The 143,341-nt window shown below is 45.6% G+C and overlaps 2 protein-coding genes across 13 annotated transcripts; both read left to right on the top strand.

Moving 5' to 3' along the window:
- The first annotated feature begins 29,467 nt into the window (after positions 1 to 29,467).
- Positions 29,468 to 114,942, top strand: SEPTIN6 (septin 6). Of its 10 annotated transcripts, none has more exons than XM_078362830.1 (11): positions 29,468 to 29,560; positions 46,446 to 46,560; positions 58,263 to 58,458; positions 71,857 to 72,043; positions 75,784 to 75,945; positions 85,851 to 85,947; positions 90,233 to 90,401; positions 94,487 to 94,619; positions 101,239 to 101,429; positions 104,833 to 104,877; positions 110,613 to 113,741. In XM_078362830.1, the coding sequence occupies exons 1-10, from the start codon at positions 29,531 to 29,533 to the stop codon at positions 104,834 to 104,836; spliced, it is 1,284 nt and encodes a 427-aa protein (XP_078218956.1). In that variant the 5' UTR covers positions 29,468 to 29,530; the 3' UTR covers positions 104,837 to 104,877; positions 110,613 to 113,741. The 10 variants fall into 10 exon arrangements, with proteins under 10 accessions (XP_078218956.1, XP_078218955.1, XP_035145485.1 ...); XM_078362829.1 differs by having other exon boundaries at positions 104,816 to 104,877; XM_035289590.3 differs by lacking the exon at positions 29,468 to 29,560 and adding an exon at positions 29,636 to 30,018.
- A 7,515-nt stretch (positions 114,943 to 122,457) lies between these two features.
- Positions 122,458 to 140,048, top strand: NKRF (NFKB repressing factor). 3 transcript variants are annotated; one of them, XM_035288334.3, is made up of 4 exons: positions 122,458 to 123,164; positions 125,591 to 125,688; positions 135,865 to 135,995; positions 137,063 to 140,048. In XM_035288334.3, the coding sequence occupies exons 3-4, from the start codon at positions 135,881 to 135,883 to the stop codon at positions 139,018 to 139,020; spliced, it is 2,073 nt and encodes a 690-aa protein (XP_035144225.1). In that variant the 5' UTR covers positions 122,458 to 123,164; positions 125,591 to 125,688; positions 135,865 to 135,880; the 3' UTR covers positions 139,021 to 140,048. The 3 variants fall into 3 exon arrangements, with proteins under 3 accessions (XP_035144225.1, XP_008988073.2, XP_054107177.1); XM_008989825.5 differs by lacking the exon at positions 125,591 to 125,688; XM_054251202.2 differs by lacking the exons at positions 122,458 to 123,164; positions 125,591 to 125,688 and adding an exon at positions 132,114 to 132,400.
- Positions 140,049 to 143,341: the final 3,293 nt, after the last annotated feature.

Genomic DNA, 143,341 nt, shown 5'->3' with positions numbered 1-143,341 from the left:
AGGATGAGGATGTTTCCTTCTATTTCTAAGTTTATTTATTTTATCATGAAGAGGTGTTGAATTTTGTCCAATGCTTTTTTTCTGCATCTGTTAAAATGATTGTTTTGCTTTTTGTTTTTTATTCTATTGATACAGTGTATCACATTATTGATTTTTCAGACGTTAAGCCAACCTTGCATCCCTGGGATAAATTCTACTTTGTAATGGAGAATAATCTTCTTACATATACTGCCAGATTCAGTTTGCTAGTATTTTGTTGAGCTTATGTTCATAAGAGATATGATTTTCTTTTTCTTTTTGTAGAGATGAGGTTTTGCTATGTTGCCCAGGCTGGTCATGAACTTTCAGGTTGAAGCAGTTCTCCCGCCTCTACCTCCCAAAGTGCTGGGATTACAAGCGTGAGCCATTGCACCTGGCCGGTTTTCTTTTTATATCTTCATCTGGTTTTAGTATCAAATACTTTGTTAACACGATGCATTAAATTGATTGATTTTCGTGTATTGAATCATCCTTGCATTCCAGGAATAAATCACTTGGTCATGGTACATAATTCTTTTAATATGCCACTAAATTCAGCTGCTGGTATTTTGTTGAAGATTTTTGCATCAATATTCACAAGAAATATGGGGTTGTATTTTTCTTTCCTTGTAGTATCTTTGTCTGGCTTTGGTATCTTTGGCCTCACGGAATGTGTTTGGAAGTGTTACATCCTCTTCTATTTTTTGGAAGAATTTGAGAAGGATGGGTGTTAATTCCTCTTTAAATGTTGGTATAGTCTTTTTTTTTTTTTTTTTTTTTTTTTTGAGACGGAGTTTCACTCTTGTTACCCAGGCTGGAGTGCAATGGCGCGATCTAGGCTCACTGCAACCTCCGCCTCCTGGGTTCAGGCAATTCTCCTGCCTCAGCCTCCTGAGTAACTGGGATTACAGGCACATGCCACCATGCCCAGCTAATTTTTTGTATTTTTAGTAGATATGGGGTCACCATGTTGACCAGGATGGTCTCGATCTCTTGACGTCGTGATCCACTCGCCTCGGCCTCCCAAAGTGCTGGAATTACAGGCTTGAGCCACCGCGCCCGGCTAAATGTTGGTATAATTCACCAGTGATACCATCTAGTCCTGGACTATTCTTAGTTGGAAGTTATTGAATCATGGCACAAACTATTTGTTACATGTCTCCAGAGTTCCTATTTCTTCTTGAGTCAATTCCTGTAGTTTGTTTCTTTCTAAGAATTTTATCATTTCATCCAAATTATCTAATTTGTTGATATGCAGTTTTTCATTGTGTTATTTTATAATCCTTTTTATTTCTGTAAAGTCAGTCCTTATTTCCCCTCTTTCATTTTTGATTTTAGTAATTTGAGTGCTTTTTCTTTTTTCTTAGTCCAACTAGCTAAATGTTCATCATTTTTGTTGATTTTTTTTTTCAAAGAATCATCTTTTGGTTTAATTGATTTTCTCTATTGTTTTTCTGTTCCCCACTTCATTAATTTTTGCTCTAATCTTTGTTAATCCTTCCTTTGATGGCTTTGGGTTTAATTTTCTTTTCTTTTCTTTCTTTTTTTTTTTTAGATGGAGTCTCACTCTGTTGCCCAGGCTGGAGTGCAGTGGCATGATCTTGGCTCACTGCAACCTCCACCTCCCAGGTTCAAGCGATTCTCCTGCCTCAGCCTCCCGAGTACCTGGGACTACAGGTGAGTGCCACCACACCTGGAAAATTTTTTGTATTTTTAGTAGAGAGGGGTTTCACCGTGTTAGTGAGGATGGTCTTGAACACCTGATCTCATCATCCGCCCGCCTTGGCCTCCCAAAGTGCTGGGATTACAGTTGTGAGCCCCCTCATGCCTGGCTCTTTTTTTTTGAGACAGAGTTTCACTCTTGTTGCCCAGGCTGGAGTGCAATGGCATGATCTTGGCTCACTGCAACCTCCCCCTCCCGAGTTTAAGTGATTCCCCTGCTTCAGCTTCCCAAGTAGCTGGGATTACAGGCATTTGCCACCACGCCTGGCTAATTTTGTATTTTTTCTTTTCTTTTCTTTTCTTTTTGAGATGGAGTTTCGCTCTTGTTGCCCAGGCTGGAGTGCAATGGCGCAATCTTGGCTCACCACCACCTCCGCTTCCAAGGTTCAAGTTATTTTCCTGCCTCAGCCTCCCAAGTAGCTGGGACTACAGGCATGTGCCACCACGCCTGGATAATTTTGTGTTTTTAGTAGAGACGGGGTTTCTTCATGTTGGTCAGGCTGGTCTCAAACTCCCGACCTCAGTGATCCGCCCACCTCAGTCTCCCAAAATGCTGGGGTTACAGGCGGGAGCCACCGCACCTGGTCTTGGTTTTCTTTTTCTAGTTTCTTTTTCTTTTCTTTCTTTCTTTTCTTTTTTTTGGTTGAGACAGTGTCTTGCCTTGTCACCGAGGCTAGAGTGCAGTGGCACAATCACAGCTCACTGCAGCCTCAACCACCTGGGCTCAAGCGATTGTCTAGCCTCAGCCTCCCAAAGTGCTGGGATTACAGGCATGAGCCACCGCGCCCAGCCTTTTTCTAGTTTCCTAACGTGGAAGTTTAGGTTATTACTTTTAGAGATTGATTTACTTCTTTGTTTTTGTTTTTAGAGACAAGGTCTTGTCTCTCTAAAAACAGGTTGGAGTCCAGTGGTGGGATCATAACACTGCATCCTCAAACTCCCAGGCTCCAGCGATCTTCCTGCCTCGGTCTTCTCAGTAGCTGGGACTACAGGTGCATGCCACCACTCCCGGCTAAAAAAAAAAAAAAATTAATAGAGACAGGGGTCTCACTGTATTGTGCAGACTGGTCTTGAACTTCTGACTTTCAAGCAATTCTCCCATTTTGGCCTCCCAAAGTGCTAGGATTACAAGTGGGAGCCACTGCACCTGACCTCTTTTTTTTTTTTGAGACAGAGTCTCACTGTGTCGCCCAGGCTGGAATGCAATGGCACAATCTCAGCTCACTGCAACCTCTGCCTCCTGGGTTCAAGCAGTTCTCCTGCCGCAGCCTCCTGAGTAGCTGGGATTATAAGCACACACCACCATGCCTGGCTAATTTTTGTATTTTTAGTAGAGATGAGGTTTCACCATGTTGGTCAGGCTGGTCTCGAACTCCTGACCTTGTGATCCGCCCGCCTTAGCCTCCAAAAGTACTAGAATTACAGGCATGAACTACTGCGAAGAGCCCTCTTTTTTTTTTTTTAATGTAGGTGTCTACAGCTATATGTTTCCTTCTAAGCACCGCTTTAGTTTCTGTTTTATTTTTATTTACTTTTTTTTTTTTTTAAAAAAGACAGGGTCTCATTATGTTGCCCAGGCTGGTCTCAAACTCCTGGGCTCAAGCAATCCTCCTTCCTCAGCCTCCCAAACTGCTGAGATTACAGGCGTGAGGCACCATGTCCAGCCTCGTTTTATCCCATAAACTAGGGTATACTCATATTTTGCGATATTTTGGTATATTGTGTCATAATTTGCATTCATATCAAAGCGTTTTCTAACTTATTTCGTTTGTTTTTATTTTTCTTCATCATTTGACTTGAGTGTTTTCCAACTCACCTCATGACTTCTTTGACTCATTGTTTATATATGAGTATGTTTATTTTCTTTTTTCCTACAGGAGAGCCAACTCCATGTATAATTTCTACATGTTTGAAAATTTCCCAAAATTTTGCCTTATTTATCTCTAATTTCATTCCATTGTGGTTGGAGAGCATAGTTTGTATGATTTCAATACTTTTAAATTTATTAAGCCTTCTTTTATGGCCTGCTATGTGGCCTATCCTGTAGAATGTTCCATGGGCACTTGAGAAGAATGTGCATTCTTTTTGTTGGGTGGAATGTTCCAGAGATGTATTTAGTTAGTGCCTAGTTAGTTATAATACTGTTCAAATCATATATTTCCTTTTAAAAGTCTTGTTCCTATTCATTCTAGCCCTTCTGAGGGTTTTCTGTTAGGTACACACAGATATCCTTTTCACATCCACATCTGACTGTGTTTATCTTCTGTTTGAATATTTTTGATTCTCATTCACCACAGTATGGAGAAATCTCCTCAGTATGGCACCCAAGGCGATGATGCGGCTACTGGCAATTTCCAGTATCCTCAAACTCTGACTTTCAGTTACACAATATTTTAGAGTTCCTTGAACATACCATGTTCTTTCTTCCTTCTTCTCTTTGTACATGCTATTCCTTTTGCCTACACTGTATTTAGTCTCAACTCCCCCTTCCCCAACTAACTCTTACTCATCCTTCAAGGCGTAGGAAGTCTTTCCAAACCCACATCTGGTTAACTTGCTGTTCTGTGGTCTCTCAGCACCTTGTGTTTACTGCATAGCACTTCTCCCCTTAAAAGGAACTAGAGGCCGGGCGCGTGCCTGTTGTCCCAGCACTTTGGGAGGCCAAGCGGGGCGGATCACGAGGTCAGGAGATCCAGACCATCCTGGCCAACATAGTGAAACCCCTTCTCTACTAAAATTACAAAAATTAGCTGGGCATGGTGGTACATGCCTGTAGTTCCAGCTACTCGGGAGGCTGAGGCAGGAGAATCCCTTGAACCTCGGAGACAGAAGTTGCAGTGAGCCAAGATTATGGCACTGCACTCTAGCCGGGCCACAGAGCAAGACTCTGTCTCAAAAAAAAAAAAAAAATAGGAAATAGAGTAGGGCATGGTGACTCACACCTGTAATACCAGCACTTTGGGAGGCTGAGGTGGGAGGATCATTTGAGGCCAGCAGTTCAAGACCAGCCTGGGCAGCATAGTGAGACCCCTATCTCTACAAAAAAAAATAGCCAGGAAAAAAAATAGCCGGGAATGGTGACATGCCCCTGTGGTCCCAGCTACTCTGCAGCCTGAGGCAGGAAGATCATGTAAGCCCGGGAGGTCCAGTCTGCAGTGGGCTGTGATTGTGCAGCTACACTCTAGTCTGGGTGAAAAAATGAAATCCTGCCTTTAAAAAAAGGAATTGAGGCCAGGCATGGTGGCTCACGCCTGTAATCCCAGCACTTTGGGTGGCCGAGGCAGGTAGATCACGAGGTCAGGAGATCAAGACCATCCTGGTCAACATGGTGAAACCCCGTCTCTACTAAATACACAAAATTAGCCAGGCATGATGGTGTGTGCCTATGTCCCAGCTAAGTGGAAGGCTGAGGCAGGAAAATCACTTGAACCTGGGAGGCAGAGATTGCAGTGAGCTCAGATTGTGCCACTGCACTCCAGCCTGGGAGACAGAGCGAGACTCCAACTCAAAAAAAAAAAAAAAAGGAATTGAGGCTGGGTGCAGGTGGTGGCTTACGCCTGTAATCCCAGCACTTTGGGAGACCCAGGCGGGTGGATCACCTGAGGTCGGGAGTTCGAGACCAGCCTGGCCAAGATGGTGAAACTCCGTTTCTACTAAAAATACAAAATTAGCTGGGCATGGTGGTGCGTGCCTGTAATCCCAGCTACTTGGGAGGCTGAGGCAGGAGAATCGCTTGAACCCGGGAGGCAGAGTTTGTGGTGAGCTGAGATCCTGCCATTGCACTTCAGCCTGGTGACAGAGTGAGACTCTGTCTCAAAAAAAAAAAAAAAAAAAGGAACTGAAAATGTATCTGTCTCTTCCCCCAGACTGAGAGCTCCCTGAGGGAATGAACGGATTTGGGTCATCTCTATTTTTCCAGCACCCATCGTAGGGCTGAGCAAAGAGGGGAGTTGGTAGGCAAACAAGGCTTCGATAATTTATTCAAACCAAGAGAAATTTGGTGGGCCCAGCTGTCATTGCCTCATGCCTCATGGGGAGGCAAGTCCAGTTTACCACATACTGTGATGGAGAAAGCAATGAAAATTGTTAATTTTCTCTCTGTTCATGCCTTTAACCATGACCAGTTTATGAGCTATTTAGAAGAGATTGATCTCAAGTATGTAGATTTATCGAGCTGTCACCTCCAATCAAGGACTTTTTGCAATAAAGGAGCCACCAAATCTAATTTGTTAGACCTTCTGGGATTCACAAGATTGTATTTTCTTATGGATGTGACAAGACATCTTAACACATTGAACTTGAAACCGCAGGAGGCAAATCAAAGCTCCGTTGATCTGTTCACGGAAATGCAGAGCCCCAGCTGGACATGTGGATTGGGCAGATGATGGCTGGAAACCTCTCATTTTCCATTGCCAAGCTGTCTTGAGTTCAATGCACTCACAGATTTTGAAGAATACTGCACTATATTTGGTAGGAAATAAGTCACAATTGCATGAGGATTCTTTTTCCTAGATGCCGGAGGAGGGGTGCAGAAGAGTTTCAACCACAGGGCCTTGAGAGCCCAGGAGGTGAGGAAGGAGCCTCTCACCTTAGGCTAGATATGCAGAGCCAAGAACCTGCAAGCCAAAAAGACTAAAGCAATAACAGAGCTCAGAGCCAACCCTCAGGCTTGGGCCAGGCTTGGGAAGTGCCAAGCATGGTTGACTGCTTTGCGTTTCCTGTAGCAGCCTTGGTATGGTGCAGAGAGCCCAGCTAAGTTCAAGGCACAGTGATGGGATGGTCAGAAAAGACTCATAGGTTTTTAAATTATTTATTTATTTATTTTGAGATGGAGTCTTTCTCTGTCATGCAGGCTGGAGTGCAATGGCAATGTCTCGGCTCACTGCAACTTGTACCTCCTGGGTTCAAGCAATTCTCCTGCCTCCTGGGTAGCTGGGATTACAGGCATGTGCCACCACACCTGGATAAATTTTTGTAGTTTTAGTAGAGATGGAGTTTCACTATGTGGGCCAGGATGGTTTTGATCTCCTGACCTCATGATCTGCCAGCCTCAGCCTCCCAAAGTGCTAGGATTACAGGCATGAGCCACTGCACCCAGCCATTTTTTTTCCTTTAATATAACAGCTTATTGAGTTATAATCCACATACCACTAAATTCACCTCATTCATAGGTTTTGATGAGTATAAACAATCTTTTATTTTCATAAACAAAATAATATAATTTTAAAGGCATTTTTATGATTTGCTTGGAATTGCAGACCTTCTTTTGTTTGTTTGTTTTGAGAGGGAGTCTTGCTCTGTTGCCCGGGCTGGAGTGCAATGGCACCGTCTTTGCTCACTGCAACCTCTGCCTCCTGGGTTCAAGCAATTCTCTTGCCTCAGCCTCCTGAGTAGCTGGGACCACAGGTATGTGCCACCACGCCTGGCTAATTTTTGTACTTGGTCTTGTAATCTGCCTGCTTTGGCTTCCCAAAGTGCTGCGATTACAGGTGTGAGCCACTGTGTCTGGCCCTTTTATTTATTTATACCCTGCCTGCAACTAAATTATCAAACCCACTACCAGTGTGTGTCAACATTCACCTCAGTGAACTGAAGCAACCAAGAGCTACACCATCCCCCAAATTTTGCAGATCAATGTTATCCCAATCTCTCGGGCTAGGTGGCCAAACTCTAGGTGAGATGAGGGTCTTCACGATGCAGCTGAAAATGCATTCTCTTTCTGAAAACTGCCAGAATGAAGCTTCCATCAGGATTCTGTCTCCAGAGCCAGCATGAGACAGGCCTAGGTGGAATAGCTCCCACTGTTCCAATTTATTTTGTTAAATACCCATGTTCTATTCTTATTATTAGATTAGTCAGAGTTGACCAGTGACCAACAGTAGGCCTATAAATGTGCACTTTTGAGTGAATACAATTGATAAAACTTTTGGGGATGTTTCTGTATTTCTGTATATTGTTAAATAAACAACAGGCCATATTTCACCTTTATTATTGATTTATGTGGCCCATACATATCTTTACCTTTTATTATGTAAACTACAATGGAGAAACATTGCCTTAAACAAACTTTTCAGCCGGTCACAGTGGCTCACACCTGTAACACCAACACTTTGGGAGGCCAAGGCGGGCGGATCACAATGTGAGGAGATTGAGACCATCCTGGCTAACACGGTGAAACCCTGTCTCTACTAAAAATACAAATAATTAGCTGGGTGTGGTGGCTCGTGCCTGTAGTCCCAGCTACTTGGGAGGCTGAGGCAGGAGAATCGCTTGAACCTGGAAGATGAGGGTTGCAGTGAGCCAAGATTGTGCCACTGCACTTCTGCCTGGGTGACAGAGTGAGACTCTGTCTCAAAACATTAAAAAACAAAAAAGCAGGGAAACAAACTTTGCTAAAATTTCAGGTCCCATGGCTAGATTTGTGATCAGAACTCCAGGGTAGGTTATTTAAACCTGTAATCTCTGACAAGGGCTTAGAGAGCTAGTATTTTATCTCTAAATTAAAAATGTTTGGCAGGGCGTGGTGGCTCACACCTGTAATCCAGCACTTTGGGAGGCCGAGGCAGGTGGATCACTTGAGATAAGAAGTTTGAGAACAGCCTGGCCAACATGGTGAAACCCCATCTCTACTAAAAATACAAAAATTAGCCTGGTGTGGTGGCGCACACCTGTAGTCCCAGCTACTCAGGAGGCTGAGGCAGGAGAATCGCCTGAACCTGGGAGGCAGAGGTTGCAGTGAACTGAAATCACAACATTGCACTCCAGCCTGGGAGATAGAGCAAGACTCCGTCTCAAAATCAATAAATCAATCAATAAATAGAAATGTTTATTGATGGCTAATGCATATATTTTTGAAACCAATACTGGAAGTGCTTTGTAGATATTCTGTTATGAAAGTTGAGAAGCTTCGCCTCTGAGATCTTGCCTGAAAGGGAGGTCGTAGGACCTGTCATGGAGGTGGTCCATCAAGTTGCTTGCAGCGAAGCCCAGATCTTTCTCAGGAAGCAGCTTTGGTCCTTTGCCAACATGTCAAAAAATGCTTCGTTGAGTCCCCAGTTTCCATAATAGGGAGCAGAGCATTAATCAGTCATTTAGAAAAACCTCCATTCTGTCGCAGCACCACAATGTCACATAAAGGACCTTTGAGAAGTTGGCGTGGTGCATATCATTCAAAAGCAAGCTTAGGCCACGCGAGGTGGCTCACGCCTGTAATCCCAGCACTTTGGGAGGACAAGGCGGGTGGATCACCAGGTCAGGAGTTCAAGACCAGCTTGGCAAACATGGTGAAACCCGGTCTCTACTAGAAATATAAAAATTAGCCTGGCATGCTAGTGCGCACCTGTAATCCCAGCTACTTAGGAAGCTGAGGCGGGAGAATTGCTTGGAGCCGAGAGGCAGAGGTTGCAGTGAGCCGAGATCACACCATTGCACTCCAGCCTCGGCAACAGAGACTCTTTCTCAAAAAAAAAAAAAAAAAAAAGCAAGCTTAGATGAAGAGTGTTTTATCCTTTCTGACAAGATTCCATCCGCACTTGAGGCAAGAATTTTTGGCCTTGCTTTAGAGATGTTTTCAAAATCCCCGCGCTTCACATCTCTGCAGAAAGAACTAAAGGTTCTTAGTTTTGAAATCTATGCCTTCCTCCCCCTTGTACTCACCCTCAGTTTTGACTTCAGTTCAAGATAATAGATTCACACTATTGGAATCCACCCCGTGCTTTTGTTGACCATCTGGTATTTCCCAACCCATTTCTGGTTACTAGTGTTTTATTCTTAGACCTCATTCTGATAATTTGATAATTTCCTTTGCCTATTTTACCCAACCACCTTCTACTGCCAATCAGGCATCAACTTAGCTATCAGCTTATTCGTAAAGCCTTACTTAATTACCGGAGTCTCAATTAGGTACCCATCCCGAGGACCCCATTCTTTTCTTCACCATTCTGTATTATAATAACCTATGTGCCTTTTCCACCCCCAACTCCCACCCAGATTGTAAATTCCATAATAGCACTTGTTTACCACTGTTTTCCAATGTCACGTACAGGTCTCAGCACAAAGTGTCTTATAAATCTCTATTGAATAAATGATTAAATGAGTTTATTCCACCAGTTTATTCACCCCTTTAAACCCTGACTGTATCCTTGACTTGGTCTCTCAGCTGAAGGCTGGCACTATGGAATGTCCGATTTCGTTGTTGTTGTTGTTTTTGAGGTGGAGTTTTGCTTTTGTTGCCCAGGCTGGAGTGCAACAGTGCAAGCTCGGCTCACTGCAACCTCCGCCTCCCGGGTTCAAGCAATTCTCCTGCCTCAGCCTCCTGAGTAGCTGGGAATACAGGCATACGACACCATGTCCGGCTAATTTTGTATTTTTAGTAGAGATGGGGTTTCTCCATGTTGGTCAGGCTGGTCTTGAACTCCCAACCTCAGGCGATCTGCCCACCTTGGATTATAGGCATGACCCACCATGCCCAGCTGGAATGTCTGATTTTAAGTAACATGACTTCTCCATGAGTCTGCTTTGTTGAATTAGCTACAAGTCAATATGCTCCCAGGTGACTGAATGTACTTTATAAAGTTATTTATTATTGACCAATTGAGTTACAGAAAATAGGTGCCAAAGTCGAGTTCCGATTTTATCTTGATTACTTCTAACAGGAGTAAAATACCATGATGATTATCTTTTGAGGCCTCTCTTGGCAGGTAATGATAAAACCTTGTCACCAGCTTCCTAAAGGTCCCTTAATGTATATTTGCCATGGCAGGGAAAATATCTGTCTAGCTGATTGATACACACATTTAAATCACTGGAGTAGAAATTTAAAAATAAGGGCAGGGAGTGGTGGCCCATGCCTGAAATCCCAACATTTTGGGAGGTCAACATGAGATTATTGCTTGAGGCCAGGAGTTAGACACCAGGCTGGGCAACATAGGGAGACCCCTGTCTATACAAAAAAATAGCCGAGCATGGTGGAATGAGCCTGTAGTCTCAGCTACTCAAGAGGCTGAGGTGGGAGAATCATTTGAACCCAGGAGGTCGAGGCTACAGTGAGCTGTGATCATTGCTCCACTGCACTCCAGCTCAGGTGGCAGAGCAAGACCCTGCCTCAACAACAACAAAAAAAAAAAAAAAAAAGAAGAAAAAGAAAAAAAAAGGGGTGGTGCTGGGTGCAGTAGCTCATACCTGTAATCCCAGCACTTTGAGAGGTGGAGGTTGGTGGATCACTTGAGGCCAGGAGTTCAAGACCAGCGTGGGCAACATAGAGATACTGTCTTTACAAAAGATAAACAAAAAACTTAGGCATGGTGGCATGTGCCTGTGGTCCTGGCTACTTGGAAGGCTGAGATGGGAGGTCCGCCTGAGCCCAGGAGGTTTCGGCTGCAGTGAACCATGATTGAGCCACTGCACTCCAGCCTGTCTCCAAAAGAAAAGAAAAAAAATGTAAAAAGAAGGAAGCAGGCCCTTTGCAAGTGTTTTCTGTCCTATTATCATATTTGAGATACTTAGTTGAAAAGATGAAATTGGCCGGGAACGGTGGATCGCGCCTGTAATCCCAGCATTTTGGAAGGCCAAGGTAGGCAGATCACGAGGTAAGATGTTCAAGACCAGCCTGACCAACATGATGAAACCCTGTCTCTACTAAAAATGCAAAAATTAGCGAAGCATGGTGGCACATGCCTGTAATTCCAGCTATTTGGGAGGCCGAGGCAGGAGAATCACTTGGACCTGGGAGGCAGAGGTTGCAGTGAGCTGAGATCGCACCACTGCTCTCCAGTCTGGGTGACAGAGTGAGACTTCATCTCAAAAAAAAAAAAAAAAAAAAAAGGTGGAATTAAGAGTGTTAGCTGGCCACCGAAAGACCACATAGGATGCTAACACCTTGGTGAATATACTAAGATCTACAGTTTGTTCCTCATCTTTGCAATTTAAAACACCTCAGCTTCCAAAAGATAATTCATGCTAGCTAAATTCACATTAATCAAAGCAGAGTGACAATGTAGTAATTTACAATAAAATGCAGAACACTAAGGGCAAAAATCATAAAGAGAAATATTGATAGATTTGACTGCATAAATATTTTAACTCTCCTATAAAAAAATCCACCATAAATAAATTAGTAAAGATTAATATTCATGTGTATATAAAGACCTCTTGTGACTTCCCAAGAGAAAGATAAGTGTTTCAATATAAAAGTGGGATAATGACATGTACAGGAAATTTATAAAAGAGAAGATACAATTGTCTGATAACTATGAATTTCAATTCTTTCTCCTGTCAGTGGTGTGCTAGAGCCTACTTGCAGGGCTTGAAACGTCGCATTGATAGCTTGAAATCAGTCATAATGAGAGTATTTACACCATGGAAATCGACAAATGACGCACAGCAGGGTTGTTTTATGTTTTTTTCTTGGAAGGCCAGTTAGTAAACATTTACCAGCACACTACTCTGTGTATTCAATCACTACCTTTCACCTGAATCCTTTCCAACTACATTTAAGCATTCTCAAGTCTTCTTTGCCATCTTTCTTTTATTATTATTATTATTTCTATTATTATTTTGAGACAGAGTCTCACTCTGTCACCCAGGCTGGAGTGCAGTGGCACGATCTCAGCTCACTGCAACCTCTGCCTCCCAGATTCAAGCAATTCTCCTGCCTAAGCCTCCCAATAGCTGGGATTACATTTGTCCACCACCATGCTTGGCTAATTTTTGTGGTTTTAGTAGAGATGGAATTTCACCAGGTTGGCCAGGCTTGTCTTGAACTTCTGACCTCAAGTGATCTGTCTGCCTTGACCTCCCAAAGTGCTGAGATTACAGGCATGAGCCACCACGCCTAGCCTGCCATCTTTAAAGAAACCCTACCCCCACATCCTCCTCCAGCTACCATACCACCTCCGTTTACCTTTACAGCATTTTTTTTTTCAAAGAATTGGCTATATAGCACTTGCTGAATCCACTCACTCATTTCCCAATCATTCTTCAGCATACTTAAGCCATTTTTTTTTTTTTTGCCACGATCATACTCCCAAAACATCTCTTGGTTAGCTCAATGAGCTCCAAGAACCCTAAATTCTATGGGCAGTTTTCGCTATCTCCCCTGACCTCTTGGCAGTTCTTTTTTCCTTTTTTTTTTTTTTTAGAGAGATGAGGTCTTCTGTGTTGCCCAGACTGGTTTCAAATTCCTGGGCTCAAGTGATCCTCCTGCCTTGACCTCCCAAAGTGCTGGAATCACTGGCATGAGCTACTGCACCCAGCCAGGATTCAGTTGTGTTGACCATTACCTTCTTTTTTTTTTTTTGAGACAGGTGTGAGCCACCGTGCCCAGCCGACCATGACCTTCTCGAAATCCTCTTGTCCTTGGGTTTCAGTAGCATGACCTGCATTTTCCTCCAATCTCTCTGGCTTCTCCTTTTCAGATTCTTCCTCCTATTTTATTTCTTAATGTTGAGGTTTTCCAGGGATTAGTCTTAAGTCCTCTTCTCCTCTCTACTCTCCTTCTAGGTGATTTCATCTATTCCCATGGGTTTAAATACCACCTGCACACCAACGACTCCTGTATTTGTATCTCTCTTTTGAGCTACAATTGCCTACTTGACATCTTTCCTTTCAATGCCTCAAAAGCTTCTCAAACTCAATGTCTCCATACTGGAGCCGAAGACTTTCTCCTCCCTTCCCAAATCAGAGGGTCTCCAGTGCTCCCCATCTCAACAAAATGTACCACCACATAAGCCAGAAACCTCAGAGTTGGCATCTCTTTCTCACCCTCTGCCCCCCATTGCCAAGTCTGGGTTGTCTTACCCTCCTAAATATCTCCCAAAGAAGTTCTCTTTTCTCCATCTCCACTTCCAACACCCTAGTACAAGCCTGCATGATCACTCAGCTGGACCACTGCAATAGCCTCCTAACTGACCTTCCTGCCTCCACTCTTTCTGCCTTTCAATACACTTGCCACACTGAAGCCAAGGGAACTTTTCAGAACATGGATCTGATTATGTCACACTCCTGTCTTAAGCCTCTCAGTGGCTTCTCATTGCTTGTCGGATAAAAATATCCCCCTTAATGATGGTCTAGAGCCCTGTATGATCTTCCTCTATGCTCACCTCTCCAGTCTCATTTCATCCCGCTCTGGTCCCTGTGCACTTCAGCCACATCAGCTTTCTCTCTCTCTGTCTCTCTCTCTGTCTCTCTCTGTCTCTCTCTCTCTCTCTCTCTCTCTCTCTCTCTCTCTCTCTCTCTCTCTCTCTCTCTCTCTCTGTCTCTCTTTGTTTCTGGGTTTTGCTCTGTTGTCTAGGCCAGAGTGCAATGGTGCAATCACAGCTCACTGCAGCCTCCACCTCCAGACTCAAGCAATCCTCCCACTTCAGCCTCCCAAGTAGCTGGGACTACAGGTATGTGTCACTATGCCAGGCTAATTTTTCTTTTTTTTTGAGATGGAGTTTTGCTCTTGTTGCGGAGGACGGGGTGCAGTGGCATGATCCTGGCTCACTGCAACCTCCACCTCCTGGGTTCAAGTGATTCTCCTGCCTCAGTTCCCTAGTAGCTGGCATTATAGGCAGATGCCATGATGCCCATCTAATTTTTTAAATTTTTAGTAGAGATGGGGGGTTTCACCATGTTGGTCAGGCTGGTTTTGAACTCCTGACCTCAGGTGATCTGCCCACTTTGGCCTCCCAAATTGCTGGGATTACAGGCGTGAGCCACTGCACCCGGGCTTTTATTATTGTTATTATTTTTTATTTAACTTTAAGTTCTGGGGTACATGCGCAGATTGTGCAGGATTGTTACATAGGTATACACATGCCACGGTGGTTTGCTGCCTCCATCCCCCTGTCACCTACATTTGGTATTTCTCCTAATGTTATCCCTCCCCAATCTCCCCACCCCCTGCTACCCCTTCCCTAGTCCCCTAACCCCCCAACAGACCCCAGTGTGTGATGTTCCCCTCCCTGTGTCCATGTGTTCTCATTGTTCAACACTGACTTGTGAGTGAGAACACGCGGTGTTTGGTTTTCTGCTCTTGTGTCAATTTGCTGAGAATGATGGTTTCCAGATTCATCCATGTACCTACAAAGGACATGAACTCATCCTTTTTTATGGCTGCATAGTATTCCATGGTGTATATGTGCCACATTTTCTTTACCCAGTCTATCATTGACGGGCATTTGGGTTGGTTCCAAGTCTTTGCTATTGTAAACAGTGCCACAATGAACACGTGTGTGCATGCGCCTTTATAATAGAATGATTTCTAATCCTTTGGGTATATACCCAGTAATGGGATTGCTGGGTCAAATGGTATTTCTATTTCTAGATCCTTGAGGAATCGCCACACTGTCTTCCACAATAGTTGAACTAATTTACACTCCCACCAACAGTGTAAAAGCGTTCCTATTTCTCCACATCCTCTCCAGCATTTGTTGTCTCCAGATTTTTTAATGATTGCCATTCTAACTGGTATCAGATGGTATCTCAATGTGGTTTTGATTTGCATTTTCTAATGACCAGTGATGATGAGCATTTTTTCATATGTTTGTTGGCCACATAAATGTCTTCTTTTGAAAAGTATCTGTTCATATCCTTCACCCACTTTTTGTTGGGGTTGTTTTTCTTTTTCTTGTAAATTTGTTTTAGTTCTTTGTAGATTCTGGATATTAGCCCTTTGTCAGATGGGTAGCTTGCAAAAATTTTTCTCATTCCATTCTATTGGTTGCTGGTTCACTCTAATGATTGTTTCTTTTCCTGTGCAGAAACTCTTAAGTTTAATTAGATCCCATTTGCTATTTTGGCTTTTGTTGCCATTGCTTTTGGTGTTTTAGTCATGAAGTCCTTGCCTACTCCTATGTCCTGAATGGTTTTGCCTAGATTTTCTTCTAGGGTTTTTATGGTGCCAGGTCTTATGTTTAAGTCTTTAATCCATCTGGAGTTAATTTTAGTGTAAGGTGTCAGGAAGGGGTCCAGTTTCTGCTTTCTGCACATGGCTAGCCAATTTTCCCAACACCATTTATTAAACAGGGAATCCTTTCCCCATTGCTTGTTTTTGTCAGGTTTGTCAAATATCAGATGGCTGTAGGTGTTTGGCGTTACTTCCAAGGCCTCTGTTCTGTTCCATTGGTCTACATATCTGTTTTGGTACCAGTACTATGCTATTTTGATTACTACAGGCTTGTAGATAGTTTGAAGTCAGGTAGTGTGATGCCTCCAGCTTTGTTCTTTTTGCTTAGGATTGTCCATGATTCAGAGTGGAATTGAAAAAAAAAAAAAAGAAAGAAAAGGATTGCCTTGGCTATGTGGGCTTTTTTTTGGTTCCATATGAAGTTTAATGTGGTTTTTTCCAGCTCTGTGAAGAAGGCCAATGGTAGCTTGATGGGGATAGCATTAAATCTACAAATTAGAGATGAGGGCTCACTATGTTGCTCAGGCTGGTCTCGAACTCCTGGCCTCAAGCAATCCTCTTGCCTTGGCCTTCCAAAGTGCTAGTATTACAGGTGTGAGTCACCACTCCCTGCCTCTGTTTCTTGCATAAAGTCTTCATACATGCTCTTTCCTTTGCTTGGAATGCTCTTCCTACTCCCATCCTCCCTTTACCTTGCTCATTCCCATTTAATCTTCTGATCTGAATTCAAACATCACTTCCTCCATGAAGCCTCATAGATGGACACACTAGACTGCTAGAGTAAGTCGAACCTGTTCCCATCCCACCCCATTACCATTATAGGCTCTCAGGGCACCATGAGGATCTCCTAGGTGCTCTTACTGCAGTTTTATTTTTGCATTTATGTGTGTGATATTGATTGTTATCTGTCTTCCCTATTAGACTGTAAGCTCCATGAAGGCAGGGACCGAGTCTGCTTTTGCTCACTGTTAATCTCCAGCACTTTGTCTAAGATTTGACACACTGTAGGTACTGAGTAAATATTTGCGGGATTAATGAATCAAATAGTGACCTTTGTATGTAGGCAATGCATAAAACTATGCAAGCTAGTATTTTTCCTTTTGCTTTGCCTTCCAGAAAACTAAAAACTATATTTAAAGCTTGTGATGGTTAATTTTACATGTCAACTTGACTGGGCCATGGGGTGCCCAGAAATAGGATGTGTCTGTGAACATGTTTCTGGAAGAGATTAGCACTTGAACTGGTAGATTGAGTAAAGCAGATGGCCTTCCCCAATGTGGGCATCATCTAATCTGTTGAGGGCTTCAATAGAACAAAAAAAAAAAAAAAAAAAAAGGCAGAAGAAGCTGGGCCCAGTGACTTATGCCTATAATCCCAGCACTTTGGGAGGCTGAGGTGGGAGGATCACAAGCTCAGGAGTTCGAGACCAGCCTGACTGACATAGCAAAACCCTGTCTCTACTAAAAATACAAAAAATTAGCCGGGTGTGGTGGCAGGCACCTGTAATCCCAGCTCCTTGGGAGCCTGAGGCAGGAGAATTGCTTGAATCTAGGAGGTGGAGGTTGCAGCGAGCCAAGATCATGACATTGCACTCCAGCCTGGGGGACAGAGCGAGACTTTGTCTTGAAAAAAAAATTAGCTGGGCATGGTGGCAGGTGTCTGCAGTTCCAGCTACTTGGGAGTCTGAGGTAGGAGGAATTCTTGAGCTCATGAGCCCAGGATTTTGAGTCTGCGGTGAGCTATGATTGTGCCACCACAATCCAGCCTCAGGGACAGAGTAAGACCCCATCTCTAAAAAAAATTGTTGAGGAAGATTGAGTTGCTTTTCTCTCCCTGACTGTTGAGCTGGCATCTCTCTTCTCCTCTCCTTGGGCTCTTTTTTTTTTTTTTTTTTAAGACAGAATCTCTTTCTGTGGCACCCAGGCTGGAGTGCAGTGGCATGATCTCAGCTCACTGCAACCTCTGCCTCCTGGGTTAAAGTGATTCTCCTGCCTCAGCCTCCCGAGTAGCTGGGATGACAGGTACCAGCCACCACTCCCGGCTAATTTTTGTATTTTTAGTAGAGATGGGGTTTCACCATGTTGGCCAGGCCAGTCTCAAATTCCTGACCTCAGGTGATCCACCCACCTTGGTCTTCCAAATTGCTGGGATTACAGGCATGAGCCACCTCGCCCAGCCTCCTTGGACTCTTGGACTGGCACTTACACCATCAGATCCCCTGATTCTCAGGGCTTTGGATTTGAACTGAAATTTTGTGTCCCTGGCTTTCCTGGTTTCCAGGTTGCAAATGGTAATTCATGGGGGTTCTCAGATTCCATAATCATGTGAGCCAATTCTTTATAATAAATATCACATATGTTAATATAAATATATAAAATTAATATACATATATTCGGTTTCTCTGGAGACTCCAGTGTAATACAAAGCTGTATCATAGCAATTATATCAACCCACTAGAAATAGCATATTTGAATTCTCTCTTTTGATTCTGATGTACCCATAAAATCTGTTCTGGAAAGAGATGGCTGTGTGTGTGTGTGTGTGTGTGCGCACACGTGGGTGTGCACATGTATCTATGTGTACACAGTGTATAGGTACAAAGAGAAATCAGTACATAAATGCAAAGTATTGAGAGCTTGATATAAAATAGATACCTCATCTTGATCAATGACTAATGGTGGTGATGGTGAAGCCAATATCTCACCAAGGTGTCATTACCATCTTTTTCTATCTGTGTCTTCTTATTTCAGTCTTCTCACAGTCTGTGTGACTTGTCTGTGAAGGACTGTGAGGCCACTGGATAGAGACCTCGTTTCTCTCAATTCGCTACCATATCTATGGGTTGTTGATCAGTTATCACTCAACTCGCAGAACTCAATGTCTTTTTAAAACTTTTTTCTTATGAAATATAACACACATCCCAAAGAGTTCCTAAAGCATAAAGATACAGCACAATCAATATTTATAAACCAAACTCTCATTTAAAGACTACCAAGAAGTAGAACATTTATTTATTCTCTGTACTGCACCTTGGTTACTGCCTTATGACGTATTTGGTATTTGCTATTTGACTCTGTGTGTGTGTGTGTGTGTGTGTGTGTGTGTGTGTGCATTTGTGTGTAGTCTCCCCAGTTAGACAGCAAGCTCTTTGAGAACAAAACTGTATTTTTTTCTGGATATACCCCACCATTCCTTTTTTAGATTCAGGGGGTACATGTGTAGGTTTGCTATATGGGGGTGTTGCATGAGAAAGTAGACTTTGTATTTCTCTTTTTTTTTTTTGGTTTGCTTTTTTGAGATGGAGTCTCACTCTGTCACCCAGGCTGGAGTGCAGTGGTGCCATCTTGGCTCACTGCAACCTCCATTCTCCTCCTCCCACCGGGTTCAAGAGATTCTCCTGTCTCAGCCTCCTGAATAGCTGAGATTACACACACCCGCCATCACATCTGGCTAATTTTTGTATGTTTAGTAGAGATAGTGTTTCACTGTGTTGGTCAGGCTGGTCTCAAACTCCTGACTTCAGATGATCTGCCCACCTTGGACTCCCAAAATGCTGGGATTACAGGCGTGAGCCCAGGCCCAGCCTAGACTTTATATTTCTTTCTTTCTTTTTTTTTGTGATGGACTTTCACTCTTGTTGCCCAGAGTGGAGTGTAATGGTGCGATCTCGACTCACTGCAGCCTCTGCTTCCCAGGTTCAAGCAATTCTCCTGCCTCAGCCACCTGAGTAGCTAGGATTACAGGAATGCACTACCACGTCCAGATAATTTTGTATTTTTAGTAGAAACAGGATTTCTCCATGTTGGTCAGACTGGTCTTGAACTTCTGACCTCAGGTGATCTGCCCACCTCGGCCTCTCAAAGTGTTGGAATTACAGGTGTGAGCCACTGCACCCAGCCTAGACTGTATATTTCTTTATACATCCCACAGTGCCTAGTGCAGGGTCCTAGATATGGCAGATGCTCAATACCTTTCACAAGATCATACTCTATGGCTTTGGGAAGACTGCTGAAGACTAATTTTAGCAAACAAGAATTGTTTGGGGAAATACAAAATTATATCATTTGTCTCAATCAATGTGTACAAACCAGGGTAACTGGTATGTCATGATGCGGGTGGGAAGCCCAGCCTTCTCTTGAGTTCTGGGTCTTGCCTGGCTGAGGGCTATTGCAGTACCCTGCTAACTAGTCTACCTGCCTCTAGTCTTACCCTCACTCGATCAGTTTTTCATGTGGTGACTTAAGTGATCTGTATAAACATAGATCTCACTCTGTAATGTCACTGCTCAATAACCATTCATGCAGTAGTTCTCCAAGTTTGATGTGCCTCAGAGCCACCTGGAGTGCTTGGTACAAATCCACATTTTTTTTCTCCCATACGGAGATTCTGATTCAGCTGATCTGAGGCGGGCTCTAGGCCCCTGCACTTGTTAGGAACACTATAGGTGATTCTGATGCAGCTAGTTGGGTACCACCCGTTAAGAAACAGGGCTTTGGCTGGGTGTGGTGGCTCATGCCTGTAATCCCAGCACTTTGGGAGGCCGAGGTGGGTGAATCATGAGGTCAGGAGATCGAGACCATCCTGGCCAACATGGTGAAACCCCATCTCTACTAAAATACAAAAAAGTAGCCAGGCATTTTGGCACATGCCTGTAGTCCCAGCTACTCAGGAGGCTGAGGCAGGAGAATTGCTTGAACCGGGAGGCAGAGGTCGTAGTGAGCCAAGATCACGCCACTGCACTCCAGCTTGGAGACAGAGACTCTATCTCAAAAAAGAAAAAAAAAGAAATAGGGCTTCAAAGGCTCTTTTATTCCCTACATGTTTAAACTTTAACATCTTTAGAGTGGCACACAAGGCCTTTAATGGGTAGCCCCTTTTAACGCTGAGTCTATTCCTTCCATGCCACTCCATTATCATGTCGCTGTCACCAGCATTTCTTGCTTGAACTGCTACAGCACTGTCCTCACTCCCAGTCTTGCATGTTTTTCTTTTTTAGAGACAGGGTCTCACTCTGTCACCCAGGCAGTGCAGTGGTGCAGTCATAGATCACTGCAGCCTCAAACGTCTGAACTCAAGTGATCCTCCTGCCTCAGCCTTCCAAAGTGCTGGGATTATAAGCAGGAGCCACTGCACCTGGTCCCTAACTGCTTTAATTGACTTCTGCTCCAATATTTTTTCCCAAGTTGGAGCCAGAGTGACCTTTCAAAATTGCAAATATGAGCCAGGTGCAGTGGCTCATGCCTCTAATCCCAGCACATTGGGAGGCTGAGGCAGGTGGATCACCTGAGGTCAGGAGTTCGAGACCAGCCTGGTCAACTTGGTGAAACCCCTATCTCTACTAAAAATACAAAAATTATCTGGATGTGGTGGCATGCACCTATAGTCCCAGCCACTTGGGAGGCTGAGACAGGTGAATCACTTGAACCCAGGAGGTGGAGGTTGCAATGAGTGCAGATCATGTCATTGTACTCCAGCCTGGGCAAGACAGTGAGACTCCATCTCAGAAAAAAAATGCAAATATGTTCATGTTACTCCACTGCTCAAGTCTCTTCAGTGGCTCCTCACTATCTAAGAGATAGTTTCTCCAACTGGTTCAGGTGGCACAGCATCTGGATGTGGTGCTGCTCTTTCCAGAATGAAGTAAAATAATTGATATATTAAATCACACCATATGAAATAAAACGCTTTTCTTTTCTTTTTCTTTCTTTCTTTTTTTTTTTTTTTTTTTTTTTTTTAGACAGAGTTTTGCTCTTGTTGCCAAGGCTGGAGTGCAATGGCTTGATCTCAGCTCACCACAACCTCCACCTCCCAGGTTCAAGCGATTCTCCTGCCTCGGCCTCCCGAGTAGCTGGGATTACAGGCATGTGCCACCACGCCTGGCTAATTTTGTATTTTTAGTAGAAACAAGGTTTCTCCATGTTGGTCAGGCTGGTCTCGAGGTTGATCACCTCAGGTGATCTGCCTGCCTTGGCCTCCCAAAGTGTTGGGATTACAGGCATGTGCCACCACGCCTGGCTAATTTTGTATTTTTAGTAGAAACAAGGTTTCTCCATGTTGGTCAGGCTGGTCTCGAGGTTGATCACCTCAGGTGATCTGCCTGCCTTGGCCTCCCAAAGTGTTGGGATTACAGGCATGTGCCACCACGCCTGGCTAATTTTGTATTTTTAGTAGAAACAAGGTTTCTCCATGTTGGTCAGGCTGGTCTCGAGGTTGATCACCTCAGGTGATCTGCCTGCCTTGGCCTCCCAAAATGTTGGGATTACAGGCATGAGCCACCGCACCCAGCCGTTAATAAAATGGTTTTCAAAAGAACACTTCTGCTAGCTGAAAACATGTCTACAATATGGGTGTGTAGTATAAAATCATAGCCACAAGTGCAGATGTCTGGAAAAATAAACTGGTGGATTAAGCATGATCAGTACTGCGATTCTGTTTTATATTAGTTGGCAACTTGTTGATTCGTTTTGTTGCTTGCTAGCAGATAAGCAGGAGCAACTGTTAAAGATGTAGGAAAATTTATGGTTAAAAAAACTTAAAGTAGAGAAATTTCTACCCATTAACTGATTTTTTATTTCACTTTGAGCATCCCATTTACATCAGGCATAGTTCCAGGCATTGTCTGGAGACCAGAGCTTGAGAATCCTACTCTGGAGCTTCAGAACCTCTACTCTGGAGCAAAAAGTGTAAGCAACTTGGTATGACCAACCTGACCCTTCCAGATGCGGCCCCATCTTATCTTCCAGTCTCATTTATAGTCACTGTTCCCTCCTCCTACCACTCCCTCTGGCCAAGACTTAAAATTCCTGAAATGTTCTCTGCCCTTTCTTTCTGGTTTTACTCTGCTATTCTCTCTTCTGTCCCCCTTGACTCCCAGATAAACCATCACTCACTCTTCAAGATTCAATTCAAATGGCTCTTGGTTTGAGGTAACTTCCCTCACCTCTCTGGGTCTCTTCCTCCCCAGGGTGTTGATCCTGAATCATTACATCACTTATTACATTACTGGTTGTTTGCGAAGCTATCTGTCAACTGTCCTGGGAGTGCCATAAGGTGAAGGTAAGAGTTCTTGTCACCCATTCTTTTTTGAGTCCTCTGGCACTTAACAATTGGCAGTTGAGATTCAGTGAATATTTGTGGAATGAATGAGCATTGCAAAGGAAGTGTATTAGTCATTTTCATACTGCTATAAAGAACTGTCCAAGACTGGGTAATTTATAAAGGAAAGAGGTTTAATGCAGCTCAGCATGGCTGGGGAAGCCTCAGGAAACTTACAATCATGGCGAATAGCAAAGAGGAAGCAAGGCACATTCTTTACAAGTCACCAGGAAGGAGAAAGAGCAAGCGAAGGGGGCAGAGTCCCTTATAAAACCATCAGATCTAGCCAGGCACAGTGGCTCACACCAATAATCCCAGCACTTTGAGAGACTGAGGCGGGTGGATCACTTGAGATCAGGAGTTCGAGACTGGCCTGGCCAACATGGTGAAACACTGTTTCTACTAAAAATACAAAAATTCGCTGGGTGCGGTGGCTCACGCCTATAATCCCAGCACTTTGGGAGGCCGAGGCAGATGGATCCCGAGGTCAAGAGATCGAGACCATCTTAATCAACAATGTAAAACCCCATCTCTACTAAAAATAAAAAAAAATTAGCTGGGCATGGTGGCGCGTGCCTGTAGTTCCAGCTACTTGGGAGGCTGAGGCAGGAGAATTGCTTGAACCCAGGAGGTGGAGGTTGCGGTGAGCCGAGATCACGCCATTGCACTCCAGCCTGGGTAACAAGAGTGAAACTCTGTCTCAAAAAAAAAAAAAGTACAAAAATTAGCTGGGCATGGTGATGCTCATCTGTAATCCCAGCTACTTGGGAGGCTGAGGCGTGAGAATTCCTTGAATCCAGGAGGTGGAGGTTGCAGAGAGCCAAGATTGTATCACTGCACCCCACCCTGGGTGACAGGGTAAGACTCTGTCTCAGAAACAAAAACAAAAATGGCCAAGCACGGTGGCTCATGCCTGTAATCCCAGCACTTTGGGAGGCTGAGGCAGGTGGATCATGAGGTCAGGAGTTCGAGACCAGCCTGGCCAACAAGGTGAAACCCCATCTCTACTAAAAATACAAAAATTAGCCAGGCATGGTGGCAGATGCCTGTAATCCCAGCTACTGGGGAAACTGAGACAGGGAATTGCTTGAACCTGGGAGGCAGAGGTTGCAGTGAGCCAAGATTTTGCTACTGCACTCCAGCCTGGGCAACAGCGTGAGACTCTGTCTCAAAAAAAAAAAAAAAAAAATCAAAACAAAACAAAACGCCATCAGATCTCGTGAGAACTCACTCACTGTCATGAGAACAGCATGGGGGAAACCACCTTGTGATTCTATTATCTCCACCTGGTCTCTCCCTACCTCCGCCTGGTCTCTCCCTTGACACAAAGGGATTGTGGGGATTACAATTCAAGATGAGATTTGGGTGGGGACATAAAGCCTAACCCCATATCAGGAGGCAAAGTCTATCTTTCTAACTCTTCTAGTCAGCTAGCTCCTGCTGGGTTCTCTTCTGTTCCTTTTTTGGCACCCCCTTTCCCATACCCTCACTCCGCCCACCACAGAAATCCAACAGGAACTACAGTTATCGGCAATGGCCCAGACTTTAAAAGTTTCCTTCAATATCCTCCCAAACCCTACCAGTCCTGTATCCCATCCCATCAGGGCTAGATTTTCAAGATAAACCAATGGCCTTCAAACTTTAGCATAAATCAGAATCCCCAGGAGCACTTGTTCAAACAGATTCCTGGTTCCCATTCTAGAAGTTCTGATTCAGTAGGTCTAGGGTGGAGCCTGAGAATTTGCATTTTTTCTAACTTCTCATATGTTGCTGATGCTGCAAAGGCCACATTTTAAGAACCCCTGGAAAGAAAGTAATGCAAAACCAGGGGCAACAGGTGATTTATGCTGGAATGATGAAAGGAATCTTTAGTTCATTTTGACTCAGCCCCTTCACAGAGTTTCTGATTCAATTGGCACTGTCTGGATTTGGTGACTCCCAGATCATTTTCCCTCTGCTTCACCTTGTCTTCTTCCTCCAACGTTCTCTTTTTTTTTTTTTTTTTTTCTGAGATGGAGTCTCGCTCTGTTACTCAGGTTGAAGTGCAGTGGCACAATCTCAGCTCATGCAACCTCCACCTCCCAGGTTCAAGCAATTCTCCTGCCTCAAGTAGCTGGAATTACAGGCACTTGCCACTACACCTGGCTACTTTTTGTATTTTTTAGTAGAGACAGGGTTTCACCATGTTGGCCAGGCTGGTCTCAAACCCCTGACCTCAGGTGATCCACCTGCCTTGGCCTCCCAAAGTGCTGGGATTACAGGTGTGAGCCACCATGCCCAGCCCCTCCTCCAACTTTCTGATCTTACTTTTCAGATGTTTCTCAGGGCTTCTCCACTTAAGACTGACTCTACGATCTTTCTCGTTCTCCCGTCACAAAGCCAGTTTCAGGACAGAGCCCTTTCCTGAGCTCTTAGCTCCATTTCAGTGCCCTCTTCTCTCTCCCTGCCCCTGAGTTGCTTGCCGCTCTTCTATCCAGTATTAGCACCCCGCACTCCAGCAGTCAGTGACCTTTGGAAAGCTGGGCTCCCATTAGGGCCCACTCCTATGTAGCAGGGGTAGCCATTTCTGCTCCCAGCCAGCGGAGTCTGGCTCTACAAACATTGGCATGCTAATGATAGTCACCTACTCCCCACTGGGAAGTTTCTGTTTGTTCCAGATTCTTTAAGGACATGGAAATACTGAAGCCCCGTCATTTACATGCCTCTGTTCATTCCTGTACTCAATAAACATTGATTGAATACCTGCCAGACACCATGCTGGGCCCAAGGGACGCCACAAGGACACATCAAACATGAACACACACATGTTTACGGCAGTGCCTGGGAGTCCCAAATGACTCTTCATAAAGGGGATCTTTTGGCCTCACTCATCAACGAGGACAGACACTCAAGGAAGAAAAGCCACGAACTGACCACTCGTGAGACATCTTGCCTTCTCAGCCCTTCCATCTCCCCTGTTCCTGGGAAAGTGATCAGGGACAAAGACTGAAAGGCATGATCCCAGAGAGTTTCCAAGCCTCTTTATTGAAATGAGTGTTATGATTCACACTTCTCAGTCGTTAGTTAGCCCACTGCACTGAGTGAGATAAGGTATGTAAAGCAAGAATACAGTGAGCTAACACCTCTCTTTCTCTCTCTCTCTCTCTTTTTTTTTTTTTTGAGACAGAGTCTCACTCTGTCGCCCAGGCTCGAGTGCAGTGGTGTGATCTTGGCTCACTGCAACCTCCGTCTCTCGGGTTCAATTGATTCTCCTGCCTCAGCCTCCAGAGTAGCTGGGATTACAGGTACATGCCACCATGCCTGGCTAATTTTTTTTTTTTTGTATTTTTAGTAGAGGTGGGGTTTCACTGTGTTAGCTAGTATGGTCTCGATCTCCTGACCTCATGATCCACCTGCCTTGGCCTCCCAAAATGCTGGGATTACAGGTGTGAGCCACCATACCCGGCCTGAGCTAACATCTCTCTACACATTGACACACATACACTTACACTGAAACACACTGACACACCAACACATGCCAAAACACACACTGACACACTGAAGCACACACTGCCAAATGCACCAACATGCACACACTGACATACACTGGCACACACACTGGCAGACACAATCACAAATACAAACACAAGTAAACCCATGCCAGCACACACATTGGCACACAGACGTACAGACACACAGCTGGCACACACTGACAATACACATGAACACACCAACACATCTACTCACACATCAAGATCAACATACACAGTGACCCACGCCCCACTGCAGGAGGCTGGAGGCCCAGGCCCAGGACAGGCTAGTAGCCACAGGGGGCAGGTATTACAGGAACCAAAGGGTCGCGGGAGACTTGAATGAAGCACTTGATTCAGCGCTTTGAGGTTCAGGGTTTTGGAAGAGGAGGCCTCAGTGAGGTTCTGGTAGTCTCTAGGGACAGGAGAGCCAAATGGGACACACAGGTGAGACACCAAGGATTCCGTGCAAAAGTGCCCCCAGCGCTGGGCCGGAAGTTCGGAGCTTCAGTCTGCCAGGAGTGCTAAGGCGGGTGGGGCAGCGCGTGAGAGATGCCCGGAGAGGCCGCAGCCCGCCAGTCCCTTCCCGCTCCAGCAGCAGCTTTCTATTCTGGCTTCCAAATTCTCCTCTTTTGTCCCACCACCACCCAAACCCCAAGTCCAGATCGGGGCTAGCGACCTCGGGCCCTTTCAATCCACCTCACTCTAGCCTTTGCCAGGGAAGATCCCTGTCCCAGATACCCAGCCTGGAAGCGGACAGTCACCTCTGACTCCCCGCCCCCATCCGGTTGGGGCCCAAGCCTCACCGTGGTTCCTCAGACCTGGCCCCGGTTCCCCATGTCACTGCTAACCCAACCCAGGGCTCGGGCTCTGCTCAAAGCTCCAGAGAGTCTGAAAGACTCCCGCTGCCCCTCTTCCTTGCCACCGCCATCGCCCTGTGGCCTTCGCCTTCTGTCTCACGCAGCTCTCCGCGCTGAGACCTGATTGCGCCAGGCTCTTTCCCCTTAGGCCGCTCCAGGGTCTTCAGCACAATGAAGGCACACTGTGGCGCTCCGTCAATACTTGGCTCTTCATGACGGTTCTTCCTGGTACCCGCTCACTGTGTCTCTTCATGACGGTTCTTCCTGGTACCCCCTCACTGTGTCTCTTCTTTCTTCTCCCCGCTCCCCACGCCCGCATCCGAATCTTCTCCCTCAGCTTAACGGAGCGCCTCCCGGCTGCTGCGAGGCCCCACACTCCGCCTGGGATGCGTTTGCTGAGTCCTTATTTTCCAGGCGCACAGGGTATATAAAGGGCTTCCAGAGATAGTGTGGGAAGCTCCATCCAGCAGGTGGAACCGAGTGCCAGACATGCTCTTCTTTGGCCACTCCATTTTCTTTCTCTCTTTCTTTCCTTTCTTCCTTCCTTCTTTTCTCTTTTCTTTTGATGGAGTCTCACTTTGTCGCCAGGCTGGAGGGCAATGGCGCGATCTCAGCTCACTGCAACCTCCGCCTCCCGGGTTCAAGGGAATCCCCTGCCTTAGCCTCTGGAGCAGCTGGGAATGCAGGCGCGTGCCACCACGCCCGGCTAATTTTTTGTATTTTTAGTAGAGACCGGGTTTCACCATGTCGACCAGGATGATGGTCTCGATCTCCTGATCTCGCGATTCGCCCGCCTCAGCCTCCCAAAGTGTTGGGATTACAGGCGTGAGCCACTGCGCCTGGCCCGGCCATTCCATTTTCTTGTCTTCCCTGACTTCTCCAACGCCAGGGCCTCTGGGTCAAGTCCCTTCTTCTTCTCTCTCCCTGGTTCCTACTTTTCCTTTTTGCTCTCTTCTGCCTCCCCCTCGGCTGCTCCAGCCTTGGGCCTCTACGGGGTCATCTCCCATGCCCCACTGGGGCCCCCTCGTGGGCCCGGGTTTCCCCCATTGGCCTGTCACCCCCTCCCCCATCTAGGGTCCCTCTGGCGGGCCCAAGTCTCTCTCTCATACCAGGGAACCCGCCCTTTTGAGGAGTGGAATGCAGTGTTCCTCCCGCTGGGGCCTCCGGCTTGCCAAATCTGCCTGCTTGCTCCAGTTGCAGGGAGCTAGCAAGACGACAGTCCCGGGAGAGAGGGGAGGGCGCCAGGGCCGGAGAAGTGGAGAGGTGCCCAAGAGAGAGGACCCGCGGCGCGGAGGGCCAGGAGGAAAAGGAGAGCGGGCGTGCACTCTCCTGCCTTCGGAAGTTCTCTCCTCTGCGTCCGGTTGGCCGCGAGCCCCAGGCTGAATGAGGGTCAAGGAGAAATCAGGGGGCGGGGCAGAGTGACTGCAGGCCGCTCCCCGTCACCCGCCCCTCTATCTCGCTCCATTGATCTGGGAACCTTTATCTTCAGCCCCTCCTTGTACTAGAAGGGGTGGGTAGTCTGAGTCTCTGCTCACGCTGAGCGTCTAGGGTTCTGTTGGAGAGAGGAGGCGTGCAGTCCGTCTGTACTAAGTACCCAAAGGTGGTAAGCTCGGCTCCAAGAAATTACAGTCCACAGCACCCGAGGCTTGGAAACCCCGGAGCAGACTCAGCGTCTCAAGACCTGTAGCCTTGGACCGCACATGGCACAGCTCAGCTCAGTTGCGGGGCCACAGTGCAGCTCCCCACCCCGGCCCCTTTCTAAGCTCTACCGTGGAGCCGGCAGGTGCCGCAGGCCTCCTCTGTACCTCGGCCTCAGCTGCGCTCCCGGGCCATGGGGGGAGGGAGACACAACAGTGGGGCATCTAGACTCCAGCGGCCACGGCGCACCCATCCAAGCACCCTGGAATCTCGGTGGAAAGGAAGGGGGGTACCAGAGTCTGGGAGAGAACGGCAGAGCTCCGCTGCTGAGCCGAGCCTGGGAGGGGGGAGGGGCGGGGGCTTCCTTCCAGCCTCAGGGGTCTGGGGACTTAGGGATGTAAGGAGAGCAGGGGGGTGTGACAATTCAGCAGAGGTCGGGACGTACCACGGAGCTCAGTGGCGGGGGGGGCAGAGGACGTGGTCACCGAGGGGAGCCCCCGCCCCGCTTCGCAGAGGCCTATGGCTGGGGTTGCAGGAAGAACTGGAACTGGGCTTGCCGTAGGGGGAAGCGGCGCGTTAAATCCGCCCCCTCTACTTACCCTACTTTCAAGGGGTGGGCGGTAGAGGGGAGGTTGGGGTTGGAGCAGCGGCGAGGGGGCCCCTCCCTTGCACCTCCCTCCACCGGACTTGGTCGCGCCCGAAGTGTAACACTTTCTCTTTGTCGGAGGAGCTCCTCTGTTTCCTGTGCTGTAGCTCCCGTTGCGGCGGCACCCGTGGCAGCCCTGGCGGACGAAGGAGCGATGGCAGCAACCGATATAGCTCGCCAGGTGGTGAGTGCAGGGCTTGGGTGCCAGGGCCAGGACCGAGGGCCTGGGGAGGGTCGAGGAGACCTGGCCGCCGCCGCCACATCGCGAGGAGGGCAATGGGCAGCATCCAGGAGCCGAGGGCACGGTGGGACTTCTGCTCCCGGGGTCAGCAGCTCAGTCCCCCAGCCTGTCCCGGAAAACGGTGGTGGCGCTCGGGGGGGCAGCAGGGGGGCTGGCAAAGCCTGCGGGCCGGCAGCTGAACTTGCATTGCCCAAGAGCCGCAGTGAGCGCCGCCGCCTCCCTCGCTGCAGCTGCGGCCCCACGGTTGGGGCGTTGCCGAATGAATGGCCATCAGAGCCTCGGAGCCCTCCGGGTCCTTGGCACCCTGGCCTTGCCGCGCCCCTGCGCGCGGCTGCCCGCTGGGACCCGGGACAGCACAGGCAAAGAGGCGCGGGGCTGGGGTTAGCCTGGGGCAGAAGGCGGTGAGTGGTGAGGGGGGCGGGGAGGTGACTGGCTGGGATAGGGTTTCTCTATATGCATTACATATGTGACTGCGTCTGTGTGTGTATCCGTGTGAGCGTATGTGTGCACGCGTGCGCGCTCCTGCCTTCCCTGGCGGGCGGCGGCGGCGCCGGGGTTCTGTCTGTGACCCAAAGAAGTCCGCCTGTTTCCCTGAGTGTGCTCACCTCAGTGGTGTGTGTCCGAACGCCTCTCTGCTTGGGCTGTTTGCCTCTGGGTCCCATTTGTGCGTCAGTGTTGGGTGCAGTTGGCTGGCCTGTAGGTGGCTGGCTGCGTATTTTGGCATGTTTTTGAGCGGGCCTCTGAGGATCTGTCTCGGGTGCATGTTCAGTGTAACTGGGCTTGTGTGCCAAAACCTGTGGAGCTGGCTTCTTTCTATGGAGACTCAGGAAAATAAGTGTGAGACTCGCAAAAACGGTGCCGTCTCTCTTTTTGTTGGCGACCGACTTTGGGGGAAAAAAAAAATCTTCATTTAAAGAACTGAAGTATTCCAGCCTGGGATGTGCAGAGAAACCATGAAGTGACCTGAGGCTCCATGTTTGGTTTTTAGACCAGAAGTTTGGTTGCAAAGGGTGATGAATTCCATTTGGGGGGGACACCCTAGCTTTATTAATCCATGGATATCTGGGGTTTTAAGAAGCTCACCAGCACCCCCAGGTGAGGAAGGAGTGGGAGATAGAGGTAGGTCAAATCCCGCCGGCACCAAATACTACTTGACGAAAATCTCTGAACCACATAAAAAGGCTTTTCAACCTTGTAGCTTACTTATTTAGGAAAATAGTTCATGCAATGCAATTACAGTACAAAAAAAGCCTCTAGGTATTTGGTGTAATTGAAATTGATTTTTCAAAATCTGAAGCCAGACTCTGATAGTATTTTCTCTACAGAATATGTATTAATGTATTCCACTCTTTTGTCGCTGTTTGAAAGGGCAGGATCATTTCTTCGGAATCTCCTCTACCCTCTGCACCCCCTAACCCAGAGCACTTTATGGAAGGACCAGGAGTAGACAGGAGACATTCTCTGTGATGATGGAATTTGAGAGAATTTTCTTCCCCCAAGATTGGCACTCTCGTGTTTATTGCTTTAGTGTTTTGAGGACTCCCTCTTTTCTGCTGTGGCTTTTCTGCTCCTGGTTACCTGCATTTCAGAGATGGTATAGTTGAAGTAGAGGAATTAGTCTCCAGGATTATACTTGCTCCATCCAAAAATGATGCTAATAATTTTTCGTGTCAGCTAATGAATTTGCATCGACCTGTCTTCCATACTCTCTCACCATTTCTCTTGCCTGGATTAGGATTGCAGGGCAGATGTTGCAAAGGGGAACCTTCCAGAAGATTGTGTGTGTTTCACCTCAGGCACCACTCAGGCAACCCAGAGATCCCCTTTGTTCTGCAGATGGGGGTGAGGGGTGGTTTAGGGCCACTTGGTTTGCTTTGCATGGCTCCAGCTTGCTCTGGCTGGCTTTGCCATATACTGTGTGATGAAGAACATAATTGTACGCCAGATTCTGAAGCTGAAAGAGCAGCCTAAAGCACTCGAGACCTTGTTATCGTGATAAATGGGTTTCTGGGAAAACTGACGTCACTCTCCATGTCCCCCTCCCCCAGCCAGTGAAGCTCTTGTTTATGTGTCATTTGTCTCTCTGTTCTCCTTTGTGTCTGCAAGAAGTTGTAATTCACCAGGGAAGATGGAATTAACTCAGGAGACCTTGGACTTCTGGTTGCTGCTTGTTTCCTCCAAGGAACATGTATTCAGGGTTTGGGAACAAAAGACTGGAGAATAAACCTAAGCATGGCTAGCTTAGGAATTCTTTTTTTTTTGAGACGGAGTCTTGCTCTGTTGCCCAGGCTGGAGTGCAGTGGTGTGATCTTAGCTCACTGCAACTTCTGCCTCCTGGGCTCAAGCGATTCTCCTGTCTCAGCCTCCCCAGTTGCTGGGATTACAGGTGTGTGCCACCACACCCAGCTAATTTTCGTATTTTTAGTAGGGACTGGGTTTCACCTTGTTGGCCAGGCTGATCTCAAACTCCTGACCTCATGATCTACCCGCCTCGGGCTCCCAAAGTGCTGGGAGCCACCACGCCTGGTCAGGAATTCTTTTTAATGAGCTCTGAGACGTGGTACCATGTGAGTAAGTACCCTAGTGTGTGTATGAGGGTGGGGTGTGTATGGGGGGTGTTCTTTCTAGAGTCAGTTGAGAGTCACTGTGGGTAAGCATCCTTAGTGACTAAAACAAGCCTTCAAGTTGTTGGGTAGGGCTTATATTGCATTCAGGCAACTTGGAAGTTCAATTCTGGTGAACGTAATACAAGTCCATCCCATTTCAATGAACACCACAAAGGGTTTGGTGTGACAACACCATTTGTCCACTGTGTCTGTATTTATTTAATTGACTGACATGTGGCCAGCACTATAGTTAGCCCTTGTCAACTGGACAAAAGAAGGTAGTAAGCTTTAAAAAACGTTCGTGGCTTTTAAGCTTATAGTCTAGTTGGAGTGACAAATGGTGGACACTGTGAAATAATTAAAGAACTATAGAAGGGCCAAGTGTGGTGGTTCACGCCTGTAATCTCACCACTTTTGGAGGCTGAGGCGGGTGGATCACCTGAGGTCAAGAGTTCAAGACCAGCCTGCCCAACGTGCTGAACCCCTGTCTTTACCAAAAATACAAAAGCCAGCCAGGCATGCTTGGGAGGCTGAGGCACGAGAATCGCTTGAACCTGGGAGGCAGTGGTTGCAGTGAGCTGAGATCGTGCCATTGCACTGCAGCCTGGGCGACACAAGGAAACTCTGTCTCAACAACAAAAAAAAAACTATAGAAGATCCTTGGGATGCTCCACCTCACTCCCTGCCTGTGAGGTGGCGTGGGCTGCTATTAACATATATACTTCAAGAGGTTCCATGGCTTGTCCAAGGTAACCAAGGAACAGGGCAGGCCCCAAAAGCTGCATCTCCTGGCTCTTGTAATGAAGCCGTTCCCTTCAACGTTGCATTCTGGGATCCAGCCCGTAAAGGCTGGCCCATGCAAAGAACGTCTGCATGATTCTGACTTGAGCTATTCCCACAATGTGAACAAGGAAGCTTTCTTCAGTGGCAATCTGGATAGTGGTCCTTCTCTCAAATGAACTTGCAGAGGCTAACTTTGCCCTACAATGTTAGCTGGGGTTGGTCTAGGTCAACTGTCTGAGAGCAACTGTCTCCAGGTGGGGAAAAGATTGATGTTGCACTCTGGTTTTGCTATCATCACGTTGCAGTTTGATTTCCTTTGAGGTCTCTGCGTCAGGCGTTCCTACCACCACCTGCTAAAGATAGTATGTACCTCAAACACAGAAAACAAAACCCAATCACCTAGCTCTACTGGTGATACAACACAGAAGAAAGTTTAAATGGCCCCAAATATTAAAAAATGTTGATTCTAAATTTGAGAGCTTTCATTACATTATTTTCTAAGTTTTCTGTGTGTTTGGGATTTTTCTTTGTTTCTTTTTTTTTCTCCAAGACGGAATCTTGCTCTGTCACCAGGCTGGAGTCCAAATGGTGCGATTTCGGCTCACTGCAACCTCCGCCTCCTGGGTTCAAGCAGTTCTCCTGTCTCAGCCTCCAGAGTAGCTGGGATTACAGGTGCACACCACCATGTCTGGCGGATTTTTGTATTTTTAGTAGAGACAGCATTTCACCATGTTAGCCAGGCTGGTCTTGAACTCCTGACCTCGTGATCTGACTGCGTCGGCCTCCTAAAGTGCTGGCATTAACATGCCACCCACGCCTGGCCTGGGATTTTTCAAAATAAAAGGTGGGCAGAATGACAATGCCCTTCAAATGGACATGGCCCCTTCTTTCAAGGAGTTTACAATCCAGTGGTGGAGGCAGACACAAATCACTATCTAATTATCATTGTGATAAGTGCCACATGGGAGACTGACTGCCTGCCATGAGATTTCATTACTAAGGGAACCTAATTCAGCAGTGAATGGAGGCAGAGGGTGACAGGAAGGCTTCCTGAGGGCTTCAAATAGGAAATGGGTAGGTGTGAAGGTGGGTGAGATCTCACATCTGCTACTGGGTTGGGAACATATTCATTTACCAATTCACCTACTTTTATTTTCATTCGTTCCTTCAGCACACACTCACTGGGCACTGATCAACCAGGCCCTGTGCCAGGTGCTGGGGATTTAGTGGTGGCCAAGGCATGCAGGAACTCTGCCCTCTCAGAGCTTCCAGATGAAAGGCAGGAATAAGCCCTGTTTCCTCTTCACATCCGAAATCCTGGAAATGTGAGTGTTAGCGGTGTTCTTAATACAAAACTACGTTACAGCAGAATGATTTGTCTGTATCGTCTAATGAGATTTTGATCTGCAGTCATGTGCATAGCATTTACTTTGTGGAGTCTCTGATGTAAATTTTCTATTAATTGCTGGCTTTATTTCCAAGCATGGCCCCTGCCTTTGTGTGCTATGAAGGAGCAAACCCATTGCATTAACCTGAGCAAAACTAATTAGGAAGATAAATCCCTGGAAAAAGGTATTCCCAAACTAAGTAGGACTGGTTTCTGGAGTTGCCTGGGTTTTTGGATGATCAGAGCCATGGTTTAATATTAGCATGAACAGTTGAGAAGGGCTTTTAGTTGCATGTACATTAAAACTACATTCAAGAAAGATGAAAGAAAGAAGGAAAAAGAAGGAAAGAAGGAAAGCCATGGGTAGATGTAACATGTTTCTTTCATCTATCTCAAAATGCTTCCATCTGTATGATTTCATTTTCCCCAACAGTTCCTGGACGAGTACTATTGTTCTCTTTATTTTAGTTTTTAAAATTTCTATTTATTTATTTATTTATTTAAAGATGGGGTCTCACCATGATGGCCAGGCTGGTCTTGAACTCCTGACCTCAGGTGATCCACCCACCTCAGCCTCCCAAAGTGCTAGGATTACAGGCGTGAGCCACCGTGCCCGGCTATATTAATTAATTAATTTATTTATTATTTTGAGATGGAGTTTTGCTCTTGTTGCCCAGGCTAGAATGCAGTGGCGCAATCTTGGCTCACCACAAACTCCACTTCCCAGGTTCAAGTGATTCTCCCACCTCAGCCTCTGGAGTAGTTGGGATTACAGGCCATGTGCTACCACGCCCAGCTAATTTTGTATTTTTAGTAGAGATGGGTGTTTGGTTGGTCAGGCTGGTCTCGAACTCCTAACCTCAGGCTACCTGCCTGCCTCAGCCTCCCAAAGTGCTGGGATTACAGGTGTAAGCCACCGTGCCCAGCCTGTTCTCTTTATTTAATGGTTGTAGGGAGACCGAATGACTTAGTCCAAAGTGCTATTGCTGGTCAGTGGATGATACAATGAAACACCTACCAGATGACACAGATTCCTTGTTTAAAAACACTGGCCTTTTCATGATGTTTCTAAGAAATCAAACTCCTGCCATGGCCTCCCTTCCCCCTCTTTTCACTGCACTCCCCCAGTACCCCCATAGTGCCCAGGGAAGAGTCTATTAGGGTGATTTGGAGACTCTCTGATGTTAAAAAGATTCTCAGCTTAAATCCAAGATAGCACAGTCACGGGTTGTGTGGGTTTTCTTATTTTTTTTTTTCTTCTCCATATTGCTTTAAATAAAAATCTTGGAGCCACCAGCCATGTAATGATGGATTATTTTAAGTAACAACTGGAGGGGGGCACAGAATAAATTAGAAACACAGACCCTTCCTCCTCGGTTTGGCAGGAGGAGGTTTCTGCTGCTCGGATTTGAAACCGTGGGTTTCTCTGCTGCCTGCACAGAGGAAGGAGGCCACATGCTCAGGAGGGTGAGAAATAAAGTGATCCTATTCTTCAGTGTCTTCTCATTAGAGGCAGCCATCTGCTGAATTATGCAGCGCGCTCTCAGCCGGCCCTGGAGTTGGGTCATCCATTCCACTCACTTAAAGGTGATGAAGGAAAAGATCTGTAGGCCTTCTCAGGTACAGGCCTCAGGGCTCAGATTTCCCCTGCCGCGGCCCTCTCTGACCCGGAATGAAGGCCCTGGGGTAACAGGAGCAGAACTCTCTTTTCCTGGCCCTGATGAGGTGTGAGGTCGTGTTTGGTTTCCTTTCACATTGGAAGCCCCCAGCTCTGAACACTGGCGCTGAGGCAGGAACTGGGTTTTTTCAGATCTCCATTAAACAAGACCAGATGGAGTCAGAGGCAGATTCAGGCTCCCTAGAGGGCAGTTGGGCATTCACCCAGAGGCCTGTGGGTAAATCTTTTCTTTTTGAGCAGATTGGAGGTAACAATAGCCAGAACACCTAGAAAACTCTCTTTCAATTGCCTGGCTTCCAGGGAATCTGGCTGGCTTTTGTGGGAAAGTTCTACTTACCCTGAGCAGGGGTCACCCCTGGCCGGAGACAGGGATATTTGACCTAGACTTTGGCTTGTTGAGTTAGGTAGGCTTGTGTTAGCCTTGGGGTTCTTCAGCAGAACTCGGCAGCTGGCCAGGCTGAGGCTTAGGCTGCAGTCAGAAGAGAGGGAAATGGGAGGGAAAAGTGGGGAAGTGAGTGGAGAGCAGGAACACACAATGCCTTCCACAGCACTGACTGCATCAGTTGCCTTCTGTGGGCCAGAACCACCTTGGGGAGCTCACAGGTTTCCAGGTTCGGGTCCTTGACCCTTCTGCCCCTAACCAGCATCAAGCCAGAAGCTCAACATCCTGGAATTTTACCAGCATAAAGAAACACATCTGCCACTTGAGTCAGCTTTTCCATTTGAGAGTGGCAGTTGGCTTGACGGGGGCCTGGATCCCAGCACTATTCTCTGTCACTAAATCACTCTGTGACGTGGGCCAAGTCACTTCCTCTCTGTGAGTCTCTGTTTCCCCTTTTGTGAAATGAAAGGGCTGGATCAGGTGATCTTTAAGGGCGTTTCCAGCTCTAACATTGTATGGTGCTAATGTTTCCTTTTTCTCCAGCCTAATTTCTTTTAGGTCCTTGCCTGCCTCTACTTCCCAATGAGGTGGTAGAATTGAACCCCACCCCTTCCTTGCTTTGACCCCTTGAGCTGGGTGTGGGGAGCGGGTTGTGGGGAAGGTCAGTCTGTGCTTTTAGCTCAGCAGGATCTCAGTAAGTGGAACAGAAACAACCCTTCAGATACTGCCTATCCGTGTAGGTGTAGATAGCCATTGTCTTCCTATAAAGGTACATGACAGCTGAATGTTTGTCTATTGAATCCTGCTTTCAAGGCAGTGGGAGAGCCGGCTATTTAATGGAATCCTGCCGTGAATCCTTTTATAGAATGAAAAGCCACTCTGGAATTTATGTTGTGTATTAAAATCAGTTTCATCTATTGGATTTGCCAAAAATGGGCCTCCTCCTCTGTCTGGTAAGGACAGTCTGTCTTGGGCGTCTTCAGCATCCCCTAAGCTGCTCCCCAACTGAAGGGCATTTCTGAGGCACCTTGGGGGTGCTGCCAGCTTTTGCAGGCCTTATTTCTCCTTAGAATGGCCCCCACATTTCTCTTTCCATGATAGGGCATTGCTACTACTCAGTTTCCTCTTAACCTGGCTTAATCAGCATGAGGGACATGCTGTTATTTGATGTGTTGCATGCTTTCGAGGGTTTTTTAAAAAAAACCTGTGGGAATGCCGGGCACGGTGGCTCACACCTGTAATCCCAGCACTTTGGGAGGCCGAGGCAGGCAGATCACGAGGTCAAGAGATTGAGATCAGCCTGGCCAACGTGGCAAAACCCTGTCTCTACTAAAAATACAAAAATTAGCCAGGCGCCTGTAATCCCAGCTACTCAGAAGGCTGAGGCAGGAGAATCTTGAACCTAGGAAGTGGAGGTTGCAGTGAGCCAAGATTGTGCCACTGCACTCCAGCCTCGGCGACAGAGTGAGACTCCGTCTCAGAAAAAAAAAAAAAAACCTCTGGGAACTTATCAGTGCTTTTGTGGTTCTTATGACTGATTATACAGCGGCACCCTTGACAGCACTGGAGGCAGCAGAGGAAGCTATCAGCTACCTGATTGTTTCATTAAGACTTTTTGCTACATGTTTCAGGATATATGATTTGACTTCTGGTTCACAAGAATCTTTACAATAAGAAGTTCTATTGTATGATAATAAGTTATATATTGTATGTAATAAAAAGTTATAATAAGGGGGCCAGGCACGGTGGCTCACACCTGTAATCCCAGAACTTAGGGAGGTCGAGACGGGTGGATCACTTGAGGTCAGGAGTTCGAGACCGGCCTGGGCAACATGGTGAAACCCCGTCTCTACTAAAAATACAAATATTAGCCTGGTGTGGTGGTACACACCTGTAATCCCAGCTACTCAGGAAGCTGAGGGAGAATTGCTTGAACCCAGGAGGTGGATGTTGTAGTGAGCTGAGATTGCACCACCGCACTTCAGCCTGGCAACAGAGTGAGACACTGTCTCAAAAAAAGTTATAATAAGGAGACTCATAGGGTTTTATTGTATTGCTGGTAAAATAAATGATTTATACACAATAAAACTGCCTGAAAGCTAAATGCTGTGATGACCCAAATTGTCAAGCACCTTTTTGGTTGTAGTTAAAGCTTTTCCTAAAATATCTGAGGCCACTTTCCTACCCAGGAAAGTATCATAGAATCTTTTTTTTTTAAATAACATTTTCCCTGTTTATAAAAGTAAACTATGCCTATTGTAGGAGGGAGAACACAGAAAAGCAATATCACCTACAACCTCTCTACCCAAAAGAAACCACTGACGTTATTTTGGTGCGTGTTCTTCCAATCTTAAAAAATGCATAGATACTTTTCCCCCGTCATCAGAATGACCCTGTATATACAGGTTGGTGTTCCTACTGTTGCTCGCCTTTGGTGAGCATTTCCTTTTGTCATTAAATATTCTTAGAAAACATTTTTTTCTCAGCTGCTTAATATTCCTCATGTATCACTGAACTGATGAATTGGGCTTCACAGCCTTGGAGAGTTGCAGGGTCTTTCAGAGATCAGTGTTCAGGGCTGGGAGTAGAAATGGAGAATGGGGAGGTGTGAGAGCTTGGGCCCACCAGTAGCTGACCGAAGAGAGTCCCATTTCAGTATTTCTGTCCTTTCCTAGCGTTTTTTGGTTGTTGTTGTTTATTTGTTTGTTTTTTTGAGACAGAGTCTTGCTCTGTCACACAGACTGGAGTGCAGTGGCGTGATCTCGGCTCACTGCAACCTCCGCCTCCTGGGTTCAGGCGATTCTCCTGCCTCAGCCTCTCAAGTGGCTGGGACTATAGGTGCGAGCCATCAAGCCCGGCTAATTTTTGTATTTTTAGTAGAGACAGGTTTTCCTCATGTTGGCCAGGCTGGTCTTGAACTCCTGGCCTCAAGTAATCTGCCTGCCTTGGCCTCCCAAAGTGCTGGGATTACAGGTGTGAGCCACTGCACCTGGCCACTTTTCTAGCATTTGGATGGGAATGGCCAGAGGAGAAAGTTTAGGGACAGCCCAGTCATCAGCAATGAGTTTGAAACCTTTTGCTCTTATTCTTCAGAATGACAGCTACTAACTTAGCCGCCCTGGTTTGAAACAGAGGTGGGAAATTCTCCATTGACACAGATGGCACCCGCAGCTCCCAGAGGCCTCAAATATGGCTTGCTTCTCTGATCACAGAGGTTGGAAGAGGGGCCGAGGGGAGTGAGGGACAGAGGTGGCCTACTTGGGTGCTTATGGGACTCTTTATTTTCAGTAACAGCAATGAGAAAAAGATGCGCAGCTAGAACCACCATAACTTGTTCTCGATAATACGAACCTTATGAATATTCAATTAAAAGATGAAATTGGTGTGTCCTCAGGAGAGGAGGCGGAAGAGAAAGAGAGTGGTGTTTCTGCCTGTGATATGAAATGTGGTATAACGTATTTCAAAACCGCAGGTGACTGCAGATGAGGAGAAAACAGGAAATGTAATTGGGGAGGGGAGCAGGGCGCTCTCCCAATTCTCAGGAGCACTCTTTCATTTTGCCTTCCTTTTAGCTCCTCTCAGATTCTCTGCATCCTAATTACCCCTGCTGCAAAGCTGAGTGAGAACTCTTCTTTCTTATATTAAAAACATTTTAAAATTACATGGGTAACGTGCGAATACATTCGTGCTATAAAAGAGTCAAACAATACGGAAGCATACTGACTACTCCCCTGACTAAGCCCATATTTCCATCCCCCTCCCCTGAGGTAGTCACAATTGTGGGTTTGCTGGCTGTCTTTTCAGTCCCGTTTCTATGCATTCACGTACGTTTACATGCAAATACACATATACAGGGTTTCTGGGGCATATATGGGCTCATACTATGGTTATAGTTTACAACTTCTATTTTCCTTTCTTCCTTCCTTCCTTCCTCCCTCCCTTCCTTCCTTCTTTCCTTCCTTTCCTTCTCCCCCTCCCCCCATGGCCAAGTGTACACTTGAGAGTTTTTTCTTTTTTTTTGAGACAGGGTCTCATTTTGTCGCCCAAGCTGGAGTTCAGTGGCGCAATCTCGGCTCATTGCAACCTCCGCCTCCTGGATTCAAGTGATTTTTCTGCCTCAGCCTCTTGAGTAGCTGGGATTACAGGCACCTGCCACCGTGCCTAATTTTTGTGTTTTTAGTAGAGACAGGGTTTCGCTGTGTTGGCCAGGCTGGTCTCGAACTCCTGACCTCATGATCCGCCCATCTCGGCCTCCCAAACTGCTGGGATTACAGGTGTGAGCCACCATGCTCAGCCTCTTTTTTTTTTTTTTGAGACAGAGTGTCACTCTGTTGCCCAGGTTGGAGTGCAGTGGTGAGATCTCAGCCCACTATATCCTAAACCTACTGGGCTCAAGTAATCTTCCCATCTCAGCCTCCTGGGCAGCTGGAACTACAGGCATGTGCCCCCACACCTGGCTAATTTTTTGTATTTTTCGTAGAGATGAGGTTTTGCTATGTTGCCCAGGCTGGTCTCAAACTCCAGGGCTCAAGTGAGCCACCTGCCTCGGCCTCCCAAAATGCTGAGAGTACAGTCTTATGCCACCGTGCTCACCCTATAACTTCTGTTTTCTATTTTACAATATGTCCAGGAGATATTCACATGAGTACATACAGAACTACCACAGCCTTCTTTTTCTTTCTTTCCTTCTTTTTTTTTGAGACAGAGTCTTGCTTTGCTGCCCAGGCTGGAGTGCAGTGGCACAATCCTGGTTCACTGCAACATCCGCCTCCTGGGTTCAAGCAATTCTCCTGCCTCAGCCTCCCAAGTAGCTGGGATTACAGGCACGCACCACCAAGCCCAGATAACTTTTGTATTTTTAGTAGAGATGGGGTTTCACCATGTTGGCCAGCATTGTCTCTATCTCCTGACCTCGTGATCCGCCCGCCTTGACCTCCCAAAGTGCTGGAATTACAGGCATGAGCCACTGCGTCCAGCCCACATTCTTCTTAATGGATGTAGAATATTCCAGAATATGCATGTACCATAATTTGGTTAAATATTTTCCTTTTGTTGGACATTTACGTTGGGTTTTTTGGTTTTGTTTTTTTTTAGTTTTTCAGTATTAGAAACTGTGCTGTAATAAATTTCTTTGTAAGAGATCTTTGTACCGATTCTGAAAGGAGGCTGAGGGTTTTTGAGAGAAGTACAATTTAGAATGTTGGTGGCTTTGGCTGTCCCACCATCTCAGTTCAAGACTTCAATATGGCAATATGGCCCCACCTGCTACTAAAGATGCAAACTTGAGATTTAGTGTCAGACGTGCTGGGCCAAGTTGCCGGTTCCATCTCCTCTCGTGTACACTGTAGTCAACGGAACATGCAATTAACTGCAATCAAAGTAATCAGGTCATCAATTAATCAGGCCACCTTAAGGAGAAAGAAGAAAGAGATAAGATATCAGAGATTTAGTGAGAGGAGGGAAGAAGCTTCCAGGGGCTGTGCTGGGGTCAGTGTACGTTCTCCAAAGTCGTGTCCTTTCTACCTCTGCATATTTGGCTCTGAACAATGAGGACTGAAATTCATAATGATGACCTTGACATCTTACAAGATTCATCAAAGCAAGAGTGCATAGTGTTTGCCAGACACGATTTCTTCAAACAGGAAATATACATATACATTTTTTTTTTGAGATAGTCTCATTCTGTTGTCCAGGCTGGAGTGCAATGGCATGATCTCAGCTCACTGCAACCTCTGCCACCTGAGATCAAGTGATTCTCCTGCCTCAGCCTCCCCAGTAGCTGGGATTATAGGCACCTGCCACCACACCTGGCTAATGGTTGTATTTTTAGTAGAGACATGGTTTTGCCATGTTGGCCAGGCTGGTCTGGATCTCCTGAACTTGCGATCCGCCTACCTCAGCCTCCCAAAGTGTTGGGATTACAGGCATGAGCCACCATGCCTGGCAGAGGCTCAACCCTTCTTTAAGACATCTCTCAAATTTGTTCCTTCTCTTTGACTCCCAGGTCAGGCCAGTTCTCACCAATAAACTAGCATTTATTGTCACAGTGCCTGGATGTCTCTGCCAGTTCAACATTATTGGAGTCATCTTCTCCTATGTCTTCCTGCTCCTAGTCTCTCTGTCCCTCCAATCAGGCAAACACCCTGCAGCTGGAGTGATCTTTGTTGTTGTTGTTGTTGTTGTTTCTTGAGAAGGAGTCTCACTCTGTCGCCAAGGCTGTAGTGCAATGGTGCGATCTCAGCTCACTGTAACCTCCGCCTCCTGGGTTCAAGCAGTTCTCCTGCCTCAGCCTCCCAAGGAGCTAGGATTGTGGGTGCGTGCCACCATGCCTGGCTAATTTTTTGCATTTTTAGTAGAGACGGATTTTCACCATATTGGCCAGGCTGGTCTCGAACTCCTGACCTCGTGATCTGCCCGACCTGGCCTCACAAAGTGTTGGGATTACAGGCATAAGCCACCGAGCCGGGCCTGGAGTGATCTTTTAAAAACTCCCTGTATCATGGCCCTCCCTGCTTGAAACATTCAAAAACCCCCAAATCCCATTGCCTAGGGAATGAAGTCCATGCTTTGCTTCTTAAGGCTTAGAAAATTCTTTTTTCTTGGCCAGGCGTCGTGGCTCATGCTTGTAATTTCAGCACTTTGGGAGACCGAGGCAGGTGGATCACCTGAGGTGAGTAGTTCAAGACCAGCCTGGCCAACATGGTGAAACCCCATCTCTGCTAAAAAAATACAAAAAAATTAGCTGGGCATGGTGCTGTTCACCTGTAATCCCAGCTACTTGGGAGGCTGAGGAAGGAGAATCACTTGAACCCCGGAGGCGGAGGTTGCAGTGAGCGGAGGTTGTGCCATTGCACTCCAGCCTGGGTGACAGAGAGACTCTGTCTCAAAAACAAAAAAAGGAAAAAGAAAATTCTTCTGCTGTTTAGGGCTCTTTACAGCACTGTGCTAGGTGGGAGATAACGGTGGGCACATGGGAGGTGTTTGGTAAGTTTTTGTTTTTGGCAATGGAGTAAACCTTTAGGAATAAGATGTGAAGCTCTCACGCTGCCTTCCACAGTCTTCAGTTTGAAAATTTCTTTTCTGTCCTTTTGGCTTTAGAGCACTTGAAGTTTCACAGTGCTGAATTTGGAGGCCGGAAAAGGCAGCCAGGGGTGATAACAAATGGCTCAGGAAACCTCAACTCTGAGTCCACCGCAATTTCCGATGCCTGCTATGTCGGAGGCTCCATTAAGAAAGCATATCAGTTCTCATGTCCCTGGCTCCCCTGCAGCGTTTCGGACCAATAACTAGCAGTGGGAATCTTGCATCTTAGTTTGCTTTAATAAGAAGGGGAAATGGGAAGGCGAAGCAGAAAGGAGTGAATGTAGAACAAAGCCTTGAGTGATGTGAACCACTTATGAAGCTCAGTTTTGGTTGTTTTTTTTCCGAGACAGGGTCTTGCTCTGTCACCCAGGCTGGTGTGCAGTGGTGCGATCATGGCTCACTGCAGCCTCGACCTCCTGGGCTCAGGTGATCATTCCACCTCAGCTTCCTGAGTAGCTGGGACCACAGGCTCACGCCACCATGCCCAGCTCATTTTTGTATTTTTCTTGTTGTTGTTGAGATGGGGCTTGCCATGTTGCTCAGGCTGGTCCCAAACTCCTGGGCTCAAGAGATCCGCCCACTTTGGCTTCCCAAAGTGCTGTGATTGTAGGTGTGAGCCACCGCGCCTGGCCTCAGCTGTCTTCAGGGGGCCCCATGGGGCAGAGAATACCCCGACTCTCACTGAATGATGGTATATGGTTGTCTGTCAAGAGTTCTCCACTGGGAGTGTGCAGCGTGAGATATGTGAGGGTAATGAACTTGCCACATGGCATTCACTGGCACTAGCCCTGTCACTTGCCCTCAGAGGATCCAATGACACCGATGGGCGTGAGATCTAAAGCTGTGTGAGGGGCCTGTCTGGGAGCCAGTTCTGACAAGATCGGCTGCTGAGAAGCTCCTCCTCCCTCTCAGCCCACCCCTTTCAGTGTGAAAATGTGCCCTTATTATGGACCTAGTCTAAAAGCTGGTCCAGCTCAACAGAAGAGCTGCCTGCTACTGCAGCCTGGGATGCTGGGCTGGGCCTCCTGGCACTCACCATGTCCTTCTTGGATTGCTCTTGGCATCTTTCTGGTTATGGAAAACTTGGTGCGGCCCCACCCAAGAGAAACTGACTCCTTACATAGTACTCCTTCTTGTCCAGCTCAACTGTCTTCAGCTTCCCTTCTCTTCTATCCCCTTCCCTTCCTGGTGGCCTTTGGTTGGTCGTTGACACATTTCTTGAGTCCACCCAGGCCCCTGTCATGCTTCCCCTGGCTTCTTGGAATCCTGCCCCAGTTTGAGGCTCCCCCTGTTTTGTAAAATCATTAAATATAAGCAGCTTTGGGCCTTGCAGGCGAAGCAAAGGCCCTCTGCTTTCCATGGCTGGGAGTGGCTTGGCTGACCCTTATGGAGTCAAGGGATCCAGAGGAAGCATGGAGGCAGCTTCCTGCAGCCATAGGGAGCCAGTGTTCCATGCGGTACCCTTCAGGCGGGGGGGTGTAAGGATAACCCCACCGTGAATAACAACAGCAGCTACTGCTGATTGAATGCTCACCACATACATGCTAGACACTACGCTAAGGGATTGAGGAGCATGATCCTGTGTAATCCCTCACACTCCTACTCAATAGTTTCCGATTTTATGGATGGGGAAATCTTGAGAGGTTTATGTAACTTGTCTGAGGGTGACACAGCTGGGAGGTGGTGGAGGTGGTACTGTAACTCACACCTGCCAGATTTCAAAGCCTCTGCTCTTAACCTCTACACTATGCTGCCTTGGTAGATCCACAAAATGTCCTAGAGAGAGGAACAACTGCTTTTTTTTTAAAGATAGGATCTTGCTCTGTTGCCCAGGTGGGAGTACTGTGGTGCCATCATAGCATACTGCAGCCTCTACCTCCTGGACACAAGCAGTCCTCCCACCTCAGCCTCCCAAGTAGCTGGTATTACAGGCACATGCCACCAAGTCCAGCTAATTTTTGATTTTTTTGTAGAGATACTTCTTGCTGTGTTGTCCAGGCTGGTCTCAAACTCCTGGCCTCAAATGATCTACCCACCTTGGTCTCCTAAAGGGCCAGGATTACAGGCATGAGCCATTTTGCCAGCCAATAATTGCCTTTCTTTTTTTTTTTGAGATGAAGTTTCATTCTTGTTGCTCAGGTTGAAGTGCAGTGGCATAATTTCGTCTCACTGCAACCTCCGCCTCCTAGGTTTAAGCAATTCTCCTGCCTCAGGTGGGATTACAGGCACCCACCACCATGCCCGGCTAATTTTTGTGTTTTTGGTAGAGACGGGGTTTCACCATGTTGGTCAGGCTGGTGTCAAACTCCTGACCTCAAGTGATCTGCCTGCCTCGGCCTCCCAAAGTGCTGGGATTATAGGCATGAGCCACTGCGCCCGGCCCAATAATTGCTTTTTGAAGTCTTTTTGTAATACTTACTGAACACTTCTGCCTGTACTAAGCTTGTTACATGTATTAGTGCTTCTGAGGCTCCCAGTCACTTCTAAGATATGCCATATTATCTCAGATGGCAGATGTGGAAGGAAACAGTCTCAGCGAGTTACTCCGCTTGTAAATGACAGTGAAGATTTAACCTGAGTCTGTGAACCTCCAGTGCCAGCATTCTCCTCCCCTGACTCCACCCTCCTGCCCCCAATAAGCCCCTCTGTAATTTGCTCTGTCTGGAGCTGTGGCGACATTGAACCTACAGGATGCCTATATTGAACCTAGAGGATACCTGTTTCTAAGAATCTGTGATTTCCAAGCTGATGGGCCATTTTGCTTGGAGCAGGGAGTAGCTGAGGGAAGAGATGACATGCTGGGCCTGGGCGGGTGTGACTTCCTTGCACGGTGAACAATTGGATGGAGAAATGAGACCCAGACTGCTTTTAAGCACATTTTCATTTTCTCCCGACCCCTTCCAAATTAGGGTGAAGGTTGCCGAACTGTCCCCCTGGCTGGACATGTGGGGTTTGACAGCTTGCCTGACCAGCTGGTGAATAAGTCCGTTAGCCAGGGCTTCTGCTTCAACATCCTGTGCGTGGGTGAGTATTTCCATAGCAGGAAATTCTATTACAGAATATGAATCCTTAATGGCTGGATGTGGCTTTGCAGGTAATTAGGTTAAATAGTGTGTCATTCTGATTTAGTTGCGAGAGCATCTCTCCTCTCTCTTTTCTCTCTCTGCCTGTTTTTTTGTGAGCAGCTGGCTGTAATTACTTTTTTCCCCTGGCCAGACCAGAGTATAGAGCCATCTCTTGGGGGAAACAGCAACGTGAGACCCCATGGAAATTTTGTAAGGGAGCTGGCTGGCTCAGTACTGCTGTAGAGTTCATTTTGACTATAGAAGACAGCAGCCAGGGCATAATTAGGAGGGAGGGGATAGCTGAGGAAAACCGCCTGCCCACCAGCTGTGGACGGTGGGTTGGGTCTGTCTGTTTCCTCTGTAGTTTTGCTATGCTTGGTTTAGTCAGAAGTCAAGTGCAGGGACCACACAGCTGTATGCAAATTCTTTTATTCCCTTTACCAACTCTCTACCTAGACTTTTTTTTTTTTTTTTTGAGATGGAGTCTCACTCTGTTGCCAGGCTGGAGGGCAGTGGCACAATCTCGGCTCACTGCAGCCTCCGCCTCTGTGGTTCAAGGGATTCTCCTGCTTCAGCCTCTGGAATAGCTGGGACTACAGGCATGCATCACCAGGCCCAACTAATTTTTATATTTTTAGTAGAGACGGAGTTTTACCATGTTGGCCAGGATGGGCTCGATCCATTGACTTTGTGATCTGCCTGCCTTGGCCTCCCAAAGTGCTGGGATTACAGGTGTGACCCACCGCGCCCAGCCGACTTTTTTTTTTTTTTTGAGACGGTGTCTTATTATGTTGCTCAGGCTGGTCTCAAATTCCTGAGCTCAAGCAATCCACCCATCTTGGCACAAGTAGAGTTCAGTAATATCTGTGAAATGAATGAATGAGTGAATGCCACAGGAACCATTCATTATACTTTTCACTTTCTCACATTAGCTCTTTTGGACATTACCAGGGCTCTGCGAAGTGAGCAGAGCAAGTAGTATTTGTATTCTTATGAAATAGGTGGCGACACAGAGTCTTGGGGCAGGTAAGGGACTTACTAAGGCAACACAGAAGAAATGGCACCATAATGAGGGCTTAGGCCTGGCTGACCCCTTGTTTTTCCCACGGCTAACTAACTGCTGCCAGCAGCATCTCTCGAGCACATGAAAACAATTTAGAAACCATTAAGCACCAATCAAACAAATATGAGGATAATAATAGTCCCTTCTTTAAGAATCTCTTCTTAGATCTTAAATGTTCCAAATTTGCAAACATGATTATAGCATATAATTTTCACCCTGTAGTGTGGGAAAGCATACCTATAAATTTCCAGTGACCTCCTTCTGAACCTTAATGATTGTATTAATACCAAAATAAAGTTGGTTTTCATACTGGCTAGAACACTCAAACGCTTTTGCTAATTGCCTTTTACTTTTGTATAGAATGTATGGGGAACTCGTTCATATAGTAGATCTGAACTACCACTAAATTGGATATTTTACTCTTTAATGTATTCATAAATTGTTTTCTTTTCTTGTTTTATTTTTTATTTATTTATTTTTTTGAGACAGAGTCTTGTGCTGTCACCAGGCTGGAGTGCAGTGGTACCTTCTCGGCTCACTGCAATCTCCACCTCCCAGGTTCAAGCAATTCTCCTGCTTCAGCCTCCTGAGTAGCTAGGATTACAGGTGCACGCCACCATACCCAACTAATTTTTGTATTTTTAGTAAAGACAGTGTTTCACCCTGTTGGCCAAGCTGGTCTCAAATTCCTAACCTCAAGTGATCTATCTGCCTCAGCCTCCCAAAGTGCTGGGATTACAGGCGTGAGCCACTGCACCCGGCCTAGAAATTCTGTTTTCTCACTAAGGTCATTCATTTTCTTGGGCTGTTTATATTTTTTTCTTCTCTATCCCCAACATTTTTTTCCAGGTCTCTTTCTGTGAGAGAATTGCTACATACTCAAGGACAAGTAGAAAACAACAGATGAAGGGCAGTTGTTCTCACGAGCTTGGTTCACTCCTTAGCTAAATGACTCATTCCCACACACCAACTTTGGTTTTTGTTATCGTTGTTATTTGAGACAAAGTGACCCTGTGTCACCCAGGCTGGAGTGCAGTGGCATGATTCTCGACTCACTGCAGCCTCAACTTCTCAAGCTCAAGCAGTCCTCCCACTTCAGCCTCCAAAGTAGCTGGAATTATAGGCATGCGACTGGGCTCATTTTTTGTTTATTTTTTGTAGAGATGAGGTGAGGTCTCACTGTGTTGCCCAGGCTGGTCTCAACTCCTAAGCTCAAGCGATCCACTTGCCTCAGCCTACCAAAGTGTTGGGATCACAGGCGTAAGCCATGGTGCCTGGCCCACATCAACTTTGAAACCTATCAGATGAAAATATGTGCATCAGTTTCAATCAACAGGTTTATACTCAAACTTATTTTTTAAGGTGTGACTTCTACTATGTATGTCCTTGTTCATAGGGAGAGAAATATACCTGGAGGCATTAGTGAACAAAAGAGTACATTAAAAAAAGAAAGAAAATATGTGCCTCACAGAATTACACATCAAGGGCCTTAGAGTCCAGATCTAGGCTGTTAATTCTTCAAATGCTGGAAGTCTAACTCATGGTTATGATTAGGTGCTATTTGGAGAAAAATGTGAAATAACTAGAAGTCATAGTAATTGACATCAAGTGCAAAGACTATCACGTCCAATGTTAGCATTGCCAAATCTCTGTTTAACTAACAAGAGCTCCAATCTTTGGCTGATGGCCAACTTATTTCACATAATATTTGATTACCACAATATTTCAGCACAAACATATCAGAGTCCTTTGGCATTCTTCCCAGACAGAACTCCATATGACCTGTACTGAAGTTGAGATGAGAAGAGAAATGACAGACCCACCCTAAACAACCTTTTTTTTTTTTTTTTGAGACAGAGTCTTGCTCTGTTGCCCAGGTTGGAGTACAGTGGCTGGCGCAATCTCAGCTCACTGCAACCTCTGCCTCCCAGGTTCAAGCGATGCTCCTGCCTCAGCCTGCCGAGTAGCTCAGACTACAGGTGTGCACCACCACACCCAGCTAATTTTTGTATTTTTAGTAAAGATAGGGTTTCACCATGTTGGCCAAGCTGGTCTTGAACTCCTGACCTCAGCTGATTCACCCGCCTTGGCCTCCCAAAGTGCTGGGATTACAGTCGTGAGCCACCACACCCGGCCTAAGCAACCTTTCAACCAGTGCAATTGGGTGGGCTAGTAAAGCATTAGGAGGGAGGCCATGGGACTTGAACTGGATCTCTGAGGGGGAAGTGCAGGGTAATGTGATATATGGAGCACAGGCTCCCCTAGGACCCAGAGAAAGAGGTGGCCAAGCTCAAGGCAGAGTGGGTGGGAGAAGTAGTACTCCTCCATCCTCTAGTTTCCACCTAAATTTTGTACAGCTACAAATGCTTCCAGTTGCACCTACTGGGATGGAATTGTTCAAGTGCCAAGGACAGATCCTCCAAAGGGGAGGAGTAGGAAGGAGATGCTCTCATCCTCAAGGAGTCATAGACTCTCTTTTGCTCCCCACTTGTCAAGTTTCAGGAAATGACTGCTTCTCTTAGACCCCCAGGTGCAACCATTGGATAGACCAGCCCCAACTGGGTTAATTTCATCCCTGTTCCCAAAAACCCTGCAATGCACGCATCCTGCCTCTTGCTGTGCTCCACCCTTTCATTGCTCAGAGAACCACAATTTGGGCCAAGGTCATGAGTAGCTCTGAAGCTGCAATGTCAGCCCAGCCATGGGGCTGGATCCAGTCACTGACTTGGCAAAGGGTCCATAGCTTAGTTGCTGAAGGTGATCTTTTATCTTGCAGAGCTTTTTGTGACCACAGTTTCACGCCTACTGCCTATGTGCATTTACTCCCTTAATGACTTATAAAAAGATGCTGTTTGGGCATAGAATATATTTCCCCAAAGTATTGTCTTTTCTTTTTTATTTTTTTGAGACAGAGTCTCCCTCTGTTTCCTAGTCTGGAGTGCAGTGGATCTCAGCTCACTGCAACCTCCACCTCCCAGGTTCAAGCAATTCTCTCGCCTCAGCCTCCCGAGTATCTGGGATTACAGGTGCACACCACCACAGCCAGCTAATTTTTATATTTTTAGTACAGACGGGGTTTCACCATGTTGGCCAGGCTGGTCTCGAACTCCTAACCTCAGGTGATCTGCCTGCCTCAGCCTCCTAAAGTGCTGGGATTATAGGCATGAGCCACCACACCCAGCCAAGAATTTTTAATAATCCAGAACCTAATTTATATGTAAGAATACCAATAATGGCACCTACAATTATTATTCTTTTTTGTTTTTTTTTTTTTCGAGACAGAGCCTCACTCTGTCACCCAAGCTGGAGTGGAGTGGCACTATCTCAGCTCATTGCAACCTCCATCTCCCAGGTTCAAGTGATTCTTGTGTCTCAGCCTCCCTAGTAGCTGGGATTACAGGTGGGCACCACCATGCCCAGCTAAATTTTTTTGTATTTTTAGTAGAGAATGGGTTTCACCATGTTGGCCAGGCTGGTCTTGAACTCTTGACCTCAAGTGATCCTCCTGCATTAGCCTCCCAAAGTGCTGGGATTAAAGGCATGAACCACTGCACCTGGCCTATTATTCTTTTTAGAGGACTAGGCTCATGAGTGAGCATATTATCACTCCTCTCCAATATATTCTCTAGGGTTGACCATAATTACCAAAGAGGTGAGTTTCCTCTCTGTTTTCTCCCCATAAAAACACATGTGCTAGGCTAGGTGTGGTGGCTCATGCCTGTAATCCCAGAACTTTGGGAGGCCGAGGCAGGCAGATCACCTGAGGTCAGGAGTTCAGGACCAGCCTGGCCAACATGATGAAACCCAGTTCCTAATAAAAGTACAAAAATTAGCTGGATGTGGTGGCAGGTGCCTATAATCCCAGCTACTCAGGAGGCTGAGGCAGGAGAATCACTTGAACCTGGGAGGCGGAGGTTGCAGTGAGCCAAGATCACGCCACTGCACTCCAGCCTGGGGAACAAGAGCGAGACTTCTCAAAAAACAAACAAACAACAAACCCACACATATACTAGTCCCTTATCTTTGGAAATTTCAAGGATCCCTTGATCATATATATAGTACAGAATGCCTCAGAGGAACCACCTGAGACAACAGTACAAATATTCTGGGGCCCGTTGCTTTGCACTCCTGGGAACAAGCCCCGAAGAGACTCATCCATCCAAATGTGCCAGTAGCAGTCACCACTGTGAGGAGCACAAAGGGTCATAATGATAATATTTACTTTGAAGCTGCTCAGGATTCCAGGCTCAATTGGGCTCTGTGGAACATGGAAAAAAACAGTCACACAAGAGAAGCAGGATTGAGGCTTGCTGCAGGAGGAGGGAAAGAGCAGCTAGCATTCTATCAAGGCTCAGGATCAATTGTTTCATCCCTTCATCTCTGGGAAAGGCAGCTGCTCACTCCTCTAAAACAAGCTGCCAGCAGTGGTGTGCTGGTCCACGTCACAGCCCATCTCAGGAGAAAAACTTTTGTGGTTTGAAGCATCTGCTGATTTCCATGGTGTCATTACTCCTGCCATGGCTGCTGTTAAGCTACCAATGTGATATCATTGCATGTGGGCTTGGGAAGACACGCAGGAAGTGGACGAGCCGGCTCCAGCACACCACTGCCAGCCAGGCATCTGCAGGATCAGGAAGGAAAGGCAAGGTCACAGAACCAGGCATGACCTTGTGCCTTTCCATAGGCTTCCTTGGCTAACTGGAGTTCCTGGAGTGTTTCCTTTTGGGCACCTCCCTGTTGAACTCAGAGACATTTCTCTGGGTTCAACATTCAGAACTGGAAGAGACTTAAGCACCACAAGAACAGGGGTTGTGGCTATCTTGTTCATTGCTATATCTGCAGCTCCTGTAACTGTGCCTGGCTCCTATTAGAGGCTTTGTAAATACTCACTGAATGACTGAATGAACAAACATATCACACTTATGCATCTCGCTAGAGCACATTGGTTAAGAGCATGGACTCCAGCGTCGGCCTGCCTGGATTCAAATGCTGGTTTTGCCACTTACTTGTTTGTGACCTTGGACTAGCTACTTCCTCCACATTTTATTTTATATTATTAGTTTTAAAAATAGATCTATTATTCTTTTTTTTTTTTTTGAGACAGAGTTTCACTCTGTTGCCCAGGCCGGAGGACAGTGGCACGATCTTGGCTCACCGTAACCTCAGCCTCCCAGGTTCAAGCGATTTTCTTGCCTCAGCCTCCCGAGTAGCTGGGACTACAGGTGTCCGACACCATGCCCAGCTAATTTTGTGTTTTTGGTAGAGACAGGGTTTTCCACGTTGGACAGGCTAGTCTTGAACTCCCGACCTCAGGTGATCTGCCCCCCTCGGCCTCCCATAGTGCTGGGATTACAGGCATGAGCCACCGTGCCTGGCCAAATAGACCTATTATTCTAAGTGAAGTAACTCAGGAATGGTAAACCAAACATTGTGTGTTCTCACTAATAAGTGGGAACTAAGCTGTGAGGATGCAAAAGCATAAGAATGACACAATGGACTTCGGGGACTCAGGGGAAAGGGTGGGAAGGGGGTGAGGGATAAAAGACTACAAACTGGTTTGGTGTATACTGCTCAAGTGATGGGTGCATCAAAATCTCACAAATCACCACTGAAGAATGAACTCATTTAACCAAACACTACCTGTTCCCCGCAAAACCTATGGAAATAAAATAAAACAGAGACGGGGTCTATGTTGGTCAGGCTGGTCTCAAACTCCTGGCCTCAACTGATCCTCCTGCTTCACCCTCCCAAAGTGCTGGGATTACATGCATGAGCAAAGATGCCCGGCCCCTCCACATTTTATAGATGAGGAAAGTAAGGTACAGAGATGCTGAGGAACTAGCGCAAATTTCCACAGCTAGTAAGTGGCTTGGCTAACCAATCTCTAAATTGAGGAGAAATAGTAACATTTGCCTCATAGGCTTACTATGAGGAATAAATAGGAAAATATATGTAAAAAACTTACAGCAGTGTCTGTAAACAATAGCTATTATTACCAACCCTCTCATTTTATAGAAAAAGAGACTGGGACCCGGAGAGGGGGAAGGGCTAAGTTCATGTTACACAGTAACTCCATGGTAACCTGGCTAGAAGTCCTTCTCTCTCCTTCCTTCCTTTCTTTTCTTTTTCTTTTCTTTGACAAGATGTCGCTCTGTTGCCCAGGCTGGAGTGTAGTGGTGAGATTTCAGCTCACTGTAACCTCTGCCTCCTGGATTCAATCGATTTTGCAGCCTCAGCCTCCTGAGTAGCTGGAATTACAGGTGTGTGCCACCACGCCTGGCTAATTTTTGTATTTTTAGTAGAGATGGGGTTTCACCATGTAGGCCAGGCTGGTCTTGAACTCCTGACCTTAGATGATCTGCCTGCCTCAACCTCCCAAAGTGCTGGGATTACAGGTCTGAGCCACCGTGCCCTGCAAGAGTATAGTTTGAAAAAAACATATTTCATAGTACTCATATATGTTTTAAATTTAATTTAGAAAAAAAAAACCCTTTTCCAGAATACTGTCTGCCTTAAGTAAAGTGAGATGAAATCCTCTTGCCTGGTGGAGCATGTGTTAAAAACCTTACTATCCATTCGGAGGAGCTCTGGGAGAGCTGGGGGAGGAGGAATGAGAAATTGACCCCTTGGGACTCCTCAGGTTTCCTGCTGGAATCTAATTGCCAAGTCCCCACCTTCCTGCAGGGGCGTGGAATCTGTTGACCTGATCCCAGTTACGTCACGTGTGCCTTCCCCTACGACACACTCACACTCAGTACTGGGCCCAGGGCAGCTCTGGGAGGGGCAGCATCCTAGGCTCAGGCTGGGTCTGTGCCAGTCATTGAGAGAAAGCCTCCCCAACTGCCAGATTCCACACTGCTGAAAAACTGTAATGGAAGCACTCGATAGCCATCAGACGAGCTCGCTTGACTTCCTGCCCTCTCTATGCTTGCATTTATCACCATTTCCTAGACACCCGGGTGTTCTTTTCTTCCAGACTTTCATTATTTGGCATCTAATTTCCACAGCCCTTTGGTGCCGGCAGGCATTTGGGTGGTCATTTTTCCTGCTGTTCCTCCCGGCTCCCTGTCCTGCCTAGCCCGGCTCCCATTCCTCCAGATGTGCAAACGAGTGGGTCACTTACTCTGTGGTGCTGCCCCTGAGGCCTTCTGTATGAACCTCAGGATAGGCACTCCTGGGAGTACTGGAAGATGCCCTATCTCCTGCTCTCTGAGAATTCTTTTTTTTTTTTTCGGGGTGGAGTCTCACTCTGTCACCCAGGCTGGAGTGCAATGGCGCGATCCCCACTCACTGCAACCTCTGCCTCCCACTTTCAACGATTCTCCTGCCTCAGCCTCTCCAGTAACTGGGACTACAGGCACCCGCAACCACGCCCAGCCAATTTTTGTATTTTTGGTAGAGATGGGGTTTCACCATGTTGGCCAAGATGGTCTTGATCTCTTGACCTCATGATCCACCTGCCTCGGCCTCCCAAAGTGCTGGAATTACAGGTGTGAGCCACCGCGCCCTGCCTCTGAGAATTCTTAGAATTGGGAAGCCAGGGTGCCCACTCTGGGTGCTGGGGAGATAGGACCTCTACTCCCTAGGAGCTGCAGGGCATTCGGCAGGGAGCTCACAGAACAGAAGGGAGTTGGGAGTAAGGATGTACTTGGAAAATTCATCAGGCACATAGGAAGATGGGCTGAAATGTAACTCAAACTTCAGTACCCTCAAAAGGGGAGGTGAGTTAGGACGTGGGAGCTGCACTATATTCCCACCTCCAAGGTGCTGGCCCCATTTACAGTTAAGCTGCACCCCAACCTTGGGTGAGGTGGGGGTGTGATATATTCCACTGCTTGGCCAAGTCTGCCACCTCCCATGGCAAAGGCCTCACCTCATCAGATTCATCTTGGGACCCAAATACTTCCTGTTCCTTTAGGAGAGGAAAAAGGGGGCCTCTTCTCCGAGAGTCTTTGCTGCTAATGGATATAGCAGACCCTGGCTGGAAACATGGTCTGTGTGAGGAACCATTTCCGTGCACTGTGGCAATTTACCAAGTTAGTCAGACCTGGCTATGAAATTGGGCAGGGGGGGGAGGCTGGGTAGCCAGACTGAATTGAATGTTCTCCTTGTTCTCCCTCCCTCTTCCTGTCTCCCTCCTCTCTCTCCCTTCTCACTGTCCACACATAGAAAACTCTTATCATAGATATTTTAAAAGGCACCTCCTGCATTCATAGCTTATTGTTCAGGATAAAAGAAGCATTGCTAGACACACCCCGAGCAGGGAGGGGAGATGGAGCATTTCCAGTTCCTGCATCATGTAGCCCTAACCCTAGCCCTGAACCACCTTGCAGATGTGTGCTCTTGGTCCCGAGGGGGAATTTGCCAGGCCACGATTTGCCCAATGCAAACCCGGTCCCGACTGTGAAGAGAAGTCAGGGCTCACATCCCCCTTGGATTGGGGAGAGGATAGGGAGAAACAGGGATTACGATAGCGAATAAAATGGGAGGGTCTTCAAAGGGCAGGCCAGAGTAATTAACGATATGCTGTCTTCCTAGTCCCTGCCTCTCTACTGATTCTTTAATTCCTGGTATTTCTGAGGGGTAAAATACAGCCTGGATCTGTAGAGATTATAAGATTATAAGTGGTTTTAGTGGCCAGCTCAGTTTGTGGCCTCATATCAGATTCCTATCTAACCCCCTTGTCACCAACTCCTGACTTCTTGTGATGTCCTGTTCCCTGAACTCTCCTTGGCTTCTGACAGTGGCTTGGTATCCCCTGATCTCCCCAAAATAAGCTCCCAAAACCTTCACCAGTCTGCCAAGCCCTTCCCCTAGTCATTTCCCTAGTGTGAAGTTCAGGACTTTTAAAATTCCAATGGTTTGATTTATTAGTATCCCGCAGCCTAGTAGTTAAACAAACAAACGGCTAGATTGTTGAAAATTTAAGGATAGGAAGAATCTGTGGTCTGCTAGGTCTCCCTACCCCACCCCTCTTAGTTAAAAACTGTCTCACTGAAAGTTCAACCAGGCTGGGAGGATAAGCCAGTGGCCTGTATGCTTTTCACCACTGGGAGGCACATTTGGGGCATCCAGAAAGGGCTGTTTAGGCCTGGCACGGAGGAGAGGTGGGGACTGGGATGAGAGGATATTTGTTTGACAAGGGACTGTTGTCTTTTTTTCTTTCTTTGTTTTTTTTGAGATGGAGTGTTGCTCTCTTGCCCAGGCTGGAGTACAGTGGTGCTATCTCAGTTCATTGCAACCTCCATCTCCCCTGGTTCAAGTAATTCTCCTGCCTCAGCCTCCCAGCAGCTGGGATCACAGGCGCCCACCACTATGCCCAGATAAATTGTGGATGTATACATATATTTGTTTAGTAGAGACAGGGTTTTACAGTGTTGGCCAGGCTGGTCTCGAACTCCTGACCTCAAGTGATCTGCCCGCTTCGGCCTCCCAGAGTGCTGGGATTACAGACGTGAGCCACCACGCCTGGCCACTGTTGTCCTTTTAAAAAAATTAAGGGCTGGGCGCGGTGGCTTATGCCTGCAATCCCAGCACTTTGGGAGGCTCAGGCGGGCGGATCACGAGGTCAAGAGATTGAGATTATCCTGGCTAACATGGTGAAACCCCTTCTCTACTAAAAATACAAAAATTAATTGGGTATGGTGGCACATGCCTGTAGTCCCAGCTACTCAGGAGGCCGAGGCAGGAGAATCGCTTGAACCTGGGAGGCGGAAGTTGCAGTGAGCCGAGATAGCACCACTGCACTTCAGCCTGGTGACGGAGAGAGACTCATCTCAAAAAAAAAAAAAAAAAATTAAAACAGCCCTTTAATTTTTATGAAAGAAACTATACATATTACATATTCCACTTAGAAAGTGAGGAAAACCACACATAAGGCCACCACTCAGAGATAGCCATTGGTAAGAGTATATTATATTTCCTTTCAGACTTTTTTCTAGGCATAGCCATACCTTTCCATTGCTGCCTGTAACATAATTTCTTTTTCTGACTGTAAAAGCAATGTATACTCAAGGTAAAATTTCCAAATGACAGAAAAATTGGAAGAATAAAATGAAAATTACCTCAATTCTACTATCTGAGATGACTACTGCTGATCCATTGATGTAGTTCCTCTCAGTCTTTTTCATTTAACTGAGATCATATAGTTCGTCTGCTTCTATATGCTTTTCACTTTATATTTTATCATGTTCTTTTTCTTTCTTTTTTTTTTTTTTGAGAAGGAGTCTCCCTCTGTTGCCCAGGCTGGAGTGCAGTTGCATGATCTCGGCTCATTGCAACCTCTGCCTCCCAGGTTCAAGTGATTCTCCTACCTCAATCCCCTTCTGGGCTACAGGCATGCACTGCCACGACTGGCTAATTTTTCTATTTTTAGTAGAGACAGGGTTTTACCATGTTAGCCAGGCTGGTCTCGAACTCCTGACCTCATGATTCATCTGCCTTGACCTCCCAAAGTGCTGGGATTACAGGCGTGAGCCATTATACCCAGCCTGTCATGTTCATTTTCCCATGTCAACAAGTGTATATCTGAAACATGATATGTAAGGGCTGCATAGTCACTATGTGAACAGACTATAATTTATCCTTTTGCTTTTCAGGAGAGACAGGTTTGGGCAAGTCCACCCTCATGGACACCCTGTTCAACACCAAGTTTGAAGGGGAGCCAGCCACCCACACACAGCCAGGTGTCCAGCTCCGGTCTAATACCTATGACCTCCAAGAGAGCAATGTGGGGCTAAAGCTCACGATCGTTAGCACAGTTGGCTTTGGGGACCAGATCAACAAAGAGGACAGGTAAGGAAAGCAGTGGGGTGAGGTGGGGAGGTTGGTAGAGGGCCACACGGAGAAGCATGGGGGTCTTGAAGACAGCACAGATACTGGGCCCTAGTCTGTCGTCCCAGAATGATGTGGGCAGCAGATACCTCCTAAGCATCAGCCCTGTCAAGGTCCTTGTTTACAGCAACTGCTCCACTCCACTCACTTCGCCAAAGAAGGGTGTCTGTAATATACATGGTTTGGGTCTCAATTCCATGCAACAAACATGTCTTGTGCTCCTACCTTGCACCAGGTACTGTCAGGCTCCGACCATCTAAAAAGGAATGGCTTAGTCTCTGCCCTTGAGGCACTCACAGGCAAAACCGGTTTTAAGCAAATAATTTCCATGGAGTATAAAATGCTCTGTAAAGAACAGGGTACAAAGAGATAAAGGACAAGTTACAATGAGAACGCAAGGGCGAGAACAGTCAATTCCACGTAGGGAGGTCAGGGAAGCCTTCCCAAAGGATGTGCGTCCTGAGCTGACTCTTGAAGGACGAACTGTTTTGCCAGACAGACAAGGGAAGGGAGACAGGGGCATCTTGGGCAGAGGTAACTGCCTGTATAAAGGCAAAGTGATGCGCAGGATTCTGGTGCGTTCTAGGAAAGTGCAGCTTGCTCTTTCTGTGTAGTGCAGCTAGACAGAGGCAGAGGCACTGTGAAGCTAATGAAGATTGTACAGGCCCCTTCCAGAACTCTGTAACTAATGTTCAATCACAATGTTGTATTATTTTCCTCAGAGAGTCTTTCAAATTGCATTAAGTGTAAGGGCTGGAAAAACTTGGTTCTGCCCTTGGGCTAGCACTTGGAATAAGCTTGGGGAAAAACAGGGGGAGAGGAGGCTGAAGAGGTAAGCAGGTGCCAGATCACAGAGGGATTTCTGATCGAGGCCAAAGGTAAAATAGGTGCTGAGATAAGAAAGAGGCGACAGACTTGCTAAATACTGAGTAGGTAAATATCAACACGACTTGGTGTAGGGTTGTGAAGGCAAAAGAAAAATCTAGAATGAGGCCAAAATTTCCAGCTTTGGAGAGTGGACACATGGTGGTGGCAGTCCATAAGAGAACCAGGGCTCAAAATAATCAGCTGTTTGGACATGTCGAGTTTGATCTGTCTGAGAAATACTGATATACGTGAGGCAGTTGAACACATAGAGTTGGAGATCAGAAGAGGCTAGAAATAAAGATTGGGTTATTAAGGTAGTGGTGATATGTCCCAACCATGGACACATGTAAAATCGCCCACGGATCAGAGTAGAGTGAGAAGAACACGGGACTAAAGACAAAAATCTCGGGATGTTAAATTCACAGACGAAGGAAAAGAAATCCTGAAAAGGGACTGAACAGCAGTAAGCAGAGAGATAGGAGAGGGGCTAGGAAAGATGTTGAGGGGCCAGGCAAGGTGGCTCATGCCTGTAATCCCAGAACTTTGGGAGACTGAGGCATGAAGATCACTTGAAGTCAGGAGTTCAAGATCAGCCTGGCCAACATGGTGAAACCCTGTCTGTACTAAAAATACAAAAATTAGCTGGGTGTGGTGGCAGGTGCCTGTAATTCCAGCTACTCTGGAGGCTGAGGTGGGAGAAGCACTTGAGCCTGGGAGATAGAGGTTGCAGTGAGCTGAGATTGCACCACTGCACTCCAGCCTGGGAGGCAGAGTGAGATTCTGTCTCAAAACAAACAAAAAAAAGATGTGGGGGGTTGAGAATGTGTATGAGTGAAGAGTAGGTGAGGCTCAGAGATGAGGATGTGATGAGGGGTGGGGTCAGGCACCATCTGCATTTAACCAGAAGTCACGTGGTTATCACATGTGTTAATCTCAGAAGGGCCATTCATCATTTTGAGCAGAGGGTCTTCTCATCCTTTCAGGATTCTCTTGCTTCTTAGAGGAACTTTGTGTCAAATTCTTTTATTTCCCCCTTAAAGCTGTAACAGCCACGCTTACTTCCTTATAATGAATAAATATATGTAGCTTCTTCATAATGCAGTTGAGTTCTGTTTTGCATTTGAAATTCTAGAAAAAAGACATCTCTACTTTGTTTTTTTTCTTTTTTTGAGATGGAGTCACGTTCTATCACCCAGGCTGGAGTGCAGTGGCACAATCTTGGCTGACTACAACCTCTGCCTCCCAGGTTCAAGCGATTCTCCTGCCTCAGCCTCTCAAGTAGCTGGAATTAGTCACGCACCACCACACCCCGCTGATTTTTCTGTAATTTTAGTAGAGATGAGGTTTTGCCATGTTGGCCAGGTTGGTCTCGAACTCCCGACCTCAAGTGATCCTCCCACCTCAGCCTTCCAAAAGTGCTGAGATTACAGGCGTGAGCCACTGCGTCTGGCCACCTCTGCTTTGTATAGGTATGCTTATTGTGCTATTCTTGTTTGGTTGAGAATAAATTAAACTTTGGAGAATGGGGATATTCAGACCACAATATGAGTGCTTAATCTCAGCTGCAGATTGCTCAAAAACTTCAGTTACATTTCTTACAGTTCTTCAGTTACATGCATTCAACATATCTAACATTGGACAATGCCTTGATAAAGATGGCTTGGGAGGACTGAAGAGATACTGCCCCTCAGAGGCAATTCTACTTCCGTTATATTTTTTAAATATCCGTATTGTTTTTTCCTGATTATAAATATGATACATACTTATAATAAATAAGTAGAAATGAAAAGCCTCCTTGAAATTTCACTGGGGAGCAGGGGTGGAGTAAGCTCCAGGGATCTGTAATAAAAAGCAGTGTTTTCTTCATGCTGTTAGCATAGAAATGTCAGTGAAACTGCATTGAAACCAGGCATTAGAATGTCCTGCTTTACAAGGGCACGTGCATAAACTGGGAGGAGAAATGAGTAAGGCTGGATACTGTGGAAAGCTGCCATTTAAACGATGCTGGAGGCAGGGCACGGTGGCTCAAGCCTGTAATTCTGGCACTTTGGAAAGCCGAGGTGGGCAAATCACTTGAGGCCAGGAGTTCAAGTTCAGTCTGGCCAACATGGTGAGATCCCATCTCTACTAAAAATACAGAAAATTAACTGGCCATGGTGGTGCGTGCCTATAATACCAGCTACTTGGGAGGCTGAGGCATGAGAATCACTTGAACCTGAACCTGAACCTGGAAGGCAGAGGTTGCAGTGAGCCAAGATCATGCCATGGCACTCTAGCCTGGGTGACAGAGTAAGATTCCATTCAAAAAATAAAATAAAAAAGGATGTTGAAGGTCGGGTGCAGTGGCTCACACCTGTAATCCTAGCACTTTGGGAGGCTGAGGTGGGCGGATCATGAGGTCAAGGAATCGAGACCATCTGGCAAACACAGCGAAACCCTGTCTCTAGTAAAAATACAAAAAATTAGAAGATGGCTGATCACTAGCAGCTCGGGATTGTAGCTCCCAGTGAAAGCACAGAGAAGGAGAGGACGCCACACTTTCAGATGAATTTTTGTTGCTCACGGACCAGGAGATTCCCAGTGGAGGAGCTCCACGGGTCGCCAGCACGACTCTTGTGGCCAGCGCGGTGGTTTTGCCAGCACCTCAGTGTGGCAGTTCTTGGTGCAGAGTAAACGGGACTGGGTCCCCTTTTGGTCAACATTTGGAGCTCCGGGAAGGCAGAGTCACCTATTCAGCTGATTGAAGGACGGACTCAAGAAGGAAGCCAGACCAGAGATTCCTGGGTAGAAAAGCACCATCAATCTTAACACCGATGTTTTAGCCAGCGAAGTGGGTTGCTCAGATTCCAGTGCTGGGAATCAACAAGTTGGACGTCCACTCAGAGACCTAATTAGAAAGTCGGTAATTACAAGGACGACAGATGGATAAATTTATAATGATGGGAAGAAACCAGCCTAAAAAGGCTGAGAATACCCAAAATCAGAATGCCTCTCCCTCTACAGTGGATCACAGTTCCTCATCAGCAATGGAACAAGGCCTGATGGAGAGCAAGTGCGTTCCATTAACATAAGTAGGCTTCAGAAGGTGGATGATAAGAAACTTCTGTGAGTTAAAAGAACATGTTCTAACCCAATGCAAAGAAACTAAGAACTTTGAAAAAGGTTTGATGAAATCCTAACGAGAATAGACAATTTAGAGAGGAATGTAAGTGAATTAATGGAACTGAAGAATACAATGCGAGAACTCCCATGAAGTATGCACAGGTTTTAACAGCCGAATTGATCAAGTGGAAGAAAGGATATCAGAGGTTGAAGACCAACTTAATGAAATGAAAGGAGAAGACAAGATTAGATTAAGAAAGAGTTAAAAAGGAATGAGCACAGTCTCCAAGAAATATGGGACTATGTGAAAAGACCTAATTTACGTTTGATAGATGTACCTGAATGTCATGAAGAGAATGAATCCAAGCTGGAAAATATTCTTTAGGATATTATTCAGGAAAACTTTCCTAACCTAGTAAGGCAGGACAATACTCAACTCCAGCTAATAGAGAGCACACCACAAAGACATTCCTCAAGTAGAGCAACCCCAAGACACATAATCATTAGATTCACCAGGGTTGAAAAATAGAAAAAAATTCTAAGGGCAGCTAGAGAGAAGGGTCAGGTCACCCATAAGGGGAAGCCAATCAGACTCACAGCAGATCTCTCAGCAGAAACCCTACAAACTAGAAGAGAGTAGGGGTTAATATTCAATATCCTCAAAGAAAAGAATTTTCAACTCAAAATCTCATATCCAGCCAAACTGAGCTTTATAAATGAAGGAAAAATAAAATTTTTCATGAACAAGCAAGCACTCAGAGATTTCATCACCACCAGGCCTGCTTTACAAGAGCTTCTGAAAGAAGCACTATACACAGAACAGAACAACCAGTATCAGTCATCCCAAAAACTTACCAAAAGGTAAAGAGTATCTCCATAATGAAGAATCTATATCAACCAACGGGCAAAATAGCCAGCTAGCATTAAACGACAATATTAAACTCACAAATATCAATGTTAATCCTAAATTTAAATGGATTAAATGCCCCAATCAAAGACACAGAAAGGAAAATTGAATAAAAAGTCAAAACCCATTGGTACGCTGTATCCAGATCCATCTCATAAGCAAGGACACACGTAGACTCAAAAAGCTTTGATGGAAGACTTACCAATCAAATGGAGAGCAAAAAAAAAGGGCTTGTAACTTTCGTCTCTGACAAAATAGACTTTAATAGTAACAAAGACTAAAAGAAACAAAGAAGGACATTACATAATGGTAAAAAGATCAATGCAACAACAGGAGTCAATGATCATAAATATATATGCACCCAATATAGGAACACCCAGCTACATAAGACAAGTTCTTAATGACTTATAAAGAGACTTGGACTCCCGTACAATAATAGTGGGAGACTTTGACACCACATTGTTAATATTTGATGGATCAACGAGATAGAAAATTAACAGGGACATCTGTGATTTGATCTCAGACCTGCAACAAGTAAATTCAGTGAATATCTATAGAATTCTTCACCCCAGGTTCACAGAACATACATTTTTCTCAGTATCACATTACACCTATTTTGAAAGTGACCACATAATTGGAAGTAAGTCACTCTTCAGCATTTGCATAGCATTTCACAGACTTAAATGAAATATTGGTTGGCTGTTTGTTTGTTATTTTCTTCTCTTATTCCTTCCTGTCTCTGCTGACAAGTACAATTATCAGTATAAAAGAGGTTTTTAATACCTATTTTTAGATTGCATTCCAGCCTGGGCAATAGAGCAAGACTCCTGTTCTCTCTCTCCCTTTCTCTTTCTTTCTTTAAAAAAAAAAAAAGAATGTGATTTAGATCACACACATGATAAAAAAAAATTAGCTGGGTGTGGCAGCAAGCACCTGTAGTCCCAGCTACTCAGGAGGCTGAGGCAGGAGAATCCCTTGAACCCGGGAGGTGGAGGTTGCAGTGAGCCGAGATCAAGCCACTGCACTCCAGCCTGGGTGACAGAGACAGACTCAGTCTAAAAAACAAAACAAAAAAAAGGATGCTGGAGAAAAGGGGATTTAAGGGAGAGACTGAGAAGACAGGCTCAGAGGGGAGTGCTTAGGAACCTAGGCTTTGGTCTTAGACCTGGATTCAAATCCCATCTTGCCATCTTTTTAGCCCAGGGATCTTCAACAAGGTATTTTAATTTTCTATGCCTCAGTTTTCTCATCTGTAAAATGGGGATGATGATGATGATGATCAAAATAATACGTACCTTAGAGAGTTGTGGTGAAGCACGTTTGACATGTATGGAATATAAAATGCTTAAACACCTGGCACAGAGTAGCCACCTCATCTCATAAACTGAAGATATTATGATCATGTTTTTTTTTTTTTTGAGATGAAGTCTACCTCTTGTCACCCAGGCTGGAGTGCAATGGTGCAGCTCACTGCAACCTCCGCCTCCTGGGTTCAAGCAGTTCTCCTGCCTCAACCTCCGGAATAGCTAGGATTACAGGTACCTGCCACCACGCCTGGCTAATTTTTTGTATTTTTAGTAGAGATGGGGTTTCACCATGTTGGCCAGGCTGGTCTTGATCTCCTGACCTCAGGCAATCCGCCCACCTTAGCCTCCCAAAGTGCTGGGATTATAGGCATGAGCCACCATGCCTGGCCAATCATGATTTTTATTGAAAGATGAATCAAGGGAGAGCTGAATCATGCAGCATATGGGAGGGAATGATACATGGTATCCAGGAAGATGAAAACTGAAAAATATTCACTGGGTTTGGTGACATGAAGGTCAGTAATACATTTTGGAATAATAATTCGAGGGGAATTGTGGGTAGAAGCCAGATTACTGTGATTGCTGAGTGAATTGAAAGTAAGGATGTAAAGGCATCGTAATAGCAAAAAGAGCAACAGAACAGAAAAGTCAGTCTGAGACCGGATTCCTGCTCATATGGAAATTTAGCATATGTAAGTTAGCAGGGGAAGAATGGACTATTCAAGAGATGATGCTGGGAAAATAGTCCATCTATTTAGGAAAAAAATAAAACGAGACCCTCTCACACAAACACCATTCACAAAAATAGATTCCCATTGGACTAAAAACAGATTCTAAAAATAAAAGGAGAAAACATCAGAGAATATTTTTATAACTTTGGGGGTAGAGAAGGCTTTTCTAATCATGATGCAAAATTCAAAAGTCATAGAAGAAAAGCCTGATGGATTTAAATTCATTAAAATAAAAAAACCCTTTTATATTGAAAGATACTGTAAACAAAAGTAAAAACAAGCTACAGATAGGGAGAAGATATTTGCAGCCTAAATAACAGACAAAGGATTCTCTAAAATGGAAAAAGAGCTTCTATAATTCAATGAGAAATGAACAGATAATTTACAGAAGGGGAAATACAAATGTCCAATCAACAAATGAAATGGTCATTCAACTTCCCCAGTAATTAGAGAAATGCAAAATGAAACAATGAAATATTTTTTATTATTCATCAGATTTGCAAAAACTAAAAGATGGTGTAATATCCACTAACACGAGGTAATTTCATTCATGTTGATGGGACTGTAAATTGATATAGACTTTTTGGAGGGCAAATTTGGCAGTATCTATTAAAATTTTAAATGTAAATAATTTATGACCCAGCAGCTCCACCTTTAAGTATACAGCCTAGAGAAACAGTTGTAATACTCATCAGAAGCATACAGAAAGCATGTTCACTCCAGCTTTGGTTATTGAATGAAAAATAATTTAAACAGTCTAAGCGGGCGAGGTGGCTCATGCCTGTAATCCCAGTACTTTGGGAGACCAAGGCAGACAGATCACCTGAGGTCGGGAGTTCGAGATCAGCCTGACCAACATGGGGAAACCTGGTCTCTACTAAAAATACAAAATTAGCCGGGAGTGGTGGCGCATGCCTGTAATCCCAGCTACTCAGGAGGCTGAGGCAGGAGAATTGCTTGAACCTGGGAGGCGGAAGTTGTGGTGAGCCGAGATCGTGCCATTGCACTCCAGCCTGGGTGACAGAGTGAGACCCTGTCTCAAAAAAAAAAAAAAACAAAAACAATAGTCTAAATTTTGACCAACAGAGCAATTAAATAAACTATGGAATTACCATACCATGGAATTGTGCTTGGCAGTTTAATAGAATGAGGTAGATCAATATATACTCACATGACTAGATCTCCAGGATATCTTGTGAAGTGAAAAAGAAGAAGTTGCAGAATGATCATGATGCCATGTGTATAAATCTGCCCCCTCCCTCCAATAAAACCACAAACATTTCTCTCTATTATGCGTATAAATGCATAGAAAAAGGTCTGGAAAGATAATCAGCAAGTTGAAAATAAAGGTCATCTGTGAGGAAGAGAGGCCAGGCACGGTGGCTCATACCTGTAATCCCAGCAGTTTGTGGGGCCAAGTTGGGAGGATCGCTTGAGCCCAAAAGTTCAGGACCACCTGGGTAACATAAGGAGGCCCTGTCTCTACAAAAGAATTAAAAATTAGCCAGGTGTGGTGGTGTGCGCCTGTAGTCCCAGCTACTCAGAAGGCTGAGGCAGGAGAATACAGCCCATGAGTTAAAGGTCACGGTGAGCTGTGATCATGCCATTGTTCTCCAGCCTGGGCAACAGAGCGAGGCCTCGTCTCTAAAAAACAGATAAAAAAAGAAGGCTTGTCTGAGCTGGGAGAAATACACAAGGCCATGTCTAGAGGGGGACAAGGAGGTCAGGGGCAACTCTTGAGGATGGGAGACATGATGAGGGCTTGAACAGGAAGAGAAGCTTTGAGGATAGAGAGGAGGGGCAGATTTGAGAAAAAGAATCCACAAGACTGAGAATCAAGTTGCTGTGGGAACCTAGTCCATTTTATAAACTACTAAATATCTACTATGTGACAAGTACAGTGTGAGGTGCCAGAGATACAAGAAATAAAGCACTTTTTTTTTGAGACCCAGTCTCGCTCTGTTGCCCAGGCTGGAGTGCAGTAGTGCAATCTTGGCTTACTGCAACCTCCGCCACCCGGGTTCAAGCAATTCTCTGGCCTCAGCCTCCCAAGTAGCTGTGACTACAGGCGCACGCCACCACACCTGGCCAATTTTTGTATTTTTATTAGAGACAGGGGTTTCGCCATGTTGGCTGGGTTGGTCTTGAACTCCTGGCCTCAGGTAATCCACCTGCCTCGGCCTCTCAAAGTTCTGGGATTACAGATGTGAGCCATGGCACCCAGCCTCCATGTTTTCTTTATCTAGTCATCAGTTGATGGACATTTGGGTCGTTTAGACCTTTGGGCTACTGTGAATAGTTTACTCACACTGGGTTCACCAAGTCCCACCTCCCTGGCCTTTTTCCTATTGCTCAAACCTGTCAGACTGGTTTCTGCCTCGGGATCATCCTCACATTTGTTATTTCCTCTGCCTGGAATGCTTTTCACCCAAGTGTCTCCATGGCTCTCTCATCCTCATCCTTGCAGCTCAAATGTCTTACCCTTAGAGAAGCCTTCCCTGATCACTGTATTTAAAGTAGTTAAACCCTCAATCACATGTATATCCCATTACCCTACTGGAGGATCTTCATAGTACATATCATTATCCGAAATGAATAAGAATTATTGTCTAGACCAGGGGTTACTTTGTGCCATTGGCCCCGTTAGCAATCTAGTGAGGCCTATGGGCTTGTTCTCAAAAGAATGTTTTTAAATGCCTAAAATATTCCAGTTATACCAAAAAAACAGTTAGTAAAATATTCTAAAATTGTGACTTAGTAATCCACGTGCTTCTCTATCAATTCTGGAATAATATCTATATGCAGGCTTAATAATGATCAGAATTTGGATGTCGTAATGAGTATAAATGCTATTCTGAGCTATTTGCAACAACTGGAATGGGAAATGACGATATCAGTGATTTCTATTGGTTATGAAATCACAGGTACTGCTAACATTACTGTAGATTGTTATCTACGTTCATAGATCGTTCAAACCTCAGTTAGAGATTAGTGAAAAAGATGTATTTTTTCTCCTATCCAAGTTCTCAGATCCTCTGAATTCTGTTCTTAGACCCCAGGAGGTCCATGGACCCTGTGTTAAGAATGCCTGTCTTGAAATGTCAAAGATTATCAGTAGTGATGGGGAGGGATGGAGTCTGTTGGAGCTGGTTTTGGTCGAAGATGGAGGAGATCACAGTGAGCAAGGGAATCAAGAGCTAGAAGAAAGCTGCCCTCTCTGCCCTTCCATGGGACTTGGGTGGGGAGATGAAGAAATTTCCAGTTGAGAAGGACATGAGAAAAGCAGCATCTTTGAAGGATAGTCGGGTGTGACTTAGAGGAAGGAAGAAGTTTGGGAGGAGGTAGCCTATAAGAGTAAGGAATTTTGATTAGGCAGGTGTGGTGGTGCGCAGCAGAATTGCTTGAACTTGGGAGGCAGAGGTTGCAGTGAACCGAGGTGGCGCCATTGCACTCCAGCCTGGGCAACAAGAGCAAGACTCCGTCTCAAAAAAAAAAAAAAAAAAAAAAAAAGGAGTAAGGGATTTTGTTTACCACCCACTGGAATCCAGTAACCAGCACAACAGAATGTGGGTGAGAGGTGGCCACCTTGGACGGCGGGAAGATGAGTCGCTGGGGCCCCGGGGTGGAGGGAACACAGAGCAGTAGGAGAAACTTTAGTATGTTCCAGACAGCAGGCTAGACATGGAGGATACAGAGATGAATAAGACCAAATCTTTGTCTACACCAAATCCTGGAGGCTGATTGGCTAGTTTGGCTGGTCTGATCCATGTACATCTTGAGAGCTTCTGAGAGCCAGAGGCAATTGCAGTAAGACAGGCACAGTGTATCACTCAAGATTTTGGGGCTGGGGGTCGGGAGCTAAAAAATGTACTTTTTAGCTTTATTTTCTTTCCTCCTTTGATTCCTTCTGCAAAGCAAAAAAAAAAAAAAAGTTAAAAAAAAAAAGGTATGTAATGGAGAAAAAAAATGAAGCTGTGTCATGATCAACTATTTCAAACCAGCAAATCATCCAAAAATTAATTTGAAAGGCCTAGGGTATACATCCCCCACCCTCATTCCAAATTCATCAGGAACCTTCTAAGGATCTTTGCAACCAAGAGATTCTTTGATGCGATTGCCCTTCGGAACAGTGGCTCAGAGGGATCAAAGGAAGCAAAAAAGGACTGTGTTTTTAGATTTTTCTCTGGGGCTCTGGAGGTGGAGGTTGCAGTAAGCGGAGATCGTGCCACTGCACTCCTGCCTGGATGACAGGGCGAAATTCCATCCGAAAAGAAAGATTTTTCTCTGGGGCTCCAGAGATAGCCTGCACCTGGATGTCAACTCTGGCTGCAGCTCTTAGAATCTAGGATCTTGTGATTCTTTTTTAAAAGGCTACTTCCCCCTTCTCTACTAGGGCGATCTTTGAAAAAGGCTCAGTCTGGGAGCTGCTGCAGGTGGGAGGCATTGGTTGGGCCCAGCTCCTCCTTTGATCATCATGTTCCCTTCTGGCAGCGGTATCTGAAAACTCCCTGCCCTTGGCCCACATGACAAGCCTCTTCTAGCCTGAAGAGAGGCAGCCCCTCAGCCAGAGAGGCAGCAGACAGACAGGGGAGATGAGAACAAGAGGCAGGGCTGGCTAAGCTGACCTAGTTAAGAGAAGCAAGAGGCTGTAGGGGTGATGGGGACAACTTGGGAGGGGACTGGGACAGAGAGAGAGGGAAGTTTCTCAGGGATGACCAAGACACAGAGACATAGAGGGCTGACTGTTGTTTAAGAAGCCTTGGCGGCTGGGCGTGGTGGCTCACGCCTGTAATCCCAGCACTTTGGGAGGCCCAGGTGGGTGGATCCCGAGGTCAGGAGTTCAAGTCCAGTCTGGCCAACGTGGTGAAAACCTGTCTCTACTAAAGATACAAAAAATTAGCTGGGCGTGATGGCACGTGCCTGTAGTCCCGGCTACTCAGGAGGCTGAGGCAGGGGAATCGCTGGAACCTGGGAGGCAGAGTTTGCAGTGAGCCGAGATTGTGCCACTGAACTCTAGCCTGGTGACAGAGCAAGACTCTGTCTCAAAAAAAAAAAAAAAAAAAAGAAGCCTTGGCAAGACTTGGGGGCCAGCTAGAGGAGCCGTGCATGGAGACTCAGTCAGCTGGTGAGCCTGTGTCCATGTGTGGAGGGTGTGGTGGGGAATAGCTTTACCAGATTTTGCCTGAATACTTAGATTTATTTATTTCCTTCCTTCCTTCTTTCTTTTCTCTTTTCTTCTCTTCTCTTTTCTTTCAGATAAAGTCTCACTCTGTTGTCCAGACTGGAGTGCAGTGGTGTGATCTCCACTTACTGCAACCCCTGCCTCCTGGGTTTCAATGATTCTCATGCCTCAGCCTCCCGAGTAGCTGGGATTCAGGCATGTGCCACCATGCCCAACTAATTTTTGTATCTTTACTAAAGACGAGGTTTTGCCATGTTGCCCAGGCTGGTCTCCAACTCCTGAGCTCAGGTGATCTGCCTGCCTCAGCCTTCCAAAGTGCTGGGATTACAGCCATGAACTGCTGCACCTGGCCTGAATACTTAGATTTTAAAGTCACTACCTTGGTGGAAATGAGAATCAGAAAAATATCTTGGCCTTGGGGGAACCAAATGGGGAGCTCCACTAATCCTACTGAGAATGAGCAGAAGCCCTAAGTGTTCTCACAAGATTGCCCAGCAGTGGGCCAAAGACAGGTCTTGCTACCCACTGTGTACCCAGCTCCCATCTAGGCACTGTAGGGGAGATAAAGGAAGCAAAGACATAAACCCAGCTTGGAGGAAATCAGCCCTGCTACAGATACAGCCAGTGAGCTCCACACTGCGTTGGGGCCTCCAGAGGGACATAGAAGTGCCCTTTATAGGCCCTGCCCTTCAAGAAGACACAGTCTATTTGAGAATCCTTGCAAAGCAACAATAAGCAATTGAGCCAGTTGTGGTGGTTCATGCCTGTAATCCCAGCACTTTGAGAGGCTGAGGCAGAAGAATCAATTGAACCCAGGCAGCAGAGGTCACAGTGAACCAAGATTGCTCCATTGCACTCCAGCCTGGGCAGCAGAGCAAGACTGTCTCAAAAAAAAAGGCAATTGAATGCCATTTTTTGTTATGCCCCTGGCTTGCATAAGGGCTTTCTGGCATAAGTGGGGAAGGCTGTAGGAAGGAAGAGGGCATTTAGCTGAGCCCTGAGGTCTGGGAGGGCAGAATTGGGATGAGGAGAGAGAAAGGGGCATTCTAGTGAACGTGAACAGATGGGCATAGGTTTGGCTCATGTAGGGACTGAGAAGGTGGCCAGGGTGACAAGATTGGAGGCCCCCTGAAGGGAGATGGAGAAATGCAGCTGGATGGGAGAGAGTCAAGATTACAGAGGGCATTTGAAACTTCCAAAAGGGACAGTGTCAAAATCCAAGTTTTTGATGGGGTCCGCCTCTGTCTCTGCTGTCCCTTTTAGCTACAAACCCATTGTGGAATTCATTGACGCACAATTCGAGGCCTACCTGCAGGAAGAGCTGAAGATCCGAAGAGTGCTGCACACCTACCATGACTCCCGAATCCATGTCTGCTTGTATTTCATTGCCCCCACGGGTCATTCCCTGAAGTCTCTGGACCTAGTGACTATGAAGAAGCTGGACAGTAAGGTATATGAGGCAGGGGTGGGGATCATGGGGGGCTCACTCTTACTGATCTCTTGTGCAAAGTAGATGTGGGTTTCTGGGAGAGATTTGTGGCATCCTCATCCTCTTTCTCATTCCCTGTCCCTCCATAAAGATGGTGTTACGGATCCAGCACCAGCATCATATGATTTGTGATCTGAGCCCTGAGTTGTCTTTCTGCCCTGATCCCTCTCGAGGAATAGCAAGTCGGCTCCCTGGGTCTAGGGGCAAAAGCTTTGGCAATGGAAAGCTGTTTTTTTCTTTGCCCCAATGTTAACTGGCTAGAATCAAACATGCAAACTTGGCTTTGAAAGGTATCATTCTGAACCGGGCATGCTGGCTCATGCCTGTAGTCCCAGCACTTTGGGAGGCTGAGGCAGGCGGATCACAAGGTCAGGAGTTCAAGACCAGCCTGACCAACATAGTAAAACCCTGTCTCTACTAAAAATACAAAAATTAGCCAGGCGTGGTGGTGGGCGCCTGTAATCCCAGCTCCTCGGGAGGCCAAGGCAGGAGAATTGCTTGAACCTGGGAGGTGGAGGTTGCAGTGAGCCAAAATCGTGCCATTGCACTCCAGCCTGGGCAACAAGAGTGAAACTCCATCTCAAAAAAAAAGTTTTCATTCTTACTGTCAATACTTTTATGATTGCAGCTAACATTAAAACCCTCGTTATATGCCAACCTGTGAAGTACACACTATTGTTATCCTTATTTTACAGAAGAGAAAACTGAGGCTCTGAGAGGTTAAATGACTTGCTCATTGTCATATCACTAGCTGCTGTAGAGTGCAGATTCTGTGACACTCAGATCTGTGACCCCATGTCATCATGCTTCCATGCCCGAGAAAGATGGCTGTGGAAATCAGGCATTGTCTTGCTTTAAGAAAAACTTAAAAATGCAAATTCTACACCATGTATAAATTAGACAATGATTCTTCTTGTTAGAGGATTATGTGTTGTGCAAAATAATTGACCACAGGATTCTTCAAAAAGCCTAATTACATTTTTTGCTACTATTTAATGTGTGCCAGATGCTGTGATGAGTACTCTATATGCATTATTTTATTTTATCCTTCCAATAGTCCGGTGGTGAGTTCTATTATTATTCCCATTTCACTCATGATGAAACTGAGGGGTAGAAATTCAAGTCACTTGCTCAACCTTAGACAGCTTGAAATGGATCTGGGATTTGGACCTAGCTCTGACTCCATGGTTTTTTATTTTACAAAAATTGAATTCAGGCCGGGCATGGTGGCTCATGCCTGTAATCCCAGCACTTTGGGAGGCTGAGGAGGGGGGATCACCTGAGGTTAGGAGTTTGAGACCAGCCTGACCAACATGGCAAAACCTTGTCTCTACTAAAAATACAAAAATTAGCCGGGCATGGTTGTGTGTGCCTGTAATCCCACCTACTGAGGAGACTCAGGCAGGAAAATTGCTTGAACTTGGGAGGTGGAGGTTGCAGTGAGCTGGAATTGCACCACTGCACTCCAGCCTGGATGACAGAACAAGACTTCGTATCAAAAAAGAAAAACAAAAAACAAAAAACTAATTTACATGCAGCCCTTTAGTAGCACATCCACTCTAAAACTGAATTTCAGCTCTCATCAGAATAGGAGCAATTTTTCATTTTTCACAGTAATGGGCTCATGGCCCATGAATAAAAGGCTGCTCTTGAAATGTGGCCCTGCCCTGCATGTCCTGTATAGGGGCAGTGGTGAGCCACATGACTGCAGGCCTGATGGATGGGCTGGGTTAAGCCTTTGATACATGGGTTTTTTTTGAGATGGAGTTTCACTCTTGTCACGATGGCGCGATCTCAGCTAACCACAACCTCTGCCTCCTGGGTTCAAAAGATTCTCCTGCCTCAGCGTCCTGAGTAGCTGGGATTATAGGCATGTGCCACCATGCCCAGCTAATTTTGTATTTTTAGTAGAGATGGGCTTTCTCCATGTTGGTCAGGCTGGTCTCGAACCCCTGAGCTCAGGTAATTTGCCCGCCTTGGCCTCCCAAAGTGCTGGGATTACAGGCGTGAGATATGTTTATAGTGTGCCAGTGGGGACTTGGTGAAAGTGCCAAGGAGAAGAGGCTCTGCCTGCTGTTTCATCTTGGCAAGGGCTTTGACCCCTTTCCCCGTGAAAGACTTCAAGGGAGGGGCCTACAAGGTTCAGTCTTTCTTTGACCCAGCACCTGTGTGATATCTGCCTTCAGAGGCCCTCCTAAGCCAAAGTGCAAAGGAGGCAGGATTTATCTTCCCTGTCTAGAGCTCCCAGACTCCCCTTTCAGAGCCCGGGGCCTGAGTGCCACCTATGTCCCCCATTGGAGTCTACTGGTAGGAATGACTGTCCTCCCCATGTCAACCAGACCTTAGTGTGCTCTGTCTCACAAAGACATGTGTGTTTCAAGTTTCTTTGCCTTCTCACAGTAAAAGCCTTGTCCCATCTTGGAGGAATTTCAGGGATTAGGGTTCAGGTGGATTGAACTTTTGGTTGGTATTAGGCCTTTCTCCTGATGCCTGAAATTGGTCATTTATACTTGCTTTTTTCTTTTTTTTTTAATTTAACACAGATAACAGGAAACAATATACTTGCTTTTCTTACTCAGAAATTAATCATGAGACCCAGGCAGTATACTTCTTTTTGCATAAGTCTCAGATCAAATTGTAACTAGAGGTTCTTCCTCACCTAACTGAGTTGGTTATTCAGTGTCTGCTGCCAGAAAGGGAGCCAAGTGTGCGTCCTCTCTGAGCACCGTCCCTGCTGCTTTTCCCTGCCATCTCATGTGGGTCCACATCACACCTGGCTGGGGCTAGCCTGCACCTGATGGGTTGGCACAATTTACTGTTAGCAAGGAGGAGCCATCTCTCTCCTGTCAGCCACACATTCCCAGCTGTCACCTTTCTGCTTCAAATCTCCCGAGCAGTAACCTTGATACCAAGATGCCACACAGCTCATCAACTTGGATCTGAACTGGTAGACAGCTCATGCTTAAGACTAGGGAGGCTGGGTGCGGTAGCTCATGCCTGTATTTCCCAGCACTTTGGGAGGCTGAGGCAGGCAGATCACCTGAGGTGAGGAGTTCGAGACCAGCCTGGCCAACATGGAGAAACCCCGTCTCTACTAAAAATACAAAAAAATTAGCTGGGCGTTGTGGCTGTCACCTGTAATCCCAGCTACTCAGGAGGCTGAGGCAAGAGAATCACTTGAACTCGGGAGGCAGAGGTTGTAGTGAGCTGATGTTGCGCCATTGCATTCCAGCCTGGGTGACAGAGCGAGACTCTGTCTCCAGAAAAGAACAAGAGAGAGGAGGGTGAGGAGAGGGGAGGAGAGGAGAGGGGAGGGGAGGACAAGACAAGACACTTAGTAATAAGGCTGAGTTTGGATTTGAATCCCAGTTCTCCAGTTCTGCTACTTACCTGCTCTGTGGCCTTGGACAAGTTACTTAACCTCTCTATGCCTCAGTTTTTCATTGGCAAAATAGTAATAATACCTCCTGGAGGGGTTATTGTCAGGATGAATTGTGCTAATTTGTGTAAACCACTTAGTTCAGTGCCCAAAACATAGTTAGTACTTGCTGTTTATTATATTATCATTTGGCTTCAGAAGTGGCCAGCCCTAGACCATGGGGCTGAGTGGCACCCTCTGGCAGCTGGTGGAAGTCCTAGGTCATGCTGCTATCAGTTGCAGGTTACTAACAATGACCCCACTTTGCTCCTCCTCTTCCCAGGTGAACATCATCCCTATCATTGCCAAAGCAGATGCCATTTCGAAGAGTGAGCTAACAAAGTTCAAAATCAAAATAACCAGCGAGCTTGTCAGCAACGGAGTCCAGATCTATCAGTTTCCTACAGATGATGAGTCGGTGGCAGAGATCAATGGAACCATGAACGTGAGTGGGAGCACAGGGGTTCAACTCCCTGACCATTTTTTCTTTATCATGATTATCATTATTTTGTTTTAGAGATAGAATCTTGCTCTGTTGCCCAGGCTGGAGTGCAGTGGTGTGATCACAGCTCATTGTAGCCTCAAACTCCTGGGCTCAAGGGATCCTCCCGCCTCAGCCTCCCGAGTAGCTGGGATTACAGGTGCATTCACAATTCCTGGCTAGCTAACGTTTCAATGTTTCATAGAGACTGGGTCTTGCTATGTTGCTCAGGCTGGTCTTGAAGCCCGGGGCTCAAGCGATACTCCTGCGTCAGCCTCCCAAAGTGCTGGGATTACAAGTGTGAACCACCATGCTGACCCCTTTATTATTATTACTTTACCAAATAGCAGCAAAACATCTTCACCATCCATCTTAGTGTAGTAAGCTCTTTTTTTCCTTTTCCTTTTTTTTTGAGATAGGATCTCATTCCATTGCCCAGGCTGGAGTGCAGTGACCCAATCTCGGCTCACTGCAACCTCTGCCTCTTGGGTTCAAATGCCAACTGTAATCCCAGCTACTCAGGGGGCTGAGGCATGAGAATTAGTCACCATGCCCAGCTATTTTTTTTTCTTTCTGTTTTTAGTAGAGACAGGGTTTCACTGTGTTGGCCAGGCTGGTCTTGAACTCCTAGGCTCAAGTGATCTGCCTGCCTCCCAAAGTGCTGGGATTACAGGAGTGAGCAAATGTGCCCGGCCAAGTCAACTCTTGATATTATCTAAGTCTCAGGTATTTGTGAGAGAGAATCCAGAACCAAAATAGCTCCTCTCTCCTAGTCGTGGCTGCTGCAAATCCTCCAAGATGCCGAGATTAGTAGCCAGAAACTGAGGGAAAGGGAAGGCCGACTCCGGGAAGAGTGTGTGGCAGGGCCTTCAGACCTCTCCTTCCACCCACCTCCTTGATGCTGCTCTGGTCTGGGACAAGCAGACCCTATGGGACTGTAGGAAAGGCAGACAGTTTTTGTCTCAGACCAAAGCAACACCAGAACAATTGATGCTGTTAAAGAAGCAAAGGCTGGAAAAGTTGGCTTGCTTTGGGGTCTCAGGAATATTCAGTGCTGAGATTATCAAGCCCTCTGGCCCTGGGAGGACAAATGATCTACAGCCCACAACATTGCTGGTGACTAGAGAGATTTTATTGATTGATTGATTGATTGATTGATTGAGATGGAGTCTTGCTCTGTCACCAGGCTGGAGTGCAGTGGTGAGATCTCGGCTCACTACAACCTCCGCCTCCTGCGTTCAAGCAATCCTCCTGCCTCAGCCTCCTGAGTAGCTGGGACTACAGGTGTGTGACACCATGCCCAGCTAAGTTTTGTATTTTTAGTAGAGATGAGGTTTCACCATGTTGGCCAGGATGATCTCGATCTCTTGACCTCATGATCCGCCCACCTCAGCCTCCCATAGTGTTGGGATTACACGTGTGAGCCACCGTACCTGGCCTATTTATTTATTTATTTATTTATGAGATGGAGTCTCACTCTGTTGCCCAGGCTGGAGTGCAGTGGCTCAATCCTGGCTCAGTGCAACCTCTGCCTCCCAGGTTCAAGCGATTCTCCTGCCTCGGCCTGTCAACTAGCTGGGATTATAGGCAGCTGGCTAATTTTGTGTTTTTAGTAGAGACGGGGTTTCACCACATTAATGTGTCCCTCACCACATTAGCCAGGCTGGTCTTGAACTCCTGACCTCAGGTGATCCACCTGCCTCAGCCTCCCAAAGTCCTGGGATTACAGGCATGAACCACTGTGCCCGGCCAAGAGATGTTATTTTTAAATATCAGGGTTGGCTGGGTGCAGTGGCTCATGCCTGTAACTCCAGCACTTTGGGAAGCTGAGGCAGGTGGATCATCTGAGGTCAGGAGTTCAAGACCAGCCTGGCAAACATGGCAAAACCCTGTCTCTACTAAAAAAATAAAAAATTTAGCCAGGCGTGGTGGTGTGCGTCTGTAATCCCAGCTACTTGGGAAGCTGGAGCAGAGAGAATTGCTTAATCCTGGGAGCCAGAGTTTGCAGTGAGCTGAGATTACACCATTGCACTCCAGCCCAGGCGACACAGCGAGACTCCATCTAAAAAAAAAAATCAGGGTTTTTATTTGCTTTATTAAGTGTGAATGAATCAAAACAAAAACTCTTGCCATCTTTCCTCTCCTCCCCCACTTTTCCCTACTAGGGGAATGAGTAATAAAGAAGGCAGAGAGGCAAATATGCTTCCTTCCAATGTGTTGATGGTGTTGCCGTGAAATCTTCAATGTTGTGATTTCAAGGAGACAGCTAATAGCTTTCAGAAAGCCTCTGCTTTGGGAACAGATTTCTTTTTTGCTGTTGAGTGGCATCAGGTTTTCCTAATGACATAATGCCTGGGTATAGCCAAACTCAGGAAAGCCTTGTAATAAAAGCCATTTTTAGCAAACTTTCCTGCTGCCACTGCCCTCTAACTTATCATTACAGCATCAGCTCCCACCTCCTATGAATTGGCCAACAAATTAGCATAGCAAGGCAGCAAGCCATTGTCTCGCCTGGCTTCCTGTCCATCAGTACACCCGAAATGTGTTTGTTATTAGAAGCTCATCACCATCTTAAGTAAATCTGGCTCAAGGGCAAGGCTATCTGGAGCTTGGTAGGTAGAGACAGATCTTCTCTGACCAGCCATGGGCATGGAAAAAATATAAAAGATTAATGCTTGTCCCCTCGAGAAGTCAAGGCATTCTGATGGAAACTGGGCTCTATTATGAAGAGACAGCCTAGTTTGCAGAAAAATTGGAGCCTCGAGAGAAGTGTTGTCTGGGTGTCACCGGCACTGATCTGGAAGCGGCTAGTCACCTCAGGACATCAGTCCCTATAGAGACCTTCTGAACACTGATGCCCTAAGTCACCAAGCAGCTTTCAGGCTTGTCCTTTGCTTTGCTAAGAATAAATAGGGACTGAGAGTTCTCAGCCATCTCAAGGTGTCACACAAAACCACATCTCGGTACCTCATGGATTAGGAGTAACGATCATCCTGGGCTTTGTTCTCAGCTCAGCTCTGGCCTCCTGCTCAGCCTAGGGCAGGCACAACCTCAAGGCTGGAAACCCCCAGGCTAGGCAGCAGTAGTTGTCAAGCATGCTGTTATGGCTGTGAAGGGATTCTGGGTCCTTTGTTACTTATGTGTTTCACTTTGAAAAACAAAGTTCAAGCCTAGACAACATAGCGAGACCTCATCTCTATTGAAATTCAAAATAAAGTGACTAGTGCCCAGGCACACTGGCTTACACCTGTAATCCCAGTACTTTGAGAGACCAAGGTGGATGGATCACCTGAGGCCGGGAGTTTGAGACCAGCCTGACCAACATGGTGAAACCCCATCTCTACTAAAAATACAAAATTAGCCGGGCATGGTGGTGCATGCCTGTAGTCCCAGCTACTCAGGAGGCTGAGGCAGGAGAATTACTTGAATCTGGGAGGCAGAGGTTGCAGTGAGCCAAGACTGTGCCACTATGCTCCAGCCTGGAGATACATCAAGACTCCATCCGAAAAAAATAAAACAAAACAAAATAAATAAAAGAAAGAGAGGGAGGGAGGGAATTCGAGTGGACTCAGGGTTAACCCTACCATAAACCACTCACCACTTACTCCCTTGCATCCCACTGTGCTTTTTTTTTTTTTTCCTGAGACAGGGTCTCACTCTGTTGCCCAGGCTAGAGTACAATGGTGCAATAGCTCACTGCAGCCTCCACCTCCCGGGTTCAAGCAATCCTCCTGCCTCAGCCTCCTGAGTAGCTTGGACCACAGACATGAATCACCATGCCCGGCTAATCCACTGTGTTTTCTTTGAGTGGGAAAGAGGAGTGGCCTCACAGCTAGTGTGCCTGGAATTGGCATGCCTGTAAGAGGAGCCTGCCTGTGAGTGCTTTGTGTTACATGCGCTGTGATGGGGAAGAGGGTGCTATCAATATACACATAGGATTGCTTAGCTGCCTGCCACCGAACAACTGTGTCAAAAGCCCCCAGAGTCTCCACACAAGCCGTGGTGTATGAAGCTGCATCCTCAGAGACTGCAGCTTGAGTGGTAGGAGGAATAGGTGCTGGGCTTTCAATTTTGGATCTGACTCCAGTCCCACAGCCTCAGCCACCCCAGCCAATTGTCATAGGAGCTGAATTGGAAGAAGTGGAAGAAGTCTCTTGCCTGAGTGGAGAAGACTATACAATGTCCTGTTTCTCACCATGAGGGATTTTTGTGGCAGGAATTGAGTAATGAGGTCACAGCCATCACCTTGGATTATGGGTGGCTCCAGAAAACCTTATTTTATTATTATTATTTTTAAGATGGAATCTCGCTATGTCGCCAGGCTGGAATGCAGTGACATGGTCTTGGCTCACTGCAACCTCCACCTCGCGGGTTCAAGTGATTCTCTTGCTTCAGCCTCCCGAGTAGCTGGGACTATAGGCACGTGCCACCACACCCAGCTAATACAAAAATTAGCTTTAGTAAAATTAGTTTTAATAGAGATGGGGTTTTACCATGTTGGCCAGGATGAACTTGATCTCTTGACCTCGTGATCTGCCCACCTTAGTCTCCCAAAGTGCTAGGATGACAGGCGTGAGCCACTGCACCTGGCCTTTGAAAACCTTATTTTAGAGTGAGGGTGCAAAAGAAGGGAGAGGGGTCTTGTCGCATGCTATTTTCGACCCATGCTCTGATCTCTCTCAAGGTTGTAAATTTTAGTACTAAAAATTGCTATGTTGTTTTCAATTTAATGATGTGCTTTGAATGGCTCAAACCATGGCCAGGACAAGCAAAAAGGCCCAGTTACTTATTTGACTCAGCTCCATTAGTTGGCCATTTGTGAGGTCTGGAGTTTGGTTCCCAGAAAGGCAATTGACATTTGGGCCCAGTGAGAGCAGATGACTGACCAGTAGGGTCACAGGGAGACCCATGGGCACAAGTTCATCCCTTCCTCTGAGACAGCAGTGGTATTTCCATTGTTTGCATATACTTTTCAAGGAATCGCCAGTGGTTGACTTGAAAGCAAATGAGCCAATGGTCTTGTTCAGTCACCAACAGGAGCCTGAAATGGGGACTAGCTTAACCGGGAAACACTGTCTACCCTGGAAGGAAACCAAGCCCAAGCAGAATATGATCATTAGATGAGGAATAAAGAGTTCTGACGGTGTCTATTTCATTGGGCTGAAGAAGACAATCATCTAGCCTCCCAAGTATAATGAATGTGGTGAAATAAGAATAAAATAACTCATGCCAATTGGATTATTAAGTACTTTACAATGTACCAAGAAGAATTTAAGTTAGACACAAGTCAGTAAAGGTAGTGCTATGGTTTGATTGTATCCCCTCCAAAATTCAGGTGTGGCCAGTGTGATAGTACTAAGAGGTGGGGCCTTTAAGAAGTGATTGGGCATGGGGGCTCCTCCCTTGTTAATGGGATGAAGACCCTTTTTAAAGAGACATCATGTAGTGTTAGGCTAGCTTGTCCTGCTGCTGTGCGAAGATGTAGCAAGAAGGTCCTCACCAGCCCAGATGCTGGTGCCTTGATCTTGGACTTCCCAGACTCCAGAACTATGAAAATTAAATTTCTTTTCTGCCTCAACCTCCCAAAGTGCTGGGATTACAGGTGTGAGCCACCACGCCCGGCCTGAGGATTCAATTTCTGTTGTTGATAAATTACCCAATCTCAGGTAGTTTGTTGTAGCAAGACAAAATGCACTAAGACAGATAGTGAATCCAGGAATGGACTTCCAAGGGAGGCTTGAGACTATCTGTTGTTGGAGTTTTCTGAGACTGGGAAATCTGACATCCGAGGGCGCCTCATTGGAGAGCTGAGTGAAAGAGTTACACGGACTCCCCACTCCCCTGAGATGCCTGTGTGTGCTTCAGCAGCAACACTCCCCTGCATCTATCAGAGTCTCCTCCCTGGGTCCACACATAGAAAATGCCACCTCTGTCTGTCAGTTTTCTGCAGGGACCTGGGAAAAATAGCAGAAAGCCCGGCCTCAGATTTGGATCTCATTGGTAGGACCTAGGAGTATGGTCAGTGGTGCTGTCGGGGGAGAGTAGGTATCTGCCGTCTGCTATGCTAACCTCCATTCTGCTTGTCATAACCATCTGTTTCTCAAAAGCAGTGGAACAGAGGGCCAGAGCCTGGTCCCCATGATTTCCTGCTTGTCATGGTTTGCTTCCTTCCAGCAGATGCCATGTAGCCAGGAGGCAGAGTGCAGGCCACCCTAGGTGGCTGGAAAAGGTTGGTAGCCAAAGCTCGGTGGCCTCGGTGCTGCTGCTTCAGAAGATCCGGGCATGGGGGTTAGGGACCTAGGCAACTTGTTTAACCTCTCTGTATCCCAGCTCACAAATGGGTCTTATAATCATTGCCATAGAAGGGTATTGTGAGAATCAAATGAAAGGAGAGCACTGGGAAATGCCTACCTTGCATGTACTTCCCAAAACAGACAGGCCAGCTGCAAAGGAGTGTGCCATGGGAGGGCTGGGGCTGTGTGTTTGAGCTGGAAGAATCAAATGACAGCAGTTTGAGGAAAAGCGGGAAGCAAGTCACCCCATCATTCAGTGACTCTTGATGATAAAAATGGAACAGGCCTGAGGGAATACTGACATTTTTGTATGCCTTTGTTTTCTTCTTGGGTTTTTTTTCTCGAGCTCAGAGAAGCACCTCCCACTTCACATGCCTTCCTCCTCCATCACTGACAGCTGAGAGCCCAGGAGGAGAGGGAGTGCTACAGTGCGGTTTTTCGTTATCACCTCCTCCCTCAGTCTAGCTCTCTGCATTCACCACTCCTTGGCTCTTCTGTGTCATGCGACTGAAGCTGTGGGGTCTCTGCAGGGGAAATGTTTTCCCAGGAAGTGTTTAGGGGTGGATTTGAGGCTCCCAACATGTCTTAGTCCCTGAGTGGGAATTAATTGTGCCCAGATCAACCCTCCTGGCAAAGACTGGAGATGCTCAGACCCTTGGGCAGCATATTTAGTAATTCAATGCACCCCAAATGCCTGTGTGTCACTTTCCCAGTTACCCTTCTGATCATTCCCCTCCCAGGACTGATGAAACATTTCCCATCTCCTCCCGATACCCACCTTCCCTTTCTACAACCTCCTCTTTCCTACTTTCCTATGTCCAGATTAAAGGGACAGTCAGTGGAGTGGGGAGGGGAGGGGTCGGAGAGTGGCTGAGTCGATCATCTGATAACAGCTGAGAGGGGAGAGGGTGAAAGAAGGGCAGCTTCAGCTGGTGGCCATGCAATTTGAGGGATTGGTGGAGTCCTGGAGCTGAGCTCCTGATGAAATCCGGTGTTCTTCTGCTCTGAAGGACATTTCTGGGGTCCAGAGCTAGAGGAGAATGGAGAGGAAGGACTGGCTATGAGATCAGCATGCGGATGAAACAAACAAGCAACAGACTTGCTGTGGGTTTCCCTGAATTGCTTTGCCTCTGATAATCTGGTCTTGCACAACCAGTTCCCCCCAGGGTTTAGGGTATGCAACTCATTTACTGCTTGAACCCCCTAAATGGAAGTAGCAGACCAGCAAGGGGTGGGCTTTGAAGTCAGAGATACTAGGATTCCATACCTCATTCTGTTCCTTACTATTGTGTGCCTGCTGGCAATTCCCGTAGCCCTTCCACACCTCAGTTTCCCCATCTAAAGAGGAGAATAATAAGGCAACTTACCATATAGTGCTGTTGTAGAGATTCAGTGAGACAATGCCATGTTAAAGCTGATGGTACCCAGCGCATAGGGCTTAATAAATTATAGCTGATGCTAATACTGTAAGTATGATTGCCACTACCTACTCTAAAACGACTTATTTGACTTCGCACGAAGTTAATTGCTCTTTCCTCTGTGTTACTCCATCCCTTGAGCCTCTGTTTACAACCCTGATTTGTTGTTGTTGTTGTTTTGAGACAGGGTCTTGCTCTGTCGCCCAGGCTAGGGTGCAGTGGTACAATCTCAGCTCACTGCCTCCTCCACTTCTGCTACAACCCTGATCTTGCTGCATGATCATTGTTAGCATGGCTTTCTCCCTCGGCACACTGGGCACTCTCCGGAGCCAGGCTCTGTGCTTTTTTGCCATTGTATCGTTCTTCATGCCTAGCATATATTGTAGGAGCTCAGCACATATTTGTAGAATGGATGAGTGGGCAAATGGATCAAAATATCTGAGATTATGGCCTGTTTCTGCAAGCAGGCTACGAAGCTTTCTCCATAGGCTTTTAACCTGTTGATGTAAAGCCCTTTTAGTCAAAGCCCTGCCTGGGCTCACCAGGTCGGTAAACATTGATTCCGTGGTTCCTTTTGGCTGTGGTGACTCAGCATTGACAAGCTGGCCAGCTCCTTGTGGATTGGGGCTCTGTGAGTGTTTACCAGGCCCCACACTACCAGGTTGGGGCAGCTTTCTCTTGTCTGACCCATAAAGCCGGGCCCGCCTCCTCATTTCCCTGTGAGCACCAAGCTCAAAACCTATTTGTCCTTTGCCTTTCTTTCCTCTTTCCCTAGCCCTACCACTGCCATTCAGAAAGTATTTATTAAGCACCTACTATGCACAGGGCACCAGACCACATACATGAGCCATTGATCACATACTTTTTTTTTTTTGAGTTGGAATCTCGCTCTGTTGTCAGGCTGGAGTGCAGTGGCATGATATCAGCTCACCGTAACCTCTGCCTCCCAGGTTCAAACAATTCTCCTGCCTCAGCCTCCTGAGTAGCTGGGACTACAGGCACGCACCACCACACCCAGCTAATTTTTGTATTTTTTTAGTAGAGGCGGGGTTTCACCATGTTGCCCAGGATGGTCTCAATCTCTTGACCTTGTTATCCACCTGCCTTGGCCTCCCAAAGTGCTAGGATTACAGACATGAGCCACCTTGCCTGGCCTTTTTTTTTTTTTGAGACAGAGTCCTGCTCTGTTGCCCAGGCTGGAGGGCAATGGTGCAATCTCAGCTCACTGCAACCTCCACCTCCTGGGTTCAAGCAATTCTCCTGCCTCACCCTCCCAAGTAGCTGGGACTAGATATGTGCCACCATGCCTGGCTAAGTTTTTGTATTTTCAGTAGAGCCAGGGTTTCACTGTGTTAGCCAGGATGGTCTCGAACTCCTGACTTCGTGATCTGCCCGCCTCAGCCTCCCAAAGTGCTGGGATTACAGGCGTGAACCACCACGCCTGGCCATCACATACTATCTTATATGACTTGAAATGTGTCATTTGGGCTTCCCCAACAACACTGTAAACTCCTAGAGAGCAAGGGAGCTTGTCTTCTGCTGCTTCTGTCTGCTTTACAGCACCTACAGCAGAACCCAGCATGGTCATGTGAGTAAATCCTTAGTGACTTGCTTTCTAGGCTCATGAGTTCAGTGTGAGCTCTTGCCCCAGGGAAGGATGAGAACAAGGACAGTACACCTCAGTCGGCTGTGTGGTCTCAGTACAGACCTAATCTCGGGGCTCTTGCACTCCAGGGAGGGTGAAGGAGCAGTGATCCCAGACCCTTTGGTTCTCCTTTATTCTCTCCATCCACACAGAACCCTCCTTCCACTCCCCGATCTTCCAAAGGCTCTTCCCCTCAGCAGCAACTGTGAATAGCAAATAGCTTGGTAATCTGTGTATCTGCTTATTATTCTGCTTATTTTCTCTCTTTGTTCCCAATGCATTCAACCATGTCATTGTTACCCTCTATTGTGAATTTCTGAATAGCAGAAGCTTGGACTAGGCCTCTTATCCTCACGTAGTTTGGGAACTTCATAAATGCGTGTTGGTGATGATGACAGTGGGGGACATTGCAGGGTGAGGGCTTGGGGCCCCGGCGATGAACAGCAGTTTGGTTGTGTAATGCTCAGTGCCTTTCTTCTGCAGTTCTCAGCTTTCGTTTGCCTTCGGTTTCAGGCCCACCTGCCTTTTGCTGTCATCGGCAGCACAGAAGAACTGAAGATAGGCAACAAGATGATGAGGGCGCGGCAGTATCCTTGGGGCACTGTGCAGGGTGAGTGAGTCTCCAGGAGAGGGGCAACACACAGGAAGCCCCTTTTGTCTGTCTGTTTGTCCCCGGCCACTATATGACAAGTTTCTAAATTGTCATATGTCTCATTTGGTATGGGTCCCAAATAGCCATAGGAATCACTAGCAAACTAACTCTGGCTCTGTATCAGGATGCTCTGATGAGAGCAAGCTCCCTCTGTCTCTAATGGGAAAAGTATTCCTAAAACACAAGGACTTGCAAGGTAGGAAGGAGTGCATCAGAAAGCATGTGTACTTGCCCGAATGCAGCAGGAGATGTACAAGAAGGTTCACAGTAGTGTTGTTCATAATGACAAATAATTACAAACAATCCAGATATCCATTAAAATAGACTGAATAGTGGGAGAGTAGGAGGGGGGTAAGGGTTTTTAAAAACCTACACGTAACCCCAGCATGTTGGGAGGCCGAGGCGGGTGGATCACCTGAGGTCAGGAGTTCGAGACTAGCCTGGGCAACATGGAGAAACCCCATCTCTACTAAAAACACAAAATTAGCTTGGCTTGTTGGTGCATTCCTGTAATCCCAGCTACTCAGGAGGCCGAGGCAAGAGAAGTGCTTGAACCCAGGAGGCAGAGGTTGCGGTGAGCCGAGATTGTGCTATTGCACTCCAGCCTGGGCAAGAAGAGCGAAACTCCATCTCAAAAAAGATAAAAACAACAAAAACACTACATATTGGGGCTGAGCGTGGTGGCTCACACCTGTAATCCTAGTACTTTGGGAGGCCGAGGCAGGCAGATCACTTGAGGTCAGGAGTTCAAGACCAGCCTGGACAACATCGTGAAACCTGTCTCTACTAAAAATATAAAAATTAGTTTGCCGTGGTGGCATGTGCCTGTAATCCCAGCTACTCAGGAGGCTGAGGCAGGAGAATCGCTTGAACCCCAGAAAGCAGAGATTGCAGTGAGCAGAGATTGCATCACTGCACTCCAGCCTGGATGACAGAGTGAGACTGTCTCAAAAAAAAAGAAATACATATTGGGTATAATGCACACCACTCAGCTGATGGGTGCACCACACTTCACCACTATACAATTTATCCATGTAACTAGAACCAAAAATACTCCAAAAAGCTACTGAAATTTTAAAAAATTAAAATAATATTTTAAACAATTAGAATTATTTTTAAAATTATAATCTTTAACATAAAGTTTGAATACCTAAATATTTTTAAAGCACTGCAGAATATTCATATAATGGGGTATTATATAACAGCAAAAATGAATTAACTATAGTTATATCTCCATGAATATATCTCAGAAACATAGCATTGACCTAAATAAATCATAGAAAAATACATACTGTTGGGCCAGGTGCAGTGGTTCATGCCTATAATCCCAGCACTTTGGGAGGCCAAGGCAGGAGGATCACCTGAGGTCAGGAGTTCAAGACCAGCCTGGCCAACATGGTGAAACCCCCATCTCTACTAAACATACAAAAAAAATTAGCCAGGTGTGGTGGCATGTGCCTGTAGTCTCACCTACTCAGGAGGCTGAGGCAGGAGAATCACTTGAACCTGGGAAGTGGAGGTTGCAGTGAGCCAAGATTGCACCACTGCACTCCAGCCTGGGTGACAAAGCAAGACTCAAAAAAAACAAAAGTAAGAAAGAAAAAAATGCATACCATTGGATTCCCTTCGTATGTAATCCAAAAGGAGGCAAAACTAAACAAGATATATCTATTTTTAGGAATGTGTACATAAGAGGTGAAACTATTAAGAAAAAGAAAGGAATGATAATCCCCAAAGTCAAGAGAGGGGTTAAGTCTCATTGCCAGGGGAGTGGGGGGGATAGAGGGGCATGAGATTGGGAAGGGGCACTCAGGGACTTCCAAGGTACTGGTAATGTTTAACCTGAGTTGTGGACATGTTGGTGTTAATTTTTCAAAAATTCGTTAAATTGCACATATACATTTTATGTTCTCTTTTGTATGTCTGATTATTTCATGATTGAAAATCAATCATTTATATTGTATTACACTCAGGGAAATTCCTTCTGTGATCTGCCTGACATATGTTAACTTACCCTCGGTGCTAGTTGGGTTAATGAGTAAGACAAGGCCTAGGACAGTGCTGTGGGCAGAAGAGGTCTCTGGTCCTCAGAGTCTCCAGCTAGAAACTGGGCTGTGGCCTATAGGGGCATCGTGTGAAAGAGTGGCTGGTTCTCTGTAAACTCATCCCTACCATTAAGAAAACACCTGAAAGTGGGCGGCGAGTTGTCCACATCACGTATGAAGGCTGGCATGTTTTAGGACACCCCACAGACCCACTGGCAACAGCTGGATTTTCCATAGGTAGGAAAAGACTGGTTATCAGAGCTATGTTACATCTGGTCTCTGCCATTCGGAGCTGGGAGTGCTCCACTAGGAACGTTTACGAATGGTTTCTGGACCCACAGTCCCACCCTGGGAATGGATTTGTGGTCTGAGAAACAGGAACCTGAAGTGAGATGAGGAGAAGCCAGTAGACGTGGTTCCAGTGACTGACTTCGTCTGATGTGGACTACCCCGAACCTAACCAAAAAAGGGGATTTTGAAAGGTTTTCTTGTAAGTCTGAGTTGACTGTTCTGCTTAAATGAGGAAGAAGTTGAGTATTGCTTAGGCAGCCTGCAGGGGCCTTGGAGTCACTCCTTCTGACTGACCACCAGTGATCACCGTCCAGAGATGGAGGAGGAGATGGCATATAGCATAGCCCTGAGAAGTTGTCTTACTGATGTCATTTTTAATATTAGCCTGTGTTCTACGACAGCAGGGGGCTTTATTCCTAATGCAATGGGTCTGAAGCAGAAGGATTATGTGAGCTGATTTGGGCTTTGGAAAGATTACTCTAGTGACCACAAGGCAGTCTGCTTCAACTACGGCTGACTGCTCATCCCAGACCCCCTCTCTGCCCCCTCTACCCTCTTCCAGAGCCTGTAAGACAGAATCTAGGGTGTTCTAAGATTTTCCAGATTTTGAAAAATCTGGCCTGTTCATCACTTCAGGCACCATTTTTCCTACTTGGTCAAGCCAAATACCACCATCCAACACGGCGAAGACACACCTGTAGCAACCTTGACAAAGTGCTGCGCATGACTTGGTCCAGCCAGAAATCGATTTTGCTATGACTTGGTCCACGTCTGTCATTCTTGACCACTGCCTAAAATGCACACCTTTGCTTGCACCCTTTTGAGGAGGAGGCTTGTTCACATAGGCCAGAAAGTGGGGTCCCCTTGCTCCTAGTCACCATTGCTACTGTCAGGCCATTATCTACCCTCTAAAGAAACCACCTCCTTGGAAGCTACTACATCCAGGTGGGCTGTGCCTGTGGTCCACACCCCTCCTTGTCACTGTCATCTATCAATATCCTAATTCTTTCCCCTTATTCTTTGGAGGCTTTGTCATGTGGTCATAGCCTTTGCCTCCCCTACATTGCCTAGGTTTGAACCCTAACTCTGCAACTTATTAGTTACATAACCTTGCCTAACCTCATTGACACCTTGCAAGCACCATTCCCTTCTCTGCCTGATAAATTCCTATTCTTCCTTCCAGAGTCATCTTACGGGTTTTCTCTTCGGTGAAGTCTTCACTTTCCCAGGAGCTCTTAGGCCCCCCTCTTCTGAGCTTTCATTGCAACTTGGCTTTCCCTCCATTTTTGTAATTTTGCATTGAATTGTATTTGTCTGTTTGCATCTATTCTTTCTCTAAACTGTAAGCTCCTAAGAGCAAGATTCCATGACTTCATTTCTGAATTCCCAGTGCCTCACACATACTGGGAACAGAGATTCCACAAATATTGATTGGATGGTTGGTTGGATAGATGGATGGATGGATAAATGGATGGATGAATGGATGGATGGATGGATGGATGAACATATGGGTGGACTGATGGATGGGTGGACGGATAGATGGATGAGTGGATAGATGGATGGACGAATGGGTGGATGGATGGATGGATAGATGCATATGTGCTGTTGTCCTATAAGTGGTGCATACCAAACATTCTTTTGAGGGTTCTGACTGCTGAGTTTGGATTATGGTGCTACTGACTGTCTTAATAAGTATTTTTATGATATCACAGTTTTTTATTACTGCCATTTTTGTAACTTTTCATTTGCATTTTCAGTAGAAAAGAGAGGAAGTAAATTCACAGGCTCTAAATACACAGATTGCAAGGCAACACCACGTTAGACATTTTGCCTCTCGTTTCATCCATTTCTGCTTCTGCTGGCCTTCCTTTCAACATACTTTCAATACCCCAAACCCCGCTATGCAGTTGAAAACGAGGCCCACTGCGACTTTGTGAAGCTGCGTGAGATGCTGATTCGGGTCAACATGGAGGATCTGCGGGAGCAGACCCACACCCGGCACTATGAGCTGTATCGCCGCTGTAAGCTGGAGGAGATGGGCTTCAAGGACACCGACCCTGACAGCAAACCCTTCAGGTACCACTCCTGCCAGCCCAGCCCAGCCCAGCTCAGCTCAGCCCACCCACGCGGTGTGGAAGCCTTGCCCTGGAGGATTCACAGGGGAGGCAAGACACGGCCAGTTGTGCTTGCCTGTGCACCCTCTGCCTCTGCATGCCTGCCAGGAGAGCTGTGGGGCACAGGCTTGGAAAGCAAGCCTTGCTTTTAAGGGCAAGCAAAGGGAAGAGGCCCAGAGGACCAGCAAGGCTGATCACCACACACACATGCACGCATCCTGGACAGCTCCAAGGAGCTGCGCTGGAGGGGATCCCCAAGCTGAGGCCCTGTTCCATGGGGTGGCAGTTTGTAACTGTCCTCTGCCCCTCTTTCTTCATCAGGTGCCTCAGACAGGTTTGCAGTCTGTTCTTTACCCACCTCCCTATTGTCAAACCCAGATAGGACCAGGTAGCAATCCCTTGGCTGCATTGATGAACTGCAGGCTCTTCAATGGTTGTCCTTAGTGTCTGCATTCAAGTGCAAGTTCTGTTTTGACCATAGGATGTTGATTATCATTGGCATCTTTCTCAAATCAGAATGCTTAGAGAGAAGGGGAATGTTTTTGAAAGCAGGTTATTATGCAGAGAGGAGTGGTATGCCAAGTAGATGCATCTGATCTCTATGAGTGATGTCTGAAATCAGCCCCACAGCTGAAATTACCACGTGGTGCCCTTTATTGTGGTCAGGAATTAATAAGCAAGTGAGGGAGATGTCTATGGGTTAAAAAGACTTTCAACGAGCCTCTGAGATCTTACACTACCTGTTCACAGCCTAAAGTTGGCCTGGGAGCAGACCCTAACCAGTCCCTTGGGGATACTTGATTCAAGAGGGACAGGCTGATGCCCTATACTGACAGGTGGGGCCAGGGGCCACTGGCGCACCTGGGGTTGAGGGAAGGCATGCTTGTCTCTTTCTGGTGGGAGCTGCCTGGCTCTCTTCCCCACCCGCAGCTTTCATCTGCATTTGTAGAGGAGTAGGTGCGCCCCCACCTGGTCATTTGGTCTCCTTCCCTCCATCCTGAATACCTTCGCCTTCACTCCTCTGCCAGCTCCTTCCCATGCTGCATGTAAGCATTCCTGTGCTAAAGAAACTCTCTCTTAACCCTGCTCTTTCTTACCAGCCTCTGCCCTGTCTGTCAAGAGGTTCTTGACAGGATGAGAAGGAGAAAGAGTTGTTCTATATTTACTGGTTTCTCTTCCCCATCTCTCATTCATTCTTCAACCCAGTGCAGTCTGGCTTCTGCCCCCAGCATAACCACTAAAATGCCTCTCTCCAAGGCCAGGAATCTCAGACTTGCGGCCAAGTTCAGTGTGGCCTTTGGGTTCCATCTTACTTGATCTCAACACAGCACTTTATGCCATTCCCCACTGCTCCTTGAAATGCTCTCTGCCTTTGGCTTTTCTAGCACTTGGCTGGCTGATTCTGTTCCTCTCTCTCCTGCTATCTTCTCAGCCTCCTTTGCAGGCTCATTTTCTTTACCTTATTGCTTTAAACGTTGATATACCCGCTGGGGTTCTTTCCTAGGGCCTCTGCTCCTTTCACTTTCTGTTCTCTTTGCAGCTGGTTCTTTCACTCTCACAGCCCTGATTACCGCCTAGAAGTAGATGACTCCCAAGCTAGTTTTACTTCTGAGGTCTAAACCCATTAATCCAATTGCATCCTGGAAATTTCCACTCAGACATCCCATAGAGGACTTTCCTGAAAACCAAGCTGTGAACAATTGAATTCATCTTCTTCCCTCTTAAGCATGCTTCTCCAACATTCCCTGTTGCCATTCATGATACCAACAACCACCTGGTTGCCCAAGGATAATCAGAATTATCTTGGGCTCCTCCCAAGTCCTAGGAGTTCTGCTTCCCTTACTGCTCCCTCCATTCCCTCCCAGCCCTTAAGATTCTGTCACTTTATTTTTTTTTTTGAGACAGAGTCTTGCTCTGTCGCCCGGGCTGGAGTACAATGGCGCAATCTTGGCTCACTGCAACCTGCACCTCCTGGGTTCAAGCAAGTCTCCTGCCTCAGCCTCCCAAGTAGCTGGGGCTACAAGCGCCTGCCACCACGCCTGGCTAATTTTTTTTTTTTTTTTTTTTTTGAGAAAGAGGTGCTAGGCTGGAGTGCAGTGGTGCGATCTCGGCTCACTGCAACCTCCGCCTCCCACGTTCGAGCAATTCTCCTGCCTCTGCCTCCCGAGTAGCTGGGACTACAGGCACATGCTACCACAGCCAGCTAATTTTTGTATTTTTTAAAATAGAGACGGGGTTTCACCATGTTGGCTAGGGTGGTCTCGATCTCTTGAGCTTGTGATCCACCTGCCTCGGCCTCCCAAAGTGCCAGGATTACAGGCGTGAGCCACTGCCCCCAGCCTAATTTTTTTATTTTTAGTAGAGACAAGGCTTCACTATGTTGGCCAGGCTGGTCTCGAACTCCTGACCTCAAGTGAGCAGCCTGCCTCAGCCTCCCAAAATGCTGGGATTACAGGTGTGAGCCACCGCCTCTGGCCAAGATCCTATCACTTCTTACTTGGATTGATGGAAAATCTGTCCTTCCCACAACACAGCCAGTGGTCCTTCTCATTTTCAAATTGGATCTGGTATGACTTCCTACTTTAAAACCATGCAGTGCATACATGTCTAATTTTAAATATGGCATCCAAAGCTGTTCTCTTCTACCAGGCTCAGGAACTTCATCTCCCTCTACTCCACCACTACCATGGTGTTCTTTGGCCGTGTTGAACCACACCTGGCTCCCCAAGAATGTCATTCTCTCTCCACATGTGCTTTCTTACATGCTGCCCTATTTGGAGCACAGTTCCCCCTCTTCTTTACCAGGCTATGTCCTATTTCTTTCTTTCTTTTTCTTTTATTGTGTGTGATGGAGTCTCACTCTGCTGCCCAGGTTGCAGTGCAAGTGGTGCAATCTCGGCTTACTGCAACCTCCGCCTAGCAGGTTCAAGCAATTCTCTTGCCTCAGCCTCCCGAGTAGCTGGGATTACAGCCACCTACAACCATGCCTAGCTAATTTTTTGTATTTTTTAGTAGAGACAGTGTTTCACCATGTTGGCCAGGCTAGTCTCAAACTCCTGACCTCAGGTGATCCACCTGCCTTGACTTCCTGGAGTGCTTGACTTCCACTGCGCTCAGCCTCCTATTTCTTTAAAAATTAGCTCAGGCTGGCTGGGTACAGTGGCTCATGCTGGTTATCCCAGCACTTTGGGAGGCAAAGGTGGATGGATCATGAGGTCAAGGGATGGAGATGATCCTGGCCAACATGGTAAAATCCGGTCTCTATCAAAAATACAAAAATTAACTGGGCATGGTGGTGCATGCCTGTCGTCCCAGCTACTCTGGACGCTGAGGCAGGATAATCTCTTGAACCTGGGAGGTGGAGGTTGCAGTGAGCCAAGATTGTGCCACTGCACTGCAGTCTGGTGACAGTGAGACTCTGTCTCAAAAAAAAAAAAAAAAAAAAACAAAAAAACAAAAAAACAAGAAAGAAAGAAAAAGAAGTTTAAGCCAGGCATATCTCCCACTAGAATATGAATTCCTTGATGGCAGGTATGGTGGCTGCTGGCTCTAGAGGCTGAGTGAGTAGCATCATGTCAATTGGTACTGTGTCTAGCACATATGGAGTCTCCTCAAGCATTTGTTGAAATAGTTCATTAATGTGGTCAGTTTCAGAGCCAGGGCCTGGCAGCATTGTGCAGTGGGAAGACCCTGATGAAGAGACAGGAGACCCAGCTTCTGGTCAAAGGTCTGCCTCTAACTAGCTGTGGGGCCTGAGCAAGACACCTCACCTCTCTGGGCATCAGTTTTCTCATCTGTAGGACAAGAGTATAAAACCAGATATTCTGAGTCTCTCCAGTTCACTAGGGTAGCCCCATCCCCCTCCAGAAGCCCTGTGGGCATGCTATCATGGGCCAACCGGTGCCCACAGCTTTGTGGTTCTATTTTTGTACCTGGCTCGCAACTGGGGAAGGGAGGATGGAGGAACCCAGGGAGGATCTTTGGGGCCAGTTTTATCAAATAGGAGCCATTCCAAAGGAAGAGGAATTAACCTGACCATGTTCGCAGTTTACAGGAGACATATGAGGCCAAAAGGAACGAGTTCCTGGGGGAACTCCAGAAAAAAGAAGAGGAGATGAGACAGATGTTCGTCCAGAGAGTCAAGGAGAAAGAAGCGGAGCTCAAAGAGGCAGAGAAAGAGGTAAATGTGAGCCTGGTGATTATTAAAACATCAAGAAACAACAGTTGTTGTGAGGCTGTGGAGAAATAGGAATGCTTTTACACTGTTGGTGTGAATGTAAATTAGTTCAGCCTTTGTGGAAGACAGTGTGGTGATTCCTCCAAGACCTGAAACCAGAAATACCATTTTACCCAACAATCCTATAGATCATTCTGTTATAAAGATACATGCACACATATGTTCACTGCAACACTATTCACAATAGCAAAGACATGGAATCAACTCAGATGCTCATCAGTGATAGACTGGATAAAGAAAATGTGGTACATATATACCATGGAATACTATGCAGTCCTAAAAAGGAATGAGAGGATGTCCTTTGCAGGGACATGGATGGAGATGGGAGCCATTATCCTCAGCAAACTAACACAGGAACAGAAACCCAAACATCAGGCCAGGGGCTGTGGCTCACACCTGTAATCCCAACACTTTGGGAGGCTGAGGCAGGCGGATCAACTGTGGTCAGGAGCTCGAGACCTGGCTGGCAAACATGGTGAAACCCTGTCTCTACTAAAAGTGCTACAATTAGGCAAGTGTGATGGTGCATGCCTGTAGTCCCAGCTACTTGGGAGGCTGAGGCAGGAGAATTGCTTGAGTCTGGAAGGCAGAGGTTGCAGTGAGCCAAGATTGTGCCACTGCACTCCAACCTGGGTGACGGAGTGAGACTCCATCTCAAAAAGAAAACCAAACACTACATGTTCTCACTTATAAGTGGGAGCTGCATTATGAGAACACATGGACACAGGGAGGGGAATAATACACACTGGGGCCTGTCATGGGGACAGGGGGAGGGAGAGCATTGGGATAAATAGCTAATGCATTCGAGGCTTACTACCTAGGTGATGGGTTAATAGGTACAGCAAACCACCATGGCACATGTTTACCTATGTAATAAACCTACATATCTGGCACATGTACCCTGGAACTTAAAATTAAAAAGAAAATGTGAGCCTAGGTGCCAGGCAGGAAGAGAAAGGAGGCTGAACATGGCATGGAAACCCATGACGGGCTTCTGCCTTGGGTGAACAGCCTTGCAGACTCTGGGCAGGAATGGAGCTCAGCCTCTGTAGACTTGCCTTGGCTGGCACTGAGGAAGCTGTGAGAGCTGTGTCTCCTTGACCACCTCATTTCTAAGGCTGGGTTGTTTTCCCATTGTGTTACTTAATTCTCTAGAGCATCGCTGTCCCATATGGTAGCTGTTAATCACATGTGACTATTTAATTTTTTGGAATTCTTTGTATTTTATTTTTAATTGACAATAATTGTATATATTATACAATTATTTGGCTTCCCAAAGTGCTGGGATTGAGCCGAGTGCTAGGATTACAGGTGTGAGCCACTGCGCCTGGCCCACAATATTCTTGAGTTTCTGGTTCTATTCAGGACTAGTTAAGCCTCCCTTTAGTTCAGGCTGAGGTGTCTGGACGCATTCCATGTCATAAAGTCCTTTTATTTCCTTCCACGTCCAAAGCCAACGTGATGTTTCATCGTGGAATGCTTACATCAAGCAAATTAGCAAATGGATCATCATCTCACAAACTTACCTTTTTTTTGTGGTAAAAACACTTTAAGTCTACTCTTTTTGGCTGGGCATGGTGTAATCCTAGCACTTTGAGAGGCCAAGGCAGGAGAATCACTTGAGGCCAGGAATTTGAGACCAGCCTGGGCAAAAAAAAAAAAAAAGTGAGACCCCCATCTCTACAAAAAATAAAAAAATTAGTTGGGAAGGGTGGCACATGTCTGTATCCCAGCTACGAGGGAGCCTGAGGTAGGAGAATCGCTTGAGCCAGGAGCTCGAGGCTGTAGTAAGCTATGATCATACCACTGCACTCGAGCCTGGGTGACATAACAAGACCCTGTCTCAATCAATCAATCAATCAGTGAAATCTACTCTTTTAGCAATTTCAAAATATATAATAAAATTTAAAACTCAGTTCGTCAATCATGTTAGCCACGTTTCAAAAGCTCACCCCTCATGCACCTAGTGACTAATACTAAACAGCACAGATATAGAACATTTCTGTTGTCACAGAAAGCTCTACTAGGGCCAGGCACGGTGGCTAATGCCTGTAATCCCAGCACTTTGGGAGGCCGAGGCAGGCAGATCACTTGAGGCCAGGAGTTTAAGAGCAGCCTGGCCAACATGGTAAAACTCCATCTGTACTAAAAATACAAAAAAAAATTAGCTGGGTATGGTAGCGCGTACCTGTAATCCCAGCTACTCGGGAGGCTGAGGTGAGAGAATCACTTGAATTGGGAAGCAGAGGCTGCAGTAAGCTGAAATGGCACCACTGCACCCTAGCCTGGGCAACTGAGCAAGACTCCACCTCCAAAAAAAAAAAAAAAAAAAGAAAGCCCTATTGAGCAGTGCTGCTGCTATAGAGTTGGGCTTTTGAGATTGGGTGTGAGCTAATTCTTTTCCTTCTTCTTCTTTTTTTTTTTTTTTTTGAGACAGTTTAGCTCTTGTTGCCCAGGCTGGAGTGCAATGGTGCAATCTCAGCTCACTGCAACTTCCACCTCCCAGGTTCAAGCAAATCTCCTGCCTCAGCCTCCCAAGTAGCTGGGATTACAGGCATGCGCCACCACACCTGGTTAATTTTTGTAGTTTTAGTAGAGACGGTGTTTCACCAAGTTGGCCAGGCTGGTCTCGAACTTCTGACCTCAGGTGATCCACCTGCCTCGGCCTCTCAAAGTGCTGGGATGACAGGCATCAGCCACTGCACCCAGCCATTCTTTTTCTTCTTCCTGGGAGTTTGGAGCTCAGTATGGACAACTGATCACTTTCTTGTCTTTTCTGCCCCATCCTAACTTCTCTGATGGCTGTGAGGAAAGGTGGTCTCAGGCAGTCCTATGTACTTTGCTGAAACTTAAGACAGCTATTATTGTTCCCATTCATTTGGATATTCTGTTCTATTTCATTTTAGAAATAAAGAAACACTGGCTGGGCACGGTGGCTCATGCCTGTAATTCTAGCACTTTGGGAGGCCGAGGTGGGTGAATCTTGAGGTCAGGAAACCAAGACCATCCTGGCCAACGTGGTGAAACCCCATCTCTACTAAAAATACAAAAATTAGCTGTGCGTAATGGCAGGTGCCTGTAATCCCAGCTACTCAGGAGGCAGGAGAATCGCTTGAACCAGGGAGTCGGAAGTTGCAGTGAGCCGAGATTGATTGCGCCACTGCACTCCACTCCAGCCTGGCGACAGAGCAAGACTCCGTCTCAAAAAAAAAGAGAGAGAGAGAGAAAGAGAAAGAGAGATAAAGAAACATCTGTATAACACTACTGGGTTTTTAAAGTAAGGAGTTTTCACTACTGAAGCTATGCCTAGGCGCATGTAGTTAGCCTTCTATCCCATGGCCTTGCCTAGTCTAAGGTCTCCCCTACCAGCTTAGCTACTGCTGCCAGATTAATTGGCCTAAGGTGCAGTCTTGGTCATGTCAGCCATTGCTTCTCCTCTCTGCACCTCAAAACCCTCAACTATAAAGAAAGGAAGTACTTGGCCAGGCACAGTGGCTCACACCGTAATCCCAGGACTTTGGGAGGCCAAGGCAGGTGTATCACCTGAGGTCAGGAGTTTGAGACCAGCCAGGACAACATGGTGAAACACTGTCTCTACTAAAAAATATAAAAATTAGCCAGGCATGGTGGAGGGCACCTGTGATCACAGCTACTTGGGAGGCTGAGGCAGAAGAATCGCTTGAACCCAGGCGGTGGAGGTTGCAGTGAGCTGAGATTACACCACTGAACCTCAGCCTGGGCAACAAGAGTGAGACTGTCTCAAAAAAAAAAAAAGGAAAAGAAAGAAAAAGAAAGGAAGCACTTAATTACTTCACGAGTCTTTTCCACATTTAACCTGTTGTACTCTCAAGGGTTGTCACCAAAGCCCATGACAAGGGTATCGATTTTTTCAGTTTCGCTTAAAAAAAGTGAGATAGGTGCCTTGGCTCAGGCCCATAATCCCAGCACTTTGCAAAGACAAGGCGGGAGGATTGCTTGAGCCCAGGAGTTCAAGACCAGCCTGGGCAACATAGTGAGACTCTATATTAAAAATACAAAAAATTAGCCAGGCATGGTGGCACGTGCCTGTAGTAGTCTCAGCTACCCAGGAGGCTGAGGTGGGAGGATTGCTTGAGCTGAGAGATCGAGGCCACTGCATTCTAGCCTGGGTTTCAGAGTGACACTCTGTCTCAATTAAAAAAAAAGAAAAGAAAAAAATATCAGCACTTTTAGGAGGCGAAGTGAAGGGATCTCAAAGACAAATGTATAAAAGTACAATGAACAAAAGCCAGGTTAAGGCAACTAATAGGCAGCCCAAATGACTAGTAAAAGCTGGCTTCTATAGCAGGTCTGTCACTCACCTACCTAAGTGACAGTGTCAAATACCCACAGGACCCAGAAAACAAACTCCTTCATGGTATGCTGCAAGTGCTACAGAATCCTAAACTCTCTCCTGAATCCATGAAACAAAGTGAAATTGGGCTGGGCGCGGTGGCTCACGCCTGTAATCCCAGCTCTTTGGGAGGCCAAGGCGGGTGGATCACGAGGTCAAGAGATCAAGACCATCCTCGTCAACATGGTGAAACCCCGTCTCTACTAAAAATACAAAAAATTAGCTGGGCACGGTGGTGCTTGCCTGTAATCCCAGCTACTCCGGAGGCTGAGGCAGGAGAATTGCCTGAACCCAGGAGGTGGAGGTTGCGGTGAGCCGAGATTGCACCATTGCACTCCAGCCTGGGTAACAAGAGTGAAACTCCGTCTCAAAAAAAAAAAAAAAAAGTGAAATTTTGCTCGCTCTGCTCTTACTATTCAAAGTAGTTTATTGCATTCTAGTCTGTGACTGCCTGTGCCTCTTGTTCTCTGATCTACTTATCAAAATGGCATGCCAGAATATTCTTTTGTGTTTTTTTTTTTTTTTTTTCTGGAGACAGTCTCACTTTGTTGCCCAGGCTGGAGTGCAGTGGTGCAATCTCGGCTCACTGCAAGCTCTGCCTCCTGATTCAAGCGATTCTTCTGCCTCAGCCTCCGGAGTAGCTGGGATTACAGGTACATGCCACTATGCCTAGCTGATTTTTGTATTTTTAGTAGAGATGAGGTTTCACCATGATGGCCAGGCTGGTCTCGAACACCTGACCTCATAATCCACCCACCTCGGCCTCCCAAAGTGTTGGGATTGAGCCTAGTGCTGGGATTACAGGTGTGAGCCGCTGCACCTGGCCCACAGTATTCTTGGGTTTCTGGTTCCATTCAGGACTAGTTAAGCCTCCCTTTAGTTAAGCTGAGGTGTTTGGACTCATTCCATGTCATAAAGTCCTTTTATTTCCTTCCACGTCCAAAGCCAAGTATTTCCATCGACTGGTTTTGCCATTACTCAAGTTTTCTCTGCGATTCATGGTGATCCTCCCTGACTGCAGGGGTTAAGAAAAGACAGGGGTCCCTTACATACAAGAGGTCTTGTTATCTAATGCTCTAAATACTGGGTTGACCGTAATCAAATTCCTTACTTCTCAGACCTTCTGTTTCCTCATAAAATTGAGATCATAACAGAACCTACCTCATAGGGCTGTGGTAACAATTAAATGAATAAATATACATAAAGAGCTTATAAAACTCAGTGCTTAGCCTGTAATAATTACTCAGTTTTTTTTTTTTTTTTTTGAGATGGAGTCTTGCTCTGTTGCCCAGGCTGGAGTGCAATGGTGCGATCTTGGTTCCCTGCAACCTCCACCACCCAGGTTCAGGTGATTCTCCTGCCTCAGCCTCCTAAGTTGCTGGGACTACAGGCATGTGCCACAATGCCTGGCTAATTTTTGTATTTTTAGTAGAGACAGTGTTTCACCATGTTGGCCAGGATGATCTCGAACTCCTGACCTCAAGTGATCCGCCTGCCTCAGCCTCCCATAGTGCTGGGATTACAGGCCTGAGCCACCGTGCCCGACCAGCACTCAGTAAATGTTCTGTTATTATAATTGATGTTATTATTAACCATGTGGGGTAACTATAGGGACCTTTTTTTTTTTTTTTGAGATGGAGTCTCCCTCTGTTGCCCAGGCTGGAGTGCAGTGGTGCAATCTTGGCTCACCGCAACCTCTGCCGCCTGGGTTCAAGCAATTATCCTGCCTCAGCCTCCCGAGTAGCTGGGACTACAGACATGTGCCACCATGCCCGACTAATTTTTGTATTTTTAGTAGAGATGGGGTTTCACCATATTGGCCAGGTTGGTCTCCAACTCCTGACCTCACAATCCACCCGTCTTGGCCTCCCAAAGTGCTGGGATTACAGGTGTGAGCCACCGCGCCCCACCTATGGGGACTCTTTTTAACAAAATGTCTGACTAAAGACAATACAGTGTTCCTTTACCATATTCAGGAGCAGAGACTTGGAGATAAAATGGCAGGAGGAGAGAACGATCCAGAGTATGGTGCCTTTGGTGCCATCATGGCAATCTCTGACAGAAATGCCCGCTGAAGTTTCAGGGTCCTGCAGGGTCACAGCCTTACTGGTTCCCACCCACCCTGGGCTTGGCCAGACTGGGAGCTGCTCACAGGGGATGGTCTCCAATCTCCCTGTGCTTCCCTGCCAGCTGCACGAGAAGTTTGACCGTCTGAAGAAACTGCACCAGGACGAGAAGAAGAAGCTGGAGGATAAGAAGAAATCCTTGGATGATGAAGTGAATGCTTTCAAACAGAGAAAGACGGCGGCGGAGCTGCTCCAGTCCCAGGGTTCCCAGGCTGGAGGCTCACAGACTCTGAAGAGAGACAAAGAGAAGAAAAAGTAAGTAGCAGGCTGCTCTGGGGTGGTGCCTTCTCTCTCCTCCTGCTCATCCTCCTGGGTCAGGACGTGGCACCTGAAGGGGCTGAGGACTGGTGACCAGAGGTGAGCTGTGGGCTGTCAGATTCGTTGGGGTACCTATAATTGGTCTTACCATCCCTGTGGGATCTTTGGATTCCCTGAGTTTGGGGAGCTGAGAGTAGGGGAGGGATGTGGTCCCAGAGGCCCAGCCCATCCGTCCAGCTTGCTTAGGAAATCCCTGCAAACTCAAGGCCCATAGGAGCAGAAGGGAAAGGAGAGGAAAAGCAAAGAGAGAGTAAAGGAGCAGAAGGAAGGAAAAAAATGAGAAGTGCAGCAATATAAGAGAGGAACAAGGCTGGGTGTGGTGACTCACGCCTATAGTCCCAGAACTTTGGGAGGCTGAGGCAAGCAGATCACTTGAGATCAGGAGTGTTAGACCAGCCTGACCTACATGGCAAAACCTTGTCTCTACTGTAAAAACAACAACAACAACAACAACAACAACAACAACAACAAAAAACAGAAAGTAGCCCAGTGTGGTGATGCACACCTGTAGTTCCAGCTACTCAGGAGGCTGAGGCAGGAGAATCACTTGACCCTGGGAGGTGGAGGTTACAGTGATCTGAGATGACACCACTGCATTCCAGCATGGGCAATGGAGCGAGACTCCATCTCAAAAAAAAAAAAGAAAAGAAAGAGAGAAACAAAAAGAAGTACAGATATGGGCCAGGCGTGGTGGCTCACACCTGTAATCCCAGCACTTTGGGAGGCCAAGGCAGGTGGATCACCTGAGGTCAGGGGTTCAAGACCAGCCTGGCCAACATGATGAAACCTCATCTCTACTAACAACACAAAAAATTAGCAAGGCGTGATGGTACATGCCTGTAATCCCAGCTACTTGGGAGGTAGAGGCAGGAGAATTGCTTGAACCCAGGAGGCAAGGTTGCAGTGAGCTGAGATCACGCCATTGCACTCCAGCCTGGGTGACAGAGCAAGACTCTGTCTCAGAAAAGAAAAGAGAAGTGTAGATACAGAGTAGTGGAAGAAAGAGAAAGCCTTTAGCAGAAACTCTGTGCACCCTCTCCACACCCCTGCCCTATATCTGAGGTTGCTCACCTCTCCACCCTGTCTCAGTTCTCACTTGCTGCAGCAAATGGAATTTAACTGCTGCCACTGAAGGCTGCAGCCCAGCCTTGATTTCCCCTTTGTGATCCTTCCCTGCTGGCTGCTTAGTTCTGCCCAGCCTGGGGTGCTGAGAACTTACAAGGGAGCCCTCAGATGCCAGTGTACCCACATGTGCCCCATGCTCGTCTGGGGAATGATTTTAAGACTTCCCATCTCCTCTGATTCTAGAACATTGGCTCCTGGATACCATGTGGGTCAATAATCCTCACCCAACCCATCTCTGCTTGCTGAAGTTACCCATTCTTTATCCTAGAACCAGAGAAAAGTATTTCCAATGGGATCTAGAAAACCCTCTGGGTGCCCTTGTGCCCTGCAGTTATTTCTGCAGTGTGACTAGAGAAGCTCCCAGGTGGACTGTGTAGCAGTGTCTTTACTAAAGGGTACTGAGGATGCAAAAGATGTCCATGGTCATTGCCTTCTGTTTTCAGCCACTTGTTCCTGGACTTCACTATTGGATATTTTGCCAGAAGGAAGAAACACCTTCCTTTCCTCTGGCTTATCACTTAGAAACAACATGGTAACTTTTGCATAACAGTAGAATATGTTATATTTGAAGGCACTCAGCTTTGCAATACAATTACTGTTTATTCAAATGTGTAATTTGAACATCTCGGCCAGGTACGGTGGCTCATTGCCTATAATCCCAGCACTTTGGGAGGTCAAGGCAGGTGGATCACTTGAGGTCAGGAGTTCGAGACCAGCCTGGGCAACATGGCGAAACCCCATCTCGACTAAAAATACAAAAATTAGCTGGGCTTGGTGGTGCACACCTGTAGTCCCAGCTACTTGGGAGGCTAAGGCAGGAGAATCACTTGAGCCTGGGAGGTGGAGTTTGCAGAGAGCCAAGATCATGCCACTGCACTCTAGCCTAGGTGACAGAGTGAGACTTTGTCTCAAAAGAGAATGAACATCTTCACCAATTAGTCCAGAGATTTTCGTTACTGAATCTTAATACTACATGTCAAATTCATTGATGAATGAGCTTTTTTGGTATTACTTGATGGATAAAGTTCAATTAGCCAGAAAAAAGTCTCTTTAGACACACCCTGTACTGTATTCACTTATCTGTCATGGTGTATTAGTTGCACCAGCAGGAATGGATTCCTATTTTTAAGATCAGAAAAATCTAAATTTGTCCTCCAGCTGTAACCTCCATAGTCCTGTGGTATTTGTTAATTCAATACCTGGGGCAGTTTCATCGCCTGGTTGTTAGGAATTGGTTTGTTCAGGCTGCATTGAAACTATAAATATTCTCTATTCAGATGTTCAGTAAAAGTTCTTTTTAGATCAAGCTTTCCCCTTGTTGCCTCAAACTGACTGATTTCTCCCACCCCAGGCAGGAGATCCCAACAGAGAGATACCCCTCTCTACTCTCCAGGAATATCTGGCGTTGGTGACAGCTCCCCTTTCCAATTCTGAAATGGGTGAAAACCCTGCTGGCATGTGGCACTTCATATTAACAATAAGGGCCTAACAGAATGACCTATCCTCTTCCGTACTTCCAGATGTCCAAGTGGCCCCGGGTCTCCTCTTCTTATGTAATTACATGAGCAATTGGTTAACTCCTGAAAGAGCCACCATTAGACCTGTGCCACCCTCCTCCCATAGTCGTGATGGTGGGTTTTGAGGGTAGAAATGGTGGTAGTAGTATTTCCTCTAGAGAGATGGTGGTTGGATATAAGAGTCACATATTCAGAATTTCCTTTAGCTTCCCCTAAATTAGAGATTAAGAAATTACTGGCCGGCCGCAGTGGCTCACGCTTGTAACCCCAATACTTTGGGAGGCCAAGGTGAAAGGAATGCTTGAGTCTAGGAGTTTGAGATCAGCCTGGGCAACATAGTGAGACCCTTGTCTCTACAAAAAAAAAAAATTAAACATTAGCTGGGAATGATGGCACTTGTGTATAGTCCCAGCTACTCGGGAGGCTAAGGTGGGAGAATCACTTTATCCCAGGAGGTTGAGGCTGCAGTGAGCTGTGACTGCACCACTGCACTCCAGTCTGGGCAAAAGAGAGAGACCCTGACTCAGAAAACAAAAAAAGAGTATCAGTGTTTCAGGGATTCCTACCAGTCCACCCTTCCCACTTCCCCTTCCTGCTACTCCTGATCACCTTTGACCTCTAACCCTTCATTGTTTGTGTTAACTCATAATATTTGATTTCTCCTCATGCTCACTCCATCAGCTCTTACTGTTTTACAGTTAACTCTGCTGTTTGCTGCATGCTGCATGAGACCCAGGGTCCTGGTAAGCTTGATTAACTCTAAATAGAACTAGCAGTGGCTTCTAGAACATATCTCCCCCAGTCCCGCACCCCCAACGCAAACATCCAATCTTAGAAGAAGCTGCTTCAATGGTCTAGCTGGTTTTCTCTTGTGACTTATAATATGAAGAAATAGTCTGGTGTGGTTTCAAGTGTACATGTGGAATGTCTGACTGCCTGCCTGATGAAAGTGAGAGATTGTTTCAGACTTTGGCTGCTAGAACAGCTGGGTAACATAGGTGGATCTTGTGATCAGTATTCAAGGTTTCAGTGTGGGTAGTCTTTTTCTTAAAGAGCCATAATCAAGCCGGGCACAGTGGCTCACACCTGTAATACCAGCACTTTGGGAAGCTGAGGCGGGCAGATCACCTGAGGTTAGGAGATCGAGACCATCCTGGCCAACATGGTAAAACCCCGTCTCTATTAAAATACAAAATATTAGCTAGGCGTGGTGGTACATGCCTGTAATCCCAGCTACCCGGGAGGCTGAGGCAAGAGAATCGCTTGAACCTGGGAGGCGGACGTTGCGGTGAGCTGAGATCATGCCATTGCACTCCAGCCTGGGCAACAAGAGTGAAACTCTGTCTCAAAAAAAAAAAAAAGAGCCATAATCATTATTTGCAAAATTAATGAAACCGTAGTGATGAGAGAAACTTTGGGGTTCACAAGCCCTGTCCTGCAATGTCACACAGTCAGCATCAACCTCCTCTCATCCCCCTGCATCAGGTTTGAGACTATCCAGAGTTAATGGAAACTCACTTCTCTGTTTCCCTCTGGTGGCTGTTTCTTATCTGAGGGGTTCAAGTTCTCAAATTCCATTTGACTGTACCCCCTCAAAACCGTAACAAAAGTAGAGGAAAATGAAGAGACCTTAGACATTATAGAGAATTCCTTGCATTTAATCCTACAAGTACCAGCTTCATGAAACCCTCTTGTAAGACCAGTAGGTAACCTTTGGTAAGGATTCCTGAGTGCTAGATTTTGTGTTTATAGTTTATAAGGCATCACATAGTTTATGGGGAGACTGAAAGCAGGGATGAAGCACCTTCTCTCTCCTCTACTAGACTCAGGTAGTGAATGGAAAGGAAATACAAACATTTTTAATTTCACATCATTAGGTTTTGTTGTTGTTGTTGTTTGTTTGAGATGAAGTCTTACTCTGTCTCTCAGGCTGGAGTGCAGTGGCACAATTCAGCTCACTGCAACCTTCGCCTCCTGGGTTCAAGCAATTCTCATGCCTCAGCCTCCCAATTAGCTGGGATTATAGGCATGGGCCACCATTCCTGGCTAATTTTTGTATTTTTAGTTGAGACCGGGTTTCACCACGTTAGCCAGGCTGGTCTTGAAATTGTGACCTCAGGTGATCCACCCACCTTGGCCTCCCAAAGTGCTGAGATTACAGGCGTGAGCCACTGTGCCCAGCCTAGGGTTATATTTTTAAAACTTTACCATGGAAACTTTCAAACATGAACAAAAGAAGAAAGGATAATACAGTTCGGCCCACAACCCAGCCCCCAAACAACCATAAACATATGCCCAATCTTGTTTCATCAATTACTGCAGACCTGCTGAATTATTATAAAGCAAAATCATATCCCTTTATCTGTAAATACATATATATATATATATATATATATATATATACACTTCCAAGAGAACGATCCTTTAAAAAAACATAACCACAACCCCACCATTATCACACCTACAGAATGAACAATAATTCATTAACATGAAATGTCTAGTCAGTGTTTGAAACATCCTGGTTGTCTTATAAATGCCTTTTTACATTTGGTTTGTTTGGATCGGGGAATAGAAAATATAGAGAAGACTTTTCCCCACTCACCCATGTAGTTTATGATTTAAATGGAAAGCCTGCTGTTAGTCACCAAACTGATTGTTGCAGCTATTGCACTGGGGACTTGGGGCAGCTGGCAAAACATCCTGCTTGGAAGCAAATCCTGAAGAGGAAGTCCATAGAGGTTTCTGCAACATAAGGCCCATGAAACCGGGCCAAAGGAAACAATCTTGAAAGAACAATGACTTGATTTACTGTCTGGCTTAACAGCAAGTCTTGGAGTCCCTGCTAGTTGACTGAAATTAAACAGCAAATTTCCATTTAGGAAGACAGTCAATTCCTAGAATGTCTGTCCATTCTTTGCACTGTAGTTCCAGTGCCTAGCGAAGTGCCTGTCACGTAATAGGACCTTGGTTCATGCGTTATGTTCTTTGTTCCTCCATTTTTCTGTTGTTTTTTGTTTTGAGACGGAGTCTCTCTCTGTTGCCAGGCTGGAGTGCAATGGCGCGATCTTGGCTTCCGGATTCAAGCTATTCTCCTGCCTCAGCCTCCCAAGTAGCTGAGATTACATGCTTGCACCACCAAGCCCAGCTAATTTTTGTATTTTTAGTAGAGACAGGATTTCACCATGTTGGCCAGGATGGTCTCTATCTCCTGACCTCGTGATCTACCTGCCTCAGCCACCCAAAGTGCTGGGATTACAGGCATCAGCCACCATGCCTGGCTGTTTCCCCATTTGTAATGAGGAGAGCAGCAAAGATGTATTCTAGTTTGTGAGATTTTAGTTTATTCAGGTTTCATTGCACATGGCTTGACACAATTGCATACAGGTTTCCCCAAGTAAATCATTGTTAGTGGCCATTCCTAAACTGAACTCTGGCAAAACTATAATTAAAACTACACTTTACAATTGAGAGGCAATTTGGTAACCAGCTGGAATAGCCAACCCCAACCCCGAGTAGGTTGGCTCTTCTTGGCAGGCTTCTCCGTGGTAGACCAAGAAAGCAGTTCCAGACCAACTAGTCAGGGGAGGCTTGGACTGCCAGGATCTGAAAGCAGCAAAGGCAACCCACCCCCTCCTCAAAGCCCTCATGCTAGGGGTGGATCATAAAGGCCACCTAGAATGCAGGCACTGAGGTTCACTGTGCCTCCACAGTTTGAAATTGCTTGAGGCACTACTTGTAGCTCTCTGCATTTGTAAAAGCGATTCCTTTGTGATTCCCCCCAACATATTTGCAGATACTATATCTCAATTGTTATTGGTCCTTAGGAGTGCACAGTATATGGATAGTGTACAAATATCAAAATATATCAGCCTTCCCATGAAACTAGAATATAGGCCATTGTGGTGTTTTTTAGGTTACTCTTCCCCTAGGAAGTAGACAAAGAATAAAAATAAGATATGAGGCTGGGCACGGTGGCTCATACCTGTAATCCTAGTACTTTGGGAAGCCAAGGCGGGCAGATAACCTGAGGTCAGGAGTTCAAGACCAATATGGCCAACATAGTGAAACCCCTTTCTACTAAAAATATAAAATTAGTTGGGTGTGGTGTTGCATGCCTGTAATCCCAGCTACTTGAGGGGGCTGAGGCAGGAGAATCGGTTGAAGCCGGGAGGCAGAGGTTGCAATGAGCCAAGACGGCACCACTGCACTCCAGCCTGGGTGACAGAGCAAGACTCCATCTGTAAAAAAAAAAAAAAAAAAAAAAAGATGAGAATTTGTATAGCTTTTATTACTTTCCAAAGTGTTTTTGTTTTTGTTTTTATTTTTTGTATGGTATCTCATTTTACAGTTATAACAGGTCTGTGTGGTTAGAAGGAATAATCCCCAGTTTACAAAATGAATAAATGGAGGCTGGGCACAATGGCTCACTCCTGTAATCATAGCACTTTAAGAGGCTGAGGTGGGAGGATCACTTGAGCCCAGGAGTTGGAGACCAGCCTGGGCAACATGGTGAAACCCTGTCTCCATATTTACTTTTAAAAAAGAGTGGCCAGGCGCAGTGGCTAACACCTGTAATCCCAGCACTTTGGGAGGCCAAGGCAGGCAGATCACCTGAGGTCAGGAGTTTGAGACCAGCCTGGCCAACATGGTAAAATCCTGCCTCTACTAAAAATATAAAAATTAGCTGGGCATGGTGGTAGATGCCTATAATCCCAGCTACTCGAGAGGCTGAGGCAGGAGAATCGATTGAACCTGGGAGGTGGTTGCAGTGAGCTGAGACCACACCATTGCACTCCAGCCTGGGAGACAGAGCAAGACTCCATCTGAAAAAAAAAAAAAAAAGAGTAAATGGAGGAGCAGAGAATTTAAGGAATTTACCAAGGACCACACAGTGAGTTTGGTGGCAGAACTCCTATTTTCTGTTATAAATTACCATTCACCTCAGTGTGTGTATATCCTGAAGGTGTATGTGTGGGAGTATATTCCCTTTGAGGAAGTGACTGTAACATACTCATTTATGCCCATACTTTTATCCCTGCCAGATATCTAATAGTCTTTATTTAATGGGATAAATTAATTCTTCAGGTAATAAATAGGGGCTTAGATCCACAGCCAAGGAATTCTCAGGGACATTGCATGTGATAGAGTCTTAAATAAACAGCTCTGGGCCCAGCTGTGACTCTTTCTTTGTGGCCACAGTCAAGTCTATTGACTTCTCTGTGTTTCTCAGTCTACTTATATGTCAAATGGGGATCAGTCCTACTTGCTGTATTTATGTCACAGGAATGAAATTTACATGGAAGAGAAGTCAAAGTGTTATTTAAGCACAAACCCATGATGGGTTTCCATAGTTCAAGTTCTCAGGTACCAACCCCATACACTCTGCAAACAGGCCTTGCCCCAGAGTACCAGCTAGCTGACTAGGACAGCTCTGAGGGCCTCCTGGGGTGAAACCTTAGCCTCCTCTGCTTTCCCTATGGGACAGAAAATGCAGTGGCTAGAGCCTGAGGCTCTATCCACTGGCCTGAGGCCACCTGGAGATTTGCGGAAGGTATTCCTGTAGAAGGTGACAGGGGGAACATTAGTCAGGACCTCGTCATTAAGAAGAGATAGCCGGGTGCAGTGGCTCACGCCCGTAATCCCAGCACTTTGGGAGGCCAAGGCGGGCAGATCACAAGGTCAGGAGTTTGAGGCCAGCCTGACCAACATGGTGAAACCCCATCTCTACTAAAAATACAAAAAATTAGCCGGGCATGGTGGCACACACCTGTAATTCCAGCTAGTCAGGAGGCTGAGAAAGAAGAATTGCTTGAACCCGGGAGGCAGAGGTTGCAGTGAGCTGATATCATGCCACTGCACTCTAGCCTGGGCGACATAGCAAGACTCCGTCTCAAAAACAAAAAAAAAAGAGACAGATGGCAGGGTGCAGTGGCTCATACCTGTAGTCCCAGCACTTTGGGAGGCAGAGGTGGGTGGATCACCTGAGGTCTGAGGTCAGGAGTTCAAGACCAGTCTGACCAACATGGAAAAACCCTGTCTCTACTAAAAGTACATTAGCTGGGCATGGTGGTACATGCCTATAATCCCAGCTACTTGGGAGGCTGAGGCAGGAGAATCGCTTGAACCCAGGAGGCAGAGCTTGTGGTGAGCTGAGATCGTGCCATTGCACTCCAGCCTGGGCAACAAAAGTGAAACTTTGTCTCAAAAAAAAAAAAGAAGAGACAAAAAATATTTTTGTGGTTGTTGATCATGATTTTGCTGGCTAATGCCACTGCTGCCATCATGTGGGAGTGTGTGTGGAGTGTATGAGAGAGAAAGCATGTTCCCCGGAGCCAATGCAATAAGACTTTTAAGACCATCTAACATAGCTATAATTCTAATTTAGCCATTAGTCCTCATGACTTAATTTTCTTCTGACCTTTTTTTTTGGTATATTAATCTATCTGTTCATTAACTCAGCTTCTCTTTTCATTTTCAGTTTGGGCTTCCTGTAGAAACCCTTTACCTGCGCAACAGAGCTGGGCCTCCCTTTCTCTAATTTCCCCCTTAACATGCCTCGGGGGCATACCATCCAACTCGGTCCCTCTCCTCTCTTCCTGCCAAGGTTTATAGAAACCTGAGAGTCTGAGGACGATGTCTGGCCGCTGGTCAAGAAGCCAACAGTCATGTGGCTCACAGATGAATCCTGCTTCCCAGTCCCCATCCCGGCACCCCCAACCATTCCCCCTGTATTCCCCACCATCTTTGCCAGAGGTGTGACATAGTCAGGGGGCCCATCTGCTACTCTTCCCCACCAACTCCCCAGTTCCAGTTGCTGTTAGTTTCCCTGAGGTGTTTGCATCCACCATGGCTGGGTAAGCACCGGTCAGCACAGCTGCCTCCTTGGTCTCCTGTAACCTAGTCACTAGTCTTCTCTGGCTCACCCCACCCTCATCCTCAGGAGCCACAGCCACTTCTCAGAGGGTTCCAAAGGGAGAACCTTTGGCGCCTGTTCCTTCTAACCTTCAAGTCCAGCCCTTTCCAGTTCTCATTCACTCAAAGTAACTGCACTCAAGCTGTGCTCAAAATTTGCAACACATTTATTTACACCAAACCCATAAAACACAACTGCTGGAGAAAATAGCAGGCATTTTCCCTCTAACTCTGGGTATCCCACAGATGCAAAAGGGAGAATAAACCTGAATATTATTACCAGTCTAGAGTCTTGAATGATAGCCTTACTGAATTCTTCTTGTGAGGTATCTCAGGGTAGTTTCCAGAAGGGCTCCATACCATCCCAATAGGGTGAGGCCAGTAGCAGGAATAATAAATCCCACTTTGTAGACTGGAAAACTGAGCTGTCAAAGAATCAAGTGTTTGCAGGTTTGCTCTGATGAGTCTTCTAGTTCGTTCAGTGAACGTCATGATGATTTTTCACATGCATTTTGCATGTATCCCCAATAAGAAGAGATGAGACTATCAGCTGGAGAGAAGAAAAGAGGTGTTCCACCTTGGAAGGTCCGTCACTGTTTCCAATCTAAGGAGTTAAGAGTCTGAAAATATTCCAGCCCTAGTTTTTATCATGGGTCTCATCTGATAGTGGCTTTGGGAACCTCTGTGAAGTACAGAGCCCTCCTTTATCAGGGTTATGAGGCACAGTGGCCTTTGGTGTTTGGCCAGTGACAGAGTGAGCGATGGAGTTGACCTGGCAATGATCTGTGGCTAACATGCCGTCTCTCTGCCCTTCCTTTGCAGTAACCCATGGCTGTGTACTGAATAGTATTCCCTGCTACAGCTGGACTGGACTCCATTTAGCTTTTTAAGCCAAGGTTCCTATTTTAACTGACAGCTTTCCTTCGGGGTGTCAGGCAGCCAGGCCCCCGACCCCTACCCTGCCACGTACTTCAAGCTCACTTCTTTTTGAGTTCTGCAACTTGCTCCGGCCTCCCAGTCCCCTGGCACTGACCGTGACCACCACCTTCTTTTTTTTTTTTTTTGAGTTTCTTTTTTTGATTACTTACTTGCAAAGCACACAGTCAAACAAGGTTATGCCAAATTTCCAGGCCCTTTCAAAGCATTGAGAAGGGGAAGGGGATTTCTTGCTTCAATTATAGATTATAATAGGAAGTGAAAATAAAAAAAATGAAAAGCAAACATACGCACGCACTTTCTCTTTTCTTGCTGGCAAAGCAAGAGTGCAGGTTTGCTGTGCGCCGTTTGGTAATCTACTGATTGGTGCGTTTGGTAATCTACTGATTGGTGAGTGACCAGAGTAAGTACGAAGGTGATGCCAGAGCACAAGCCAGTTTCCTGGGAAAATTCAAGTCACAGTGGAGTATTTTTTTTTTTTTTGAAGACTGTATGTTTGGAGGTAGAAACAAACCAACAACCAGAAAAAAAAAAAAAAAAAGCTGCTCAGATACTGAGCCAGTAGCTCAGAGAGATGCTGAGTTAGGCTTGTCAGGTCTCTTTGGGAAAGGCTTCTTTGCAACTTTGATGATTCTGTGTCCAGCTTCAGAGCTGCTTTCCCAGAAATTCACGCTTAAACAACCAACCGGTAATCATCAACCCCCCACTCCCCTGTAATTATTTGCATTACAAACCTGAGGCGCACTCATTTGCATTTGTGTACAGATTAAGACTTGACAAGCTCTGAATACTTCAGAAGTATTAGACCCACACAGCCTTGGAGAGACCTTCAGAAACTAAGGGGAGTTTTATATTAATGGAGATATTTTATTCAGTAAGACAATAGGACCTACTTACCCTGGAAGGGGAAATGAAGGCCCAGAGAAAGGAGGTGACCGAGGTCCCACTGCTGTTTCAATGCAGAAGCCAGACTAATTTCCACACCTCCTGACTCCCAATCCATTTCACAAAGGGATTCAATCTGCTTATATATGTTCCTGGAGACGAGGTCTTTTGATGATCAGAGAAATGAGTAGTTAGTGTTAGGAGACCCTTGAGTTTTTCCCACAGAAAAACATCTGAAGATGGAGTGAGTGAGGGGTGGCAAAGCAAAGGCATAGCGGGCCAGCTTCTTAACCCAGTGATGCTGCAAGGCTGGAATGGGGTCCAAGAGACTGTGTGGAAAAGGTGCCCTAGGCGACCCTTATAATCAGGGAACTTGGTAAACAAAAATCTAACCCATGAGTGAACGTAATTTAAAAAGTTGATCAAGCCTATTAAAATGTGTATTTTATTGGATAGGTATTCTCACTTTAGACAGATTTTTTTCCTCCTTCAGTTAAAAGGCTTTTGATTAGTACAGCTGTTACTATTTTAAAAAAACATACAGTTAGTACTCTGTTTACTTCTGGTGAAACAAAACCAGTCATTAGAAATGGTCTGTGCTTTTATTTTCCCGGACTGGAGTGGCTTTTCTGAAACGGCACACACACACACACACACACACACACACACACTGGAGTGGCTTTTCTGAAACAGCGCGCACACTCACACACACACACACACACACACACACCCTCACTTCTCTTATGCCAACAAGTTTGTTTTCCCTAGCCGCAGTGTAGATGGCTCTTGTTTTTGTTTTTTTGTTTTAATCATTTGGCATTCATATGTGGCTGTTAATATGTGCTTGTTTTTAATTAAAACAAGAAGCTTTAAACTGGTGTGTGGTGTTCTTAAAACCGCATAAGCAGATTTCCCCGTGGTGATGGCCCATCAGCGACCCCCATTTCTAACCTGTCTTCTCAAACTATAATCTGTGCTACCTCATACTGCACACTTCCCCCCCCCGTCTTACTTTGAATGTCCTCTTTCTTTGGCTAATTTCATGTTTTCTTTCTCTTTCTCTCTCCCTCTCCAGCTTTTTTTAATCTTGTCTTCAGCAGCTGCACTAAGTCTAAAGGAGAAGACTGCCATTATAGAAGAGTTAGGGTTCCATATTGTCTCAAATCAGAAATCAACCAGTTCCCTCTCCCCTCAAACCGCAAGCACACACACACACACACCACAGCACTCAACAAGTGTTCATGTGTCCCTGTGTCCAGGCAAGAAGCTCTCTTCTGACTTACATGGTATTTTAAATGGAAGTGTCTTGTCCTAACTAACAAGGCAGGAAAAGAACCATCAGAGCTGGAAAATGGACCAAATGTAACCTCAGAGAAACAACTACAGGACCACTCACCCAAGTGTAAGTGACTGGGGCAGGACACCTCAGCTGTGGGTGTGGAAGTACTGTTCACAAGCTTTTGAGTTTTATGTTTTTCTTTTAAACATTTCTCTGGTTCAATGGGTTGACTGTCTACAGCCACTGTTAAACATTTCTGAATGTGGAAGAGGAAGTCAAGTGACATTTGTATCTTCTTCAGCATTCACAGACCTTCTAGAGACTCCAGCAAGGGGGAAAAATGGATCCACTAACACTCAGGTGGAAAAGGGAGAGAAGGGAGTTTAAGCTTAGTGAGAGCAAAGTTACTCCATTCAACCTTCTGAGACCAGTTGGAGTTTTGAGAGAGGTTTCTGCTCAACCTAGGATCTGGAGGGAGAGCTTTGATGTTGGTAAATTTGCCTTGAATTCACTGGTTTAACTTGCATCAAAATACCATGTGAGCGTGCTCATTCCATATATCCCTACCACCATTCTGCTGTTCAGTGTCTCTTGAGAGAGCCTCTTTGCATGTTTGCCAGAATCTGTGTGTGTTTTTCCTTTCTTCTCCTCTGTTTTTTTGCTCAAAGGTGTGACCAGTCACTGCCCCTCTGGGGCTTTCATTCTCCAGGAGAAACATCCCAGAACCAGCACTGTTTAGCTTGATACCTTTCTAATGTCCATGTCAATTTTCAATAAAATTCAAAGAAATGCTAAATGACTGTGTGATCTGATCTTGTCACTGGGTGATGCGGCCCACTACGGTTTGCCTGAGGAGTGGGTGGCTGCCTCCCAAGTGGGTGATTCGAAGGGCTCAGAGAGGCGCCACCAGCCTATGAAACCTTCCTAGGTGGGTTGCCATCCCCTGTGCCCACTTCCTCCGACTTTCTTTCATCTGGGCCTGAAATTCCCACCACGGCAGGGTGGAGGTGGGCAGGAAGTCCTCTACTTTTTTCTTTATTAGCATGGATTCAACTAAGTCGAGCTGATTATCATCTAGTATATTAGATGGAGGAAGTGGAGTACCAGATCCTGCGGAACAAGATTCAGGTGAGTTTTAATTCTGGCAGGAAAAGAACTCTGCACCATGTGTCTTCTCATGTAATCCTGGGATGTGAGCATCCCCCAAAATTCGTGGATATATGGATATGACTGCTTTTCATGACTTGAAAAGCATTCTATAGATACTAAGGAGTATTTTGTGTCCCGGGGCTACCAGAGATTGGACACTCCCATCCTCCAAAGCATTAAAGTGGGCAAGAGAGACAGCCGTCACTTTAAAGAACCCTGGTGACCCTTAGGGAAACAAACTTTCCTCAGCTTCGTTTCCCTAAGGACCAGGGTGCAGAAATCAGGGCAGGCATCTTATCGGTACAGAGGCCTGGAGGCCTCAGAAAGTACCCGGGTACATAGGCCTGGTTCTGCGCAGCTCGCACACTAGGGGGCAGCCGAGTGACACAATACGTCTGTGACGTTTGTGACGTCACTGAGCAGAGGCTGGCACTAAGATGTCATGGAAAATTACAAGCCCTAGAGCCCTACAAACTTGCGAACTGTGCGCTCTAGAGGCAAGTTGTGTTTAAAACGTCTCTAGAGGCCGGGTGCGGTTGCTCACGCCTGTAATCCCAACACTTTGGGAGGCTGAGGTAGGTGGATCACCTGAGGTTAGGGGTTTGAGACCAGCCTGGTCAACATGGCGAAACCCCATCTCTACTAAAAATACAAAAATTAGCCGGGCATGGTGGCACATACCTGTAATCCAGCTATTCGGGAGGCCGAGGCAGGGGAATCGCTTGAACCCAGGAGGTGGAGGTTGCAGTCAGCGGAGATCCTGCCATTGCACTCCAGCCTGGGTGACGATAGCAATACTCCATCTTAAAAATAAACAAACAAAAAGAAGTCCTGGCCGGGCGCGGTGGCTCACGCCTGTAATCCAAGCACTTTGGGACACCGAGGTGGGCGGATCACCTGATGTCAGGAGTTTGAGACCAGCCTGACCAATATGGTGAAACCCCATCTTTACCAAAAATACAAAAATTAGCCAGACGTGGTGGTGGGCACCTGCAGTCCTAGCTACTCGGGAGGCTTAGACAGGAGAATTGCTTGAATCCGGGAGGCAGAGGTTGCAGTAAGCCGAGATCGTACCACTTCACTCTAGCCTGGGTGACAGAGCAAGACTCCATCTCAAAAAAAAAAAAAAGAAGAAGAAATGAACACACATAGCTGGAATTTTAATACAAATTAGTGGGGGTGAGGGGAATCGGTTTGCATTTAATAAAATTTGCATATAGCGTTGCTATCGCATCAATGGGGGCGGGGCATGGGCCTGCTGTGGTGAACAGAGCCTTCTCCAGGGGAGAGAAGTTGCTGAACATCTGGGAATGCCACCTGCTTCTAGGAGAATGAGTCTCTTGGCTTTCATGAAGGGTTCTCTTTTTCTCCTTTTTTCCTTGGCCTGTGGCTTAACTGCACCTAACAGATCTCTCTGGAGTGCCTTAATAAAACTAGTTAAGGACTACATGTTGTATATAAGCAATGCATTCATATACCTTCCTGTTAATAGTAAAAAAAAAAAAAAAAAAAAAAAAAAACATGAGTCTCTTATATCCTCAAAAAGGCCAAGCAACCCAGGGCTCCACTTGGCCGCATTGAGGTTAACAATGTCCTCTCCTATTTGAAATGTTCCCACTTAGGGAGATTCATCTTTTTGCTAAAATAACAACTTTCTTGCAAGGCCATTCTTTTGAAATGAAGGCACCCCTTGAGACAGTTATGCATTGGGACAGCAGGACCACATAGTGGTTTTGTCACTTACCACTGTATCCATCCACCTCTTGCACTACCTCTTAGGTTATTTGCCTTGGGCTTTAGAAAGTCTGTGCCCTGGGCTTAATATCTATGTAACATAATAGTCACTATTACATATAGGACTGTTTTCTGTTTGTTTGTTTGTTTGTTTGTTTTCGAGACAGTCTTGGCTCTGTCGCCCAAGCTGGAGTGCAGTGGCATGATCTCAGCTCACTGCGACCTCCCTCGGCCCCTTCAAGCGATTCTCCTGCCTCAGCCTCTGGAGTAGCTGAGATTACACAGCCTCTGGAGTAGCTGAGATTACAGGTCCCCACCACCACACCTGGCTAATTTTTGTATTATTGGTAGAGACAGGTTTCGTCACGTTGGTCAGGCTGGTGCTGTTGCACTCCAAAAAAATTAGCCGGTGTGTTGACATGCGTCTGTAGTCCAGGCTACTCCAATGGCTGAAACAGGAGAATCGCTTGAACCCAGGAGGCAGAGGCTACAGTGAGCCAAGATCGCGCCACTGCACTCCAGCCTGGGTGACAAAGTGAGACTCCATCTCAAAAAAAAAAAAAGAGGTAGATAGATTTATATTCTTCACCAATGTCAGGAGCTGATGTGCTTTTGAAACAATTCATTTTGAAATTAACCTACAAAAATAGTACAAAGTTTACTCACATACTCTTAACCCAGATTCACCAGTTGATAACATCTTGCCCTATTGCTTCATCATTTTTGTGCCCATATATATGTATCCACACCACATATACAGATAATATTTCCTTTCATAACCACAGACAGTTATCAATTTTGGTAAATTTCACATTCTAACACTAATCTTATCAAATAATATCCTTTATAGCACTTTTTCTTGCAGTACAGGATCTAGTCTAGGTTTATGCATCGTGCCCTGTCTTTTAGTCTCCTTTTGTTTGGAATAGCCCTCGTTTGTCTTTCATGACCTTGATATTTTTGAAGTCTTATTTTAAAAATATGATGTTCTCATTTAGGGTCAAGGTGTTTCCCAGTTTCTCTAGGATATAATTACTGGGTTTTTTTTTCTTTATTGCTACTAATAATCTGTGGAAAGAAACTGTTAAGTTCCTGGAAATATCTTACTCCTCATCAAAAATTTCTCCTTGGATTGAGCATCTATTGATAATGCTTGCCTGGACCAATCTATATAAAATAATGATTTCCTAACCCCAGCACTCCCTCCATATTTACCAGTTAGCACATGGTATTCGACTGCAAGCAAAGGCCCTCCCTTTTCTCTAAAGTATTTATCTATTTGGCATCACTGTGGATTTACACTCCCTATTTTTCAATGGTTTATAATTCATTGCTGTCTTTAATAATATTGGTGCTCACATTACTCACAGTTGGACAGTGAGAACTCCTAGTTATGCTTTCAATCCGTTAGTAAACATTCCTCAAGAACACACGGTGGTGGAGAATAGTCGGGCCAAGAACTTTTCGGATCGTTTATGGGAGTGGTGCTGCATCAGGTTCCAAGTTTTCGTCTTTTCATTGCGTACTGACTCCCCCTATTGGCAAAAGCAGGGAAGGAATCTCAAAGCAGTCCAAACGCCGGTTTGGGTGTCTTAAAGCAGTGACAGACGCCTGCATTAGAGGGAAGGAGGATGGATGATTACAGGAGATTTCTGGATTTTTTTTTTTTCTTTTTTGAGATTGAGACTTGCTCGTTGCCCAGGCTGGAGTGCAGTGGCGCAATCTCGGCTCACTACAACCTCCACCTCCTAGGTTTGAGCGATTCTCCTGCCTCAGCCTCCTGAGTAGCTGGGACTACAGGTGTGTGCCACCACAGCCGGCTAATTTTTGTATTTTTAGTAGAGACGCGGCTTCACCACGTTGGCCAGGCTGGTCTCGAACTCCTGACCTCAAGTGACCTGTCTGCCTCGGCCTCCCAAAGTGCTGGGGTTACAGGTGTGAGCCACCTCGCCCGGCCTTCTGGATTGTTTAGGATTGTAATGGCGACCTTTATTATCTACACCACCTCTCTTCAACTAATGTATTTCTGCTCAGGGGTTTCAGCGCCTGCTCACTGAGAAACCATCTGTGGCTGTGAGAAAGGAATGAGCTAAAATAGATAGGCTGATGGATTTTCTTGTAATCAGAAGGATACCAGAAAGGACATGGAGAATCCTGGAAATTTGTTTTCTATGGATGAAACTGTTTATTCCCTAGTGGGATTTACAAATGAAATCCTGTTATGGCTGTTCCAGAGCAGATGCCCTGTTACATCAGTTCCATTGACTTTTGTTTTGTAATCCAAGTTCAAAAGTCAGATTACAATTATTTGTTTGTATATAACAGAAAAGTTTAAATCCAGGCTAAGAGGAAGTAGTTTATCTTTTCACAGATTGTTTTCTAGGAAAGATGTATATTTATTACAATGCTGATTTTGGTGAAACTCAGCAACTTAGGCTGTGTCTTAGTCCATTTATGCTGCTATAACAAGATACCTGAGACTGGGAAACTTACAAAGAATATAAATTTATTTTTCAGTGTTCTGGAGCCTGGGAAGTCCAAGATCGAGGCACCAACAGGTTTAGTTGTCTGGTGGAGACAGCTCTCTGCTTCCAAGATGGTACCTTGTTGCTGCATCCTCCAGAGGGGAGGAGTGTTATATCCTCGTATGGCAGAAGGCAAAGGGCAAGTGACCAAACACTGTGTAAAGCCTCTTTCATTAGGGCCTTAATCCCATTCCGGAGGGAGGAGCTCTCATGGCTTAATGACCTCTTAAAGGACCCACCATTTAATACCATCACATTAGCCATTAAGTTTCAACACTTCAGTTTTGGAGGGGACACACTCAAACAATGGCTGGCTGAAATTAATCTAATTATGAAATAACAAATCAGCTTAAAATGTAGGCTCCAAGGAAGTGATTTTCGCTACGTTGGGACAAAGGGAAGAGCTTCATTCGTTTACCCATTTAATTCAACAAATATCTCTGAATGCCTACAGGATCAAGGTGTAGGTGCTAACAGCAAGACAAATAAGTTCCCTGCTTTCATGTAACTGACATTCCAGTGGATTACATCAAGAAAACAAAAAGGAAAGAAAGTGGTTTTTCTCTTGTCCTGGAATTGATTGCAAGCTTGGTGAGGAGAAATAGTCCTATATAAAACTAAATGTCCCACCAGCAGCAGGACCACTGGATGAGGTAACTTTGACCCAGTGCCCTCTTTAACTCTCTTATGACGTATTTCTAACCATACGACACGTTAGGTGTAGGGGTGTATTGGACTGAGAAGAGCAGAAGATAAAAGCACTTTTCAGTTTCAGAATTCCTTCTTTCCATGTATGTCTTTCTCTATGATGGGCATTCATGTTTATTGAGGTAATGTTAGTCTCTGAACCAGCAAATCAAAGAATACAATACTAAGAAGGAAGGTTAGAGATCATAAATTCAAGTCATGATTGTATGAGTGAGAAAAATAAGGCCAGAGAGGTGAAGTGACTTGCCGAAGGCTGTAGAGATAGTTGTTGGCAATGATGAGATGAAAATTTAGGTCACCTGATTCCCCATCTAGTGTTTCCCCCCCATTTGTCTTTGCACTCCCCTATTTATTATTATTATTATTATTAATTTTGAGATGGAGTCTCACTCTATTGTCCAGGCTGGAGTGTACTGGTGCAATCTCAGCTCACTGTGACCTCCGCCTCTGGGGTTCAAGCAATTCTCCTGCCCCAGCCTCTGGAGTAGCTAGGACTACAACCACGTGCCACCAACCCTGGCTTTTTTTTTTTTTTTTTTAAGTAGGGATGAGATTCACCATGTTGGCCAGGCTGGAATCAAACTCCTGACCTAAAGTGATCCTCCCGTCTCAGCTTCCCAAAGTACTGGGATTACAGGCACACGCCACCCTACCCAGCTGATTTTTTTGTTGTTGTTGTATTTTCAGTAGAGTCAGGGTTTCACCATGTTGACCAGGATGGTCTCGATCTCTTGACCTCGTGATCCACCTGCCTCGGCCGTTTTATTTTCTTTACAGCATGTATCACCTTTTGAACTTTTTAAAAACAGTTTGGGCCAAGCGCGGTGGCTCATGGCTGTAATCCCAGCACTTTGGGAGGCTGAGGCAGGAGGATCACAAGGTCAGGAGTTCGAGACTAGCCTGGCCATCATGGTGAAGCCTCGTCTCTACTGAAAAAAAAAATACAAAAATTAGCTGGGTGTGTGGTACATGCCTGTAATCCCAGCTACTTGGGAGGCTGAGGCAGGAGAATCGTTTGAACCTGGGAGGAGGAGGTTGCAGTGAGCCGACATCGGGCCATTGCACTCCAGCCTGGGTAACAGGGGGAGACTCCGTCTTAAAAAACAAAAACAAACAAAAAACCCAGTTTGTTACCCCAATAAACATGAATGCCCACCACAGAGAAAGACAGATATGGAAATAAATCATGGAAGTGTGAAAAGTGCAGTTATCTTCTGCTTCTCTTGGTCCAATACACCCATACACATAAAGTGTCCCAGAATTAGAAATACGTCATTAGAGAGTTAAAGATGGTCGCGGGTCCAAGTCACCTCATCCAATGGTCTGGCTCCTGGTGGGACCAAGACTGTAGTCAATTCCAGCACAATAGAGAAATTCCACTTGCTTTCCTTCTTTTTTTGTATTCTTGCTGTATTGAGCACACAGTAGGTGCTGCGAAAATTCCCGCTGACAGACATTGATAAACTGCTTTCGTGACACAGGTTGGCAGATAGGGAATGAAGTTACTGAGTGGAGACGACTCCGGGTGGAGCGATACCTTTGGCTACAGTGATTCAACGGCTTGCGGCCGTACAGTACCCTCTTCTCTGGGCCCCTTTTATCTTGTAATCTTTTTGCACTTAAGTTGATACGTGAAATAGAGACTTACTTGCAATCGTGATCATAACTGTGTAAACAGTGTCTGTGTTCTTTAGCAATTGGGATACCGTACGGACTTAAAAGTGGCTAACTTAAGAAGCGGCGCTGTGGATGATTTTGTTTGCAAGGTGTTTCATTTTTACTACGTTTTCGCAGTAAGTTATTATACAAAGCTAATGATGCACGATGCACAGATCATTTCAGGCTACTCTCTGCAGAAAAGGCACCTCGGGGAGCTGACAGTTTGTTTTGTTTTGTATTGAATGTAAAGTCCACGGCAGACCTAAATCCCTTACAAGGAACAGGGTCTCATCGTTGTGCAGCTTAGAAATCCAGGGAAAAGCGTCAGACGAGCCATGGGCTCCCTACATTCACCTGAGAGCACCTTCTAACCGTATTCTCGAACCTCAGAGAATCTTCCTAAATTCCCTTTCTGGAGTCCCCGCCCTCTGCTTGTCACCGTAGTGCGTCAAAGGACCGTAGTCGTCACTGGAGGGAAAAAAATGCGTCGCGCGAGATTCTGCGACGGGATTCGGAAGTTAGGGAACAGCCGCGGCGCAAGCGCACTGGCCTCACAACCCCGGGCGGCACGCGGGTAGGTAGGCTAGAGCCTAGAGGAGGGGAGCAGAGCGTGCTGGGGTCTTTTTTCGCTCTCCGCGCAGTGCGTGGGTCAGCGGATCCGTGGAGGTGCGGAGCCTGACTCGGCCTCCCCGGCTCGCGCGTGAGTGCAGCGGGAGCCCTTCTGTTCCTCCACGAGGTGGAGGAGTGCAGCGGGCTTGCACCCCAGTGTCGGGACGTGAGCTCTTGATCCTCATTTCCTCCTAACGGTGCCCCCCACGCATACACTCCAGTCCCCCCGAGAGTTGATCTTCGCCCCTCGGCGCGCCCCTCCTCACCGGCCCCTCCCACCGGCCCCCCGTTTCCGCCGGCTTGCTACTGCCTAGCTCGCGGTCCGTAGTCGGCTTCGTCCCTGGGGTCCCTGCTTGGGGGCGGAGAAGATGGCTGGAGGACGTCTGCTGTTGGGGGGCGACTTCCTGTCGCCGCCGCCGCTGCCCCCCCTCCCGCCGCCGCCGCTGCCGCCCCTCCCGCCGCCCCCGCCCGAGCCAGTGCTGGAGCAGTGGCGCTATAGCCACGAAAGTGACTGGCAGTGGGCTCTGCGGCGCAGCTTCATCTGTCGGCACCTGCACAGCTATCCCGGGGCTGCCCTCGACCAGCTCCTCGCGCTCTCCGCCGCCTGGACCAACCACGTCTTCCTGGGCTGCAGGTGAGAAAGGTGTAGAGTTCGGGTTAGGGACGAAAGTAAGAAATCGGTGATGGGGGATCGGGTTAGGGACGGCGGTGGAGGGATCGATGATGGTGGTTGGGATAGGGACGGGGGCGGGATGAGGAGGATAGCTTGGAGGCTGGACATTTGGAGGTGCTGGAGGGCACTAGAGGGATCACTATTGGCCTGGGGGTGGGGTGGCCGACTGTGGTGGCTCGGCATGACATAACAGCTAGGAGGGTGCAGAGATCGCAGGAGCGGCCTCTCCAGGACCAGGGATGGAGATAAAGCAGCGCCTAGAAGAGCATTATTGAGAGGTGGTCGTTGTGGTTGGTGGTGGTATTAGAGGACGTGGGAAATGATGAATAGCAGTATCTCTGACCTGCGTAGGGCCTTCCAAGGATGCGGTATCCGCAGAGAATATATTTGACAGTTGGGGTTTTGAGGGAAGGGCGAAGGGACCCCACCGTTCTAATCCTAGTCTCCTCCTTGACCACTCTTTTTCCATCCCCCTTAAATAAAATACCCTCCTCTACTTGCAGCCCCCTAGCAGGGTCTTACTGTCTTCTCCTGGGGAGGTGGTACGTATCAGCTCTCCGATCCGCAGCAGTGTCAGCCTTGCTTGTAGATTTGCGCATAATGTGTCTGGACTCAAACAAAGAAATGGATATATCTACTGTAAAAATGGATTGCCCTCTTTTTACCCTAAAGGGGATCAGAAGGATTAGCATTTGGCTCTGAGTGAGGTTTTCGGTGTGTGTGTGAGTGTGGTGGCAGTGGGGGTGCCTGTCTGTTTGTTTTTCCCCCTCTTTCCTAGAACCTGGTGACGTTCTGAACAGGCCTCTTTAAAGCTCTTTGCATTCAATGGAGACTGCAGTATGGTTCCAACGCAGTTTTTTTTTTTTTTTCCCAAATAGGCTACTTGGACCTCTGTCCTTCACAACCTTTAAATTGGCCCTTTACTGGACTAGTCATTCCTTTGATAGACTGGGAGACTACTTCTTTTGACATTCCTGCAATCATAGTCAGGTTTTTTTTTTTTATCGGGAAGGATAAAAAATTCTGGAATATGATCAGGTCAGTTTTGGCCAATTCAGTTCCAGGAGTAACTGTAACAGCTGTAGAGAAATAGGATTATCTACTCCTGCTCTTAATTATTGAACATGGCATTCAGTGTGATATACTTTGCTCTCATCACAGAAATGTATTTTTCTGTCTTCTCTAGGTTAGCATAATTTCTACCTCTAGAGATAATGATTATTTTGTGGGAGGAACTGGTTACAACTGAGGAAGCCTTAGTTTTTAAACAAGTCACATAAATCTACTTACCTTTGCCTAACAATATTGTTCTTGAGTTCAAAAGTTACCTTTATCCTATAACCATAAGTCTCTATAGTATCACAGAAGGCTGTCAGGAATCTGAATCCTTAACATAAAATAAAATAAAAACAAAAACTTAGGAAGAAGGGTAACCATCCTTTTTTTAAATAGTAAATCTTACCTTCCCACCAGAATGTAAGCTCCCCTGGGGAAGGGATTTTGCTTTCTTGTTTACACCTTTATCCTCAGTGCCTAGAAGATTGCCTGCTAAATAATAGCAATAAATGTGCGTGGAGTGAATGGATGTGTACAGCTTTATGATGTACAACACATTTTCAATATTTATTATCTCATTTCCTACAACACCTTTGGGTATTAGGTGGTGTCTCGTTTTTACTGCTAAATTGATGGAGGACAAGAAGTTAAGTCCAAGTCCCACAGCTGGGGCTAGGATCCAGGGCTTCTGATGCCCAGACTAATGCTCTTTCCACTGAGCCACAGCTGCCATATTTGGGAAGGATGTATCATGAATGAAAGCAAGTAACTGACATAAGCCACATCATTATATCATTATTATCTCAGGATTTAATTCCAAGAACAACACCCTTGTACATAATCAGGGCATTAAAAACACAAAGTAGGCCAATAGTAGTTGGTGTTAAAGGCTCAAGCATTGCAGGCTGTTGTGTGTGCACACAGGTGCATCTGTGAATAGTATGTATGCTATAGTTATCTTGTTACATTGTAGCTAAGTCAGTTTAGTTAATACAAGAATTGCCATTACATTATCAAATAGCTTAATTGAAAATTAATGTTTGCATTGTATCTGATAGCTTCCATATAGGAGAAAGGGAAGGGCCAATGAAGAATCTTGGAAGCTAGGGACCAAGTGCAGTCTTCCATTTTAGATGGGCTTTATGTTACCTCTCATCTTCAGGTGGGTAAAACTTGTGTTCCAATACTTGATGTTAATGTAGATGTTGGAAGAGTTCTTGTTTTCTGTGACAGAATACTCTTCTCTCAAGTGAACTGCAGAATATGTGGTGAAATAGCTCTTTCTACATTTCAGTTATTAATCTTGTTAATTTTTTGTTGTTGTTGCTCAGGCTGGAATGCAGTAGAATAATCTTAGCTCACTGCAAACTCCACCTCCCAGGTTCAAGCAGTTCTCATGTCTCAGCCTCCTGAGTAGCTGGGATTGCAGGTATGCGCCACCACAGGCTAATTTTTGTACTTTTGGTAGAGATGGAGTTTTGCCATGTTGGCCAGGCTGGTCTCGAACTCCTGGGCTCGATTGATCCTCCCACCTCAGCTTCCCAAAGTGCTGCGATTATAGGAGTGAGTCACTGCACCTGGCATTAAATTGTTGATTTGTTGCTCAAGGTATATTACTTGACTTTCAGAACAGGCTGTGAACAATAGCAAAAAGGAAATTCCTTGCTCTTTTTTCCCTCTGGCAAAATGTTTTGTGTTCCATTTTACTTGGGGCTGAAATAAACTCCTAGGTCAAATAAATATTTGAAAATTCCTTCATCATAAGACCAAGCCAGGAGGAACTCAGATGTGCAGGGAAACAGACCATATTTCATTGCTTTTGGTGATGGTGGCAATTTCCACAGAACAAATTTGAACATCTTGACTCTAACTGGGGTTTTCAAACTTAAATACACATCAAAATCACCTGTTAGGCTTGTTAAAACACAGATTGCTGGGTCCCAGCCCCAGGGTTTCTGATTTGGTAAGTCTGAGGTGCTGCCTCAGAATTTGCATTTTTGACAAGTTCCCAGGTGATACTGATGTTGCTTATCCAGAGAGCAGCACTCTCAGAACCACTGCCTTATAGGATAAAATAAAACAGCGTCTTCCAGTTTGTTTTTTAATCATTTTTCCCCCTCGGTGTCCAGGCAACCACAAAGTTCAAATGGCTGAAATTATTTCTCTTCGTTTTTTCATTTGTCTGTTTTGTACAAGTAAACAGCTTACCAAGAATTTTTTCAGCAAGCAGTTTCTAGGATATGTCTTGTGGCTCGTGAAAAATTAGTTCAGTTTTCTGACCAACTACATCAACAGCACTTAAATAATCGTACATATAAATGCCTAAAGAACTGTCATTTTTACTTAAAAATTGTAGTGTCTCCATATTTAATAAATCAGTTTGATTAACTGGGGGCATTCAGTTTTCCAGTCGTTGTTGATCAATAAAATTAGAAGGAGAATCCTGGCCTACTATTCACCTTTCATGAGAAGTTAATTAATAGAGAAACTATACCTTAAAATGAAACCAGCTTTGCTTCCTTATTTGTCTCTTCCTGGTTGATACAAGACTGGTATTTGGAAGGTAGATGCTGGCTGAGATGTTACAAAACTGCACATAGTAGGGAAAGTGTATAAATCACTAGCTAATGAAATGAGTGTGGGAGCTTTTGAAAGATTTATCAGTAATCCGGGTGTATGTTATTCACTTATGATGTCAGGAGTCTTTTTTTTTTTTTTTTAATAGACAGTCTCCCTGTGTGGCTCAGGCTGATCTCGAACTCCTAAGCTCAAGTGATCCACTCGCCTTGGCCTCCCAAAGTGCTGGAATTACAGGAGTGAGCCACTGCGTCTGGCCTGAGTCCTTTCCTTGTCTTTTCTTTCTTTTTTTTTTTTGAAACAGCCTTGCTCTGTCACCCAGGCTGAAGTGCAATGGTGGGATCTTGGCTCACTACAACCTCCACTCCTGGATTCAATTGATTCTCCTGCCTCCGCCTTCTGAGTAGCTGGGATTACAGGCATGCACCAACACACCCAGCTAATTTTGTTTGTATTTTTAGTAGAGACGGGGTTTCACCATGTTGGCCAGGCTGGTCCTGACCTCAGGTGATCCACCCACCTTGGCCTCCCAAAGTGCTGGGATTACAGGTGGGAGCCATTACGCCCAGCTCCGGCCCGATTCTCATGAGTAGTTGTTGTTGTTGTTGTTTTAGTTTTCCTTATGAATAGTTTTGAATAAACAATTTTATACTTGGAAACCTTAATCTTTGCTTAATTTTCAAAGCTTGGGTTTTTTATTTGAACTTAGTAGAACAGTTTAATATATTTTTTTAAAGTTTTAAGGCTGGCATGGTGGCCTGTGCCTGCAATCCCAGCACTTTGGGAGGCCAAGGCGAGTAGATCACTTGAGATCAGGAGTTTGAGACCAGCTTGGCCGACATGGTGAAACTCTGTCTCTACTGGGCATGGTGGCACATGCTTGTATTCCCAGCTACTCGGGAGGCTGAGGCGGGAGAATCTCTTGAACCTAGGAGACAGGGATTGCAGTGAGCTGAGATTGTGCCACTGCACTTTAGCTTGGGCAACAGAGCAAGAGTCCATCTCAAAAAAAAATTTTGTAAGCAACTGTTAGTGAATATTTATTAAATTTCAGCTGCCATTGTATATTATAGTGGCTTATGTTATTCATAGGTATGCATATATGTGTACCTGTTTTGTGTCCAGAGATGTAAAGCTTATGAAGACAGATGTTTTTTGCTCATTAGAACCATCTTTTTATGTGCTAGTGGGACAGTTGAGTCACATCCTGGTTTCTAAAAGCTTGGTATAATACAGCTACTTCTGAGAACCCTAAGACCTCAAAGAATTTTTTTTTTCTTTTTCTTTTGAGACAGTCTTGCTCTGTCGCCCAGGCTGGAGTGCAGCCACGTGATCTTGACTCACTGTAACCTCTGCCTCCTGGGTTCAGGTGATTCTCCTGCCCTGCCTCAGCCTCCTGAGTAGCTGGGATTACAAGCATGTTCCACCAAGACTAGCTAATTTTTGTATTTTTTTTTTTTTTTTAGTAGAGAGGGGGTTTTAGCATGTTGGCCAGGCTGGTCTTGAACTCCTAGCCTCAGGTGATCCGCCCACCTTGGCCTCTCAAAGTGCTGGGATTACGGGCATGAGCCATCACACCTGGCATGATTTTCTTTTTTAAGCGTTGCTAAAGGGTAATTTAGCAGACTAAAATATATAGTACACATGCATCTTAAAAAATTACTATATTAGATTTGCCTCAATGATATCTTACATTTTATTCAATAATATGAATACTGTATAGCCATTAAAACTCATGTGGTAGGCTGGGCGCGGTGACTCACACCTATAATCCCAGCACTTTGGGAGGCCGAGGCGGGCAGATCATGAGGTCAAGAGATCGAGACCATCCTGGCCAACATGGTGAAACCCCGTCTCTACTAAAAAAATACAAAAATTAGCTGGGCATGGTGGCACGTGCCTGTAGTCCCAGCTATTGGGGAGGCTGAGGCAGAATTGCTTAAACCCGGGAGGCAGAGGTTGCAGTGAGCCGAGATCATGCCACTGCACTCCAACCTGGTGCCTGAGCAAGACTGTCTCAAAAAAAACAAAAAATTTGGTAATGATGTGGAGAAAAGGCTTATGATACAGTAAATTAAAAACCCCACCAGATTTCAAATCAACATAGATGCCCTGATAGTGATGGGGAATTATGGGAAAGACAGAAAAAGGAATAAAAAACCGTAACATGTTGATGAAGTTATCACTGGTTGGAGTTATTATTTTTGAGACAGGTTCTCATTCAGTCACCCAAGCTGGTGTACAGTGGTGTGATCACAGCTCACTGTAGCCTCAACCTCCTGGGCTCAAGTGATTCCAGTAGCTGGGATTGCAGCCATAGGCCACATTGCCCAGCCTTTGTTTTGTTTTGTTTCTTTGGTAGAGACAGGGTCTTGCAATGTTGCCTAGGCTGGTCTCAAACTCCTGGGCTCACGTGATATCCTCTTGCCTTGGTTTCCCAAAGTGTTAGGATTACAGGCATGAGCCACTGCTCCCGGCCAGTGGTTGGGAATGTAGGTGCTTTTCTTGGTTGATTTTCTAAAATTCCCCATGTTAAAGGGTTACTTTAAACACACTATTAAAAAATAGACTATGGAACAACCGAGTAGTAAAAGCTTTACTGCCTTGGTTTACTTTAAATGTGTGGTACCACTTCTTTATCTTTGGATAGCTACTCTGAATAATTGTAGAATCCTCGTCTTATTAAACACTCTAGATTCGTATTTACATTGTTCTTTGAATAGTCAAATGTTTGTTAGGTACCATATGGTCTTTTTCATTATTGTTCAGACTGTTTGGTCTTCTTCAGTATTATGACTTTCTAGCAAAGGACGTAGAACTGTGTCAGCAACCTACGCAAAGACTTTTTTTTTTTTTTGAGACGGAGTCTCTGTCACTAGGCTGGAATGCAGTGGCATGATCTTGGCTCACTGCAACCTCTGCCTCCTGGGTTCAAGCAATTATACCTCAGCTTCCCAAGTAGCTGGGATTATAAGCATACGCCACCATGACCAGCTAAGTTTTGTATTTTTAGTAGAGATGGGGTTTCACCATGTTGGCCAGGATGGTCTCGATCTCCTGGCCTTGTGATCCGCCCACCTCAGCCTCCCAAAATGCTAGGATTACAGGTGTGAGCCACTGCACCCAGCCACAAAGACTTATTTTAATGGCCTATGGGTAAAGTTGAATTTTGTGGCAAATGTAATGAATAGGGTACAGTAAGTAGCTAGAATAATTACTGATGCTGGAAGAAACCTGAGAAAAGTGAGCATGAATGAGCCCTAACTGCATCATACCGTAAGACATATATGCCGTTTGCAGTTGTACACTATACTTGGGATCAGGCCCTAACTGAAGGTCTAGAGAAAATTGACTGGAATTCAAGGTGAGTTGCCTGGTTGTAGGGCCACTTTTGATAACAGGTGTGGGATTACCAGTTTAAGATTTGTAGACTCATCTCATTTTCCTACTCTTTATCTCATACTTGAGAAATTAGACTCCCAAATTTGACCAGAAGTGATATGTAGAATGTATGGGTTTTTAAAAAAATTTTGTTGTTGTTGTTATTATTATTATTATTTGAGATAGAGTCTCACCCTTGTCATCCAGCTTGGAGTGCCATGGTTTTGGCTCACTGCAACCTCTGCCTCCTGGGTTCACGCGATTCTCCTGCCTCAGCCTCCCAAGTAGCTAGGATTACAGGCGCCCGCCACCATGCCCGGCTAATTTTTGTATTTTTAGTAGAGACGGGGTTTCACCATGTTGGCCAAACTGGTCTTGAACTTCTGACCTTAGGTGATCTGCCCGTCTTAGCCTCCCAAAGTGCTGGGATTACAGGTGTGAGCCACTGCGCCCGGCCATGTTGTGTTTTCGACTGTGCTTTCTGGTGTTCAGATAAGACTAAATGAAAATAAAATTAGTCTTGGTATTTAAATATTTGTGCTAGCTGTAGCAGCAGCAATTGTCAATGGGAAGTGCAGGTTACAACTGAGCCAGCTTCCAGCAATCTGTCAGGGAGGCCACCGTGCTTTGACTTCTGCTTTGCTTTGAGCAAGACATGATGGGTGTGGAACCTGTTTTACTGAACATGGAAAATGTTACCCTTCTTCTAGTTCAGAACTGACTCCTGTAAAGGCGTGATAGTTACTCATTTTCAGAACTTTCTTCCCAAATGCTACCAGGAATCCCTTTTTTGGTGCTAGGCTGGGAAGGCTCTGAAGGTAGGAAGGGAGAGCAGATAACTGTGATAACAGACACTTTACTTGAGCTCATGTTCCTGTTTCTCTGCAGTAAAATGTTATTCTATCAAGCAGCCAATCTGCTTCATAAGGAGCTTTTTTTTTCTTTTTTCTTTTTTTTTTTAAAGAAAGAGGATCTCAGCCAGGCTTGGTGGCTCATGCCTGTAATCCTAGCACTTTGGGAGGCCAAGGCGGGCGGATTACCTGAGAGCAGGAGTTCAAGACCAGCCTGGCCAATATGGAGAAACCATGCCTCTACTAAAAATACAAAATTAGCTGGGCGTGGTGGAACATGCCTATAATTCCAGCTACCTGGGAGGCTGAGGCAGGAGAATTTGCTTGAACCCAGGAGGTGGAGGTTGCAGTGAGCTGATATCAGGCCACTGCACTCCAGCCTGGGAGACAGAGCAAGACTCCAACTTAAAAAAAAAGAAGAGACAGGGTCTCACTCTGTGACCCATGCTGCAGTGGTGTGATCACAGCTTACTGCAGCCTTGACCTTCCCAGCTGAAGTGATCCTCCCACCTTAGCCTCTCAAGTAGCTGGGACCACAGGCATGGGTCACCATGCTTGGCTAAGTTGTTTGTTTGTTTGTTTGTTTTTGTAATGATGGTGTTACGCCATGTTGCCCAGGCTGGTCTTGAACTCCTGGCTTCAAGTGATCTGTCCACCTCCACCTTTCAAAGTGTTGGGATTACAGGCATGAACTACCGTGCCCAGCCAGGAGCCATTTTTAAAATTGTATATTTTAAAGCTTTGTCTTAAATTTTTCAAACACACCACAAAGTAGAAAAGAGTTTAATGAATCCCATGTACCCATCACTCAGCAGTCATCAATAGTCTGCCACACTACCCTTCTTCCTTCATCTATTCTGCCCTAGCTTTTTGTGGGGGATAGTCTGGAGTATATTTTTTAAAATCCTGACATCATTGCACCTGTACATTTGTCAGTATTCGTCTGTATCAGATAAGAATTTTTAAAAATAGTCACCATACCATTATTCATATTCAACAAATTAACAGTAATGTCTTTTGTTTTGTTTTGTGTTTTTGTTTTGAGACGGAGTTTTGCTCTTGTTGCCCAGGCTGGAGTGCAATGGCACAATCTCGGCTCACCGCAACCTCCGCCTACCAGGTTCAAGCGATTCTCCTGCCTCGGCCTCCTGAGTAGCTGGGATTACAGGCATGCGCCACCACGCCAGGCTAATTTTGTATTTTTAGTAGAGACGGGGTTTCTCCATGTTGGTCAGGCTGGTCTAGAACTCCCGACCTCAGGTGATCCGCCTGCGTCAGCCTCCCAAAGTGCTGGGATTACAGGCATGAGCCACCGCACCCGGCCAATTAACGGTAATTTCTTTAAAATCACCCAATGCCTATTTCATGTTCAGTTTTCTTCATTTGTCTCAAATGTCTTTTTACAGATCGTTTGATTCATTCATGATACAAAGTGTATACAATGTATTTGATTGATCAGTCTCCTCTAACCTGTAACCATTCCCTCTTCCTTTTATTTTCATTCTACAGTATTTATTTGATGAGGAAACCGGGCTGTCACATACTGTTCCCTCATTCTGGAGTTGGATGGTTCCATTCTTGTGGTGGTGCACGTGTTTCTGGGAGTCATGAACTTGATTAGGTTCAGGTTCAATTCTTTGGAGAGCTGTAATGCTTTCTAGATAGCGCCCTGTATATCCTATTGTATCACATTGGGGGGTAACATGTTTGGTTGTCCCAGTTTTAGTGATAATAAGAGGATAAAGTCCTCCATCAACTTTTTTAACTGAAATTTTTCTTGAGATAATTATAGATTCACATGTAATTGTAAGAAATAATACAAAGAAAAAAAAAAAGAAATAATACAAAGAGATGGCCGGGTGTGGTGGCTCATGCTTGTAATCCCAGCACTTTGGGAGGCTGAGGCTGGCAGATCACCTGAGATCAGGAGTTCGACCCCAGCCTGGCCAACATGATAAGACCCTGTCACACTTAAAATACAAAAATTAGCCCTGCAGGGTGGTGCATGCCTGTAGTCTGAGCTACTCAGGAGACTGAGGCAGGAGAATCACTTGAATCCAGGAGGCAAAAGTTGCAGGAAGCCGAGATCGAACCACTGCACTCCAGCCTGGGCGAGAGAGCGAGAGTCTTTCTCAAAGAAAAAAAAAAGTTTGTTCCTTTTTGTCCCCAGTAGTGTTTCATATTGTATGTGGACCAGAATCTAATAATTCACCTGTTGAAGGACGTCTGGGCTGATTGTAGTTTTGGGCTGTTACAAATAAAGCTGCCATGAACATTCATGTACAGGTTTTTGTGTGAACGTAAGTTCTCAATTCTCTGGAATAAATGTCTGAGAGTGTAATTGCAATTCCCGGATCAAGTAGTAACTGATGTTTGTTTTTTTGTATGTTTGTTTTATTTTTGAGACAGAGTTTTGCTCTTGTTGTCCCAGCTAGAGTACAATAGCACCATCTCGGCTCACCACAACCTCTGCCTCCCAGGTTCAAGCAGTTCTCCTGCCTCAGCCTCCCAAGAAGCTGGGATTACAGGCATGCACCACCACACCCGGCTAATTTTGTATTTTTAGTAGAGATGGAGTTTCTCCATGTTGGTCAGGCTGGCCTTGAACTCCCGACCTCAGGTGATCCGCCTGCCGCGGCCTCCCAAAGTTCTGGGATAACAGTCGTGAGCCACAGCACCTGGCCTGATGTTTGCTTTTATAAGAAACTAACAAACTGTTTTCCAAAGTGACCGTACCATTCCCACCAGCAATGTCTGAGTGATCCAGTTTCTCCTCATTTTTGTCAGCATTTGGTATTGTCACTATTTTTTATTTTGACCATTCTAATAGGTGTATAGTGATACCTCATTGTGGTTTTAAATTGCATTTCCCTGGTGGCTAGTGATGAACATTGTTTCATGTGCTTATTTGCAATCTGTCTATCCTCTCTGGTGAAATATTTTGTTCATGTCTTTCGTTCATTTTTTAATTTGATTTTTTTTCTATTGAGTTTCAGATACTAGTCTTGTCAAGTATGCGGTTTACAAATATTTTCTCCCAGTCTGCAGCTTGACTTTTCGTGCTCTTCACAGTGTTTGTGAATAGCAAAACTTTTTACTTTTTTTTGAGATGAAATCTTGCTCTCTCACCCAGACTGGAGTACAGTGGCACAATCTCAGCTCACTGCAACCTCCGCCTGCTGGGTTCGAACAATTCTCCTGCCTCAGCCTCCCAAGTAGCTTGGACTACAGGTGTGTACCACCATGCCCAGCTAATTTTTTTTCTATTTTTGTAGAGATGGGGTTTTGCCATGTTGGCCAGGCTGGTTTCTCACTCCTGTCCTCAAGTGATCTGCCCACCTTGGCCTCCCAAAGTGCTGGGATTACTGGAGTGAGCCACTGTGCCCAGCCAAAACTTTTTAATTTTAATGCAGTCCATTTTTATCAGCAGTTTCTTTATGGATCATGCTTTTGGCTTCAGGCCTAAGAACTATTTGCCTAGCCCTAGATCCTGCAGATTTTCTTTGTTGTTTTTTTTTTTTAATAAATGTTTTATAGTTTTACATTTAGGTTTATAATGCATTTTGAGTTAGTTTTGTGTAAGGTGTGAGGTTTATTTTAGATTGTAGATGTCCTTCCTCTGTTGAATCACCTTGGCACTTTTGTCAGTACTCAATTGAAAATATTTGCATGGGTCTGATTGTCAGCTCTCCACCATTAGCTTTTCACCTAATAGGTTTAGCAGCCATTGATAATCTTTTTTTTTTTTTTTTTTTTTTTTGAGAGGGAATCCCACTCTGTTGCCCAGGCTGGAGTGCAGTGGTGTGATCTCAGCTCACTGCAGCCTCCACCTCCCAAATTCAAGCAATTCTCCTACTTTAGCCTCCTAAGTAGCTGATATTACAGGTGCCTACCACCACGCTTGCGTAATTTTTGTATTTTTAGTAGAGATGGGGTTTCACCATGTTGGCCAGTCTCGAACTCCTGACCTCAAGTGATCACCTGCCTCGGCCTTTCAAAGTGCTGAGATTACAGGCATGAGCCACCATGCCCGGTTTGATGATGGTTTTTTATTTTATTATGGGTTACAGAATGGTAGTAGTTCATGATTCCTTCATTTATTAGCTGGAATGCTTCTCCAAAAGACATTCTCCTGATCAGCTCTGTGGTTGCTCTGAGGTACAGTTTTTACAGGAAAATACAGGATAAATGTTTGCTTTCTTCCTTTCATATATACCTGTTTGCAGAATAATGACATGGTTCCTTCCATCCTCCAAAGGTGACCAATAATAATTTCTAAGTATCATTATGAACATTATGGCTCACTTTGCCAGTAGGAGTCTGTTCAGATTGGCTTCTGAGTCCATTTGACACAACTCCTTTGATCTTTGACAGTTTCCTTGTTTTTAGGTGCAAGATTTTTCAGGCTCACCTTAGACACTTCCTGCCACATGCTTAGAATCAACCATTTCTCTAAGGACCTTCATTCCATTTCACGAGAAATTATAGAGACCACAATCAAAACAAATCATGAATTTATACTGATACTTTCAATTCAAATGAAAGACATTTTTACTATAATTTCTTGAGTTTATATTTCTGTGTCTTCTGCTGAAAAATCTTGATTCCTAATTAGTAACATAATTATTCATTCGATAATGAATTGGTAAATATTTTAGGGCCGATTCTTTGGTTTTATAGCCAAGATACCCTGTTGATAAAGTCTTGTGGGAGCAATTATAAGACTGGCTTATTTAGGAGCTTTGTAAAAAGACATCCCTACCTGTTTTAACTGTAGATTATATTAACTTAAATAGGTACAGCCCACGCTTGATGGAAAAAATTCTCCAAATGGCTGAAGGTATTGATATTGGGGAGATGCCTTCATATGATCTGATGCTGCCCAAGTCTTCCAAAGGTCAAAAACGCCACCTCTCAACATGTGATGGTGAGTATACTTGTTTCTGAAAGGTGGGATTTCAAGAAACAACATGGCTTTAAAAAATGATATGAGTGTGGTATATCATTTTAAATAACATTGGTAACATTAGTTCTTACACATGTAAAAGGGTTTTAGCTTTTAGTTATTTACAGTTTTTTGAGGATGCTAAATAGAATTGAAAACTAAGAATACTGAAATCCTGCACTCCTTGAAGTTTATGCCATGGAACCTCCCTCTAACTAGAATCTTATATTGTGATCACTTGAGCATCTAAGTCACTAAATCCTCTTGGATGGGTCCGGGATGGATGAGCTTTCTACTGAGCAGTTATAGGAAGGAAGCCCTAGTGTCTGGTATAGCCTCATCTGAGTTCTTCCATAGCTTTAAATTTGGCATCTCCCCTAAATCATTAGTGTCCAGCTGTTGTTCTAGAAATAAAATAGAGCAAAAACCCTTTTGTGATGAATGGGTCAGAACTGAGGTTTTGAAGTTTAAAACCTTTGGAATCTTTTGATAATTCTTTTTTTTTTTTTGAGTTTTAGTCACAACTATGTAAAGCACCATCATAGAGTCACTCACTTCTGATACAAAAGAGAAAGGCTTTGTAACTGCCTCTGGTCATCATTTCTCTTGCATTAGAGCCATCTGTTTCCATTTGTAGTCCTTAAGTGAGCTTTTCAGCACGGGTGGTATGAGATTGTACTGGAACAATCTTCCAGTTCACTTCACCTTCCAGCACAGGGTGAAGAGTGTATTTCACCTGTGCTTTAGCTCATTTGATGCAAAAGCATCTACCAGTCATGTGTGGTGGTGACCTGAATACTTGACTCAATGGTATATTTTCTATCAAAGGTCTTCCCTTACATGTGGAAAGATAGGGAGCATCCCTCCTTATGCTGGAATCTTAAATTGATAATTGAGTCCCTTCACCCAAATGACATGAAATTTTTGTGATGGGAAGTATCTCGTACCAACAATGCAGCTTGCAAATAATATGGTTGGTACTATTTTCCTGCTTGGTTCTTTTGAAATATTCCCATTTTAATGAATTGTAAATTTCACTCATTCTATAGGTCAAAATCCTCCTAAAAAGCAAGCCGGTTCCAAATTCCATGCGAGACCTCGTTTTGAGCCTGTACATTTTGTAGCTAGTAGTTCAAAAGATGAAAGACAGGAAGATCCTTATGGCCCTCAAACAAAAGAGATAAATGAACAAACACATTTTGCCAGCATGCCAAGAGACGTCTACCAAGATTATACTCAAGACTCTTTCAGTATACAAGATGGGAATTCTCAGTATTGTGATTCATCAGGATTCATTTTCACAAAAGACCAGCCTGTAACAGCCAACATGTATTTTGACAGTGGGAACCCCGCCCCAAGCAGCACATCACAGCAGGCAAATTCTCAGTCAACTCCTGAGCCTTCACCATCACAGACATTTCCTGAGTCCGTGGTAGCCGAGAAGCAGTATTTTATTGAAAAATTAACAGCGACTATCTGGAAGAATCTTTCTAATCCAGAAATGACTTCTGGATCTGATAAAATTAATTACACATACATGTTAACTCGTTGTATTCAGGCATGTAAGACAAATCCTGAGTATATATATGCTCCTTTAAAGGAAATTCCTCCTGCCGACATCCCCAAAAATAAAAAACTTCTAACTGATGGCTATGCTTGTGAAGTTAGATGCCAAAATATCTACTTAACTACAGGTTATGCTGGCAGCAAGAATGGGTCCAGGGATCGAGCTACTGAGCTAGCTGTAAAACTCTTGCAGAAACGTATTGAAGTTAGAGTTGTCCGGCGGAAATTCAAGCATACGTTTGGAGAGGACCTTGTGGTGTGTCAGATTGGCGTGCCCTCCTATGAATTTCCTCCAGCTTTGAAACCACCAGAGGACCTGGTGGTGCTGGGTAAAGATGCTTCCGGGCAGCCAATTTTTAATGCTTCCGCCAAACACTGGACCAATTTTGTCATTACAGAAAATGCAAATGATGCAATTGGTATCCTTAACAATTCTGCCTCATTCAACAAGATGTCAGTTGAATACAAATATGAGATGATGCCAAATCGCACATGGCGTTGTCGAGTGTTTTTACAAGATCACTGCTTAGCTGAAGGTTATGGAACCAAGAAAACAAGTAAACATGCAGCTGCCGATGAGGCTTTGAAAATTCTTCAAAAAACACAGCCCACTTACCCATCTGTCAAAAGTTCACAGTGCCATACAGGCTCTTCACCCAGAGGATCTGGAAAGAAGAAAGATATAAAGGATCTTGTGGTTTACGAGAATTCTTCCAATCCCGTATGCACGCTGAACGACACAGCTCAGTTTAACCGAATGACAGTTGAGTATGTCTATGAAAGGATGACAGGCCTCCGCTGGAAATGCAAAGTGATTCTAGAGAGCGAAGTAATTGCAGAAGCAGTTGGGGTGAAGAAAACTGTCAAATATGAAGCTGCCGGGGAAGCTGTGAAAACCCTCAAAAAGACCCAGCCAACTGTTATTAACAACTTGAAGAAAGGAACTGTTGAAGATGTGATTTCAAGAAATGAAATTCAGGGCCGCTCAGCAGAGGAGGCTTATAAACAGCAAATCAGAGAAGATAACATCGGAAATCAGCTGCTGAGAAAGATGGGTTGGACGGGTGGTGGTTTAGGTAAATCTGGTGAGGGCATACGGGAGCCTATCTCAGTCAAAGAGCAGCATAAGCGGGAGGGGCTTGGTCTGGATGTAGAGAGGGTGAATAAAATTGCCAAGAGAGATATTGAACAGATCATCAGAAACTATGCCCGCTCTGAGAGCCACACAGATTTGACTTTTTCTAGAGAGCTGACTAATGACGAACGGAAGCAAATACATCAGATTGCTCAGAAGTATGGTCTTAAGAGTAAGTCTCATGGGGTGGGCCATGATAGGTACCTGGTGGTAGGTAGAAAAAGACGGAAGGAAGATCTACTAGATCAGCTCAAACAGGAAGGCCAAGTGGGCCATTACGAGCTTGTTATGCCTCAGGCCAATTGAGATCTTCCAATGCCTCAAGCAAAGTGAGATCTTCCTAATTTATTTTGTAAATGCCTAATGAGGCAGATTTTTGGAATTTAAAAAATGCTACATGTCCTGGTTGCAGAGTATATTCATCTTAAGATGTCTCACCTTGTTCATTTCATATAGTGGTTTATGAAATATTGGAACCTAAAGAATTCTGTCCACTTGTATTAGCTTAAGCCAGCAGATATTGTGCAGTTACTGTTTGTGTCTTTGATATTGCTGTGTCCCTCAGATTTTAGCAGTTTGAAAAGCAAGAACACATATCCAAATAAAATTTTACCCCGAGAAAGAAATTGTCATTTGAAAGGGCATAGCACAGCAATCTGCAACAATATGTAAAGTTGATATTGACTACAATATCTTAATTCCAGATTTACTGAAAATGTCAGATCATTTTGTATTAATCTATTTTCATCTTTGTGTGAAGCCAGTTATAGAATGTTTAACAATAAATTGTGCTGTACATGTAAATGTCCTTACCAACTAAATGATGTAAAACTTTCTTAATTTTAGTGTTCATTTATTTATAAATTCTACCATGTGATTTCCAGAATATTGGAAGTGATTTACTGTATCTTGTGATATATGGGTTTTAACAAAATCTAGTCTTCACGCTGAGAGAGCACTACTTGAGAGAGCAGTTGAAAGTTTCAAAAACTTTGGTTCAATCTGAAGAAAGGAAGCTTGAACTGTTTGTTCTTGGTGCCTTGCAGAGAGACTCACAGCAACTCTCCATTATAGCTTTCACAGGGTTTGGATGTGCAGGACATCCAAGGCAGCCACAGCTGTGGTAGAGCTTGGTAAAAGACTGAAGACACATTGGTGCTTTGATGCAAAGGTCAGTTGGCTGGTCCCTCTCTCAAAAAGCTTATTAAGCCTGAAAAGCCAACTTTGTAACATATTTAAAACTGCTATTTTCGCTTATTTCTGGAATGTAAAAAAATGTATAAAAAGAATTAGTGTATACTTCCTGAATAAAAAGGAGCCAAAGTTGATGAGAATGATGGCGTGCTCATTTCCGGGCAGCAGCCTTGTAGCAACACTGGGTCTTTGGAGAAGGGAAGTGGTGTTTGCGCAGAATATTTCAACACCCAGAGCACGTGTGGATGAAGGTACTGATTTAACAGATAGGAATCAGTCAACTATCACTTTTTTCCTGTGGACCAACACGCTTGCTTCAACCAAATCTTAGGCTGCTGCCTTTTATGTGATTTTGTATCTCAGATAAATCAAGTATAACCTCATAACAGCACAGGTGAATATTACCATTGTTCATTAAACACCTCTAATGAAATGATGTTCGGGACAATTAGGTGGCTTACGATGCCTGAAAATATTTAGCACCATGATTGACGTGTAATTGGCCAACAAGAAATAGTAATTTCCTTTCCCCTGGTTTTTTTTTTTTTTTCCCGACATGGAGTTTTGCTGTTGTTGCCCAGGTTGGAGTGCAATGGTGTGGTGTTGGCTCACTGCAGCCTCCACCTCTGGGGTTCAAGCAATTCTCTAGTGTCAGCCTCCCAAGCAGCTGGGATTATAGGCACTCACTACCATGCCTGGCTAATTTTTGCATTTTTAGTAGAGATGGGGGTTTCACCACGTTGGCCAGGCTGGTCTTGAACTCCTGACCTCAGGTGATACGCCCACCTTGGCCTCCCAAAGTGCTGGGATTATAGGCATGAGCCACCGTGCCTGGCCCTGTTTTTTATATTTTACATTAATCAGCTGCCCACTATAGTTAAATTGTTTTTAAAGTATAAAGAGATTATTAGCCTTTACACCTGGATCTCTGTAACTGTTAATCATTTATGGTCACTAACCAGTGTGGTCATTGCTTTCCATTAACCATCTTCCTACAGTGCATAGCCTTTCCTAATGTTGGTAGAAAGAGAAATGTGTCTATTTTATTTTGGCACTTCATATTAACATGGGCAAAAAGAACTAAGCAAAATATTTATAGATTTTATATGATTACGATTTTTTTTTAATGAATGAGAGGTTCTTACGTTGCCTAGGCTGGGCTCCAATGTGTAGCCTCAACTCCTCAAGTGCCAGGACAACTGGCCTAAGGCACCGTGGCTCCCACAATTTTTTTTTTTATTTTTATTTTTGAGACAGGGTCTCACTCTGGTTACCCAGGCTGGAGTGCAGTGGCACAATCTCAGCTCACTGCAGCCTCCAACTCCCGAGTAGCTGGCACTACAGGTGTGCACCACCTGGCCCATCTAATTTTTTTGTATTTTTAGTGGAGATGGGATTCTGGTCTCTGCCAGACAGACCAGCCTGGTCTCAAGCTCCAGGACTTAAAACAGTCTACCCTCCTCAGTCTCACAGGCATGAGCCACCACACCCAGCCTACAGGGTTCTTTTTAAACTTACAAGGTTCATGCCAATCTTGAGAAGCTATGGTTGAATTTGTGAGTTAGAAAAAACCCGTCTCCAATTTTCAGAGTAAGAGTGGCTTTGGGGATTAAGAGATAGGAAAACTTAATTTCTCTCTTTACATTTCTTTCTTCCCCACATGATTTTAAGGTGGGGAAAGGTAAGCAAATGATAAATATGAATGTGGTTTGTCTAGGCGAGTCCAACAGAATATTAAGGTAGTTAAGAGTTAGGAAGGCTCCTAAATAATTGTGCCAAGTAGATACAAATTTGGTTACTGGATTTGAAGGGCCAGATTGCCTAACTTGTTAGTATCTGTGATACTGATACAGACTTAGAGCAAAATCACCTAACTTGCTTGAGGATAAAATGATGTTGAGAATGGCGTTGGCATGAATGAGCTGCTGACAAGCTTACTGTTGTTCCATTTTGTCCCCTTTCAGTTGGTTTCTGTATTTTCCCTTTCTTTGAAATGTAGTCATTCTTAACCCAGTAACCTTCCTATAAAATCTGCACAGGTACATAAGCAGTTTCAAAATTTATTTGGATTACTTTAATGTTTTTCATACTGAGGAACTGTGTTTTCCATTTTATATCTAGCATTGAGTCTCACAGATCTATTTTTTGGATTTTCTTCCTCCCCTTTGATTGCAAAATGAATGGAAATATGCATTTTGTTGGGATTCTTTTTTAGTAGTATACAATGCATTCTCTTTGCTATGAGTAACCCCTGAAGCTGGAGATGGGTCCTAAATAAAGGATTCGAATTGCAGCTTTGGTTCCGCATCACACCTCTTTCCCCACATCAGCTGGTGCAGAATTGAAAAGTTCAAACCTGACTGCTATTTGAAAACGGGACTTTGTACATTTTTGTTAACTTTATCAATACATGCAGATAGCCTGTATTGTATTGTGGTGTTTGTTAAAAATTTTAAAGGTAGAAAGAGGCAATTAGCATAAAATGTTCAAATGTATGGTTTGTGGTGCCTTTGATCACGCATATGTTGTTTTGGGAGGTCAGCTTGTGGTCTCTGTTGTAAGGTTTTAAACAGATTATCCCATGAAAGAGATTGGGAATAGTGTTTCTTAGGTGTACAAAAGAAGAAAGTTATTAAACCTGACCATTCTGAGTCTCGCCTTAAATTTTTTTAGGTACGATTAACAGTGTCAATATTTAAGGTACTCAGCCATGTGGCAGGATGAAAAACTTAATGTAAAACAAATCCACCAAATGGAGAAATTTAATGTGATTCTACTTTGAAGCAGAAATGGACTTGGGGGAAAATATTAAGCAAATGTAAGGACATTGCTTCTAGGTGAAACAATCCAAGTAATGTGGTAATTAGTGCAGATTGTACTCCCCCATACTGAGGCTTCAAGTACCATGTCTTAAAGGATGAATGGAATACATGTGTCATAAGGACTTCATTTAGCCCCATCCACCCAACCAAACAAGTACCAAGAGGTGATCATTGTTTGTTTGAGACAGGGTCTCACTGTGTTGCCCAGGTTGGAGTGCAATGGCATGATCTCGGCTCACTGCAACCTCTGCCTCCCAGGTTCAAGCGATCCTCCTGGCTCAGCCTCCCTAGTAGCTAGGATTACAGGCATGCACCACCATTCCTGGCTAATTTTTGTATTTTTAGTAGACGGGGTTTTGCCATGTTGTCCAGGCGGGTCTCAAACCCCTGCCTCAGGTGATCCACCCACCTCAGCCTCCCAAAGTGTTGAGATTACAGGTGTGAGCCACTGAGCCCGTCCAGGTGATCGTTTTTTACAAAGTCATTGTCCTTGCCTCTTTCAAATGAGATGAGTTGCTCCTCAGAAAAAAGCAGTTTTGTTTAATCAAAATGATTGAGGATACCTGTACTCCCAAACTTTACACAGGATTGAAAATGCCATCTAATAATTT

Source organism: Callithrix jacchus, chromosome X (assembly GCF_049354715.1).
Source record: "Callithrix jacchus isolate 240 chromosome X, calJac240_pri, whole genome shotgun sequence".
Lineage (NCBI taxonomy): Eukaryota > Metazoa > Chordata > Mammalia > Primates > Cebidae > Callithrix > Callithrix jacchus.
The sequence above is the reverse complement of the archived record's forward strand: the minus strand, read 5'-3'. Positions and strand labels throughout refer to the sequence as shown.

Excerpts from the sequence above, each read along its gene's own strand:
- SEPTIN6 (XM_078362828.1), top strand. The coding sequence starts at position 29,881 with ATGGCCATCAGAGCCTCGGAGCCCTCCGGGTCCTTGGCACCCTGGCCT. Across the intron at positions 58,459-71,856 it reads CAGATCAACAAAGAGGACAG|CTACAAACCCATTGTGGAAT; the intron begins GTAAGGAAAGCA and ends TGTCCCTTTTAG. Across the intron at positions 72,044-75,783 it reads TGAAGAAGCTGGACAGTAAG|GTGAACATCATCCCTATCAT; the intron begins GTATATGAGGCA and ends TCCTCTTCCCAG.
- NKRF (XM_008989825.5), top strand. The coding sequence starts at position 122,899 with ATGGCTGGAGGACGTCTGCTGTTGGGGGGCGACTTCCTGTCGCCGCCG. Across the intron at positions 123,165-135,864 it reads CACGTCTTCCTGGGCTGCAG|GTACAGCCCACGCTTGATGG; the intron begins GTGAGAAAGGTG and ends TAACTTAAATAG. Across the intron at positions 135,996-137,062 it reads CCACCTCTCAACATGTGATG|GTCAAAATCCTCCTAAAAAG; the intron begins GTGAGTATACTT and ends CTCATTCTATAG.